This window comes from Paramisgurnus dabryanus, chromosome 1, assembly GCF_030506205.2.
Source record: "Paramisgurnus dabryanus chromosome 1, PD_genome_1.1, whole genome shotgun sequence".
NCBI lineage: Eukaryota > Metazoa > Chordata > Actinopteri > Cypriniformes > Cobitidae > Paramisgurnus > Paramisgurnus dabryanus.
The window spans coordinates 38,535,101-38,679,279 of record NC_133337.1 but is presented as its reverse complement, the minus strand read 5'-3'; the positions used below and the strand labels follow the sequence as shown (position 1 = coordinate 38,679,279).

Genomic DNA, 144,179 nt, shown 5'->3' with positions numbered 1-144,179 from the left:
TTTCGATTCTTTTTTTAAATGCCATTTTTAATATTTGTATTACCTTGCATGCATGTCTGCTTATGACCAAACAAAATGTTTATTTATGTTTGTATGATATAGTTTATATAAATTTCCCTAAATTTCCAAATAATACCCATAAATTCTCATAAATTCCAATTAAGTTGCCAATTTGGAAACTTTGCAAAATTCCCTAGATGTTCCCTAGTTCCCATGGACATTTTACGTAAAGTTACCAGAAACTTTCTGCCCCTTTGCATCCCAACTCCAAACACACAAAACAAACTGAACTGAGCTTGATTAAAGCAGCCACTTTGTGACAAAGCTTAGTTAACTCTCTTAAACCTTGAGATGATTGTAGACTAGTTAAAGCACATATAGACCGTTTCAGCAGTAACAACATAAACAAGCGGCTGTCGCGGTCCGCACGTAACTTCCGGTAAACTCCGCTAAGAATCAATAACAACAAAGTCCTTTAAACGTAGTTTATTTATATAACAAGAAAAAAAACAACACGTAGATTACATAGGAAACCAAAACATGTGTTATTTTCGACGAGGCATTTGTTCAAGAGATCAGTTTAGCAACTAGTCAGACCATTAAAAAAACGTAACCGGAAGTAAGGTTTGGATCCAGACGTGTATCACGTGCGTCCGATGAAACCTACTATACAGACAAATAAACACAACTGTCCCAATCAACCTTACAAACCTTACAGAGCTGGTGGCTTCAAACAGCTTTGTGTGTTCATAGACTTACCAGAAGGTCAGCACATCAAGTTATTTATATAGAAGATGATAGAGCGCCCTCTACCTGTCTGTATGTGCAGATGATAATTTCCCTCAGGTGATAGTGAAGCGGTGTCATCGTCTCACTGACGGAGTCTAACGCCACGTCCACTTCCTTCTTCATCTTGTGACCATCAGGAAGCAACCTCACCAGCTTCATGACCACCTTAACACACACACACACACATCATATTCAACTTCATTCATATAATACATGCATCATTTAAAAGCTTTTACATAACAGTTGATCCACGACTGTACAACTTTAGACATGTAGTGCCTTACAATGACCTCTCCCACAGGTTTACTTGGGGTTTGAGCTCATGTAAGTCTCTAATGCATGGCATTGTTTCCAGAAATAAATCCTGTGGGTCACTAAACCATTGCACACTCTGTGTGCGTGCGTGCGTGCGTGTTTTTTGTTTCTTTATAAAGGAGGCATCCAGAGATCCTTGACCGTTCATTAAACGACCAAACTATTCTCCAAAACAAAGTATAAACCTCAGTGGAGTCAGTAAAACCACAGCTGACAGATTAAAAACACACCATATGTAATTCTGGGAAGAGATACAGACAGGATGAAAGAACAAGTCTTATTTTTTGTTTGGACCTTCTCCAAAATCTGAACTGGGCACAGATGAGAAACCACTAAAGACCTTCCTGATAATGTGTGGAAACAACAACATGTGCTTAAAATCATGAGTAAAATTAAAACATAAAATTACTCAATATATGTTATGACTCTATATTCAGATCTTTGAAAACTTAAACACAGATGAACATTATTAATAGATAGAGGCTTATCTGAAGTATAAATAAATGAATGTGAAGAATATTTTTAGAAACTTTGCCAGTACATTTATGAGCTATGAGGTCTTTTGTAAAATCTTTCATAAGACAATTCTTGCCTTTTGGTTCATTTTGAATTTAAATGAACAAGTTAAGATTAGAAATAACAGCTGCCATTACCTCAAACTCTCCCTTCGTGTATTTGGCATCAGGAACGCTCACAATCTCATCTTCAGCACATTCTGGAAAACCCTATGAACAACACACAATAACTTAAAACTTACTTGACAATATCATGCAACAAAAACACAGTACATGTATTATGATATTACAGTTATTAATATCGTCTTACAGTACAAGAAAAATCTTTGTTTTATTGTGCTTACTGTATATTTAAAATATCTGAACGTAATTACACTCTGACTTTAGCCCCAACCCTAAACTTATTCTAAAAAAACACATATGCAAAAACAGACAAATTAAACATCTATATTGTGTCTAAAATCAAAGTTACTTTATATTATGTTGTTTATATAACACTCACAACTGAGACAATTATATGCTTTAGAAGTTTTATACAAAAATATGAGATGTCAGAATGTCAGAATCAAGAGCTCCACAGTGATAAAGTATAAAATAATAAATATCAAAAGTATTACAAATATTTTGCCCTGTATTGTTCAGAAAGCAGACATACATTAAAATGCCAGAGGGTCAGAGCAGCGATGACCATGGCCGTGGTCGTCCGACTTTTACCGTTCCCACAGTTAAACACAAACGCAGAGAATGAATCTTCAGCGAGACAAGACTTCATCGCATCCAGCAAGCTGTCAAAACCCTGAACACACACAAACAAGAACACAACAGCTAAAGTTAAACAACTTATTCACATACTGTTACACATTAGACAACATTAAATAAAACACAAACCAAAAATGTGTTGAAGAGTATAAAACAAGATCTGCAATAAAATAATAGAAATGAACTCCACTGTTTAGTGTCAGTGAACTCACACCTGACAAAAATTGACTGTTTGTGAATCTAAACACAACCATAAACAACATTTAGTTAACCATTTAACAACAGGTCTGAACAGTTGTCTGGACTTTATTAACACTTTATGGTGTTTTAAGGAACATGAGAGATAAAAGATGAAGTCTGTCACTGTATTCAAGTCTTTCTGTATTACACATAAGAATTATTGTGATGTATTTGGGTGAAGTTTTAGGATCTGCAGTGACAGAAATGAGCAGTAGAGGGCGAACCAGATCAGTTTTTCATCATGGGCAGATAAACACCAGCAATGCATCTGACTGTAAATCACAAGCATTTTAAAATAGGAATAATAAGTGTGTTTGTTTGTGTGTGACTATTCAGTTCAGTTTATTTAGTAATTGCTTTTTACAACTTGCAGCATCACAGAATTACATTTTAGCACAGAAACAAGAAAAAAACAGGAAGAAAATACTGATGATATTGAATGATAAAAATAAAAAGTGAATAAAAAACATGAAAATGTATGCAATAATATAAAAAATAATGCATGATGTTGATTGTTGAATGTTTGCATTACACACTGAAAAAAACAATTAAAGTCTTTGTAAAGTAAGTGAAACAGGTTACACGTGAACTATGTAATACTTAATTTTGTAGTTACACCATTATTTCAGTTTCAGGATTTTTTCTAGATTAAAAAAAATCTACTTGTTTTATTCACTTGATGTTTTTTTCATCAAATTTGGTTATGTGGTTATTAACATTTTTCTGTGGTGTGACAAATGGAAAAGACTTTAAAAGCTATAGGGTTGCATCTGGATTGCAACTTAAAGTATATATATATGGGCTGTCAATAGATTAAAATATTTAATCTAGATTAATCGCATGATTTCATGAGTTAACTCGTGATTAAATCGCAAATTAATCTCACATTTTTATCTGTTCTAAATGTACCTAAATTTAACACTTTTCAAGTTTTTAATGCTCAAATCAAAATGGATATGGACAAATATATATGCTATATGCAAATGTATGTCTACAACAGCCTGTTTACATTTTCAACAGAACCATCAGCCATAGTTTTATATATGATTTTCCCTTTAGAAGACGTTCTTCTTTCTCCATTTCTGTTTGCTGCTGCGTCATTTGTGACCTGTGCTGGCAAATTGAGTTGGGATTTTCAAAAATTTCAAAAATGAGTTATTTAGATTTTAACATTCTCTATTAAAAAACTTCAAAACAATGCATGATTTGTTGGAATCTGACACAACATGACAGAACAACTCCTGTTTACGCAAAGCAAATACAATATCAGTATATGTTAAATATATGTTTTTCTTTAATCGTTTAATTTTGACATTGAGACAGACTGCTTTAAGATACTATAGGCTAATGCAAGGGTTTAATATAATGTTACACAACAGATACTTTTTCTCAACAGTTCTCCAAACATTCACATTCACAAGCGCGTTTGTGTGCATGCGCTTCAGACATCAGCGTCAGGAAGATCGCTTTTGAGTCTTGTCACTCTTAACTTCTTACACCCTGAAGCTATTTTGGGGATTTTCGCCTGGATTTGGCCTACCCAATTTCAAAAGCATCCCATACCCACATGCAGAGGTTTACATACAAAAGTTTGGTATCATTTTACAGGTAACCCTTTGAAATTACATAAAACACTGTTAAAAGTGGTAAACATGGTTGTATGTGATATCAGTTCTCTAATAAACACAAAAATAAATAGGCGCTTTTTGATGTTTTTTTCTAAAGTTTTTATTTGAAAGTATATAACTCTGGCCCTGGGTATCTCAGGTCCCTGCAGACAGTTTTGTTTGATTCCAGCAATTGTCAGCTTACAGAGGAAAAAGGAATTTTTTCTCTATCATAATCTATGCAAAAGTTATTTTACTCCAACTGAAGGGAGGAATAATACCCTTTTTGTATACAATTTCTGCCTAAGAACATTTGAAGTGTCCCCATAACCACATACAGTGGAATAAATGCAATTTCTTTATATCATTTTAAAGAAAACCCTTTGAAGTTACATAAAAAGCTGCTGTTTGTGACAAATATTGTTATTTATGTTGTTTTTCATATGATGAAACACCAAATTTTCTTTTTTATGTTGTAAACACTGTCTTTGATAGTGTATAACTCTGGTTCTGTGTGCTCTAGCAGACTGCAGACAGTTCTGGTTGTTAGCAGCAGCAGACAGTAAACACCAAAAAAAAGAATGAACTCTTTATCATGTCGCATTCAAAAGATATTCTTATTTTACTGAAGGGTGCGGAAATACATTTTTCATAAAAATATTAATTTTTTGTTTTGCACATATAATAAAAAGCTAGGTATTAATTATGCAAACAACCAAAGAAAATGCTGTGAATGGACTCATTGTTTAGAGTAGGACCTAAAATAAAAGATGGTGTATCATTTGTGGCTATATGTGCTATCTGAGGCAGTCCACACTCAAGTTTCACATATGTTTACAAAAGACAATTTTTTACCTTATTATTCATTCGATGATTGTTGGATATGTGTTGATATTAGAACAAAAATAATGCTGTAGCCTTATTCCTGAGAGTAAGAGCTTTCATTTGATATAAGACTTGCCCATGTTTGTCATTTTTGAAAAATATGAAATATGTGAATATTATATGATATCAAAAAATATTGGGGGGGTGATAGTGTAAATTAAGTGTAAATAACTTTCTTACAGTAAAAGATGTGTCAAAGTGATGCATATCTGCAGAAAGTAGAGACTCTAAGCTTTCAAACAGTATCTCATATGTGTTACTGGGGTCCATGACGGAGTATCAAAGATTAAAAGAATATTTTATATTAAGTCAAAATACGAAATTCTGGACCCGGGACAGGGTCCTCAGGGTTGAAGAGGTTAATAACTCGTTTAACATCAATCAGGTCCCGAACTTAATTATTTTAACATCAAGCAAGTCCTGCAGTCTATTTTCTATCATTTCTGAATGCTTTTAAAACGAAACCAAATACGAGCCAGAATCAAGACGTATCTTTGCTTTAGATTATGGATTTGGGACGGTAACCCTTCTCAGAAAAAGATCAAATAAAGATCATTTTAGGTGTTTTATGACCATTAAGAGCATTGGATTTGCTAGACGAGAGTTTAATGTTCTTATTTTTAATAATAATTTGCTGTAATTTGTGTGCTCTATAAATAAATAAACTAAACTAAACTAAACTAAACTTATTTTTATTAAAACTGCATCTCAATTCATCCAGTTGTGGGCATGACCAAGGGTCAAACAGATATTGCGTGTTGCGTTAATCGTGCGTTAAAAAAAATTTGTGCCGTTAAAATTCATTTGCGTTAACACGTTATTAAAGGCCTCATGTTGTGTGTTTGTGCCCATTGTTGTGTGTGTGTGTGTGTGTGTGTGTGTGTGTGTGTGTGTGTGTGTGTGTGTGTGTGTGTATTGACCTCTTCAGTGGGAGCAGAGCAGTCTGGCAGAGGAATTCGTCTGTACTGTAGACCCTGATGTGAACTCTTGTGAAGATTAAAGATCTCCTGCACCGTCACACAGCTCTTAAACATCTTCATTTGCTTCTCCTGCTCCAGAGTCACTTCAAGCCACTTCTGATTTCCCAAAAGTTCTTCTTTCAAAGCCGTTTCCAATCTCTAACTCACAGATAAACAAACACAGACTTAACTTACCAACTTCAAAAATTAGCAGAAATGAATGTGACGAGCCACATTTACTACAACACATGACATCTCTGTTCATTTTTATTGAGCAGTTATGGATAAGTTGACCGTCCTGACCTCCATCTCATGTGCCTGTGATGGGAGCACACGTATGTGCTGGTCCACACAGCTGGGCTCTCTAGGACAGAAGATCTGCCCGTTTGCCTCCACAACCAGTTCGTCTTGCAAATTCACCCACAAAACGCTGCTGTGTTTCCTCTTCTCGTCCGTCAGATACGCCAGAACGGCTCCCGTCGCCTGATGGAGGACAGACGCCACACGACATGTGGAATGCGAGAGAGGCAGTGAACATTAACCAGTACGAGATCTTCAAAAAACATCTGAAGTGTCACCAGAGAGGACATGAGCACTTAAAAGAGTCTAATCTGTAGCTGTCAACATCTCTGGAGGTACTTCAGTCATTCTGAGAGTGATTTGGGAAAACTTTACCTCAGATGTTGGCTGTGCCATGCCGTAGATTGACATCTTGGGCACTCGTCGGAAATTGGCCACTTTCATTTCCTTAATGGTGCTCAGAACGTCAGGTGCAAAATATTCATCCGCCACCTAGAACCACAACACAACCTTCAGAAAATATTCATCTGTGGAGATGCTATTTTACTACAGACCGTAAAATAATTCTTAAACGTATTAACACTGTTAGCTAATTCATCATTTAAGCGTATTTATGAAGTTTACACTTATTTAGTGCCAGTCTTTGAGTGACAGCTTCATTAACCTTATATCTGACCTGCACTCGAACCCTGTTACTCATTCTGTCGTCGGAATAAACGTCTCTTTCACTTTGATGATAAACAACGCTAATATTTTGCCGTCTGCTTGCTGAAAGTGCCAGATAAGCCATTTGACTTCCGCATTTCAATCATTTCAGTAAAAGAGAACAGAACGTCTCCAAGGCCATCACAGTTCAGCGAGAAACATTTACACCGACTGAGTCACGCTCACAGAATTCACCTGCTGCACTTTACTGTTGCTATATAAAAACAAATAATTTCTGTGAAAAGCAAACCCACATTCATCTCCACAGAGAAATATTTCAATATTTAAACAATGAAAATTATTTATCACAACACAGAAGTTTCACACATATATACGTCACTATGTTGAAAAAAAGACGATCGCTAATTCTGTTTCATGGTGACTTTAAGGAACAGACCGAATTGTAATTAACTGATATAATAACTGACTATTTCACAAATTATATGTCAATATGTGTGGTAATAAATGCAATTTCTGTGTCACGACAATCGGTTACAATAGAAAGTATTATCATCATTCACTCATTTGTTCAAATTGATCACAAGTTATTGTGGCTCACCAGAACCCGAGCTCCTTTTGTGATGAGATCAGCTGGGGCTCGGAGCTCTGATTGGTTCATGCAGGAGAGAAGGCGGTAAATCCAGGCGTGAGCGCCCATCCATCGGCTGAAACTACACGGGAACGCCAGCGGATACTAAACAAGAGAGAACACAAACACAACATTCAGATTTCGAGATATGGCAGGGCTCAACATAAAGGACTGCCCGGTGGCCCGGGGCAAGACGTTCGGGCCAGTAAAAAGCCCGATCGAGCCAGTGCTTCACCCTCAGTCACTAAAATATATTTTCATAAATGTATATTATTTAACATCTTAGAAGCAGACATTAACTTGGGTAAAACACAACTTAGAAACAATGCAATGTTTTGCTGTCAGTTTACAGGCAAAGCAGAAAGTTGGAAGCCTTTTTTCATTGGAACATGTCTGTTGTATATGTATACAATTATATTTGACTTTTGAATTATAATTTTTTAAATATGTGACACTGACATTTTTTATTTTGGCCAGTGAAAATTTTGGCAGGGCAAGTGAAAACCTGAACCACTGGACTGTATATTTTTTTTTTGCGTTGAGCCCTGTATGGTAAATACTTTAGAAAGTCTACATACAATACAACCTACTGAAGAGATGAATAACAGCCTACCCTAACTGAGGCTCCTTGGGCAAGTATATAACAGGTATTATATAGCCACATGTCTTATACCTGTTCATGCAAGTAAGCATTGAAGACGATCAGGTAGAAATATCGTTCCAGGCTCTGTAGGGTTCGGTGGAGAAAGTAGTTTTTAGCACTGCTTCCCTGAAAACACACAAACCAACACTTCTTCAATAATCTTTCATGATCAAGGCAGTGAATCAGTCACCATCACACAGACGAGATTCAGACAGAACCAGCTGCAGTAAACAGAAGAACATCTGCAGTCACATCACACACAGGTCACAGCCGGTCAAAGCAGATCTTAGATCTCAAAGAGAGACCAATCCACAGCAGTCTGATAAACTGATGAATGAGGTTTCTTCTTAAAGGATTACTACACTTTCATAAAAAACTAAATCCTGATCATTTTACTAACCCCTATATTATGCAAGATGTTTATGTCTTTACAGCTAGTGCAAGACAAGAGGTTGTGGTTTAAAAGTACTTTTATATTTTTTTGGCAAAATGACAATGGTTTGGTTATATAAACAGATTCTGACCTGAATTTGATAGTCTTCACCGATTCCCTCCAGCTTGCGTTTGTTCTCATAAATGGCTTCTCTAATGTCGTGCATTTCAGAGCACCAGTCTATGGCCCGATCGACCTGAAAGACACCAGCACACCGTCAGATACACACAGATCAGCCTGGACCTCTCGACATCATCTGGAGCTAAACGCTGGCTAGACGTCTACAATAAACATCTATTACAAGATAACAGCTTCATTGCTCAAGTCACTGTCGACAGCTTCAAGTTAATGGATTTGACAAAGTTTACTAGGGTAGTAGCATTAAAATATTAAAAGATATTAAAAAGTTTCGCTTAAGATATTATGCATTAACGTAACAAAAGATCCATGAGCATTATATACAGTATAGGTTATTGCTTCACCTAAAGTAGCAGTTTCATCTGAAATAAGAGATAATAATCAACATTCAGTAAAAATCTTATAAAAAACAATGATGAAAACTCTACACAAGAGGGTTTTTTAATTTCAGAGATATAATGAAATGACTGGGATGTATTATCTTCAGACAAACAGCACAAAATCTACCAAAAATATTTTGCTAGTTATGTTTTCCACAATGATGATCTTATGATCTCATTTCAAATACAGCCAAACTATGATTGGTCCCTTCATATGTCAATCTTACAGTCGTCTTCACAAGTGGGTGGTTCTTGTCTAAAATAATCAGAACAGACATCATGAAAAACTCAAAGGTTTGGCTACACGACACTGACCTCCTCCATGATCTCTTGACCTTTGGGAAGCTTACTGATGAGCATCTGAATGACCTTGAAGTCCATTGTGGGTTTGTTTGGTACATCATCCTCAGCTCTAAGAAGACGTGAAATAAATTAAACACACAAACTAAAGCTGTTGAGCAGCACACGTGTCGTTGACAATGGATATTTCTTCAAGCACATATTGTACACCGTGTGCAGAATTATTAGGCAAGTTTTATTTTTGAGGATTACTTATGTTATTGTTCAACTACAGTGCTCTTGGTCAATTCAAAATGTTAACAAACCCTTAAACCTGAAAAAAAGTGAAATTTTGGCTTTCTTAAGACAATATTTCTATGTACACCATTATTAGGGAGCTATGTCATTAGTTTTTCATCTGTAAACTTGCCAGCCATGCAGTGGAGCGTTGTCTTGCAAAATTATCAGTGAAAGTGACTTCTTGAAAGATGCAAACTTTTTCCTGTACCACTGCTTGAAGAAAGTGTCTTCTACAATACAGGCAGGCAGGCACAGACAGGTATTATTAAAGATGAGCTGGTTGGACCTTTTTGGGTTGAAAATTAAAATTAAAAAACAACTCTCAGACTTACTGACAATTTTTAGAAGACACTTTCTTCAAGAAGTGGTACAGGAAAAAATCTGCATCTTTCAAGAAGACTTTTTATGCAAGACAACGCTCCATCACATACATCAAAGTACTCCACTGCATGGCTGGCCAGTAAAGGCCTTAGAGATGAAAAACTAATGCCATGGCCCCCTTCTTCACCTGACTTAAACTCTATTGAGACCTTTTGATCCCATCTTAAGCAGGACATTTACAGTGAATGTAAACCGTACACCTCTCTGAACAGTGTCTGGGAGGCTGTGGATGCGTCTGCACAAAATGTTGGTTCAGACCAGATCAAATAACTGACTGAATCCGTGAATGGAAGGCTTGTGACTGTTATCGAAAAGAAGGATGGCTATATTGGTCACTGAGTTTATATATTTTTTATATTTTTATGAAATGTTTATTTGTAAATGTAGAGTTTGTTTATTATTCTCACTTTAACAGGTGAAAAAAAACAAGTGAGATGGTAAAATCTTTGTTTTTCATTTAGTTGCCTAATAATTCTGCACACTAATAGTTGCCTAATAATGATGTACATAGAAATTTTCTCTTATGAAAGGCAAAATTTCACTTTTACTACTTAAATGATCAGGTTTGAGGGTTTGTTAACATTTTGAATTGACCAAGAGCACTGTAGTTGTACAATAACAAAAGTAATTCTCAAAAATACACCTTGCCTAATAATTCTGCACACGAGTGTATATTGTGCAAGTATGTTTTGGACTTACGGGGAAGTCGTCTCCTGAGAATCTTGTGTGAGGTGGATCATCACCAGTGAGCCAAGGATCATGCCCAGGTTAGTGCGGCCCACACCCACCTGACAACTGAATAACAGCGCAGGAAGAGGCCTGGACGCATCACGACTCAAAGACAGACTGGGGTTCTCCTTAAAGAAACAGAGAGAGAGACGTGTGCATTTAAGTGACTTACAGTGCATTATCGGGTATACATGTTATCAGCTCTTGTGTTCCCTGGTATTTAACCCAAAACCTTTTGCACTACTAACACAATGCTCTACCACTAAGCTACAGCAACGATCATCTTGGTTACGGTCACAATTTGTTTTGCCTACCTAATGTTTAAAATAGAGGTAGACCGATTAATCGGTTTTGGCGATTAATCGGTACCCATAGTTCATTGGTGAAACAATCGGCTATCGGCAAAAAATGCATGCTGATAGTTTTTCAGAGTTGCGTCCATGGCTTCATATGATTATAAAGTAATTCATTTGCTAAAAATAGACGCTGCATTAGCAGAAAAAAACAGCATGAACATATGTTTGTCATCAAGGCTGACAGGACACTAATATTAGTAGTATGACAAAAATACATGCAGATAAATCCAACCCTAATGTTTAACGTCATGATTATTAGATTTGCATTAGATTATATTAAGCTGGTTAGTTTTATCCATATTTTAAATTAATAATGAGAGAAAGCGAACTATATGCACCTGTTGGCTACGTTAACATATCCAAAGAATCAAAATCTGAATTCAGTTCTTTTTTATATCATCACTTTGATACATCTCTTGTTATTTTGATTAGATAATGATTAAGTGTTAAAACAGAAGCAAATAAAGTACTACACATATAATATACATTTATTTAATTTCACTTGTACCAGTGTGAGTATTTCACAAAAGTATTTTCTTCAATAGATTTATTTTTTATTTAGCACATTTTCATGGTTTAGTACTGTTATTTTATTACTTTTGTAATACATTTCATCACTGTTTCACTTTTAGTGTTGTGTTTGTTTTTTGATCCAGTATCCATTTTAAAAACTATCGGTCGATTAATCGGTAATCAGCAAGCAAGGACTTGTAAAATCCACTATCGGTCGACCTCTAGTTTAAAAAAACATAAAACATCTGCAATAAAACTACCAATACAATCTGATAAAACTTTTCAGATATGAGATTTCAAACTAATAAAAACCTCCAGTAAGTTTGTAGAGAAAGTGACCGAGTTATAATCTGAACACTGAGCAAGTCAACTGGCTCTGGTAAACAAACTGACTCAATGTCCCATATTACATACTATCCATATAATCTTAATGTGTGTAATTTGTGTCCAGAAACTATAAACACTTATGTTGCCTGTTAGTTCATGCCAGTTCTTGCATTCTCCTTTGCTATGCACTTAAATATATTAACTTTCCCATCACAAAAAGAGTGCATACTTTGTGCACAGTGTAAGTAGATGAACTGGGACGCATCACGAGACTTAGAGAAAGACAGGAAGTGATCTTGCTTTCTTCTACAAAGTTGCTTCCAGTCAGCATGGCTAAAACGAGACACTTTAAATAGTGAAAAAAAACATTCACAATTCATCGAAATCCCTTAAAATAGACAAACCGTCCATTTAAAGAAGTCGTCTTGGAACAGCACTTACAGAATAATATGACAAATACAATACAGAGAGTAAAACAAGCCATTTATTTTATTGCTGACGTGGTATTTGTGTTTCTGATAACAGACATACTTTTAAGTAAAGACTGAAACATTGCATCTGTGGTTTCACTTGGCCATTTTATGCTTTCAAATCTTTCAACTTGACAAATATGTGGCATCAGTCTGTGTCCTCAAACCAGAGAAACAGGAAACACAAGACACGCAAAGGAAGTCTCATTCATCACAGTACACACAACACACACACGTGAACATGCATGCACACAACATTACAAAACACTGCTTCATTAAACATATGCCTTGCAATGGGGAAACTGTCTAGTGATGTCAACCAGGCCAATAAATCAGTTAATTTATGTCCATGCTGAGATGGACATTCATGCTGCAGTTTATAGATTTTTGACTTTAGTCTTACTGATGTCAGATTCATTTTAGATTCATTTCTCCTTAACAAACCAGCTCAGACAGTTCACAATCAGACACTTGACAGACTCATGTTATGTGTATAATTAATTATTATGAAGAACATCTTACCCTGAGAATGTTCACGAACACATCAAAGATGTCCTCAAGAGGTGCACCCTCCATGGGCAGAGGCATCCGGTAATACCTGCAAACAGTTGACTGTATTTATCGCATGTTCATCAGGAGACAATGACCAACCACAGGTCCAGGATATGACCATACCAACTGGACTGTGGATGGCCCATGTGTGAGGCGTCTTGGACTAAAGTGTTTGCTTTGACTTAGTTACTGGGCTTTTAAACATCTAGAGACAGCATAGCAGAAATCCTGAAATGTGTGTTTGTGTACCTGTACATGGGCATGGTAAACCTCAGTCTTTTATACACCTCCTCAGTAACGTGGATGTCCTCCTCACAGGTTATGGAGATCTTCTGAGGTTCTCCTTTAAAGTGCTCAATGTCATTATAGACGTAGAACACGTTGTCATTTAGTTTGGCAAAGTCATGAAGCTAAAATCACAAATTAAAATGTTTCAGATGAGTTTAATTTCCACAGTCACCGTTTTGATGTTCAATAGATATACGTATCAAAACAGGACAGACTTTTAGGTTACATTATGACTTACATGTTGGGTCAAATGCAAATGTGTTTTTATGTTGACTTTCATCTAAAAGAACTCGTATATCTTCTCTATATTGCTAATCCATTTTTACATTTTTACATTTTGTCATTTAGCAGACGCTTTTGTCCAAAGCGAACTTACAAGTGAGGTAAACAATAGAAGCAATTATAGCAACACAAGAACAACAATACATAAATCCTCATTTTAAAGGGGACATTTCACAAGACTTTTTTAAGATGTAAAATAAATCATTGGTGACCCCAGAGTACATATGTGACCTTTTAGCGCCAAATACCATATAGATAATTAATTATAACATGATACAATTGCCAGTTTGTAGATGTGAGCAAAAATTAACCGTTTTTGGTTGTGTCCTTTAAAATGCAAATGAGTTGATCTCTGCACTAAATGGCAGTGCTGTGGTTGGAAAGTGCAGATTAAGGGGCGATATGATTATAATAAGATCCCTTCTGACATCACGAGGGGAACCAAATTTCAATTAGCTATTTTTTCACATGCTTGCAAGAGAATGGTTTACCAAAACCAAGGTACTGGGTTGAACTTTTTCACATTTTCTAAGATAAATGAAGCACTGGGGACCCCCAATTTTAGCACTAAAACATAAAAAAATCAGATTTTCATGATATGTCCCCATTAAAATACTTGGAAATCTTGAGGGATGTTCATATTGACCGGTTGACAGTTAACCAAAGGTAAAAATGTATGACTGATTAATATTATCAGTTAAAAAATGAATTGTTAACGCATGTTGCGTGTCGACACATGCCTACAGACATTTCGCCACTTTTCTATCCTTAATTTGTAAATGTCCTGTAAAAGACGCAAATTATTGCTACCCTGATGGTCTATCATTTGTATGAGAAACATTTGTACTGCATATGTGTCTGTGCTTGAGTTTGGTTTGGAAGCTGCACAGAGACACGCGTGTGTGTGTGCAAGATGACGCGGTCCATCAACATCCCCAGTAATCATGAATATCATCTTAAGAGTTTCTGGGGGGTTTTACCTTTTAACAACCTAAACTAACCTAACACATGATTAAAAAGGTAAAAAAGAGATTTCTTTTTTTCTTTATGATGTGTGTGAGTGATGTTCGCACCTCTTTCCTGATGGTGAGCTCTAGATTCTCTGAAGAAACATCTCGCTCAAGTCCATGCAGGTTCTCATGAAGGTTTTCTTTCCTCCTGGGAGTATAGGGAATAAAGTCACCGTCCAAACGTAGAAACACTACAGGCTCCTCGCGCAAACAGAAGAAAATCACCTCCTTCAGAGAGAGAGAGAGAGAAAGAGAAAGACAGTGTGAAGTGTATTAATTGCTTCCCCAACACACTGGTTAGTTAAATTAAAGTTAAACCATTATAGTTATTCAAAACAGCTTTTTGTTTGTACAAACAAATGAGATTTAATTTAAAGTGCCTGTTTACTCGACTCTACGAATGTAAAACACATTTAGACGAACCGTCGAGTGAATCAACACCAGAATTAATCTCAGCGTGAGACCCTGTTTAACAAACTACTTGACAAACACCATATCAGCACGATTGTTTGCACATCACTTTCACCTATCGGAGGAAAACCCAAGATATTCATGGCCTCTGACCTGATGACCTTGACCCTGCAGTCTCTGGAGGACCTGTTTGAAACCATTAAGGCTTGGCTGACCCATGCCGTACAGCGAATAGCTGCCTTTGCTCTGCCTGAAGTTGGGCGATCCGTATGAACCGGTGGTATTGAGAACATCCGCTTTGCTAAACACATCTTGGACCATAAAGTAGGAACCCTGAGAGAAACACAGTTTAGATAAACCACGATGAATAAAGACGGCAGTCAATAAGAGTCCTGCACACATGACAAAAGTTTCAAACCATCACCGGATAAAGTTTTAGAGAGTTTATATATATAAATACTACATACACACACGACATGCATGAATACGTTTAATAAATATTTAAATGTGTATATACATTTTTAGATTATAATTATACAAGCATGTGTGTGTATTTATATTTACATATTTATTATACACAGTACACACACATTTAATGTAAACATAATCTTTTATTCTGCAAACGATTAGTCGCAATTAATAATTTGTGTAATTACTAAAAACTGTCGAAGCTGCTGTCATTTTTGTGTTTATGTAACACCATGACAGTCTAGCAGGAGACATCTGATCATCTTCAATTAAATTCAGATTAAAGATGCAAACGCCAACATGACATTAAATGCTAGTTACTCTGGATAAAAGTGTTTAAATTACAAATTATTCTACGATGTAGAAAGCCTGAGAACTTACAGAGAAGAAACAAGCTTTAGAATAGAACAATTCCACTTAAAACCTCATGCGTCTGTGTTTGATGAATTGACCGCTGTATAAACGTGTGACATTGATTTCCAGTGAAACTCATCATTGGATCGTCAGCAAACAGAAACTAAACGAGCAAACAGAATGAACGAGCGAATGTTTTCACTGCTTAACAGGAGGTGGAGAACTTTCAAAGACTTCAATGAGAGGTGTGAACATGACTGAAGAATTGAAGAACACAGAACGGCAAGTACGGACTCTGTTTGTGAGGCCTGAGAGACACGCTGGGACACATTTAAAACACTCAAATACAGGTGCAGAAACATTAACATCATACTTTGAAAGTTGATTTGTTTTGTTTCGAAGATATTTGGATTTCTTCACTGGAAAACAAGACATATTTAAAAAATCTTTTTCTTAGTTTTTCTTTTATGATGTATAGGTCTGTACTGTGTCCTGTGTTGTAACACAGTGGTCCTCAAAGAACATTGATACAAAATCCATGCAAAATCTTTAAAAAAAAAAATGTAAAGCATTTTTTCATTATTTTCCATATAGTTAAGTAAGTGCAAATTTAAAAAATGTCAGATCCATAATGGAGAAATTTCACACCCATAACCCTGCTTATTCCTCATAAATGCACACACAACAATGTTAATAAAATAAATATTAAATGTTATTTGAAGAGCTGTCACTTTTGTTGGGTATTATTGCTTCTGGTTTGTGCATTTTAATTCACAGAAATCCTACAAAATCTAGGTGTGTCCTATTTTTGTCACATCCATAACGCATGTATGTGTCCCTCATCTAAAACAGAAAACATGAGTATAGACTGATATTTTTCTCATGTCTGGACTCACCAAGGGTTTAGGAAAATATAAACAGACGGTTCAATATATTAGTTATAAATCCATTCTCTGAGAAATTATATTTTAAGTTTTGACTGAGAATCCTGGAACTGCTCATATGGTGTTTTGAAAATGTACACCGAGTGGAACTGTATTTTATATTATTTTTTTTATAATATAATTTTATATTATTTATTTTTTTATTTTTTTATGTGTGTTTGTTTCAGTTGTGAAAACACAGAAAAAATTAGTAATGTCTGTAAGTAATTAATATATAAATATTAGAGACCGGCCAGAGACCAGAATTTAAGCATGATCGGCCGGACCGGTAACCGGACAGTCATTCTCAAGACATTCCGATTCAGAGCTGGTTGTTTTGTTGACAGTTGCACAAGCAATAATGTCACAGCCACACGCACACTTGCAGTGGAAGCAGCTCCCGACCCTTTATCCAACAGCTGCATTAATTTAATTCCGCACCCGGAAACGTGATCCGTACATAACATAAAGACTGTGACCCGAACCGCCTGTGCAGTCCGCCCGTGCCTATATTGATTCCTGCCCGCATCCGCAAATGATACGTTAATATTATTCCACTAGTTACCCAATTTAATCAAATCAATTTAATGTAAGATTACTGCTGTAAATAACACACATTGCATCTAAAGACTGCTTTTGTTTTAGTTAAGATATCTTAAGATATAAGATATTTCATTCATTCGCAAGTTTCCTTCTACGTCACTCATCTCTGGGATTCCCCAGGGTCCTAAAGCTCGTAGCGCTACACACATGCTGCGCAGTTTTCAAAAACATCGCTTTAATTCTGTTTGCAAACTAAAAGACATGAAATGTAAATTGTATATATTTAGAATGACGGATATAGTATGCACTGCATGTTGCTTGCTTATTTTGTTGATTAATAAGTCTACTCGTCATAACTAATAACTATGCTTCTAACCACAGCTGTCCAACTGATATTTGGACTTCTAACATAATGTTAGTGATCCTGATTGAGTTTGAGAGCACTTTATTTTTAAATCTTTTTAAATGAAAGAAGATCATGTTTTAATGCAGTCTGGGTGAAAGTGCAATGTTTCATCATTTCTTTTTTAGTAAAAATAAAAAAGTATTACAGAAAAGTGGCTTTCTGTTTGTAGCCTATATGCTATCAATTAGAGTTTCTAGAATCAGTAAAAATCGTTATCGGCAGGTCACACCTACAGAAAAATCAATAATAGGCCAAGAATATCGCAATCGGTGCATCTCTAATAAATATTGAGAATCTGGCTCACCTGAACCAGATGATGCTCTGGCATGTTGTCCGAGATCCTCCCGACTTTATAATTTGTCCTGAGAACGTCATCATGAATCTGAAACTCATGCCTACAGTTATACCTAAACAAACACACACACACACACACAAATACACAGCTGATGTGATGAACTACTCAAAATGACATCAAGGAGTCGAGCAGTGAGGTAGACGTACGTGATGACCACGGGTGCAACTTTATTAGTGATGATGGATTTGGCCTTGTTATTGTGGATGCTGAGCGTCTGGAAAGAGGCGCTGCTCTGCGACCGCCTGCTGTCCGTCATCCCGTTGCCGTGGAAACCCTCATGCAGTGTGGGCTGGGGAGCAGCACTGGCAGTCGTACCCATACTCCACTAGCAGCTGTCAATCACATACACACACAAGAACACGTTTTAAAACACACAGACCTCAGAAGGACACTAGTGATGACCTCTCTGAGACAAAGTACTTTACATACTAGACCATTAACAGTCATTTTGTAATCTGTGTTTGAAACATAAAATCACAGTTGCTAAACATACTTTGTTTTTAGACAACTATAATGTCAAAATTCTAAACCATCTGAATTTTTTCAAGCCGGATGAAGGCGTAATCAGAACAGACGTGCTGTTATGTAAGTGGGACAAAGTGTAGGTGACATCTTCAGACTCACACTACATCTGCCCTAGATGAGCATCTGCCTCACAAACCCACCCACAAGCCAGCAGACGATCTTAGACAAACACCCATAAAAACAAACCATCACCAGCCATCTGCCTGTTAACAGGACCGCAGATACTCATAAAAAAGTTACTGTCCATCAATTAGGGGTTAAATGTCAAGTGCACACTTAAAAAGCATACTCGGACCAACAAAAACTTCAAACTACCAAGCAGACAGAATTTTTTAAATATCCATCATTGTCTCTATTCCATGTTAAAGCAAACCTCAGGATCTCAGTGACAGAATTCCTTCTGGAAATCCGGTTATTCCCGAGCACTCATCCTATATCAGATCAGCCAGTGTTACAGCACTAAAACACAGATCTATTGAAATTCTACTGGTGAACTTCAGTCAGGGACAGAGCGTTTCGGCACAAAAGGATCTCAGCACAGGCAGGAAGTGGCCTGCAGCTGCAGGAAGCATCTACAGTTAAACGGCCAATCAGAGGAAGGATGCAGAATGCTCCTCATTCTTAAAGGTGTCATGAACTGCATCTTTTTTTAATTTCATAACGTTCAGCGAGGTCCACTTATAAAGTTATCAAGATTTTACATTAAAAAACTATGGGTGTAACAATACACCAATATGGATGATGCTTCAATGCCACACATAAAATTTTGATTGAAGGGTACCATTCTTTTGACCCTCTCCACGTCCTCATTCTTTGACGTAACATCTATCTACGCAATTCCGCCAAAGCACGCATTTTCATTTATTTTCGTGTGCTAGTGTCTAAAAAGTGAATCCAATGCAATAAAAGCAGTTAAAGCAGTTGTAGCAGTGAAAAACACAGTGAAAGAGACGAAAAAGACGTTGTGACTCCTATCGGACGCAAATCGTGTGGGTTTGGAAATATTTCGGAATTGGAAAATGGATTTGGCAAATATCATATCATCGGCAGAGATAACCGATATTGCATCATATCGCAATTAAATGTTTGATTTACACCCCTACAAAAACATCACAATGTAGAAGTAATAGACTATTATTTATCCCAATGTTGACACTGAGCATTACAAGAAGTTTTGAAGCGTCTTTTCATTGCCATCTTTGTAGATATCCAAGACAGCAGTGTCTTTTAAACACAAAGGCATCTTTATTGTTTCGTGCTTTAATAATACTGTGTCTCTCTCTGAGGGCAGGGCTAAAGAGTCAGTCATGCAAAAGTGCCGGATGATCTTCTGATCATCTTTCGCCACACTATGACATCACCGAGACATAAGTATTTGGCAGTGTGGTTTTCGTTAAGACTAGGGTTGCAAGGCTGTGGAATTTTGGAAATTTAAGGAATTATTTGTGAATTTTTAGCAATTTATACAAACAGTATCGCATACAAACATTAGCTTCTTCGACATCAGACTTATCTTCATCCATGTGCTACAATTCCCATGTAATCCTGTATAATTTCCATGGAAATTTCCATAATTCCCACAATTTTGCAGCCCTGTTCAAAACTGACAAAGAAGTTTGATTTCTGAAACTTATAGGATGGTTTTTTAAGTACAATATGTACTCTTATGTCGAAAGCTCAAGAAAATGTTGATTTCGTAATTCATCACTACTTTTAGAGACATTCAGAGGAGGGGATTATAACTCACAAACACATGTAACTAAACTACAGCACTCTGTCATGTAGTTGAAGATCTACACAGTAAGTAGTACAGATAAAAAGTACTTAAAAGTGTATTTAAAGCAGCTGTCTGCAGCTAAATATAAATGTTGTACTTGCAATTATGGTGAAAGAAATTTACAGACAGTAAAATCATTCAAACTCAAAATGTGCATTTCTTTGATTTGAATTTTAACAGCTTACACGTTTCCTGAAATAGCCATGGTTATACCATAGTATGTACACTAGGGTTGTGCCGATGCCGATAGACAATACTATTGTGTATCGTGACCGTGAGACATATGGCCGACAGCAGTCTTTCATGACGATAGTTTTTATTATTATCATCATAGTTTTACATTAACGTGCGCATTGCTTGCTTTTCCTTGTATGAGAGGATTTGTGGGCTTCAATTTGCACTTATGGATATTCTCTCTCGCACGCACCTGGACTTGTAATGGGGTTTGGGGCAGTTGAAGCCTAGTGGTTAGTGTTAGTCTTGTAACCTGAGAGTTGCTGGTTCAAGGCTCACAACTGTGGTGCCCTTGAGCAAGGCACCTTAACCCCAATTGCTCCCCGGGCCCTGCCCACTGCTTTGGGTGTTTGTGTGTTCACGACTTGCAGTGCGTGTTCCGGGAGGCGATCTTACAATTTTTTCTGATGAAGTCAATAAGGAAGTGACTTAAACTGCAATTTATCGAATGACCCTAGAGTCTGGCTCTAAAAGGGAGTCAATTCCCATAGACCTCCATGGTAAAATGTCCAACTTTACAGTAGAAAATATTTAATTTACAGCCTGGTACACAAAGTGTTTTTGGTCTATATAGCTAATTTTGCCCTTCATGCCAACTGTGAGGGGGGTGAATTTTTTTGTAACTCATCCGTTTAAATTATATTAAACCACAAAGTTTTTGGTGACACACCTCAAACACGCAGAAAGGCCGCCCACTTCCACAGGAAGTGTGGTGAGATTTCAGAATCTCTTGACTATGTGGTTTAGACTGAGTGCAACTAAAACATTGTCATTTATTCAGACAAAAATAGGTAAACATTATTTCTAGTGCTATCTTTATTTCATATCCCGCCCAATGCTCTTTAGCAAATTAGCAACTTACATCCCAAATAACCTGAATAAAAACAGACTATTCTTTTTCCGTGGCATATATCTCCATTCATGTTTTCATTCATAGCTACAAAATGTCAGAATTGCAGATTATCATCCGTGCAACACAGCTAATGGACTTTCTTTCATTTCTGTAGCTCAAGTGTAGTCACCCACTATTTATACCATGAACTCTGAAGACACTGAAGAGATGTGAAATGTTGTCATCTTTCTGACAATCACTGTTTCACCTCCATTAGTGTCAATGCTGAGAGTTTCTTCCCCTCTCACAAAGAACATTGGCCCCCGGAAAAACCCACTTCCTCACACAACTTCCTGCATTGCAACACCTTGAGGATGTGTTACATGTTACTTCAAGATCACCTAACGTAACAGCAGGGCGGGTGGCCGTGGGGATATCACAGGGGAACACCCTGGCACTTTGATTTTTACCATGGTATTTCGATTGGTAAGGCAATATACTTCAAAACAAATGTCTCCAAATTCAAATGATATGTTACTTCCTTCAAGGCACACAAAATGTGAAATTCTGGCTTCTCATTTTCTAAATACTACAATGGTGCAAGGGTGAGGTCTGGATGATTTTAACAGCTACAAATATTCCCAGACTGCTACAGGAGAAATTGGCTCTCATATTCACACACACAGAGACTCAGAAATAGCACATAATTACAGTTATTGTGAAGAGATGACTGAGCACAGCCCAAAACGAAAACACGCCTTACCATCCACATGACCACACTCACACGGTCGTCTTAATATATGTAGGGCCTGTGATTTATGCAACGCGGAAAACGCGGATGGAATCACAGAATTCAAGTATAAAAATGGAATTTACTGTACAATGCAGAATTTTGCACATTTTGGATATTAACTTATTTGAAATATCAAATGCAATTTTTTTGACGTGGTTTCATTAATCGGCAAATAAAGTGACAGAAATGTGTGGAAACATTTTCCTTTTGTGTAATGTTGGACGTAAAGATAGGTACGTCCGTTTCTCGTCATGCATTGCAAGCGTTGCCTCATGAGAGCGCAAGCGGGTTTCGTCAAAGCCCGGGACACAGCAGACAAAAAAGATACAGTATACTTTCTTCTCGCATCCACCTTGCGTGCGCTTATAAATAAAGTATATTTACAGGACATTCACAAATTCAGGAAAGATGAGGAAAAGCAGAGGATCCACCACTGCAGTGATTATACTGTACGAGTAAGCTACTGTGTGTTCCCACCCTAGGACACAACGCGACCTTCCTGACATCTATTTACCAGCGTATACAGTTCGTATATATTTTCCTCAGACATTAGGGCTCACAAATCGCCCACACAGGAGCATCGGCACCGGCAGTCAACACAGTAGTCAAGTTTATTTTTGTTAAAGTGAACATAAACAGCTGGATGTTTATCAGTATATTAAAACAGTGCAGTCTGTCTTGGGTCTAAAAGTGACAGTAGTCTGCTGCTTTCTGTGTCAGAAATGTCAAAAAATCTTGAAGATCTATCCATTAACAAATGAACAATTAGCAGATGATTTTATCCAAATCGACTTGAGAAAGTTTTTAATAGGGTGTCATCTTTAAAAAAAAAAAAAAACTAAAATTAGTAAGAGATCACACAAGATTGCTAGACCATTCAATCACAACACACCTCGCAAACACACAGCAACTGGATTAAACATGCATGTTCAACAACTGTTTACTCAACCATTTCACAACTTAACTAACAAATCATTCTTCCAACTGAAGACGAATGTCTACAAATGAGAGTTTTAACAAGTATTTTGGGAATAACACTGTTCCCAGAACCTAAATTAACCTCCACAAACACAAACTCTTACTGTACCTGTGAACACCATCAAATCCACAGACAGAAATCCAACAGACAGTCAGAGAGCATCAGATAACGGAGGAGACTAATAACTCATGCCATGATTACCAGACGCAACGTGTGTGTGTCTGTGTGTGTGTTTGGGGCAGTCGTCTTTAACTAGTACCTATCCTTCTAACGAGACCGCTTTAGTCTGAACGACACAATTGTCAGACACACAGTGCGAGGTTGTGCAAGTGTGTGTGTGTGTGTGTGTGTGTGTGTGTGTGTGTGTGTGTGTGCGCGCATGTGCGTGTGCAGGATGTCTGTATGTGTGTTACTCATCAGAACTGAATCCTACAACACACATACACAATTATCACATGAATTGAAAGCTCTTCACAGTGAGTGTGTTACAACCTTCTCTACATACACACACACACACACACACACACACACAGTCAGCTCAAAGCAAACAAGGCGATGAGCTAACAGCATGTGTGTTTACATCACGTAATTCAGCACGGCTCTTGTAAGTTAGCACATCACACTAATTACTTCATTCGTAAGCAATTAAGACGCCCCGTCTCTCACACAACACACACACAGCTGAGTAAATACTGTGAATCTCAGTACACACACACACACCTACAGCTACACACAGACTCCTATTCTTCATCGAAGCTAATTTACTACGGTAATATAATGAACCAACACATAAAGACCCCTCAATACTCCTCATAATCATGCACAATTGAAACACATTCTCACAGCACTTTGAGCCCTGAAAAATGTCCGTAAAATTGGCAGAGATGCTTCTGTGTGAACACAAACACTGTTCTGGGATCACTACCGTAAAGAGGACCTAACATTGCCGTTACATTCCCGTAAAGCCCTCTGTGTGAACAAGACGCAGAAACAATGCTGTGGGGTGGGCGATAAATCACCTGCAATTCTCATGCGTATCTCATCAGTTTAGCTGGTTTCGTGATTAGTAGTAAATTGCCATCACCTGCTGTCAGATGGAGCTACACAGAGCCGTATTTTACAGAGAAGCTCCGCAAAATCGCATACATTATTGGAGGTGATTTGTCCACAGTTATGGACGCAATTTTGCCTAGCTGGGTGATTCTCACGAAACCATTGAAACACCACGGCACTAATGATTTTAGATATAAAATGTGTGATATAGTAATATTAAAAAGCCTCAAAATTAACACAATACTGTGTTCTACCTTGCACAATGTGTGATTTCAGCATAAGAATTTATAATTTGTCAATTTTATCTCATTTTCTGCTGAAATTCTCATTACCGCAATGCGTCCGGCTGTGTTTGAACATGCGTTATGTTGTAATTTAAACATATTAAAACAAAAATATTTAGAAAAAAAATAAATGGATGTTTTGCTAGACTACTTTAGATGACAGAAAAATAATTTACTGAATATTCATGTATTATAATAATGAAGAAAAATTAGGAAATTGATGTGTCCGTGCCTGATGTTCTCATCCTCTGCAACACTTTTTGAGAACAGTTTAAGCACACATACAAAATTTTAATAAAGTTTGATTTTGAGTGACCAAGCACATGGACCAGTTACTTCAAGATGGCTACCAGGTAAGATCATCTCTTTATATCTTTCCAGTTAAATTTGAAATATTCTCCTGTCAGAATGCTTACACAACATTTTGATTATCATTACCGAAACAGGTAGTTTTCTACATTTCGAAAATTGTTTGATTTACAATTTTTTATGAAAATGTTCTTTATTAAAGTCTAATTATATGCACTGAATAAAAAATGAGCAAAGCCTACGTGGCTTCTCTATTTTTAGCAAAACATACTGGGGTACCTCATCCTCCGCAACACCATTCTCATATACCGCAACCATTTAATAGCAGTTGCGGTAAAGAGAACTTCTGTTTCGGAAATGAGAATTTAAGCATATTGTTTATTACATTTAAATATCTCTTATGAATTTAATATAAATTTAAAATGTAATAACTGTTGATAGTTTGCTGTATGATGCTTCATTGTAGACAGTCAGCAAGTGAGAAAAAAGCTTTAGCAAAGGCCATGTTGACAAAGTTCAGGGAGAGCAACCCAGAATGGCTAGAGGAGTACAGAAGGAAGGAGAGAGAGAGGTTAGGTTTGGAGATGTTACTAGCAGGTGTAATTAGCAAAAAACACACTACAGTGTTAGGAAATGTACATGACAAACCCACAACACAACGCAACAAGTCTATACTATATGATGATATGTACATTAATTTTTTTCTCCCATGTTGTGAGACATGCTAATTTAATGTTATGCTTTCTTTCCACTTTCAGGTATCAAAAACAACCTAGCGATGGCACGCCACGCATCTAGGCGCTGCAACATCAGTTGGATAACAAGATCCATAAAGTTGGATCCCATGCGTGCCAGCATCTCAGCTACCTGCGACCGCACAACGCGCACTGTCTGCAGCGTCAGATTGCTGCCTGGGGGCAAGGGACAAAGGGAGACTACCTCCTTTCTGCGCAGTGCGTGAGTCACAGACACCAGAGAGGATGGCCAAAAAGCGCCCGGCGCTGTGACAGAAAGCGGGTTGCTGCGCAATTCATTAGGACTGTGCGTTAAAGGACAAGTTCGGTATTTTAGACTTAAAGCCCTGTTTTCAGATTGTTTATGGTCAAATAGAATGGTTTTGACTGAAATTTCGACATTTTCGGCTGCCCTGAGAATTTTCGCGTGTTTGTGTTTCAGCTCAGACCTCTACAATGGATTTAATGGTGCACTGGAACAATCCTTCCTAAAATGCATTAAACTTTCGTTTACAAAGACGTGAAACTCACCGAGTGGTCAGGGGTGTTCACTGGTATGCTCACACAAAAATCGCTCCAAAAGACGCATTCCAACAGGTTTAATCGTAGTTTTTACCAGCTCCATTGACTGTATTAGACGTCCTGTGAGGTACGGTATTACTCCGCGCCGGGAACTTTGTTTCTATTCTTGCAATTGGCAAAGGCGGATTAGCGCCACCACCTGGGCTGGAGTGTTTATTATTCAAGCTCTCAGCGGAAGAATGTACGGGTGTGAGGCGTTTGGGGAAATAGGTCCACAAGTTAACAACGAATGCTAAAACAGCTGTTGGAAAGCATCTTTTGCAGCGATTTTTGTGTGAGCATATCAGTGAACACCCCTGACCACTCGGTGAGTTTCACGTCTTTGTAAACGAAAGTTTAATGCATTTTAGGAAGGATTGTTCCAGTGCACCATTAAACCCATTGTAGAGGTCTGAGCTGAAACACAAACACGCGAAAATTCTCAGGGCAGCCGAAAATGTCGAAATTTCAGTCAAAACCATTCTATTTGACCATAAACAATCTGAAAACAGGGCTTTAAGTCTAAAATACCGAACTTGTCCTTTAACCCTTTCCGCCTCTGCTGTCTTCGCAACATGTGGGTCGTGTTCGAGAGTGGGGGGGGGGGCGTGTTGTAGACGCTTATGTGAGGACGGGCCCTGGGGCGAGCAACACAAAACCAACTGAGGAGAAAAATGCTCTGTTTTTGAGCGGCTTCGTTCCGGACGGCAGTCCCCCAGGACCCAGTTTCTTGCATCATATACTGGAGGATTTGTGCCAGGGACTCTTGTGATGCACCACCGGTTCTGGTCCATGAGACACAGGGTGGTGAGGTATGAAGTGCCTCATAGCCTTAGAGCTCTTCACCGCTTCCGAGAAATGCTCCGTGATTGTGCCCACCGAGTCACCAAACAGGCCGGATGGAGAAACAGGCGTGACTGTGCATGGCCACCATGAGTGGTCTTCGTGGCCCTTAGCGTGAAATCCGTAACCATTCTCAGATCCCTGAAGGTATTTAGATCCGTGCTGCCCTCATCCAGAGCCTTAAGCACCTGCGCCTAAAAGATCTGTAGGACCGCCATAGTGTGCAATGCAGACAGAGCCTCTCTCGGCGCGGGTATGCTTTTTCGGACAGGTGTGCTGTCATGAGGCTTCACTACCCTCAAAGCTGCGCCACACCATCCAAGGAAGTGGACAAGGGGCAGAGGTGAGCAGCCACAGCGTCCTTGATGGGGGGAATACACAGGTAGCCTAACTAAGAAAAAAAATGGGGGGAGGGGTAGCCCACACTCTGGTGACTTTCCTCCGAGCATCAGCGGGGCGGCCTGAGTGAAGAAAACAAAAGTCAAGCTTGCTTCTCTGGGGTTCTTGTGGGGTGCTCCACTCAATCTCCAAGTCCTGCACGGCTTTAAAGAGAATGCGCACCAGTTCCTTTTAGAAGGATGGCTGTGTGTCTGATGCACCACGTGGAGCCTGGTCCCAGTCTCCATCCAACGCTGTCAGAGACATCTCATCTTCCTCCGCCGGAAACCCAAAGGAAACAGACCTGGCGGCTCCCGGTTCAGGACACAGGCTCTCGGCGACAAACTGAACCGGTTGAGCGAGGGGAGGACTACCACCAGCGGCTCTTTGCCGGCAGTGGGACACTGCAGTAAGAAACCTCCAAGGGCGATGTTGAGCCGGGTCCTGAGCACCTTCATCGGGAGATCCTCACAATAAGGGACACCCTGAGCCAACAATTGCCGCCTTTGGGTGGAGCACACAGAGCTCGTGTGAATTGGGTGGGTCGATCAGACCTCCGCACCACAAGCAGATTTGCGTTATCCCGGAACACAGAGAGGGCTGCTTACATTTCAACCTGAATTCAGTTTTGCTGCCTATGAAGTCTGTCCTAAAGCATTTCTCGGATCTGCCATTATGCAGCCAAAGTCATTGTCTCATAAGGCAGCGAGGGAACAAGTCAGCTGTCTAAACTTTCGGATACAGCCTCTCTCTCTCTCTCTCTCTCTCTCTCTCTCTCTCTCTCTCTCTCTCTCATGATGGTCATCAAGACCATCTTATTTCAGTATGTTAAATGCATAAATGGGGACTTAAATATGACACAAAGGAATATTAATATAAGCCTTCCTGTTCTCATGTTTTTTCTTTAATATTTTTTTCAAAGACTACACAATAAAACAGTTTTGAACTTGAACACATGATGCTGTAAATATTATCAGACTTTTTACTTTAAAATTTGTTTTTAACACAATCTCAGGCTAGTATACGTATTCTCATTACCGAAATAATTAACCTCATTTCCGAAACCTATGTATCATTACCGCAACAGATGCTTATTAAATGTTAATTTAATTAATAGAAGCATAATACTTTGATTTTAAATGCATGTGCAGAATCTCCAAATTATGTTCTTTCAGGTTTGTCATGTCATTTTGAAAATGTGTCAGGTTTCTTCGAAATATATAAAAAAAATAGTTGTAAATTGTGGAAGGTGTTGCGGTATATGAGCTAAATAAAACAAAATAAAAAAACCGTTAAATTTAAAATAAATATTATTTCAGAATTTCAATTTACTGTGCATGACTATTAATAATCAATTTTTAAAAATGTGAAAATATATTAGCTTTTCTAACAGTGTTGATGTTTTCTGACTGTTGCGGTAATGAGATTTTTTAGGACTTATTTTTGAAATTATGTTACAAAAAGTGTTAAATGATAAGTAAAAGTTTTTAAATTAATGTTCCCATATACTTCAGACTTTGTTTCTAATGTCTGGTGGGAAAAAAAGTAAATTTAAGCAATTTTTACATTTTCATGCTTGACATTTTTCCAACCAAGTTTTCGTGAGAATCACCCAGCTTCTCTGTGAAATACGGCTTTGTGAAGTGAATGCTGCTCCATCTGAAAGCAGGTAATGCCGATTTACTAGTGAGGCCGCGCATGCAAACGCAACCAGAAGTTATGGTTCAGCTCTATGACGCAGGAATTTAAACGCAGATCAACATTCATGACGCGAAATGTCTGCAAACTGGACTGAAGCAGGGATTAGGGAGCTCGTCACATTCAGTGCTGAAGCTGAGATCATTTACCAGCATTACAGAACAGCGCATCACGCACTCTTTATGATCTTGTCATAAACAAACATGCACGCGCGTGGTTTCTCAAGAGAGAAATATTTACAGATAATTAGCAAACTTCAGACCCTGTGGAAAAACCTAATAAATGCAGGACTAAAATACGTCACGTGTAGGGATGCACCGATATATGGGCCGATGATGCTTGCTATGCTTCTCAATGAATTACGGTGAAATGCATCTACATACAAAAGCCAGAGGGCGCTCTCGTGCTGAATCTCAACATGGGCCACAGAAGAAGAACCATTACACACGCAGCTTCAGGAAATGGCTTAAGGATATATTTATATTGCTGTTCTTCAAAACTTTTCAGGTAGTTCCATGATAATAAAGAAAAGTATAATGATTATGTTTGACGAGTATTGCTTTTTCAAATGCATGTTATAAACCAGCCATTCCCAAACTGTGGTCCGCGGACCACTAGTGGTCCGTGAGGGTACTGCAGGTGGTCCGTGAAAAGGCAAAATAAGAATATGTATATTTTAATATACAAACTCGTTCATATTTTGGGCGAACGTGTACTGCTGCCAAATAAACGTTACTGTGAACTCATTCATTCTGGTGCCTGTGAACGGCACGCTCTCTCAGTTTAACGTCGTTCAATAGGGTGCCAGATTTGTATATTCTTCCAGGCGAAAACCCGACTAAAACACACTGTAAACAGGCCTTAATGTGTAGCGGAAAAAACACCCAATCTGGCAACACCGCCACCACTTGGTGTTCACCAGTCACGCTGCATGCGTCATCACAACAACACAGACGCTGGTGGAATTCCTGCCGCGCAACTCAAATAGTTTAACATTAAATAACATCATATTTGTCCTAAATCGTTAACGATTAACATAGGCTGCTAACGCATATTCCGCATCTTGAAATAGACTTTGACTAAGCTCACGCTATTTAACGTGCACGTGTGGTGTGCAATACCTGCGAGTTGTCAAACACGCAATGCCTCGCAGCGCTTCTCACCCGGGGTGTGACCCCCACCCAGCTAGCCTTTCAAGGTATGTGTAAGCAAATACAAAAATTAAAAGACAGTCAACGCTAATGTAAACCCTGGTTGAATAAGGATTTAAAGTTGGACATGAAGATGAAATCTGACGCATTTAGCTTCAGTGTTAAAACTGATCAAATAATTGCTGTCTGTGGTGGTTGTATATGGGCTATAATGGCAATCATTTAAAAATAATAATATGGGGAAAAAATAACTATAAATTTGTTCATTTTTGGAACTGTGACCTAGTTTAACATTTTCAAATATGAACTATGAACTGAACTAGTTCATTTTAAAATTTGTGAACTGTGAACTAAACTAGTTCATGTAGAAAGTGAACTTTCCCAACACTGAGAATATGTATAAAAATAATTATGATATAAGGTTAAGAAACCTGTTGTACTGATGTGATGACCAGTTATAGTTTTAGTGCTAGTAAATTTTGATGTGCAGATTAATTCAGGACTTTGTGTAGACATATTTTATAATAAGTATTATGAGGTGGTCCGCGAAAATTCTTGATTACAAATAGTGGTCCACACACACAAAAAGTTTGAAAACCCCTGTTATAAACGACTGAGTGATTTCAGTTCGATAAGGACTTACTGATCAAAAGCCGTAGTACATTAAATATCTGTGAATAATATTGGCTGTGCGATTCAGAATAGTTATCGGCCATGCATTATTAGTGTATGTCTGCATTTATCGCTGCACCCCTAGTCACGTGTCTTTACATTATGTGTGTAAATGCAAGCACAAAATCCAGAAAATCATTGGCAGTGCGAAATAAATAACCAAAAATCCAGGAAGCATTTTCCGTGTACTTTCCGTAATCTCTGTGTAAAAAGGGCTTTGGTTTATAAAATTTGTCTCTGCAGAACAGATATCAATCACAAATCTACACTCCAAACCCTTGCACGTTTATTCATTATTCTGGATTTCAAATATTAGTTTCCTTTGGTATCATAACACAACTCTGTTTAACACATTTCAAAATGTTTCAATCCAATTCTCAGTGAAGAAAAAGCTAAACAAAACTTGTGCAGATGAACATGAGCCAAGCGATCTGACAGGTCATGTTCCTCAAAAGATTAGGGATTTATGAGGACAACTGGGGCACGAGGAGGGAAACTTCTTCAAGAAGTATGTGTGGTTTACTAATACAGTAAAACTGCAGTTGTGTGATACACACAGTCACACACAACATGGGGCAACAGGGTGAGGCAGGAAATTGCAGTACTATCTCAATCTTAGCTAAATTTACACCGGTCACAAACACACATGTACACAAACTAACTAGACCAGTTTCTGTTCATCTATCACTCGCTTCTGAGTGCCATCATGCTAATATAAATGCAAGGACATAAATGAGACAACGGGTCACACAGAAATAACATTTCCATCATCATTTACTCTCACTGATGTCAACACAAACCCTCAAGTTCAGTATGAACTCTGACCTCCTCTTTACACACAATGACATTGGGCACATAAAGCGGATGTTGCTGAGCTCCAAAATGACAACATAAGAATCATGAAATAGTTCAGATGACTTCACCACGGCTCTTAAAACTCATGTTTGAACGCTAATATTCAATCTGACCTTTTGTCATCATTTTAAAAATGAATTGTAGAAATGTTTATCATCTCATCTTTTTCTCATTCTTTGTTTTATGCACCTCTAAAAGATTTCAATTTTTACATAAACAGTTCACAAAGACAATTTCAATTTCATCATTTATTCATCTTGTGTTATTCCTGATACTGTGGGAAAACCAAAGGAGAATTTGAGGCGTTGCTAAAAATAAAACATATTTTGTGTATTTTGTGTAATGCAATGTGTTTACGCTGTTTATAGTTCAAAAAAAGATTTTTCACATACCGTACATTATTATTGCTCCTCTATGTCCCGCCTTCCTAAAACACATTAATTTTTACAAAGCTCATCGTTCTGAACAGTGCAGTGTGCTCTGATTGGCCAGCTATCCAGTGTGATTTTAATTGGCCAAATACCTCAAGCGTGTGACGGAAATGTTACACCCCTTACCAAAAAACAGCATCTCTACGACATGACGGTGGCGGCAACAATACTACAGCAAGAAAAAAATTACTTTGCATAATACATGTGGGCGGTGTTATGCAAATCTTCCCACACAGTGATGTAGAAAGTGGGGGCGTTTTAGAAATGAGCCTTCACTTTTATAAGAAATATCTCTTTGGATTTAAGATTTTAATTTTTGTAACCGTACAGATCTCCTATATGCATATAATTCAGGCTAAAAAATTGTTTCAGACGTACCATTCTTTTAGGTATTAGGTATGCCGTATTTATTTTCCGCTCTTTGCTTTTGGCCCGCGGTCTAGCCAATAGTATAACAGTATAAGACCTACTGGCAGGTATTTAGTAAGACCCCTTCTGATTGGTCTAATTTGGACAATCTAAGCATGCAACACAAAAATGATAGACACGTTAAATAAATTAAAGTTATCGCATCTCTCTGTGACATGGTTATTGAGTACACCAGTATCGTGATAATGATACATTTCTTGGTATGTCATGCAGCCCTAATATCGCATCATATGACCCATTTAAAGATTCTTCACAAAGTCCATAGGGGAACTCATATTGACAACATCAGCCAGTCTTACTACAGTAAATCTACTGATTCATACATCTACCTAAACAACATAGTAAAAAAACTGAACAAATTCCACAATATTTCTTAAATTACATATGATGACACTATTAATGTGAATGATGTTTGGCCACAAGTCAACCAAAAGTGTTAAAGTTACAATATAGGTGTCAAATCTGAAAATCACAGCAGAACTTAAATGATTTATGGGTGTGGTCTCCATAAAAATAAACTGTATGGAAAATGTAAACATTTTTCACAAAATGATTTTTTGTGTATCACAGATGATAAAGAATTCAGAATGAGTCAATAATTTTAATATTTACCTGAGCTCTTCTTTACAGCACTTATGCTTTCTGTATTTATGAAGTGTGCTGTGTAAGGAAGTGATGTGATGTTTTAAAGGAGTGATCAGAATTTCAGCTTCCTGTGAAACTTCCTCACAGGCTGTTAAAAACGGGTTACCTGCCTGTTTCCTGCTATCTGTACGTCTGATGAATTGTGTTTTAAACATCCGCATCCGTCTGGACTCGCTCTGCTCTATAAAAATGACACCTGTGTTCGTGTCCGTTAGGAAGCGTATTTTCCTGTCCGGATTGCCCTCATAATGAGGAACATAACTTCAATTACGGTACACACAAACATTTAGTGAGAAACATCTGATTCTGATCCAAAGATATCTTCATCTGAGTGAAATCACAAACTAACAATGAAATGTAAGCAACTTTTTCTTTTTCTAAAACTTCTATCTGAACCAGATGATCCTAAAATAGACAGTCAATGACAACATTGCTTTATGATAGCTACACCCCCAAAAAAACCTTCGCAGGCAAATATGAGTGAGCTTTAGAAATAACCAAGAAAATATCTTGATGTGATACAAACTGAATCATAACATGCAACAAAAAAATGACAATAAAAAAAGAAACCCTAAAGTTTATATTTACTTACAAGTCAATCTGACACCATGTTTATGCTGTCCAAACCGCGGCACAGGACTGTAAAGCTGCTGTAATGTCTGTCCGTCTCTATGTGCAGCTTTCAAAAGAAGCACGCTCAGATTGCGGACGCAGCCCTTGTATTACTGTACTGACTACATACAGACAACAGATAGACAACATGACATCTAGTGGCTAAAATCAACTCAACACATCATTGATGATTCAGTGAAACAAACCTTGCATAACTGTACAACAACAAACAAACAACAAATACAGCAAAATTGCGTCAGATTCGGAAACATTTAAGCAAGTAAAAAAATGCTAATAATGCTTTATTTTGAGCAACTTTTGCTAATCTGAAATGCAATTTTTTTGGTGGTTCTATGACGTTGGTTTATATCAAGTTCAAGTGGTGTACTAGCAGACAACGTTCATCATAATAAATTTTAATGTGCTCTTTTAATTTCAATAATTCACTTTTTTCTGTTTTTCATGGTGTGGCAAATGTTGCTAAAGAGCTAATAAAAGATTCAGAAATAATCCTTATAATGACTTTATCAATAATCCACCAACTATTTAAGAACAGCTATAATTAATTTTAAACAAAAGCCAGAGAAATCCTCTTACTACTGACTTGACTGTATGTTGTCACAGTAGAAACCTAAATTTAAATTGACACTGATTTAAAACCTCAATTCCATTTAATTTTATTTATATAGCGCATTTCACAATTGTTTAATTGTTCAAAAGCAGCTTTACATTAATAATAACTAGAGAAAACACTGAAAAATCTGAGAAAAAACAAAAGCGGCAAAGTGAGCGATGTCAGCCAACTCCCTAGAGGTTGAAAAAAACTCCTAGGAGAAAAAGCCTTTGGGGAAAAAAAGTCCTTGGGAGAAAAATCCCTTGAGAGAGAGCCAGACTTAGCTGATCCTATAAAACATATACTATATATTAAATACTATATTATAAAATGTTATGGGAATTAAAAATTGTATTTAAGGAAGCTGTTGGTTGTCACTGGCAAAAATAATATCTTTTAAAAATATTGTCTCAAGTAAGAAGTTTTCTACACTTATCTTCAAATGTGCATTATTATATTTAAAGGCTTTTCATAAATATTTACTCATTTAAAAACGTACCCCAACCAGGCATTTACGAGAAATGTTAAAAAGACATTTCAATTAAATTACTAAATAATGAAATAGCTGACTTCTGTCTGATGATAACTAGATTTATAGTTTGGGTAGAATTCTATACAAAAAATAAATATATCAAGAGAGAAAACAAAAAAATGAACTTTTTTTCAAACCCTCATATGTGAAAATATCTCTATGTGACAACTAGCCCCGGTGGTGTCCTTGACAAGAATGAATGAATTCAATGCATCTTTTAACAGGTCTTATAAACCTCGTAAGCACTTTTCCCATTAGGTTTATCTCACTTAAATCAAGGCTCGTGCAAGGCATTTAACACTAGATGCATAGAAAACTGTGACGGTGCTTTTAATTGGTCTCATTTTGGTCTTCAACAAATGACCTGTTTCCCTGCTGTAAACCCTAACAAGGGCACTTGACTTTATCTCAATCCCTAAAGCAAACTCCTCTAATCTAGCAGTGACATCTTCACATAGATGGATTATTCACAGATCTCTAATGGATATCAGCATCGAAACGAACTTCATCACCATTAATCTTCATATACCTGACTCTCGATTAACACATTAGCATTTGAAACGATTAATATTAAATGGTTTTTACGTGGATTGATAAGATTCAACATTTAGGTTTCGTCAAACTTTAACTATTAGAAATAGATTATATCTCGTTTAATGTCGAGTTTCTGAGGAAACATCATAAATTTGAAAATTATATGACGTGTAACTTTAGGATCATTAAGACTTTTGTCATAATTTTAGGGACAATGCACATATAAATGTAAAAACAAATATATTTTTATCATCTATCTAAAATATAATAATATAAATATTATTTGATCATGTTTATCAATTCGATAATGTTTATAAATAATGTTTGATAAAATATGACGTTTCATTCTGTAATCAAACTGACTTTTCTTGTCGCCTCAGTCAGTTTGTGTAAATTTACCTGCTTTTCTCCCTCTCTCTCTCATCAAACGATTTCTAAATCCACACGAAGTCTCATGAAGCTTACAAATTATTCAAACATTAAGATGATGGTGGTAATTGTGACTCTAATCGCTCGTTTAATGACGTTGTTGCCCTCTTTTCTGCTCTCCAACAAAGTACTACTCCAAAGCGACACACTCGAGTGACGTCAATTCGTAAAAGAATCGTTCTTTTGAGTCGATTCGTCTGTATGATCAGTCGAAAAAGCCCAAATTCGATGTGTGGACTGGAGTTATTAACACAATCGATGTGAATATGTACAATTATTATTCAAGAGCAACCTTAAACTTAATAGATAATTCGATCAAAAAAAAAACAAAACAAGTAAAATGCCAAGTGTTGATGAAGCTGTGAATCAACTACTGAATCGATTCACTAAAAAGCTTGCTAAAATGAAACGGAGTTCTCAACGCTATTATGATCTGCTAACGATCATGTGTCACTTACAAACTCTAGGTTACAAATCACACACTCGTTACAGGTATCAAACCATAGTCATGCAATTTACGGCATATAATGACAAGAGAAACACATTCCGCTACATAGAAGCTCCGGTTTGTTTGAACGTGCTGGCTTCTTGATTCGGATCTACAGCAATGCAGTTTTATGAAATGAATCTGTGTTAGACAAAACCGTTGCTGAGAGAAAGTTAAAGTTCTTCACTCACCATCGCAATGAAATCTCCGCCATCAAAACACAACGACTGATCTCAGAAAACACACACTTGTGTAAAATCCCTGTTGTGTGTTGGATTGAGACGCTCGGAGCAGCACTCGTGGTGCGTGTGTTTGATGCTCTCATTGAGCATGCGTGTGTTTCGGGGGTGTATGTGTGTGACTGGCGCTGAGGGGTTCAGACTACAACTCATGAACTGTTTGTGTAACCCTCATGTATTTATTAAAGCCATCCCTATACAGAAAATATGATTATCAAAGAAAACATTTTAAATCACCTTAATATTAGACCCTATAAGATCAATGTAAGTTCACCCTTAAGAAAATTAACCATGCAGTTAAAACCAAAAAAAACATGGTTAGTGTAGTAAAACCATGATTTTGCAAATAGTAATCATGAAACAACAAAAAAAAAAACATGGTTACTACACATTTACCACAAAAAAACATGGTTAATTTTCGTTAGGGCAGGGCTCGATCAAATGTTGGATTTATTTGGCAGACCTATTTTTGTTTTCGTAAAATTATAGCCTATTGTAAAAGTTTAAACTTCCCAGTGCTAAAAAAAACATCTGTATCGCTGTACTGGAGAGATTGTGGGATGGCCGATCTATATTGTGATTATATTTTGTGATAACTGTGAGACAAAACCAAACTGTAAAAAAATTGCTGTAATTATGCAGCTGTTTTCCAGTAACTTACTGTATATAGGCTATATACTAGGATATTTACTGGCAACAGTAAAAAAAAATTCTTTAACTTTACAGAAAAAAATAATTGGTTACTAGAATGCTTTCCATGATGCTCTTATTTTATAGTTTTATTCTGTAAAGATAAAGACTTGTTAATGTTTAATGCGCATTTAACTTTGAACAAACTGTAAATAACATACACTGTACATTTTTTTTTAGAAATTACAGTATTACTGTGTATTACTGGCAACTAGCTGCCAGTCACTTAGATTTTACATTTATGGCAAGAGTTTGTTCAAAGTTAAATAAACATAAAACATTTTCAGTTTTTATCTTCTACAGTAAATTACTGGCAACCAGCTGCATAATTACAGCAAATTTTATATCTACAGTAAGTTACTGGCAAACAGCAGCCAGTAATACTGTCATCTCTACAGATTTTTTTACAGTGCAAGATACGTATAATTGGTTATATTAATAAAGAAAGCGTGAGCAGTTCACATGATATAATTTCAAAATGGTCTAGACGATATTGGCTATCACTAAATATAATCCGGCCAGGATGTAGAATAATACAAAAAAAAACAAGGTGATACCCCATGCACTGCAAAAAAATGACTTTCTTACTTATTATTTTTGTCTTGTTTTCATTACAAATATCTAAAGATTCTTAAATCAAGATGCATTCTCTTGATGAGCAAAGTTACCCACGAAAATAAGTTTAAAACAAGCATTCTTACCCCATTGGCAGGTTGTTTTGCTCATCATGAAAATCCATCTTGAATTTGTATTATTTGTACTGAAAACAAGACAAAAATACTCAGTAAGAAAGTCATTTGTGCAGTGTGTCCTACACGTAAAGTGTCCTTGACTTCAGTTCAGTCTTCAAAGAGCAAAAGTAACTTTGGTGATGTCACGGTGCGCAAGGTGTTTTAATTGTTCATTGTAAAAAATGCGTCTCATTACCACATGAATAGATGATGAGCTGTCATGGCATGTCAATTTCCTTTAATGTCCTCTGCTACTTGTTAAATATGCAGCAGGGGCAGAGGGTGGGGGTATATAAGCCCTCTTGGACCCCTCAACCTGTCATTCAGAGTTCAGTCCATCATGCATGTGCTCGGAGCTTTGCGCCTGGCCTGCTACCAACTTTTGCTTCTTGGTGTATTTGGAAAGTACAATAGTAACAATCATCTCCATGGCACAAGGACTCTATCAGCGCATTTATCCAGACCGGACCGAACCCACCGAGCGAACCATCGTTTGCCCACCTACATGATGCAGCTCTATCGGAATTTCAAGATGAACCAGACGCGCCCTGTGGATTATATGGACCACGAGCATGCGGACACAATCCGGAGCATCCTCTCAAAAAGTAAGCCTTTTTAGTTCTTATTTCATTTATTTCTCTGTGGGTTTTTTTTTCATATGAAAGAGTTGAGTTTTAATGGAGTTGGGAGCTTTGGGGGTTTGATGCGCGCCTGAGTCTGGAATATCAGAGTTGCGCACTGAGGTGAAAAGTGCTGCGGCTCTTTTGTTGAGGGTCCCGGTGGCTCCTGGCTGTCAAATCTCAGCGCCAGACACCTTGAATCCACATCTCACTCGTGGCTGAATAAGTCCAGGATCAGCTTGAAGACTAATGCCCTGCGCAAACCCCTCTCTGCCGATGTGGATTAGACCCTCGCCAGACATCCTTATACAAATCAGTTGTTAAACCCAAATCAACATCAGCCCTCAGGTCTTTTTCACACGTCGCTGATTAGATTAGGTGCTCTTGGTTCCGAGCACGGGCGCAGTCGTTCACCAGCACGCCACAGGCATGCTCCTTTGAATTGGGATCTGCTGCAGATGTGTTAAACGATGGGTTTCGATCCGATGTTTGTTTTGAACGGATTAACAAGGCAGTGCCTTGCCCCTCCGTTAAGATTACTTTAATATATCAAATCGATACTACACGATGACTTTAATCAATTACAATATGGTATCAGATTTAGGCTTATAAATGACATGAAACTAACTGATGGGGTTCAGTCAAACAATCACTGTAAAAAAATTGCTGTAATTCACCTGGTTGCCAGTAACTTACTGTAGAAGATAAAAACTGAAAATGTGTTATGTTTATTTAACTCTTGCCAGTAAATAACATAAATGTAAAATCTACAGTAAGTTACTGGCAGCTAGTTTCCAGTAATACTGTAATTACTACAGATATTTTTTACAATGCACATCTGCCGTAAATGGCTTTTACTAGGCTATATTTATAATAGTGCCATTTAGTTGGTAATCAAGGCGAGTTAGTTAAAAGTGTTTAATTCTAGCTCTTAACTTCAGTGCAGGCTAAGTTACATGGAAGAGCTGTTAAACACAACTATAGGGCCACTTGTTAGATAAACCAGAGCAATTAGCTGTTTTTATGTAAATGTACAGCTCCAATACACTTCACTGGACAAGAGCCATACACGAGGATCAAAGTGTGTGTGTTCAGCTGTCACAAATCACCTCATTACTTTTAAGTTTGTGTACACTACAGCGAGTCATTCATCCCTGCTTGGTGAAAAATAAATATCAAAAGAGCCACAAGCCACTGTGGTGGGTACATCTTTAATTGGGCGAACCTCGCAAAACCTTTCAAGGACATAAACATATTTGTTTTTTTATTAGGGTTTAAATATTGTTACGTTACTGAGTGATTGTTTTTTTATTGCCTTCTTGTTCACTTTTAAGGTTGTTTGACTCCATCAAAATCTATAACAAAGATGTTCCCAGAATAACTTAAGTTTTTTTTTATTTTTGTTTATTAGGTTTGTCCAGTGAAGGCAGACACTACGTCACATACTTTGACCTTTCGTCTGTGCTATCAGAACGTCAGATACAAGGTGCCGAGCTGAGGATTCGTATTCCCAGAGATACAAACCAAATTAACATCACGGTGGAAATCAGACACCAGCAGAACGTCCCATGCCACCAGCATGTCTGCCTCCAAAACCAATCGTTGGGCCTGCTCACAGAAAAATCTCTCATGGGCTCATCTCATCACTGGAGCGTCTACAACGTCACAGACCTGCTTCTGGACTGGATTAGCACAAAACTCTCTGAGACCAAGCCCCTGAAGATCAAAAGAGCCGTACGGTCCAGCAGATACGCTCTTCAGAATGGGCCGAAATACACGGAGGGTGTCCACCACAGAGCCATGCTGCTTATATTCTCGCACACCTCTTCAGATCAGGGAACGCAGGACAAGGCGAGTCTACTTCACACGGCTGAAAAGTCCAAGTTTTTATTTAACACCGAAGGAAAAGAGGTGCGTAGAGAAAGACCGCACAAAAGCAAGAGGGGCAGGAGAGGTCAGCCCATGAGGAACCCAGAGCTGGTCAAAAACCAGGAAGATAAAAGCTTGCAGTGTAAAAAAGTCGACATGCACGTGGATTTTAATCAGATTGGATGGGGTTCCTGGATCGTTTTCCCCAAGAAGTACAACGCTTACCGCTGTGAAGGCAGCTGTCCGAACCCTCTAGGTGAGGAGCTTCACCCCACCAATCATGCTTACATGCAGGTTAGTATTTCAGTATGTTTCCAATAAAATCACTTCCAGTACTCGCTTTAATATTAAATGATATTGTGCCATATTGAATCCTAATTTACTCTTTATTTCTTCTTTTCCCTCAGAGTTTGTTAAAGTACTATCATCCTAACAGAGTCCCATCGGCCTGCTGCGCACCAACAAAGATGAGCCCCCTCAGCATGTTATATTATGAAAATGGAGAACTGATCCTGCGACACCATGAAGACATGGTCGTGGAAGAGTGTGGCTGCATCTGATGAACTCGTGGGTTTCCTCAACACCTCTGAAGGAGGTTGAAGTGTACTTTTGAAAGCCCCCGTCTTAGCAAGAACAGTACTGTACGAGACTCGGTCGGCATCAAGCGAGGGCTGTTTTGTTGGTCAGGTGGTTTTCTCCGTGTAATTGCCAAATTGCCTGTCCTGAGAACATCCTGAAAGCCCACGGGCAACAGGAAGCACAGCCTGCATGAGCAGAGGATAATCATTATCCAGACAACAGTTCCAAACATTTATGGACCTTGAAAAGAAGCGGTTAAAAGTGAATAGAAAATAATAATATCTTAGTTTAAATGGATTTCAAGCACTGTCTATGTATTTACAATTACACCGTGTGGTGGAGCCTGTATGTAAATATTTATTGTATATAATACGTAAATAAAACATTGATATTTATGTAAATATAATATATGGATTCCTCTATAAAGAAAAGAGACCAGACAAAAAATGTTATTTTTGCTAAAAGAAATAAAACATGTTTACATAATAGAATTTGAATGATGTTGTGATTGATTTGTAAAAGCATTTAAAGAGCATGATTTGTGGATTCAGTTATTTTTCCTGAAATCTCCTAAATGTTTTTATTTTCTCTTTCATTATCCAATTGTGGTTGATTTACAGTCAGCATTACAAGTGACTCTTTACTTTACACACATTATTTGTTTTATTGTGCACTATTCTATTCATTAGAATAAAATACTGTAAATAGGTTGTATATTTAAAGTGACATACACACTTTTCTGGAAAATCTGACGATGGGTTTATATGCACGCTCAGTTAAAACCCACAGACTCTGTCTGTGCCCTCTGTGGGGTCACAAGGGGTCATGGGTCAAACACAATCACCTTCTATTGTCCCATAGTAAAAGTCAAATCCAGTCCTGACCTGCCATGGACATTCTAGAACTGCTTCCCTTAGAATGACGTTTGCAAGGGCAGAGCGACTGTATCACTTTGCAAACAGAGGACAGTGTGGTATGTACAGTGAGTTCCTTTACTATGGTCAGTGTAATAGATTTTAACTACCCAATAAGGTAAAATAATTTATTTTAAGATACTGCATCAATATTATCCATGTAATGATTTTATTAATAAGTTTAACAAGGAGATCACTCCATTATCTTCTATCTGTAATCTTGATCCTGAAACCCATACACATTTATTTTGCATTTGTAACTTCTTTGTAGACTTTTGGAGGTTGATGAATTTTGATGCATCTACTAATAAGTTGTAAAAGATGACTCTATGATTCTTTTTCTGGACTGTAACACTGTTCGTCACTGTAAAAAATGCAGCATGAAGTTAAAACAACTTAGTTTTGTAAGTCATTTCAACCTATTATTTTAAGTTTCGGCTTGTTAAAAGTGGACATAACCTAAGAATAAACTAAAAATAAATGTTGGATTTTTTTTACAGAGTACTGTTGATAATGCATTAAAATTAATGATACTGTTTGTGAAATTTCACTTGCACTCATCTCGATAAAACTCTTTTAATTTTTTCTGTAGATCTAAAAATCTTTTATAAGTCTCTTAAAACAAATGCAAAAAAAATATATAAAAAAAACTTGTTTTATATTGGGTTAAATTTTAGTTATAATCAAGTAGATATTCCCTATTTCAAATAGTCCATTTATTTTGATATACAGAGATCTTGTTCTTTTATTCCCTCTTCTTTTTGAATTATGCTTGTTTGTTGAATTAGTAAGATCTGTTTTCTATCTGTATCCCACGTTATATTATGTTATATTATTACGTTATGTAATGTTATATTATTTTATGTAATGTTTTCTTTGTATTATGTTCATTGAATGCAGCTGTTATTAAAAAAAAGTTTAAAAGTTTAAAGTTTTATTTATAAAAAAAGAATAGACAAAATATAAAATAATTCATGTAAAATGAAGAAAATGCACGGTGTAGGGAGATTAACAAAAAAGAAATGTATTACAAATATTTTGATACCGCTGATGTCTTTGCGCAGCTGCCGTCGTAAAGCCGCCGTGGGTTTTGCGACAATCGTGAGTGGATTCCGGCAGCCGGGTTTGCGTGTTGCTGCTGGCAGCTGGTCTCACACAATACACCCGAAACATACAAACAGTGTGTGATTAAACTTATCTAACACATCTGTCGGGTAAATGGAGAGGGTGAGAAAACATCGCATGTGTAAATGAGAGGATTTACAGCGCTGAATTAGAGGTTTGCTTTGCTTTAACGCTTCTAGAGCGCTTTAATGCTTTTACTACTTTAGCATCAAATGAATGGCGTGACGTCATTCACGAGTTTACACGCCTCAAAATAATGATTCATAATCTTTAACAATGTAATATTTCTGATCGTGCATGTAATAGTTTAACAGAGAGACGTTCAGGTAATACTCGTGCTATAAATAACTTTTGGGCTTTCTATATCTGTCTGCTCAGCTGTCTGTAGATGTATCTGTCAGACAGGTGTATTGAGAATACTGATGACAGCACAGAGAAATAAATCCTGTCATGAGCACAATTATTCAAACAGTTTGTAAAGATATGTTTTACTTTATTGTGAGTTACAGAAGCCAAACTTATGGATGAAAACTGGCTTTATAGGTTGGAGTGACCGGGGCAAGTTGTCACAAGCAATTATACATCTCAGTAACTATAAAGTGTAATATTTAAAACATTTAAATGAAATGTTTAGTAAAGTTTGATTTCTCAAGCAGTGGTTTGCTGTGCTCTAAACCTAATTACATGGGTAGATAGTTCAAAACTGAAGTAAATGAGGATAGCCTACATTTTAGTGGATCTAATCAAATTAACATTTTAATATCATTTCAGCTTTCAGGTGAACAGGTAACTTTAATAACACCTCATTGCCATGCATTATGCAATTAATTAATTACTTAATTTAATAAGTATTATTTTCTAATAAATATGTTTTATTTAATGTTTCATTCATAAAAACATAAATTGCACATTGTTTTTCAATAAGGCCACTGATATGTTTAAATTTAAAACCCGGTAATCAGTCAATTGGGCACTAATACTAACTATTTAAAATATTGTCTAGTAGTTCATTACTTATATTTCATTAGTATCCCTATAGACTGTAGGGAGGCTTTGTGATATGAGTGCATGTTTGTGTGCTTTGGCAGAAAACGGCTGCGTGTCTGTTATTTAACAGTGCATGACACATTGAGTCCAACTGAAAGCACCAATCACTCTTCAGATCAGAGCTGAACATCACAAGATGGCGCAGGCCGTCGCCAATGTCGCCAGGAGGATAAATGAGACCATGGAGGAAGACAGAGACTTTTTAGGTGGGTGTGAGGAGACGTTTACAAAAACTGTCCAGAAATAACTTTGTCATACCTCATGCCTTAAAATCAAAAGAATTTAAACTTATAAATGTAAAGAAAATGAAGCCTTTGAGAACACAGAAAGTGAGTTTTTCTTTGTACATTTCATCTAAAAATGTTTCACCCAAAATATCAATAACAGTTGTATTTCTAGAGATAATAGGAATCTGATTGCTGATGACTTCTCGGACATCTTGAACAATGTAATGAAAAACCTGGAAATATTTAAGAGAAATTGAGGATAAGCCAAAAATTGTGTTGAGTGATTGGAGTGGTTTTGACTGTAAAGGTCAACATTTACCCAGTAGATGGCGCCTTTGTTCTAATGAGCTCCTATCGATAACAAACACTTGATTTTGAGCATTAACCAAATTGTCAAGTGCCCTTTGCTTTAAATCATTTAAGGGCAACAGAAAAGTAAACTCTCATTGCAATCAGTGTTATTGTGAGGCCAAACATGCGCGCACGTAAAGTGCTTTGAGATTTCCGCCCAGCGTCCTGATAGTATTTGCTGATTTTCTGAGTGATTGCGCAACAGGAGCTGGTTAATATGCACAGGCAGAGAGTCCTTGAGTCCACGCAATCTCTTCATTAGATTTCTCTTATTAACAGACTGATTTCTAATGGCTGAATCAATCTGCATCACTTCTTTTCTTTTGCGTCAGATCTGTCGGACTGCGGCTTGATCAGTTTTCCTGATGGTGTCTTCAAAATGCTCCGCAGTTGCACAGATAACATTCACAAAATCTCTCTGGCCAACAACCAGCTCAAAGCTTTAAGCAGCAAGTTTTTCCTCACGTTCTCACAGTTACGAGGTAAGACTGAACTCCAGCTTGTGTAGATGACCTGGGCTGCGTCCAAAACTTAAGGCAGCTGACCTCATGACGCGTTGAGGGCGGCTCTGGGAAAAGCATTCAGACAGCCTTTATAGGCAGCCTAATTTGAAATATAAACAGAGCGCCTAAATCAGTGTTTAGTATCTTACTCAAAAAACAGTAATTAATTACTAATTACTAAATCAATCTTCAATCATGTAATTAGATTACTGTACAAATGACTCTCTCCAAAAAGTATTGAATGACTTATTACTAATTACTTTCTCAATCATATTAAGTAAATGATACAAAGATAGGCTTGAATTGTTATTCTGCTCACACTTTTTAAGGTCTAATTCTCACTATTAACAACTTTTACCTTAATATACTCCTAATTACAGCTTTTTAATACTTAAAGTAGTTAGTTAGTAGTTGTTAAATTTGGGTAATGGTGGTAGGATTAAGGATGTAGAATAAAGTTTTGCCTAATCAGGCATTATTAATATATGCTTTTAAAGTACAATAAACAGCCAACATCTCAGTAATATTAATGCTAATTACCAACGAGTTTATAGTGAGAATTTTAAACTACACTAGAGTTTTAGCATTATTCTTATTAACTCACCAAAGTATTTAAAGTGAGAAGGATTGATAAAAGCATGCATTTTAACCTTAGACTTTACATTTTGATATTAAATCCACTATTGTATTATATATCATTGATCTACAGTCCATACACAAGATTTGGTAGCACTTTATTTTACAGTACGTGTACTTACATGGTAAATATGTTGTACTTACAGAAAAATGTGTAGTACTTCTTTTTTTGAGTATCTACATGGTAATTAAATGGTATTATTACTGCACTTAACACTGGTAAATACTTGGTAGTTATTATGTAACTCTAGATAATTACTGGGTAATACCAGATACATATGTATAGTGTGTAGATATACTGTAACTAACATGAGACACTACTGTACTTACAAATGTTGTATACATGATATATGATAACTAATAACAAACACTGATGTGGCATTTTTGTACTCAATATCTTTGTCCTTTAAACCCAAGCATTGAATACCGTACACATTAACTACTGGGTACATTCACGTATTACGTCTATGGTAACTGCATTGAAACAGGACTGTAAAATAAAGTGTTGTATTTTATACAGTTATTAAACAGGACCTACCACCCAAGTAATATTATAGTATACATGTGAGTTATATTAACTAGTCAGACCATAAAATAAAATGCATTGTTGTGAAGAACTTATATTGTACATTCATCTGTAAGTACAGTAGTGTCTCACGTTAGTTACAGTATGCCTACACTATATGTATGTATCTGGTATTACCCAGTACTTTACCCAGAGTTACATAATAACTAGTAAAACAAGTATTTACCACTGGTAAGTACAGTAATGATACCATTTAATTATAATGTAGATACTCAAAAGTAAGTACCACACATTTGTTTGTAAGTACCTAGAGCTGTCACGATTATGACATTTAATTTCCTTGTTTTATTGCTTTGGCATTTCATTCTCATACATTTTTTGTTTGTTCATGAAATAATTTTCATTTGTTGTGATTATTTAAAATAAATCTTTTGCAAGGTTTACCTGGCAGTAAATATTAATACACAAAACACATATTTGAAAGTAATTATTACATGAATATATTTTTCAAAAACTGAAAATTCTTCACGACAAATAAACACACTAAACTACGTCTCTGAAAAATAACTGAAAATAAAAATACAATCAAAATAAACTGACTTTAACAGAACAGGACTTAAATATAGTAGCCAATCGTACTAAGGTCATATAAGTACTGGACCACATCTCTGTAGTGGCTGCAAAAAAATAATTCCTTACAGATCTTTAACCATCCTTCACTTTCCTAAATTTGGAGTTGCTGTTTTGGAAATGAATGTTTTTCCTGGCAGTTCATACTGCTTATCAAAGTTTTGCAGCATTTCTTTAGCAACAGCTTATTAAACAGTTTTAAACAGATATTTTATGGAGTTAAGGAGCTCCATCTGATACGGTCTAATTTATACATGCGCTGCAGCTCCCCCTTGTGCTTTTTAGAGAGATATGCAATCATTGCGGTGATCTGAAAACTCTGCGATAAGGTCAAACAATCACGGTGAGATGATAATTTGATCGTGACAGCCCATACATATATGTACAAGGTAAGTACATGTACTGTAAAATAAAGTGCTACCCAGTGGGGAGTTAAATGACATCAGAAGTTACTGTAATTAAATTAGAGTAATCTCTTACTTTACTTTTTCAAGAAAAATTACTTAGTAATTTCTTAGTAACTAGTTACACCCAACACACTGACTGCAATGCTAATTTCTCTCCCAGAAATGCAATCAGATGGTGTAAAAAGTGAAACTATAACTTTATTTACACTAAATTTGTGATCCAGCCGCTTTCTTGGCCATCATTTATTTTTTCAAACTCAACTAGTCACATTCCCTACACATGCATAGAATTGTGGGACAAGACGATGAAGGTATCTCAGGAGATAGGAAGTAAACCAAACATTGGATTCGGACGTGCCTTGGAATGCTGCCTCTGAATGCAACATTTTAGAGATTTTGGACGCAGCCCATATGTCCTAAAACTAAAATAAAAATAAGTCTTTCTGTTGCTTATAGTAAAATCTCTATTGATTCTCTAAGTATAAACCCTCATTCAGCCCAGAGATCAGGAATCATTGCCTTTAGCACAGTGATGATAATGCAATATTCATAAAACTGGAGTGCATTTATTTTTAAGAAACTATCAGACTGGAGTGAATTGATCCACTCATATCAGGCTTACCATGTCACTGTAGCTCAATAGGTTGAGCATTGTGTTATTAGTGCAAAGGTCATGGGTTTGACACATAACCTGAATGCACTATAAATTGCTCTCCTGATAAAAGCATCTGCCAAATGCATAAATATAAAAGTAATGTTAATGTTTATCTCCAGAAAATAGTTTTCTTGGACATATATGTATAAACTTCTTCTGAAGTTCAGCATTAAATCACAAGCACTCAGTTTTAAACTTTGTATTTGGAGTAGCAAGTTTGTGTTGGCCAGCAAAGTGGTTGACTTCATTCAGGTTGTGTGTTTGTGTGAGATTTCTGCACATTTCATTCCCAGACACACACACATAATCACATTCATATACACAGAATTTTGATTAGATTAGCTTGGCTTCAAAGAGCTGTTCGCTGCTTTGATGTTGTGATATTTTGGTGAAATGATGCCGACTTACATACTGCAGTCTATAATCCTGGAAGCCCAGCGTTTCTGTGTGGTCACACATCTGTCAGTAAGGATAGATGAAGATTGAAGCAGGCTGTTTGTTCTCCTATAGATTTGGACCTGCAGGGTAACGTCCTCACTACACTGCCACAGGCGGTCAGCGGTATGGAGCATTTGATCAGCATCAACCTTTCCAATAACCAACTGACGGTTTTCCCCGAGCACCTCACCGATGTCAAGAGTCTTCAGTACATCAGCGTGGAGGGAAACCAGATCACAGGTGACGGGACCAGCAAACAGAATCTTAATTGACTTTATTATAAATAATGGTCCACTGATATGGGCTTTTAATGGCTGATGTTGATATTAAAGGCACAATATGTAGGATTTCCAGCACTAGAGGTTTCTATTTTACAATAACAAAACTTAATGATGTTATAAAGGAGAGGGGAAGGATGTGAGATCACCATCCAGAGACTTGCTTATCATGTTTACAGATGAAGTAATTAATTAATGTTTTTATACCTATACGTTTGATCAGATTATTTTATGGCATCGTAATGAATTAGCCACAAGGCACCACAGCTTTGTGTAAAACATGCTGTATAACCGCCACATCATCTGCTATATTGCCATGGTTTCTACAACCGGAAACTGAGGATAGTGTGAATATTATTGATAGGCGACAATGGCAAAGGATGTTATTTAAAATAGGAATTTCTCTTGATTTACAATTTCGTGAGAAATGAAAAACTGCATGAAATATCACACTGTGCTGGTTTTGGGATATTTTAAAACACAAAAATCTTACATACTGTGGCTTTAAGAGAGCAAAGTGGCTGATATTAGGCCAATATAACACAAATGAAATTACATTAAATGAGTGACAGGAAATTAGTAAAACAAAAAATATTTACACTGTAAAAAAGCATGCATTTTTTGTCAAATCAACATATACACAGCAAAATCACCAGTGTTAAATTAACACTGCTGGTGTTTATATGAGTACCACCAGACCTGGTGGTACCCATATATACACCAGCAGTGTACATTTAACACTGATGATTTTGCTGTGTATGTTTGTTACTTAAACTTATTTTTTTTAAGTTAAACATTTTCAACTTGTTTTATAAGTTATGTCAACATATCGCAGGTCAAAACTTAAAATAGTAGGTTGAATTGACTTGCAAAACCAGTTGTGTTGTTAACTTCATGCTGCCGATATACCCACATAGTACTGGAAAAGTATTAACAATACATACTGTTAACATACTGCAGATCTGTACTGACACCTCACAGTGTTGTTTAAATAAGACTGCACTGAACAACATGACCTGAAAAAGTGAATAATGATTAGCAATTTTACTGTCTGTCAGATATCAGGTTTACATCTGTGTGTCTATTCTTTAGATACAATTAATGTAAGGAACAGAAAGAAAAAAATACAAATATCATCTGATATATCGGGCAATGCAATATATCAATCTAAACTCTTGTCACACTTCAAACCCGTATGACTTTATGTTTAGGAGATTTTAGCTATCATCTCAATCTGTGTCATACAAATCCACCTGCTCATCACAATCTCATTATGTGTATCTGTAGTAGTATTCCATATAAATCCATGTAGAAACTAAGCTTTGTTTTTGCACAGGCCTACTAAAGGGTTAACGGTGCCACATGGTGATCAACAGTAAAAATGACAAATGTTACCTCTTAACAAAAGGAAAAACCACCAGCGATCAAGAACGCATGATTATATGCTGCCATGGCTTTGCAATCAAAAAATGTGCTTATAATGGAAGTCAATGGGGCAAAAATGAGGGAGAAAAAGTGAAATCTGATGCTGCACAAAAATGAACAATGCATTAAAGCCAATGTTGTTACTAATCTTTGACAAGCCCAAGACTGTGAAAAAGGTCAAACAAATCCACTCCACAATGACTTATTTAAGATCAGTGACATCATTTATAAACTTGCCAATTAAAAAGTTAAAAATTAGTAGTTTTGATCAGGACTGAGGTTGATTAACAGATTTATGCAAAAATTTGAAAAAAATCTTCATATGATACATTTTTACAGATTAATTTAGTAGATGTTTTCATCCCGAACAACACGAAAGGGTGGTGAATTTGAACCTGTGGAGTGTGAGATGATTAATAAACATCCCACGACAGCAGGTTAATAAACTCAATAAAGCTTGGAGTCAGTGATACAAAGAGAGACAAATGAACAGATCCAGACGTCTGACACACAACATTCATCACGACTGCATCACAGAGTTAAAGTACTAAATTAACTTTCCTCAAACTCTCACAAAAGATACTATGAATATAAACTACATGACGACAGTAAACATATATGTACGTATATATACACTCATTGTGTACCATGATTATCATTTCATTGTGTTGATACAGAAAAAAACACAAACACTTTCTATGAAGTAAAGATTCATTTATATGAATAAGTCTAAGGTTCAGTAAAGATCTGGACATTTGGTGACATTGGTATATAAAGAGTTTCAGACAGAAGAAATGAGATGTGGAGAAGATGATTATAGAAACTTTAAATACACTGCCAGTGTCAAAGAAATCATGATTTATAAAAAAATTTGTCTGGCTCTTGGTTAAGATTTTATTATTGTCAGTAATACTGAATGCTGTAATATAAATCTATGTTTGTAGGACTTAAAAGGTCTTAATGTTCACAGCCTATGAACTGAACAGAAACTGGAATCGATCTGAAGATAAATGAAGTTTGATTTCTAAAGGTTCAAATAATCTGTGATTTGTTAAGTGATCATTTAGTCATTTTTTTAATGGATCAAGAACATCAGAATTTGGTTTCCATATCTGCACAAACTCTCCTGCACATGATTCAGCTGACAAATGATGCTAAATAAATCCAAGCTGAACTCAGAAGCTTAGTTTTCATGATGATGTTTTTGCTTTTGTAATTATCTGACTGCTACAGAAGATGAAAGCTTCTCATGTAATGTAACAAACCTCACAAAAACAGCCATATAACATAACAACACCATCACACAGAGAGAGAGAAAAGCTTCCAGCATCATCTGAACGGGCAAGACATCAGAGGATTCTGATCATAAACACATTTATAATAGAGTCTGATCAGATATTAATACATCAACAACATCAGGACGCTTCATAATGCAACCATGCAAACACAGGAGATATCAGGGTAGTTTAAAATCCACAGACAAAATTTTTTATTTAAATTATTTCATAAACTAGACATTTGCTCTTTCAATTGATCTTTACTGTCCAAATGTCACAATACAACAAATCTAAATGCATGAATGTTGCACCAATCATTATGAAATATTTGGGTCTTTATATCTAACACCCATCTCTAGTTTCTCATTACTGTCAGAATACTTCATTAACAATGACAAAATGATCAAATATTGCATATGTTGTTATGTTTTGACCTTTTATCGGTCATTAAACAGATGGCAAACAGAATGAGATTCACTTAGGACTTTATAAGCAATGATTGACAGCTGGAGTTTTGTGTTCAGATGTATGTATGCTTGTTATTTTCATTTAGTATTGAGGTCTCTGAGATAAAAGAGTTTGTTTTCAGATGATTCATTTGTGTCGCTGTGTGTTATTTAATAATCTTGTGTTATTTATTCATAAGTGTGTTTGTTACTGATAAATGATTTAATTCTCTCTCATCAGAACTGCCCATGGAGAAACTTTCATCCATGTCATCCCTGAAGAGTTTGGACGTGAGTTGTAATCCATTGACAACAGACACCGAGTCTTCATCACATCAGTTTACACTCCTGACCTGAGAACAGATATATGAGGACTTCATCTCTCTCTGATGCTGTTGTTTTATGTTCATACACTGAACTGCATGCTGTGCTTCAGACGTTTTCAATAAAGTATTTATTGAACATGAGGGGATTTTTGCTTCTATTGAGTTGCAGCTTCATGCACTTGTATAACTTTGAGAGCAACAGTTTTGTTGTTGGATGAACAGATGGACGCACTTTATCTTAATACACGCTGTCTCTGTTATCAAGTCCATCTGTGATGGTAAAGCATTTGAGATTCACACTTGTTTCACAGTGTTGTTTAAATAAGACTGCGCTGAACAACATGACCTGAAAAAGTGAATAATGATTAGCAATTTTACTGTCTGTCAGATATCGGGTTTACATCTGTGTGTCTATTCTTTTGGAACAATTAATGTAAGGAACAGAAAGAAAGAAATACAAATATCTTCTGATATATCGAATCGGGCAATGCACTTTACACTTTACAAACTCAAAGAAATCTTCCTCTAGAACTCAGTTGTGTTTTCTGTGAGTATATAACACTGTTAACCAGTGACAAAGGCAGACATTTTCAAATTACATCATTTTCCATTATGATTTTTAAGTCATGGATCGAATAAGTTTCAGATCAGCAAAAAAGGGAAATAAAGTTAATAAATTGGAAATAACAAAGTTATAAATAACAGTAGGTACAGAAATAGAATCCAATGAATAATAACATTGTCTTCTTCCTTCAATAAATTAAATATAATTCATCTTTTTAAAGCTATAAAAGTAAATTTCCTTTTGTCTTCTGTAGTTTGATTAACAATGACACAAACATAAGCCGATTTCTGCCACTTTAAGATTGAATAAGCATGTATCCATACATCATTTTTTATGAACTGTTTGTATTCATTTGAGACATAAATGGCTGTTTTTATGAGAATACTTGCATGGTATTTTGAGATAATTTTGTGTGTATGTGTCCTGTCAAGTGTATAGAGACTTTTTGAAACGCGTGTCTCCGTGTCTGCACGCTTACTGTATGTGTGTTTGTATATTGAGTATTTGTGTTTGCACAGAAAACTGCTCACTTTAACATCATCTTGCTCTTAAATTGTTTGAAATGGTCTGAATGTTAACATTTGCAAGGTTTAGAATGCAAATTATGAACTTAATATATAAATATTTATTTATTTCTGAATGATGCATATTTTTAAAATTATTATTAAAGATATTATGATACACCATGAGCAACAGCAATATAAGAGATTTATGATTTATGCAATCACAATATAAATTTATTTCACCAAATTATAGTGCTGTCGGTTTTGTTGCACCTATCCCCAAAAAACAATTAAATAAATGACAGAACTGTGAAAGTCAACGCTTAATTTCAAAGGTTGAAATGTCTGATTTTAAAATAATGCATCAAATAAGAGATTTATAGTAACACTCAAAAAAATCTGTTAATTCAACTTAATTTAATTAAACTTTTCCATGAGATTACTTTAGGCTTTTACAACAAGAGAATGAGTTTATTTAAACAAATAATCTTTTGTTGCACCAACTTTTTGGACTAAATCTTTTGGTCATAAAAATATCTTGTTTAATAAACTTGAAGAAAACGTTTCAATGGAATTAGTTCTGGTCTGTTCAACAAGGACAAAACAAGTTAATTCAAACAAAAATGTCTTGTTAAACCAACTTAATAAATGTCTATTTCTATATCATATCAATTTTGCATAAGCATATGTTAGTATGATAATACTAACAATAACATATGATACATAGGATGTGCATGAAAAAAGACTGATCTCATTAACACAGTTAGTGCTCGTTGAGAGAAGAACTAAACCACAAACCCCACACTTCTGCACGATAGTAACCAAACAATAAAAAATAAAACACAAACTCTTAACAATCAGTAAGATAAACAAACATTTAACATTAGCAGGTGTATATGAATCTTGAGAACTAACAGACAATTAAAGCTGCTTGAGAAACTGCAAATCTTCTAATAATCATCAAAAACTCAACTTAAGAGCTTTGATCCGTTTCACCTCTGGAGAGATCTGCTCGTATACTTCAACATATGACAGAAAGAGATTTTTAATGCTGTGTAGTTTCATGAAGACCCTTCAGCTTTTATCTTTATAGAAGTGTCTGAACAAATGAAAGCAGGATGATCCTATAATCTCTGCCATCGCTTTATTTCATAAAGTTTTCTCTGAACTTTAACATTACGTTTTTATTTCCGTGTTTTAACAATGATTAAAGGCTTTTGTGAAGAGCATATGTAAGTAAGATGAGAGATACATGAGATGAATTTAATGTCAGTCATTTTTCTAAATCTTTTACTTGAGAAGGATGTCACATGAACTGAAGTCAAACAAGACATTTATAGATGACATGACATATAGCTGTTCATTTCCCATACGGCAAAACAAAGTATTTCCCTGGCTAAAAATATATTTAAAATTAATACTCTAAGTATTTTTTTTTTATTTGGAAATGTATTTAGTTTTAGCCTTCATATATCAACATATATTCCAAAATGTCTTTCAAGCAAATACATTTAAATTTTACATCACATATGGCAAAAATGTATTCTTTGCCAAAATATCTTTGAACTATATGCTAAATACAAGTTAATTTTATAAAGTATATTTTTAAAGTTAAAAATATATTTAATTTGAACATTTAAAACTGTTTACATGTTCGTAACAAAGTTTTTCTTCCATTGCGACGTGAATATATTAATTTGGATTGAAATATATGGAGGGCTAAATATATTTTTTAAAGCTTTAAATTTTTTTTTTAAACATATTATAAAATGTATTTCAGGAAAAATATTTTGGGGCAACCAGAAGTCAAGTTCGGAACAGGCGCTTATCGCGTCACTGCACGTGCACCCGATGAAACCATCTATACTTCTTGACCAGACAAGAAGTCAAAAGTCACTTTGGAATCAAAGTAGCCAGTCAGCTGAGAGAATGAACACCAATCAGAACCGTCCATCAGTGTGTGATGACACAATTGTCTGTTGAACATCAAACATTATTCAAAACTTTATCTCCCTCTTATTCTACCACTGGCAATATACAGACCTAGCCTGGCTCCGCCCTCCTACGTGCTTTCCGCTTATTTTTCATTTCGCTTCAGCAGTACGTCTGGGACTGCTCTGTTGAGTTTCGTTTTCTCCTGCAAAAATCTGCAGGACCAATCAGCGAACAGATGGGGGTTTCTAAGAACGATGACATTGAGGTCGTGCGTCAGTTTGAGTTGTAGTTCAGTAATGGCAGCGGAGAAAGATGTGAGAAAAGCTATTCGGTCCGTTGTTGCAAAACTGCCGAATATACAGAAGTTAAAGCCAGAGCAAGAACCAGGTTTGCTAAGTTTTGTTTGTCTGATTATTCTTACTTCTTGTTTCCGTCCGGTTTCGGTGCATGATATACGTCACGACCACACGTTAGCGATTGACTTTGGCAGATCCTGAGTGACTCTGGGCAGATCCAATAGTTTTAAACTTCAACAATGGACCCTCCTTAACGGAAGTAATGCTTTGTAAAGGAGCGTGGCCAGACTCTCTGTACAAATGAAATGAATGTACGAGAGTCTGGTTGGACCAGGCTAATACAGACCCAGAGTTCTTTCCCATTTCTATTGACAATCTGATCGTGATCATTTCTGTGGATGTGAGAGAATGTGTTGTTGATACAGTTCAGTTTATTGTTGATATATTTACTAATTTGCGTGTCGAAGAAGTCCGGCTGTAGTCCTGTTCTTGTGTTCAGGTCTCTAGTCCTTGTAATGGCTCATCTCTTTCTTTAAATTGATAAACATGTTCTCATTGTAGTATGGAGACTTTGATGGTGGCACACAAGAATGGAATGATAGTTGTTCCTTGTGGTATTTGCCATGTTTTTCACTTTCAGTGCATTTGAGAAGTTTTGAGCTGTACCAGATGATTTGTCCTCTTAAGTCTCTGCACTGTCAGACTGTGACGAGTTTTTTGTGAAGGTAAAATCATTTCTCTGTAGTTGGGTGGGCAGCCAGCGATGTCTGCTCTGCTTCATGTCTCCTGTAGGATTATAATGTCCATATCTTTGATGCTCGTGTGGATTTCTGTTTGAACTCTGAAGTCTATTCTGTTAGTGTCTATTATAAAGAGAAACTCTCACATCAACTCCCAGTGCTGCGTTCATCGTTCCCTACACACTCAACAGGTATCATCTCATTTCACTTATGCCAATACATCTCTTAGATCCACAGCATCTCCAGAGACAAACACACCACAGATTCAGTCCACACGTCATTCGCTCTGATGCATTGTGATACAGAGAGAAAAACAACCTGTGAGGAGCAAACTCCCAGTGCAGCTATACATGATAATGAGAAACAAACAATATCTGACATGTCAGAAGAACAATCTCAGGAGACGAGGGGTTGCAACTTTTAAAGTAAATGGATAGTTTAGTCCAATACAACAATTCTGACACCGTTTTTCATTTTTTTAACGTACTTGTTCATGAGTAAGAGATGCAGTGTGCGGTCTTAAACCACAAATGCAGTGAGATCTTTAAATCTCCATGAATAACATTTCATCAAAATGCATTCATTCTGAGGCCTTCTAAGATCTCTAACAATGTATTTGTGTTTATTGTTGCTCAAAGTGTTCAATGCTCTTTGATTTGGATAAATCAAGTGAAGTTAAATGTACACTGTTGGTGTATATAAGAGTATTATCAGACCCATAGGTGCTCAGCAGTTTACATCGATGTTGCTGTTAATGATGTTGCCGTTAATGTGACTCATATGAACTTTGGCTTAGTCTGGTGTTTTGCTCATTATTTTTAATAAGATGTTAATACTTTTTTCATATAATCATCCATTGTGTTTACTAAAAGATTTGAGCAGAATATTGATAGAAATCACCTTGAACCTCACATGTCATTACGTAAAAGGCTAATAAAACTCATGGGCTTAATGATATACAGAGAAATTTGATGACATTTTTGTGTCTTTTGGCAAGATTGGGTATAGTTTATATTGCTTCAGATACTAGATAAATGTTTTTAGAAGTTGTTGTATTACTCTTGTATCTTTTTATGACAACTTTTCAGTTCAGTGCCTGTTGTTTTAAAACCAAAGAGTGCATATTGACACTTTATGTAGGATTTTAAAGATGCTTTTGAGTTTTTTTAGAAACACAAATTCGACCTTTAACATAATACAAAAGTGGTTGCACTTTAGAAAACTTCAAATTATGCGTTTTAGTCAACTGCATACAAGAAATGTCACTAACAATATAGAAAGGTTAATGAAAGTTTTGGAGATGGAAATGATTAATTTGGAAGAAGCGTTACAATCTATTGGAGATGAAAGCACAAGGGTTCTTGGTCAGGTCACGCTTTCAAAGCATTGATGAAATGGATGTACCATAATTTTTGGCCTTGAGAAAAAGAATAGTCAAAATTGATTCTTTTCATTTAAACTTTGTCTTGGAAAATTTTAAAGAGCACCTTCCGATTCACAGATTGTACACATCCTTTGGTGTGATAGTTCATGTTAATGACATGCAAAAGGTTCAAATCCCAAAGTAAATGATGACGCAAGTTATCGTCTCCAACTTAAATCTTTTTTCTTGGACTATAACAAACACAAGGGCCGTTTCTCAATACACTGAAAAAAAACTTCTGGACAGTGGTTGCACATAATTCAATTAGGTTTTCTTCAAATGAAATTAACATTAATTCAAATTCATTTCATTTTAAGAAAACTTGATTCAACCATGTTGCACTGGTGTACATACAGTAATAAAATTATGTAAATCCAACTTTTTTTAAGAAAAATAATTTTAAGAAAACTTAAAATTGTTTGAAATTTTAAGAAAACCAATTTTAGCAAGAACACCAACTTCATAGTTTGGACTTGCAATGAAGAATGAACTCCTGAGGACGGGAGGACGCAAGTACGCTTATATTGCAAATGAGTCGTCATTCAATCGAACCAATACGTGCTGGCTATCCTTATTTTAATGTATTTAACGAAATATATCAAATGCAAAAACCACGCATGTTTTTGTTTTAAAAATATGAATATGTGATCAGGCAACAAATGAATACGCTGATTAGCTTTAATGTATTTATTACAAAATGAAGTATGATATAAAACAACCATTTATTTGAAAGCTACAAAACGTTTGTACAACATGAAATAAACACAAGAAAAACATCCAGTTAAAGTGTAGTGATTTATATGTGATTTAAGTTATGAAACTTAACTTTAACATCAGTTAAAACGATAATACCAAATAACAATGTGAATAATAAAGAGAAATAAATTGATGGACCAAAAAAAGTGTTATCCAAGGGGAATATTTTATGTTTGACCATCAGACACCAAAGCAGAGCAGCTGCACTGAGACAGCAGCAAATTTCAGAAGGACTTGCCGAGATGAGGCTGTCCCCGAAGATATACAGGCTGCTGATCACCTGGAACTCACATATCAAGATAACACAATATTTATCAGGTCTGTCAAGGGTTGCATGCTAAAGATGTGCTCATAGTTTGAAATGCAAATGTTTCAGGGCTCAGAGAAAATTGCTTTGTTACTTTCGCCCCGGTTCTCCCCTACCAATCTGTTACGTTCTGCTCAAGCCACGCAGGTAAAGTTGATGAATCAGTTTGGTCATCTGCATTTTCTGGCTCAGATTTGGCTTGAATTGATAAGTTAGGAAAGATAATATTAACTCCTCTCAGTATTGCAATAAGAGCTAATCTTACAAACATGGTAAGGAGCGTCACATTTCTGGCTGATGTCAGAGGTATTCAGGCCAATCACAACATATGGATTTGCTGGCCAATCAGGGATGCAGCACTTTTCAGAATGATGAGTTTTGTACAAAATCAATGCGTTTCAGGAAGGCAGGGCAAAGAAGAGCAACAATAATGTGTTTTTGAAACATAAATCACGCAAGCACATTGAATTATGCCAAATACACAAAATAACTTTGTTTTTAGCTGTTTGGTCAGTGGTGGGAGACTTGCTTCACGTTTAAAGTGATAGTTTTTTTGAAAAAAATGGACATTTGCCTTTAAGCTGTCGTAGAGCTTTTCTCAACCTTTTACAACCTTCCAGAGATTAAATGCTGGAGACCAGTGTAGTTATTGTCTAGTGACTATAAGATCCTCTCAAGAGCACTTACTAATAGACTTAAAGGGGTTTTAAAGCAGGTGATTCACTCTGATTAGACATATTGTATCACAGAAAGATCACATTTTTAACAATATATCACTTATACTCAATATTTGCCTGCCTGATGAATGTTATGTGAACTCGTTTATTCTGGTGTTTGTGAACGGCACGCTCTCTCAGTTTTAACGTCGTTCAGTAGGGTGCTAAATTTCTATAGAGTCTTCCAGGCAAAAACCTGGCTAAAACACACTGTAAACAGACCTTAATGTGTAGCGGAAAAAACACCCAATCTGGCAACACTAGCGTTTCACGGCCGCGTGCGTCATCAAAACAACACTGACTCTGGACGCTGCTGAAATCCCTGCCGCGCCACTCACATAGTTTAACATTAAATAACATCATATTTGTCCTAAATCATTAACGATTAACATAGGCTGCTAACGCATATTCTGGATCTTGAAATAGACTCTGACTAACCTTACGCTATTTAACGTGCACGTGCGGTGTGCAATACCTGCTAGTTGTCCTTCACGCTAATTTTTGTCCGGGCTGAAGCACCTGGCTAGCATTTCAAGGTATGTGCAAGCAAATACAAAAATCAAAAGACAGTCACTGCTTATGTAAACCCTGGTTGGATAAGGATTTAAAGTTGGATATGAAGATGAAACCTGACGCATTTAGCTTCAGTGTTAAAACTGATCAAATAATTGCAGTCTGTGGTTCTGTATATAGGCAATATTGACAATACTTTGTAAAAAATAATATGGGAGAAAATAACTAAATTAGTTCATTTTTGGAACTGTGAACTAGTTCAAAATTTTGAAATATGAACTGAACTAGTTCATGTAGAAAGTGAACTTTCCCAACACTGGTTGTCAGGTAGGTTGTTGCCACAGAACCCTAAGTTTGGAGTGAACATCAAAGGTTAGTTTTACCATGTTCTGGTAAAAACATTTCTCTATCAGTTTATGCTGATGATGTTGTAATCTTAATCAGTGACCAAAAGAAAATCGACACAGTGGTAAATATTTGAAACAATTTTAAAGATAAATCATCAGCCAAAAATGAAGCAATCTTGGTAGGTCATTGGTTTCTTCAAGAACCATCGATTTATAAAACTAGTTTTGATAATGCTGGAAACTATTCTATTCTTTCTGCAAGTGCTGGAGATTTAATCAAAGCTGGATTAACAACACTTGGACATCTGGTAAATACTTCCAGACTTGACTTTGAAAATCTTGAGGAGACTGCGGTAAAGCTGAACATTAAATCCATTAGGTTGTGTTCAGTTCAGTTGTGTTAGAAGAATTTAAAATCCTTGCAAACTTTTGTCCAGGTATCATAAACCTAATGAAGACGACTCTTTTTATACTTTAATCTTGTCTCCTAAACTGTGACAATCATTTTTTGGAGAAGAGATACAGTATGTTGTTGTGTGTTGATTCACTCAATGTTAAGGTGGTGTATAAAAGTTGTGTGAAAGTTTTTAATAGAAAGGTTTTAAATAAAATAAAATGGCCTCAGGCTAAGCAGAGATTGTAAACCAGAATGGAGAGCACTTTATAAGCCAACGTTACCCAAGAGAGGAGGTGATATTCAGTGCAGGATTTTACATGAGCTCTTAATGCTTTTATTTCTGTGTTTTAGTGGGAAATTTTCTATGCAAATGTTTGTGTCTTTAAATCTGTAAGAAAAAGGTCTGAAGAGTACGGTTGTTACATTTTGTTTTGGGCTAATCAAAATGGCAATTTATCTGAGTAAAGAAGATATGCTGATGTTTTTTCCAATTTAAGTCAAGAAAAGTTACAGATTTTAATGATTTGATTGAATGAATAATTTTTAGGCCTTTATGTGAAGGGATGTTATGTTTTGGCTTTTGCAGTAAGGGAGCATTTTATTGCATTAGATATATGCAGATTTATATATATGTGAACATGTGAAATGTATGTAATGTATATATTCTTGTATGTCTCTTGAAGAGATAATATATATTAATTTATTCTATTTTAATAAAATCTACTTTTTCAAGTTCAAATTATCTCTCTTTTACAGACACACCCGCACGCTCTCTCTCTTTTTATTTTCTCTCTCACACACACACACGCACGCACACACACACACGCACGCACACACACACACACACACACACACAGGCTCTCTCTCTCTCTCTCTCTCTCTCTCTCTCTCTCTCTCTCTCTTTCTCTCTCTCTCTGCACTGCGGTTAATGCATACATGGTAACAGAAGTGCTGTTGTGTCATCTGGACTGGTTGGATAGGTGATGGATGTTATTGTAGTAAAGTGTGGTTTGGTTGTGAAGTAACCTGCATGTGATGTTCTGTGATATCAGCGGTTCACAGTCACTCACTGCATCCAGCAGAACAGATGGAAGATCCTGACACTTTACAAGGTAAGAACTTTTATCATCATCTTCATATCTAAAATTATCTTACTGGATGAATTAATAATGAATTTATCAATTTATATTACTGTTCAAATGTTATGGTAAATGAGAAATACCTTTTTATACTACTATATTACTATTTTATAATTGTACATTTAAGTATTTCTTTTTCTTATTCTAATAAATTAGCCTACTGCTAATAAAAATGAATTACAATTGTGAGGCAAATGGTTGATAGTTTGCTTATTATTATAAGACTTGAATAAGTTGATATATGTACCGTTCAGATATAACCACAGATGTTATAGATTAGTGTCGTGTTCAAAATATCGATACGACGATACATCGTCATGAACTGGCGATGATGCGCACATCGACACAACTGCCGTATCAGTTCTGGTTCACTTTTTAAGGTAAAGTGACTGATCGTAGTTGATCCGTGATCGATACAGAAGTAACGCATGTGATCCGAGGTCTCAGTGTACGTTAAGAACGAAAGTTAAAGGTTACAACTGTTTACTTCACTTTCCGCATCCGTCTCTGTCTCGCACGCCGCGCGTCTGCGCACCTTTCCTAAGCGCGCACGCGCTCTTTCTCTCTATTTCCTATCCTCTCTCGATGCGTTTAGTATGAAAGCGCTTTATATCGCAGATATCTTAACCTAACTGCGGCAAAGGGCGAGTCAAGAAGTTAAAGTAGAGTTGCACAAAAAAGACTGCACTTCGTGGCATAAACAATTCACAATAAAACTATTACGCGCATTTAAAACCAATCAAGCGCGCACTGCTCGTCTATAAGCCACTCTCTTATAATACAGTAAAACATTTGGGGAAAAAGACGACAAAAAGCTGCAGATGAAAAGAGAGAGAGATAGGCTGCTTCAAACTATAACACCTGTCACATTAATAATCTGATTTAGTCCGACTGCATGTTTATATATTCATAGATAAAGAAAAAATTATATGAGAGGAGAATATGAATCTTTGTAAAAAATCTTTGAAACAACATGAGTTTAAGGGATAGTTCACCCAAAAAGGAAAATTCTCTCATCATTTTCTCACTCTCAGGTTGTTACAAACCTGTAAAAATGTCTTTGTTTTGATGAATACGAAGGAATATATTTTGAGAAACCAAACCGATCATAATCACTTCCATATTATTCTTTTTTTCCTACTATGAAAGTCAATGGGGCTCATTATTAGTTTGGTTACAAACATTCCTCAAAATATCTTCCTTTGTGGTCATTATGTCAAACAAAGTTTGAACAAACATTGTTGAAGTGTCTTAATGTTGTGAATAATTGTCCATGTCCACCATGAAGACGCTTAAATAATTACATGAAGTTAAAATATATATAAATGTGGAAGTTGATGTTTTAGATTTTGAAAGGGTTTCTTTGTGAACATTTTATTATCTTTATTTGAAGTTGACCTCAGTCCTTCTTTGTGACTAATGTATTTTTTAAAGTACACATGAATGATTAGCACACCAAAAATGCATTACTTCAAAGAAAGAAAAAGTCATTTTCCCCTGCTGATATGAATCAAGCGAGCTTGCAGAAGATGATATTATATGAGCCACATGTGGCTTCATTGTGATTTTTTAAAAGATAAATAAACAAAGTAAATTCGGTCTGATGGGATGTTTTTCCTTCACCAGCATGTGATGTTCCTGTATTGAAAACCATTATAAGGTGAAATGAGAGGAGGCACAGGACAATTCTGCTTAACTCTGACAGAGGATTCAGACTCACTTTTTGAAGATTCACAAATATATTTGTTTGATTATAGATTCATAGTTTTCAGGAGGACATCTGAACTGATCAGTGATTATTGTTTAAAAGAGCTGCTGATATATTTAACCCTATGTTTAAGACGGTCACCATTAAAACAGAAATATGCACAATTGCAAAAGCAAATTTTAAAGCATAATTTAAGCTGATTTAAAGGGGCATTTCACCCGTAGAAACATTGATCTTTATTGAAAGTGTGTCATATTTGTAGTCGAAATGTAACATACATTTAGAATTTGGTGTCTATTTGACAGAGAAAAGAGGTGTTTGTAGTCTCACCCCCTCAACAAAGATATTGCACTTCCTTCTTTCAATGATGCAAAATGATGATTTTTTACATCATTGAAAGAAGGAAGTGCAACACTGAAATCTGTATTTCTCCTGTCTCAGCGGCAACTGAGGAAATTATGCATGACAATTCAAAAACATGACTGGGGTTCTAACTATACAAAGCTTAATGCAAATGGGTGAAGTGTCCCTTTAAGTCTAAGACTATGTACTTGTAAGCAAGTGATTTAAATACATTCTGTGCAAATTATTTATGGGTTCACACCCTACAGCAGCCATCTTCAACAATCTAAAGGTGAAGAATGGAATTTTTTTTATATTCTTAACTCCTGTCCAGACCTGCAGGGCTTTACATTTTTTAATGTTGTATCGATTTATAAAGTTTGAGAATAGATAATGAATCAACAAAATGAAACCTAATATCTAACACTCAGAACCATGGTATTGTCAGCTTTACCGCGTTTAAGTCTCTGGTATTGGGATGGGATTGAAAATTGTACAGGTGAAGCTGATGGTATCAGACAGTATCAGCACGCTGTGTGAAAATCTCATCCATTAAGTATGCAGAGAGTTTAGGAAACCTAAGAGAGACCCAAGGTTTAAATCTGTTTATCTCTTGCTTAAAGGGGACACTTCATTGGAAATGTTTAAGTGCTATTACCGTGTCCCCAGTGCTTCTATCAAACTAGAAAATGTGATAAAGATCAACCCAGTAACTTAGTTTTAGGAAACCATTCTCTGCAAGCATGTGAAAAAATAGCATTGAAATTTAGCTCTCCTCGTGATGTCAGAAGGGGATCTTATTATAATAACACCGCCCCTTAATCTGCACTATACAACCACGGCGCTGCAATTTAGTGCAGAGATCAACTCATTTGCATTTAAAACGGCACATTTTTGTGCACACCTACAAAGTGTCAATTTTAACATCTTATAATACATTTTCTGTGGGGTATTTTGAGCTAAAACTTCACATATGTGGACACCAAAGATTTATTTGACATCTTAATAAAGTCTTGTGAAATGTCCCCTTTGAGTTTGACAATATCTCTTCCAACATCTCTCAGGTCTCTAAAAAAAACCACAGAGATACATTACATTACATCTGATGCAAAGCTGTGGAACAGGGATTGAGCTTTGACGTGGATGAAAGCACGGGGTTGTGGAAGAGATGCTCTGAATGCACCGTGAGAGGAACACTGCATTATTTGACAAAAAAAATTCATGACATACAACTCAAAAACAAAAACATGTCACATATCTTTGAAAAGCTGAGATTCTTGTGATTCAAATGCTGTAAACCCTTTTAAGATCCAATTAACACAGCAGGTACAATAAGTGTCCTTTTGAGGTGTTTCAGAAATCCTAAGGGGTTAAAACCAAGAGTCGCTTTTGACCATTGAGAATTTCCAGTTGGGCATTCAAGAATCCCGATTCATTTCATTTAAATATGAAGACATTACAGTCATTACCCATCACGCTACCATATCATGCAATGTTTATTGTTTTATCATTTTCAAAACTCTTTCTTACTTTGAATTCTTTTTATTTGTCTCGGCAGCTCTCTCAATGATGGATGTCAACCTTTTTTACATGGAGAACATCAGCGTTAACCACACCACGCTCTTTAATGACAGCAGAAACATCACCTTCTTACCGTACTATCAACATTCTCTTGTGGTGGCCACCATCTTTATTCTGGCGTACAGTCTCATCTTCTTACTCTGCATGATCGGAAACATCCTGGTGTGTTTTATTGTGCTGAAAAACAGACAAATGAGAACCGTCACCAACATCTTTATACTGAATCTGGCTATCAGTGATGTGTTAGTGGGCATCTTTTGCCTTCCCATCACGCTGGTGGACAACCTGATCACAGGTAAATCAGCTGCAACTTCAAAAACTTTCACATTCCCACTTTCATGTAATCCAATAGTAGTGTAAACACTTTCCAGGTTTGTCAAATATGTCTATATTGTAAATATGTGATAAAACAGGTGTTTGAATTGAGGGGGGGGGGGGGGCTGGGGTGGTCCCAGAACCCCTATAAGCATTGAGGGACCCCCTATAAAGTAAAACATATTAATAAGGGGGTTACCTGGTTTTTATTAAAATAGTATATGAATTTAAAATTCTCATGCTGCGTTACCAAAGCGATATTGTCCATTATTTATCCCAATTTCCCAATAAACAAATCCAAATGATTTCTGTCTGAAATAAATGTAAACTCTTAAGTGTTAAGTAATGAAGTACAAATACTTGTTTACTTTTCTTAAGTCGAAATGTTTGGTATCTATACTTTACTTGATTAATCTAACAGACTTTTTACTTCTACTCCTTACATTTTCATGAAATTATCTGTACTTTTTACTTGTTACTCCCATTTCATTTCGGCTTGTTTTCATTCCAGCTTGTCATTGTTCAATTAAAAAAAAAACTATCCAGATTAATTGTGCTATCCAGTAAGAGTAAATTTGATTGTGATTGAATGAGAAGTATAACCATATACCATACAAACACCCAATTGGTATGCAAGCAAAGGAGGACATGTTGTGGTTGTTACTCAAAAAAGATTTTTTCTTGAAAGTTATTACTTCTCCACTATTGGTTCATTTATCAAATGTGTGCTTTCTCTTCGTCCTCGACAGATTAAGCTTCAGTAGGTAGTTCAGCAGAGAGACATTTGAATAAATGAGCGTTTGCGATTGACAACCATAAAAAGATAATTGTTACTAAGCCTGCACTGTGTACACCAATTTTCTTGTCTGTTGCTCTCGCAGATTCCTGTAGCTAAGCTTGGATGTACATTTACATTTCAATAAAAGTTATTGATGATATACCTCTGAAGTTTGACTTTATGCACCGTTACAATACTTATAGGCAACTAGTCATCATATCTTCTGATCCACGAAACACGTGTTAATGCTACACATACTGTACAGGTAGCCTACTGCATCCCAAATTTTTCAATTTTAACATTTTAATGTAACAGTAATGTAGGGTGACCATACGTGCCATTCTTCCCAGACGCCAAACTGGCCAGGATTTTGGGTGCGTCTTCCGGAAGTCGTATTTGTCGACCGCATACATCATAGCGGATTATTATTATTATTATTATTATTATTATTATTACTACAGAAAAGCAACCATTATATTTTAAGGTAAGAATGAAACTATGATGGTATGTCTTATGTTTTTAACCAACCTGATCTCACAAATTTCCGTGGTATAGTCACGAAATATTTAGCTCATTTATCCATGACAGCAGAAGAGTCAAAAGATTTGAGTTTGCTAAATAAGCAGCTTTGTGTTGTCTTGCACTTTTACAATCAAAGTGGAAAGTGAATTACAATGTAGAAATCAAGATCAATTTTCATTCGATTCACAACACACGTACAGTGTAAATGTCAGTAAATGAATCACCTACTGAACAACATTTACATATTCATAATGTTTACTGCTTGTATGCATGATATCATAATGATCATGAAATCTTGACTCAGATTTGTTTAGATTTTGCATAACAGACCATGTGTTGTATAAAGCAACCATATGACATCTGATTCTGTTGACTGTGAATTTAAATACAAACCCAACGAGCCATACGCTACATCATTTCTGAATAATTCATGTGATTTATCACTGCCTGTGTGATAGATTATAACCTGTCATGTCAATATTTCTTATAAATGACAGCATCTGACTTTATCAAACAGTAACGGTTCTGAAAACAACATACATGTCAATAAGACTCACCAGAATCTTTAAGATGATCTCAGATGAACCCAGAGCAGATGATGTGCAGAGGTCCTTCATAATGATAGCTGTCTGTGATATTGCCTGCTTGTTAAATACCTGATGATAGCACAAAAACTGAAGGTTCTTCAATTGCTCCTCCATGAAATCCTCCCATTAAACAAACACTTTTGTATACTATGAAATGTAAATTGTAAACTTTTGTTTGTAAAATGCAAACAAATAATTTACTTCCATGACATCAGTGTATAGCCTATATGAATCGTTTTATATTGAATTTGTCTTTGATGATTTGCGCGAGTTTTTTTCTCTCACATGAGTTGTGTGTGTTATTGTCTCTCGGGCAGGTTGGCCGTTTGAAGTGGTGATCTGTAAGATGAGCGGTCTCGTTCAGGGAGCTTCAGTTTCGGCTTCTGTCTTCACATTGGTGGCCATCGCTGTTGAGAGGTCAATAAATCATCTGTAATTTCATTCTTCACATAAAATCACCACCAACCTCTGCAGAAGAATCCCACTGATGTCTCTCCTTTAATCTATCTCTACATTTCTCTAACCTGTGTTGCATTTAATTGTGGTTGTTTGTGGTTCTTTGTGTAGCGATACAAATACATTTATGCATATATGCTCTTTTGTTACAAACAAGCATAATGTCATGGATTTATCCCAGCTTTAGGGGACACACATACTGATAAATTGTATACCTTGTAATGCACTGTACGTCACTTTGGAAATAAAGGGTCTGCCAAATCTATTGATGTGAATGATTAAACAATGCACACCATGACCGAATTGTAAGTTGCTTTGGAATAGAAGTGTCTGCCAAATGTGTAAATATAAAATAATATATAAACCATCATGATGCTACAGATGTGACAATGTTTCACATTTAACACCACTTATCAAGCTTTTTACAAAAAAGTGATTTGGAGAGATTGAGATTCAGAACAGCCTGACTTTGGCCAACCCTATGATGATGTCTTTCTTTCAGGTTTCGCTGCATCGTTTATCCATTCCGGCAGAAGCTGACGGAGCGTCAGGCCATCATCACCATCGCCTTTATCTGGGCTCTGGCCATCGCCATCATGTGTCCCTCTGCGGTGACGCTGACGGTCTCCCAGGATCTCCAGCACTTTATGGTGGACCAGGACAACATCACTTATCCTGTGTACACCTGCTGGGAGGCGTGGCCCGAGCGGAACATGAGAAAGATCTACACCACCGTCCTCTTCTCACATATCTACCTGGCACCCGTGGCGCTCATCGTCGTCATGTACACACGCATCTCCATCAAGCTCTTCAAATCTCCCGCCACCATTCGCGACGCGCACACGGAGGACAACAGTCGGCGGGTTTTCCGTAGGAAGTTGAAGGTGGTTAACATGTTACTGATGGTGGCTTCGCTCTTCACCGTCTCTTGGCTTCCGCTGTGGATCGTCATCATGTTGACGGACTATGGGAATCTGACAGCCGCTCAGCTGGATCTGGTGGCCGTCTACGTCTTCCCGTTCGCCCACTGGCTGGCCTTCTTCAACAGCAGCATCAACCCCATCGTTTACGGTTACTTCAACGAGAACTTCCGGCGTGGCTTTCAGGCAGCGTTTAAGTTTGGGGTTTGTCTGGTAGAGGTACCGCCGCATCCCAGACGCAACGGCATGTGGAAACACAACCGGGTGTGCGTGGATGAAGACCGGACGAGGAGGAGCGCGCCGGGTAAAGGAAGGAGAAATTTCTGCAGCAGAGATCAGTGTGATGACTTAGTGCTGGAGGATTTAGACTGAAGACATTCACATCATGCAATGAGACATCAAACCTCCAGCTGCTGCAGTCATGATTAATGCAAAGCTACAACAAATATACTGTCAGAAAAAAATGGTGCTGTAGGGGCAGTACCCTTAAACCCCTTAACTCAGAGGTCCCCAACCACCGGGTCGCGACCCAGTACCGGGTCGTGGACAAGTTGCCACCGGGTCGCAAGAACGTCCCAAAAAAAATTGTATAATAGCCACGTAAGAGCTTAATCGGGTTATTTTGTACTTTAAGAGCCGACTTCAAATAACAAATCATTTATACTTTTGTACAGGGCCGTGCTCTCTCTCTCTCTCTTTCTCCACCTCTCTCTCTCTACCAGCGCATCAGCGATCACATTGCTATCATTAGAGTTTGAGCATACAGTACTTCTAAAACACAATCGATCAAAGAATTGCGAAGGTATGACTTTATGAATCATTTGCAAATGTACGTCGCAAATGATGTACATACGTGGAGACGTTCAACTGTGTGACTGAAAAGTCATTATTTTATTCTTCTTTAAAACAACTTCACAATTATCCATCGATCGTAGCACCATGATCAAAATAAACTATTAGGCTAATAATATTTTAACGGCTACATTTTTAACGTAGGTTTGAAAGGAACCTAAACTTGTCAATCATCATTAAAATCATATGGTAAACGTGAGTCTCGCTCTGCGCCCAGCCGCAATTCTTCTGGCATCTCTCCTCCTTCACTGCATTTTTCTTCTGTTCTGTTACTTGGAATTGGGTCTCCAGCCCGACCAAGATTCGAGCTGCTTTGAGAACAGCAAGCCAAGTTCATTTAGGTTCCATTAATTATTAAGACTAAATGGGCAGGCAAACTAGTAAAAACAATGAAAGTAAAAAACAATCCGCCAAAATATGGTTTTACACGTCTATAGAAAATATACTATAGCCTAAATAAAGCAATTATTAATTTTCCTAATGCATGGTTATTATCTTTACTTCCGTTTAAAACTTATACATTTCGAAAAGGAAGATTTTCAGCACTTTGTTTGAACAGCAACTCAGCGACCCCAAATCCCCCCCCCCCAATCTCACCACCCGGTCCGCGAAATGTTTTTAAAGCTGAAACCGGTCCGCGGTGAAAAAAAGGTTGGGGACCCCTGCCTTAACTGGTGCAGCACTTTTTTGAGTGGGCGGGGAGGGGGGAGTGAAAAGATGATGTACTCCTTTAAATTTATATAACTCAATTAATAAAATAATATAGCATTTTTCTTTTGTGTAGAAGCTTAATCTTGGTCTTGTTTAAAAGAAGACACTTTAAGTGTCTGGTGATGAAATTATTAAATAAAAAATTGTTATAGCAGTTTACATTTATTGTAATAAATAAAAATAGTGCAATAAAGTATATATTTTATACATAAAATTATCACAAAAATGTGTTGTGACATTTAGTGGTTTTACCAACAACGACCACTAGGTGTCAACGCTATGCTGCATACTCTTGTCACCAATTAATAAATGACTGTCACTGCATTATTGTTACTGCTAAAATGTTTTGAAATATAAAATCTACATTCTTGGACCTTTCCAACGATATATAGGTTTTTTTTGTGATAGATACAAATTTAGGTGTCCTGCTGACGGGACAGCACCAGTTAAGGGTCGTAAAACAGTATGTACCTTTTACATTTGATAACAATATGTACTTATATGAACTCTTTAGTACTTATATTCAAAGGTGTACTTTTTGAAAGGGTACCGCCCCAGTGACCATTTTTGGGAGAGATGTTAAACAAAAATTGAAGAGCGAGTCATTTTTTACTCACCCCTAATGTATGATTTTCTTTCTTCTGTCAAACACAAAAGATGACGTGAGGATGTCTGTTTTTATATAATAACAGCGGTGGCCAGTGACTTCTCTTCTGAAGGGACGCAAATTCAAAATGTGTGTTCGGTGCGTCAAGATGTGAACCTATATGCATCATGCGTCATGTTAAAATACTGCAGACGTGTCAAACTGGTTTATGGTAAAAGAAATACAAAATATTTCCAAGACACTAACTTAACACTAAACTCATCATGGGGCGGTTTCCCGGACAGGGATTAGACCAGTCCTAGACTTAAACACTTTTAAGAGCTCTCCAAACTGAAAAGAACTTGCACTGACATATCTTAAAATACATCAGTGCCCTTTGTTTTACCTCAAAATGCACACAAGTAATGTTTTTAGTAAGGTATGTTTGTTAAAACTAGTTATATATCCTAATTAAACTAAGGCCTAGTCCTGGATTAAGCTAATCCTGGTCCGGGAAACCACCCCCATGGGCCAGTTGTTCAAAGGTAAGCTGATCGGATTTTGGTTATCGGATTGGATCAAATCTTGAAAATGGGTTGTTCAAAAGGGAAAGAAGGAATCTGAAATCAGATTAGATCACAGAATCCAATCCTAGTTTAAATCTGGATCAAACCTTCAGTTTGTGTTGTTCAAAACTTGTCAGTAGGATTTGGATAACTTTGATCCAAAAAAACTGGATTATCCTGATCCCAACAGGGGGTAGGATTTAAAGGTGGATTCCAGGAGGGAAATGTAGAAAAACTTTCAAATTGGTCAAATAACACATTTGTTTCAGTGTATATACTTTTATTTATATTTTGAACTTGACTTGTGTAACCGTTGTAACAGTGATAAAGTAGATATAGTAGACATAGGCTACAGATTAAGCTATTCAGTAAAGTAAAAATAATGAAATATGAAATAATCCCCCAAACAGATTTCAATCACAAACAAAAATAATATATTCAATTTTTATGTCATTCATCACCGTATATTAATTTCAAGGAAACAATCATCAGAGATGAGCCTGTCAAAAACAATGTCTAACAATGGCATCCCTTACTATACGTCCACTCAGTCCCTCATTCTCACAGAATGCCAGAGGTTGGTCTGGTTCTTCAAACGGCTCAGGTGCATCATAAACATCATCACAGGGAGGGACATTGCACCTGGTAGAGATGTTGTGCAGGACATACACGCTAGTATTATGTTGCATGCTCTCTGTGGTTCCACTCGCAAGTAGTTAAGGCATGCAAAGCGTCTCTTCAGAACTCCATTTAAAAGCTCAATTGCACATCTTGTTTTGCAATGAGCAGTGTTGATGAATACACAGATGTGGTTCTGGACATTATTGGAGGTGAAAACTATAAAGCTCTGCATGGGATTCAGGGTGTTGTAGGGGATGGTGAGCCTACGATTGTAAAGGAAAGTGATGAAACATTCATTCTGGATCTCAGCCCTACTGTATTATTGAAAAACAACCTGGACCCTCACTGGTAGAGCCAGCAGGCACAGGAGCTCAGAAAAGACACTTGAAGCGTCCTTTGTGCGTCCACAATGTATTTGTTATTGGATTTTTTTTTTTTTTGTGACTCAGATGAGGGTTCATAAAAGAAATTATAAATGGATGTTTATGTTATTTTTGTGTTTTGTCTCAAAATTAAAAACTCTTACAGTGATCCCATATTGGTTCTTCTACCCGTTCTTCACATAGCTGGTAGCACATGTTGTGATATGTTGTCCCATTTAGAGCACAGGTAATCTGGATTTGGTAATCTTGAAAACTGTGTATCTGGATCAGGGTGATCCAATCCAATGTTGCTTTGAAAAACCGGCATAAAAGTAAGACGGATTACCTGATCCTGAATAGGAAAAAATGTGATTTCCAAATCCGGATCATTTTGATCCAGATTAAACTTTTTGAACAACTGGCCCCTTGAGTTTACTCACACATGAGATTAAGTGAGTATCTAGAAAACGTGAGTATCTCTTTTATCCTAAACCCCTTCGAAGCATCTGCAGAAGACATGTATTTTGACATGACGCGTGATGCACATAGGTTCACGTGACGCGGCAAACACATATTTTGACATGACGGGCTAAATACATGTTTGATGGGCTTTGCATCGTGCATCCTCCATAAAGAAGTCACCGGTATAATAAAGTAAATGTTAGGTTCATTTAGTTGCCGTAAAGACCTGTTAACACAAGCACACATACAATGACATGCTTTAGCAAAAAATAAACAACAAATAGTGAAAGTAATTGTGACCGGACGCTCTGTCGTGTGTTACACAATCACACTGTATGACTTCAGACACGTGTGTCATATTGGGCTTTTATGGTGGTTTTAAAGCATCTTTAAAAGGTTTGCAAGCATACACATCAGTGTGTTTGCCATATTAAAAAAGATTGTTGCTGTATATCTGTACAGATCATTTGCTCTGTTGTAATTCTAGTCTAGTATTGTGCTGTCTGATATGTAAATACAAGTCAAACTATTTGCTGTGTACAACAAACAGTAATTACTACAATTAATTTTGTGAAGTGTTTGCTCCTTCAGATAAACGAATGCAAAATAATTAACTGGCAAACGCAGGTTGTGAATATTCAAAAGCATACAACGATGATTTTTTTAAGATTGATATTTTGTATAAAAAAGCCTTTTATGTTTTACTGTGAAAATAAAAGCAAGTCAGTGGGGCCAGTTGTCACACACTGAGGTAACTTAACAGTTGCTGTTAATAAAAACTTGAAGTATGCGGATGTTATTTTATTTCGTTCTCTTGTTTGCCTGTATGTTTATATTGTAGTATGGCAAATATAATTCACACAAGCTGAACTCATTTCAAGGGCACATATTATGCCCATTTTAACAAGATCTCAGACATGTCCAGAATGTCTGTGTGAAGTTTCAGCTCAAAATACCCCACAGATCATTTACTATAGCATGTCCAAAATAACCCTAATTGGGTGGAAGCAAAAATTAGCCGTTTAGTGTGTGTACCTTTAAATGCAAATGAGCTACTGCTCCTCGCTCTCTTACCAAAAGAGACAGTAAGTGCTTTCAGTTAAAATAGATCTGATATTGTGTAGAAGCGCAGAGAAAAAGCGGTCAGCGTATAACTTGCAGAGAGAAGAAACTATGGTAATACAGGACTGTGAGTCAGCAGCCATGGGCGGGGCTTAAGCAGTGTGACATCACATTGCTAAAAGAATCAAAACCGCATGTCTAATAAGACTGCTTTGGTTAAATGATCAAAAAAAAAACAAGGAACGGGTGGATTTTTTTTCCATTGTAGGGTGGTAGTGGTCACACGCTGCCAACACACATTTATGTTTAACACCATGTAAAAGTGGATTTTGAAAATAGGTGCTCTTTAATTGCAGCTGGACACAGAGGCCTGAAGGCTGCCTTATATACGCCCATAATAATGATTGACAGGCCTGAATGTTTATTAAACAAAATGTTTTTTATAGTTCAGCATTTGTGTGTAATTGGTCTTTTGACTCAGAACATTGAGATTTCACTCTGAAATGCATCGCATTACGAAGGTAAAACGAGTTGCGACTGTTTTTTTATGTTGACTATAACACAAACTTAAAACATTAAACGCTGCCCTTTAAAAAAGCGAAACCTTTACACAACAACACTAAACAAATTTTACACAATAACATGGCCTTAAAATAACTACACATGCACATCGATAAGCACCTTACCCAACAAACCGAGTGCATTCATCGTACTCAAAACTAGCAGGAGATCTGCAGGTAATCCAGCCTGTGAAAGATTTAACACCTGGAAACCGTCTGTTCATCTGCTGCCATACTGCGTTCACAGTGTCTTTCATTCATAAACAACACAGAAAGATGAAAGCTAATCTCACTTACAGATAACACCTCACATTCGAGTATGAAAGAGCTACTCCCGAGTCGGGCAGATTTAGTGTACAGGAGTGAACTTTGACCAAACTGATCTGATGTCTCGCATCCACACGGCCGGATGAGCAGCGGATTATTGGCTTAAGTGCTTTTCACCACTCGTGTGCATGTGCAGGAGACGACTCGAAGACATCACCAGCATCTCGAAAGACCAAACACAGCAGGAATATAAGTTAATATGAGCTTCAGCATTGAAAAAAGAGGGCAAGAAAAGACTACAGAGTTTACTTCAGTAAGTCTCTTTACATGCATGATGACATTTACTCAAATCATATCTGTCAGTGACTTTTAGGTTTAGGTTCATTTTATTTACATGTATGCATTTGTCAGATGTTTTTATCCAAAGTACCTTACAATGCATTCAGAGTATATCATAACTGTATGTGTGCACTGCTAATGCAATGATATATCTGTTGAGTTACAGAAACACACTCGACAAGCAGATGTTTGACAAATAGCACTGATATATCTGTGATTTTTTTAATTTGGCATTTCCTCCTTTTTCTTACACTTTCAGTATGAAAATAAATATTTCAGGTTGTTTTTGACAAACACATGATGTTGGCCATCTGTTGATGAGAGTAACAGGTGGATGTAAATTACTGTTGCTATGTAACCAAGCTCATCTTCATGTGCCACACAGGCAAAAATATAAAGATAAGAGTTTTTAAAGATACGATGTTAAAAGCCATCCTTACAGTATTTTAGATATCAGATCATTACATCAACATTAAAGGAATCCTGTTATTATTTTGTCCTCACAGAAAATGCAGAAGGAAAATATATCTCACCTTTCCATGACATCCCCATCTACGCTGATCAGATGAAATATTTTTATCTCTTGATTGATGCCTGTGAGATTGAAAGCAGATGTCAAACTAAACCAGAAGAATCGTATCGATTTGTGCACATCCAACAGAAACACACATAGAAATCCTAGAAATACATCAGAAACATCTCAAAACGACAAGAAATTTGGGCTTTTTCTATCTTTCCACCTCCGTATTTAGATGCATTAATGGTGGACTAATAAAGTGGAAGAGAGAGATGCATGTCTCTCTTTTTAATCCAGGTATAAACAGACTCTATATGTGACAAAATGAGTCTGAATGCACTCGGTCTAATTTGAAGGGAGAGGCAAAAGAAAGTATAAAGGTTGATTTTGGTGGAAATGGAGGTTTTCATAAATAAGTACATGAAGCCCTCGTCTAGTCATCCCAATGCTCTAAATAGTCATTAAACATCTAAAATGATCTTTATTTGTATGTTTTCTGAGAGGTGTACCATCATAAATGCTTAATCTAATATAAAAAATGCGTCTCCATCCACATGCGTGTCTGACATTTTGGTTTTAAAACATGCAGGAATATGGGTGTTTTCACATTTACTTCATTTTAAAAGAGCCAAGGCCAGTTTACGTAAACTAAACCAAAAAAGAAAATAGCCGAATGCGAAAAGAGGACCCAGTTCGTTTTTTTTGGTTCTCTTCAGAACTGAAGTGATTTCAGACCCTTTCTTGTTCACATCACAACTTAATAAGAACTCAGACCCCATGCTTTCTGTGCAGCAGTTGATTTTGATTCGTGCAAAAACAGCAGGTGAAGATCAGGACATGATTGATGTTAAAAGAGTTACAAGCAGTGTTGTAATAATATTACTTTTCTGAAGTAAAGAGTAAAGTAACGCATTACTTTTTAAATGTAAACATTGATATTTGAGTTACTTTGAGTTACTCTCTCTGTTTCTCACTGTTTTATCTTTAAAATAAGAGCCTCGCTCATTATAATGGCCCTGAGGATCATACAGATATAATGTGAATTATAGATGTGAATTTTTCTTTGTGTGCAGAGAAACATGTGGTCACAAAGGATGTTTTGAATTATAACTAAAAGAAAGAAACACGAGCTAAAATACTGAAACTAAAACCATACAGATCTTCTGTTCAGACTGAAGCACATAAAAAATAAAAGACATTATTTTATTTTTGGGTTCATTACCTCTTATTTCGTTCTGAATCCACGTGGCTCTTAATAATTGTGTCCTGTGTCACATGGCTCTGGCTGAACTATTGTGAAGATCAACATTGAGTCATTTTATGTGACTCACTGAGTCGTTGCGTGCTGATCCATTACATTACACTTGAGTATATAAATACATCTGAGTATCTATGACGTTCTGATTCAGTATGATGAATTATTACAATTACAGCTCAAACATCAGCTTGAAAATATAATAATAACTCTTTTAGTGTGATGCAAAACAACTTGTTAAAACACAGACATGCTGTTGAAAGAGTAGCATGTACGTTAATATAACAAATGGATTCATTATTTTAATTTCCTGCTATTACAAATAGTTTCATTAACTTCAACGTCACAAATATTTCAAGCAGTGCAATGCATCGTTCAATAAAGATCACATGTGGAGTTATGGTTGCTTGCTCACTTGACAAACACACTAAATCCTTACAATATTATTAACTGTGTGACTCATTTCACATGATCTCATCCCATTCATAGCTGTATGCACAATCACATTAATCTTCATACAAATATCTGAAATAGGACCAGATTTATAAACTGCAGTTGATGTTTGTGGATGTATATTTGCAATGGCACTGTGTTTGAGATGTATATTAAACATTAAATCTGTGAATGCACGCAAAATTGGATTTGGTGTATGTATTGCATGACTTTTCACACTGCGTGCTATTTATACACACTTCATAAGAATGGTTTGTAAATATATATATTTTACATGACATTTACGATGTGCAAGTAGCCTATATTCACATGTGTTTTATCTACAATGTGTGTTTACTTACACAGATTAAATCTTTTATTTCTTAAGGACATCTTTCACGCTGTTATTGAAGTTCCTAGATGGACAAATGCAAAAAATTGAGATAAGATTCTGGAAAGGTTAGGCTATATATCATCACTAATATCATCTGATACCATCATCACTGTAAAACGCACATGCATACATTAAAGAAAATCATTTCCAGAGTAAAAGATGTGAGATAATATACAGTGTGTTATCTATTATGTGTTAAACCTTTCTCATTATCCAAACTAAAAAAAGAAATTAAATCATAATGAAGTCAAATTGTTGTGGGACTGATGAACCATCACAGGAACTTGTGGCTTTAGCTTTTATAAGACAGACTCCGATGACTTCTCGTCCAAAGGGCGCAAATTCAAAATATGTATGTATTCAAAATAAGAAAAACATCCAATTTAATATAAGAAACGACAACTCATTTTTGAACTGTGAGTAGATAAACTTCAGATTTCAGTGTGAACTTTGGGTCATGATTAAGTTCATCTGTAATCTGAGTTGAGCGCTCTCAACCGCTACGACTTCATCACAATCAATCAATGAAAGAAACCTGATTAATGAACTGATCAAGTCATATTCATTTCTTTTCTTTAGATTGCGACTAAAGATCCTCTTAATCCACTGAAACAGGACATAAAGAAAGTTAATCTTTCCTCATACAGGATACATATGGGGCGATCCCTCAGGTCTGCAGACTCATCCAGTCTTTTAGAAGTGAAGCAGGCAAAATTCAAGTGCACTGGTGTGGAAGTAAAACCCCGGGTATATGAGAAGCCTAACTGTTCATGCATGAACAAACTCTTAAAGTGAAATTTTATGCACATTTAATCTGACAACAGAGCCAAGAAATTCAAAGCATTTCTGGAAGCAATAATGAGGCAACATTATTAGAGCTCACTGCATTCATGTCAATCACATATTCAAAAGTTTCAAATAAAGGAACGGCTGGTGTTTTGCCTTTCTTAGACGTGGGAAGATCCAGGACACAGGGATGGAGACACCAACTGCTGTGGAGACAATGATCCTATAGACATCTGTGACATTGGTCATAAGGTACAGACATACAATGAATACCAAATATTGAAATATGAAATGAGCACTATAATAAAACTGCAGCTATCTGGTGGCCAGTTGCATAAACCTTTTAAGACTAGTCTTAATAGTCATTTTTTTCTTCAAGACTGATCATAACTGTTTACATAGAAAGGTAGATTGGTCTAACATAAATCCAAATAATAAGACTGATTAGCCCTAACTAATTGCTAGTTAGTCAGAATCATTCTTAAGACGCAGTCACGGCTATGTTTATGCAACCGGCCTTGGACTGAGAAGATGTTGAACTATGACACAAATGATGAAGTTGAGTTAGGTAGATCATCATTTGACAGCTGTGACTTATATTCATTTTTGTTTTAATTCACAGTTTTTATTAACCTGAGGTCAGTTTAAATTTCTCTCCTCATGTTTCTTTGAGATAACACTAGAATCTGCTTAAGGCTCAGTCTGGTTTTTCAAGCTTATCGTGTTACCCCAACTCTCTAGCCACAACCATTTTAATGTCATTTCTGTCATTTAAACATTTTTATGCATATTATAAATCTTTCCTTCATGTGTGTTTATCTGCAGGTTTGTTCATTCGTGTGAAAGTGTTGGGAACTCTGGCGTTAATTGATGAAGGAGAAACCGACTGGAAAATGATGGTTATAAATGCAGAAGACCCAGAGGCCAAAGACTTTCATGGTTGGAGACCTTTACATGGTGCATTAATAAATAGCGTGCTGTTGAATTTTAGGATGTTTTGACCGCGCTTTGTCATTCTTACAGATATCCATGATGTCCGCAGACTCAAGCCCGGCTATCTGGAGGCCACACTTGATTGGTTCAGAATGTACAAAGTACCAGACGGAAAGCCAGAAAACCAAATTGCCTTTGATGGTGAATTTTAAAACAAGGTTAAGAGAGTTAGTGTTTATTACTCGTACTGTTTCATTGAAAGATACAGGCTGACATTTGATTAATGATATCTCATAATGATCTTCTTTCCTTGATGATGTTCTTAAAGGGTGGTTAATCACCCAGACAAATTTGAATGATTAAAAAAGGACAAATACATAAAATAAATTATCAACATCTTGGAACAACAGGCTTCTCTGCTCTCAAACGCTGGGGGCGTGTCCTCTGTTGGGCACTGAAACCACACCCACTTGTGGAAAAGCTGCCCATCTCTCTCTAAATCAAAGGTCCCCAACCATCGGGTCGCAAGAATATCCTGGAAAAAATGTGTTTAATAGCTACATAATAGCTTTCTTGAGTGTTTTGCCCTTTAAGAGCCGTTTCCACTTATGTACCAGGTCTCTCTCTCTCTCTCTCTCTCTCTCTCTCTCTCTCTCTCTCAGCACATCTGCACTCACATAGCATTGCTGTGCTTAGAGCTCGAGACTATACTTCTAAAACACAATCAATGAAATAATTGCAGAGGTATTCCTTCATGAATCATTCGCATGTACCCTGAAAATCATACATGTGGATCAAATCTGTGATATTGCAAATGACTGAAAATTATCACCCCTTCAGGCTTCTGGGAAACAAACACAGAATTATACAACAAAAGCGGCACCATAATGAAAATAAACTCTTTTACTTCAGTAACCAGGTACACTTTACATGTAGGCTCGAAAAGAACCTAAACATTAAGTCCTGTGTCAATCATCATTAAAAGCATTTAAGCGGCAGTCTCCAAGCATCAGTGTTCAGCTGTAAGTTTTCCAGCATTTCTCTTCTTCTCAATCTCCTCCTTCATTGCTCCTTCATAATAAAAAATATTTACCTATAGGTCAAAACACTGGTTTATAAATAAGGCTTTATTGTGGTACATAGGCAATCATTTAGGCACAACAATATTTTTCTAGTTGAATGTTCAGCTTAAGTCTAGAAGGCCTAACAAGTCATGATGCCAAACATGAATCAGAATAAGTTCAGGTATTGCACATCTTTAGCAGACCACCCAAAAATCCACTAGAATGCAGGAAATCACATCCACTTAATCCAGAATTTCCTTTGGGTGGACCTTAAGCTATGTCTGCCTCATAAATGTAACCAATATTGTCCATCTCCAGTAGGCCGCCCCTATCAGCGGCTTTGGGCCTCCCCACAGACCACCAGAATGCAGCGTACAACATCAAATAAATTACAATTCTCTGATATCTGAGCCACCAACTCATGTGGCTGCGTGCGCAGCATAATTTTGATCCTCCCTGACTAAATCTCACTCCAAGGTTTTTTTCAAAGTTGGCAGGTATGTAGTCCAAGAAAAGAGATTTACGTTGGAGACGATAACTTGCATCATCGTTTACCTTGGGGTTTGTACCTTCTGCATATCGTTAACATGAAGTAATACACACTTACATTTCCAGTTCCCAGAATGCTTTGCATAATGAGTAAATATCAAAATAAAGGGTTATTTTATGCATTTTTAATTAAGATAAGTAAAGAGGGGGACTTATTTGTGTTTAGTATCTTGTTATTGTCAGGGTTTTGTGTTGCATTTAGTTCTGTTCATTGTTAATCATCTTGTTTAGTTCATTTGTTATCTCATTTCATCATTATTAGTCTCACCTGTTTGATTATTAGTTAAGTTCTTACACCTGTGTTTCATTAGTTTGCTCACCCTTTATATTCTGCCCTCAAGTGTCTTTCCCTTGTCAGTCGTTGAATGTATGTTATGTTAAGAAGTTCCTTGTAATCGTTGTTGTATGTTTGAATAAAGCTCCTGAGTGTAAATATGAAGAATCTAATCTCCTCGTCGTCATCATCATTGTAGTTAGTAATAGTAGTAGTAGAGTACGTGACAGAACGACTGACCATAAAGTGTTACGTGGTGTTTAGTAGTGATGGGCAGTCCGGCTCTTTCAATTGATTCGGCTCTTTCGGCTCGCTCCGGCTCTACAGTTTAGTGATGGCAGTCCGGCTCTTTTCATAGATTCGGCTCTTCTGGCTCGGCTCCCTTAGAAGAGCCGGCTCCCCTGCATGCGTGTGAAGATTCGGCTCTGCTCGTTCGCTACAAAGAATCAGCTCTTAGAGCCGGCGTTCGCGAACGACCCATCACTAGTGTTTAGTGTTTCTCCTCCTGTTTCCAGAGTTTTTTGTTTTCCGTATTCACAGTTTCGTTTTTAGTTTATTATCGTTATGGATCTCCCCCCTCAGTTAAAATCCAAATTCTGGACCAGGAAAATCGCCCGTTGGAACTTCACATCAAGGACTTTCTAGACCTGGCGTGCCTTACCAACTTCACAGATCACGCGCTCTGTGTTTTTCTGAAAACCAGCCTGAACGATCGGTCATGGGCACGTCTTCCAACGGGCGGTCCAGAGAACAACTTCGCCACTTATGTGGAGTGGGTGCTGTTCCACAACAACTCCCCATTCACCGTCGGCCTTGCCGATGGGGAGTTTGCCGCCAGCCCCACTTCACCCCCAGAGACCGACACGCCAACACCCTCCACGGACCTCGAGCCCACCGCGGGCGGAGAACCTGGCAACGCGACCAGTGAGCCAGAGCGAACCCCTGAGCCCAGCGTCGCTGAGATCCTGGATCCCTCCCCCGACCAGGTGCGAGAGCCGAGTTGTCTGGGATTCGCCGCGGGAGCTGCTGAGGATGTCGAGGAAGACATCCACCTCCACGCCGCTGAGGGTGAGCATATTACGTCTCTTGGGGAAATTTTTTTGGACTGTGCTTTGGACATTTCCCTTTCTTCATCGGCTCCGCTGGTTCCGTCCAGCTCCTCCCCAACACAAGGGGACCCTCCCACTCCCGCCTCCTCTGCCTACCTCAGCCAGTCCGAAGCACCTGCAGCCATCACAGCGACACGCCCCTGCTCATCCTCAGCGCGTCATTGCCGCTGGTTTGACTGATCCGGGGCGTGCCTCTCTGCTAGCTGTTTTCGGGGAGCTCTCCAGTTCTCCACCTCCGCTCCGTGAGACCAAGAGGTCACCTCGGCCCGTCGGACCAGTGGCATCGCTTCAGGTCTCTCCTCCCTCCCCTTCGTCGGCTCCCGTCTCTACAACGACGTCACCAGGCATCGTCACCACTCCGGCTCCGCCCTGGTCGGTCGTCGTCCCGTCCTCGCCTCCGGGTTTTCCTCGCTCCCCAAGTGTCCCTCACTCCACCCTTCCAGCTCGTTGGGCTCCTCCCTCCTACGGGCGTTCACCTTTGGGTTCCTCTGCTCTGGCTCCGCCTCGTAGCTCCGGTCCACCTCCTACATCTCGGTCGGGAGACCCACCAGCTCTGCCCCGCCCCTCCGGTTCCTTGGCTCCCCCAGGTTCTCTGCTCGCACGGCTCCACCTTGGATCCTCCAAGTGCCGTCATCGCCGTTGTCCGTCCCCAGGGTGGGTAGTAAGAACAATACTCCACCCTGGCTCCTCCCATCAGCGACTCCACCCTGGGGCTTCATCCCGTTCGGTCTCTGGGGCCTGGTCCAGACCCCTTCCTAATCCCTCCCTCATTTTTGGACATTTCTGTTTTGGACTCCCTCCCTCCCTCCCTCCACTTCGGTGTTGTTTTAGTTACGGCGCGGGACGCGCCTTTGGGAGGGGGGCGTACTGTCAGGGTTTTGTTGCATTTAGTTCTGTTCATTGTTAATCATCTTGTTTAGTTCATTTGTTATCTCATTTCATCATTATTAGTCTCACCTGTTTGATTATTAGTTAAGTTCTTACACCTGTGTTTCATTAGTTTGCTCACCCTTTATATTCTGCCCTCAAGTGTCTTTCCCTTGTCAGTCGTTGAATGTATGTTATGTTAAGAAGTTCCTTGTAATCGTTGTTGTATGTTTGAATAAAGCTCCTGAGTGTAAATATGAAGACTCTAATCTCCTCATCATCATTGTAGTTAGTAATAGTAGTAGTAGAGTACGTGACAGTTATAATAGTATTTGAAAGACTTTCATATTTTGTTGTTGGGTTTTTAAATGGTTACCATGTGCGGATGAGTATAGAGCATTTGTTTAGGATGAGCACAGTCTCCTTGACATGTCTATTTAGTGTTGTTTTGGTCAGATAGCATTAAACTTTAAGTATAAATGTCTTGATTTGAAAGCATTTACATTGTATTTATGCCATAATCTGCTTTTGTTTCAATTGAGTATAAGTTATGGTTAATCTTACGCACTGCCCAAAAATAGTCCCCGTGGTTACTTTCAATGACAGGGGACTATTTTTCGGGCAGTGCGTAATATCACTACGCCTGCTGCAGCCATCAGCAAAGTCCTTGATTATTACGCCAGAATGAGAGTATATTTCCTAACCACATCAGCCTAGAAAATCACAACTATTAATTTTCCGTCGGTCTAAGTACACGATGTAACTACAGAAGAGTCAAGTTTTAAATGGGAAAAATATCGAAACTCTTTGGTTATTTTTTTGCCCGATGCTAATGGTCTAATCAGATTCAATGGATTGTGCTAAGCTATGCTAAAAGTGCTAGCGCCAGACCCAGAGATCAGCTGAATAAATTTCAAATCAGTAAGAATCAAATGTTTTACTCTAGGGGAGCTGGAAAATGAGCATATTTTCAAAAAAGTGGAATGTTTCTTTAACATATTTTTAATCAGATCAACTCAATTTAATTGTGCTGAGGGAACTAAAAACAATTAAGTAAGTTCAACTAAATGAATATATCTAAATTTAGATTAGGTAAGTGGATGCACACAATTAAATTAAAACAATTGAGCAAACTCAATGAATATTTTTTTCACTGTACACTTTTATAAAGCCGTTATGAACTTTCCTCATGGATGGTTCTTTAATCTTTACTTACATTTAAAACTTTATACGTTTTGCAAAGGAGGACTAACAGCCACTAACAATAAGTGACGCAGCAGGTATATGCAACACACGCGCTCACTTACACAGCACCACCCCCAAACACCCCCAGTCCGCAAAAAAAATTCAAGCCAAAACCGGTCCGTGGTGTAAAACGGTTTGGGGACCCCTGCTCTAAATGACTAAATGTAAATGTAATATAAATGTCTCTCTCAATTTTCAAATGTGCCTGTGGTTGTGTTAGGGGCAGGGCAATGCATCGAGCCACCGATTTTAGTCACACCAAAATGCTTAAATCAGATATGTGATAAAAACTTTTAACGGTATAACTCCACATTTTAGTACTACACAAATCACGTATGATGTGTTTAAAAACACTTCCCTGAAATGACTTTAAACACAATGCTGTAACTTTTTCTGCAGAGAATGTAAACATCTATTTAATATCTATATGATTGTTTTTGGTTTTCAGGATTTCACTATAAAAACAGTTAAAGAAACTCACAGTTTTCTGGAAAGCTCTCATCTCCAAAAAAAACTCCTGATGGAGACATCAACTGGTCAGTCATTAATCTTCTGTACTGTTCATGATAGTCATTCTCCAGAAAGCCGCTGTTAGATTTAAAAAAAGTTCTTTTATTTGAGCGTCAAGGGGAAGCAAAATGACAGATCAAGATGACAAACACAAAGACTGCGGACTGTACACATTCATAAAGGTTTCATCACATTCACATTCTCAGTTAGTGCCACCTGTCTTAACATCACTGTTGTGAATGCAATCGCAGCTCTTTTTAGCAAATAAACTCATACCTTCATGACAGTTGATCTGTAAAGCGTTCCCATATCGTGGACACCATGAGCCAGCCTTCTTGGATTTTAGGGGATTTTCAGGAGCTTGGAGGATTCATATTTACAAAAAGAATGATAAACAGGTGGTAGAACAAAAGTAAACAAAAGCAATCATATTAATTAGGGATGCTCCGATCGATCGTCTGTAGACTGGGATTGGTCAATAATTAAATGACTCAATCGGTACTCTCTACATTTGGAAAAAAAGTAAATTTCTTTCTATTTATGAAAAGAAAGTAAATTAATTATTATGGTAAAGATACCTTCATTCATAGTAAAGGCAATCCCATACTGCATTGCTGTGTGATTTGCATTTAAGATGGCAGCCGATGAAGGCAGCTAAATATATTTATTATTCATTCGATACAAAAAAAACTGCTCTAACAGTACTCAGTAAACCCAGGGCACAAGACACAAATATTACATTGTTAGTTTTGTAACATACAAACTCTATAAGTCTCTACATCGTGCCCGCATGCACCAGGTTTCCCGCACGTAGTCTGTGATTTGCCCGTCAAATCACATTCTATTAATAGACTATTACATTTTTTATTAGCTTGGCTTCTTTTATATATGGTAACATTTTAAACAATGATTACCCCCATATGGATACACTTTATAATACGGGTCAATGAATCATAATGAACTAAGACATCATTTTATTTTTACTTCAGCATGAGTTAATGCATGTACTAATCATGAAGAGTCATCATTAACATGACATGTTTTTAGTAGTTAGTTAATGTATTAATTAACAATGAGTTCATGTGTTGATTCATGAGTCACTTTGTAGTTAATGATGTAGTTAATTAGGAACATGCCTAAACTCAGCATTACTTCATATTTAAGTAAGAATTTATTTGGGTATTAGTTTAGTGTCTTCATGGGCCCTTATTATAAAGTGTTACAAAACATATCAACAAATCAAATCAAATCAAAAAGTAAAGTAAAGTAAAAGTTTTGAGTAGACCATATCAAAAAAGTAGCCCTACAGATTGTTTTATCAATTGTGGTCGTCCTTGCTCACAAAAAGTTTGGAGACCCCTGATCTATAGGAATCAAATGAGTCGAGCGAACTGTGTTAACGCAAGGCAACTCACTTGGGTTTGGATCTGAAGCTGCTGTACAGCTGTCTGATGAACACTGAATTCACTGTGCTATATTACTGATGGAACAGATATTACATATAGACCACATGGCTTTGTATCTGTGGGTTGATTTCAATCCCATATGGCTTCAGCAATGTTCAAGGTCTATAGAGGTCAATTTGCTATTGCAATATTTCAAGGTTCTTCAAAGTTACAGTTTTGTGTCAAATGTATTGTGCAGCCTGAACACCTGTGTCACAAAAAGCCCGTTCCTCTGTTCCAGTACAGATGCCAAAGCCATCGTAGATTCTGTGAGTGTTTTTCCATCAGTCTGACAGAAACACACACACACACACACAGACACACACACAGAGAAAGAGAGAGATTTCATTTTCAATAACACTACTGATACCTCCGAGAATCTCACAATCTTTAAAACATGATGTACTATTTGCATTTGCAAAGTGTATGATGGTGACTGAGATTAGGGTGAAAATTTTATTTGCTCATGAACGCTACAAAAGCCCTTAAACAAAATTCTGTCACCTTCATGTCATTCTTAATCTGAATAAAATTTTCTTCCTCTGTGGTACGTAAGAGACTCTCAGGGTTTGTCAACATCCAGAAATCCAGAATGAAACTGTGATCTCCATATGCCCTTTAGTTTCACTGCAGAAAGAGACCAGGTTTAGAGAAACAAGCTTAATGTAAACAATGACAATTATTTGTATGTAATTTTGATTATTTATTCAGGCACATCCATACGGCGATGCAGAGCCGATACCCAGCTCAGGTGAGAAACCTGATCTCACACATCTTCATCATCATAACAGCACGTGTAACAGCGGTCGTGTTCACTCCCTAATGATAAACAGATGCTTGATTTATTATAAAGTCCTATCTGACACATACTCCTATCATTTGTAGTTTGTTTATAGTTTCATCTGCTCATTTACAAACTAACATTTCATTTAATAAAATCTACTTTGTTCTTTTTCTCGTCCTAGTTGATAAATGATTTTATTACAAACAGTCATAGAAGATCAGCGGAAGAAACAGAAACATGTTGTTTCATTCGAGTACAAATGAAACCATCAATACCTGACAGCGACACCTCTGTGAGATCTCTCATATTAGTTGCTAATAAACATAAAAATACATAATATTGAATGAATGAATTTCTGTTTTGGTGTTTAGAATGAGGTTTGTAATTACTTTTTAAAATGATAAAATGTTGTTTACCTCAAGCATCTTTTTCTTACCACAAACATGTGAAGTTGTATGGTAAAAGAAGATCTAATTATAGCAGAATAGGTTAATTTAGTAACTTTTTTAGTATAAATGCATGGGGACTCTTGAATGGGGTTTTACAGGTAATTGTTGCTAATGTCTAAATGTTATTTCCTGTATTTTTGCATCCATCACCATGGCAACCGCCTCTCAATCTAAGAGCAGGAGTAAATAAACTGTTTTGGGGTAAAAGCATCAGTGTGAGACATACAGTAGTTACTCATAACTAAAATAGGTCAGATAACTACAATGGCCTAGAACAAAAGTTTTATTTAATTTCAAAACAGATATTCACTGCAGTTCATATAAAACACTTATAATGAAGCTTATCATGATGTCAGAATGTCAATGTGCATTACTGAATTGGTTATTTTTTATATAAGTATACCAGCCAATTTAAATCTTATTTTATTCAAAGTGTATATACAAATAGCTTAATTAACCATATATTCATATCATATAAAACCACATGATCTATGCTAGATCACTGCAGGTGTTAACCACACACCCATTTAATTGTTGTTTTGCTTTTATATTTACATAATTTTAATCAATACAACAACATCAACAAAAGAACTGTATCAATACAAACCTTGTTCATGCCTTTTGCAACAGAAAATGAGATTCAGATGAAACGAGTAAGCAGTGACATCTGGTGCCCGGAACTTGTATGTACTTCAGCTCAGTGTTCATTATGGCCGTTTCGTTTCTTATTTCGAAGGCTGCAGCCTCCGGAGGTCGCATATGCAGGCTGCATACGTCATCAAGCCTGATTATTTTAAGTTTACTGAGCATTACATTCACAAGTCATAAGCATAGTACAACAATTTAGGATTAAATAAGAATAATAGTGAACTTTATAAATGTTAATATTCTAAAATAAGACAGCATTGATGACGTAACGTTACGTAGGCTACAAATACGACCTCCACAGGCTGCAGCCTTCCGACCGAGAAACGGCCGTTATTAACGCCAGGGCAGAGCACACAAACTTTTACAAATACTGAGCTAAGCTAAGCTCGTTACGCGGTTTCTGAGCATAAACACACAACAAAACTTACCACAATAAACTTGCACGTGTAAACCCTTCATCTTAACAACGGAACGGACATATTAAAAGTTATATAGATTAATAGACGTAGCTCGCCCAAAAAAATAATTTCGTCACCCACATACAAAGCCGTGTGAAGTTTCTTCATCAAGAATCTTTCATTTTCCTCACAACGACCATGGAGTTTGCGTGTGGTGTGATGTCATACGCCAAGCAATCTGCGCAGCTCTGCAAAAAGTCTCGAGCCAATCAATGTCGCGTAAATGATCAGGTGACCATGTGCGGAAGTGCTCTCAGTGAGATATTCTGCGGGTTACTAGAGACGCTTCTCTATCCGCAGCGTTCATGACTTCAGCTTTATAAACCACTGACAGGTTCATCTGGACGGGCCGTGATACGCGTCGTGCGCTTCTGATATAGGTGAGATATAATCAAATTCTGATAAAGAGTCTGATTGTTACGGTGCAGTCGGATGATCTTCTCTCAGGCCCGGATTAATTGTGCGCGCGCACGGGTTTAACCAAGCTGTCTAGAACAGTACAACTTCTCAACAGCCACCTTGTGACTTTTAAGCTGGTCTTTACTAGTAAGTGCTTATGTTCCTACTGGTAAATCTATTAATGTACGAACGTGAGATGTAGAGTAGTGGTTTGAAAATGTTATTAGTTTGCTATGAAAAGAATGAGATGCCCTGATAATGAAACAAATACTTAGTGTGTTTTTTTTTTAATGTTTAGTTCAATTAAACAGTGTTAAAATAATTCATATTAAGACAGAAATATTGATTTACCTGATCAGAACCGGCATATCAATAACTGATAGTTGTTCTGACTGCTGCTCTTAAAGGGGACATATCATGAAAATCTGACTTTTTCCATGTTTAAGTGCTCTAATTGGGTCCCCACAGTGCTTCTATCAACCTAGAAAATGTGTAAAAGATCAACCCAGTAACTTAGTTTTAGTAAACCATTCTCTGCAAGCATGTGAAAAAATAGCTCATTGAAATTTGGCTCCCCTTGTGATGTCAGAAGGGGATCTTTTTACAATAATACCGCCCTTAATTTACACTATCCAACCACGACACTGCCATTTAATGCAGAAATCATCTGATTTGCATTTTAAAGGACACACGCAAAAACCGCACATTGTTGCTCACACCTACAAAGTGGCAATGTTGTAATATATTATCTATAAACTTTAGGGCTGCACGATAAATCGCATGTGTTTGTCACGCGCATCTCGTCAGTAATGCCGGTTCCTTGATTAGTATTAAATCGCCTTACAGCTGCTTTTAGATGGCGCAAAATTAACTACACAGAGCCGTAGTTCACTGACAATCGGGGCAATTTTGCATTAATTATCGCGGATGTATCGCCTGCGATATGTATGCGATATGGCCCAGCTTGTCAGGGAACTACGGCTCTGTGTAGTTAATGTTGCGCCATCTAAAAGCAGCTGTTGGCGATTTAATACTAATCAAGGAACCGGCATTACTGACGTGATGCGCGTGACAAACACATGCGATTTATCGTGCAGCCCTAATAAACTTTACAAATGTACTCTGATGACACCAAAGATTTATTTGACATCTTAAAAAAGTCTTGTGCCATGGCCCCTTTAATGTCCTGACATCTTCTACTGTTGTGTTACTATGCCATATAGTGATGGGGTCAGGTGGTAAGTCATAGTACACAGATTTATATTTATATCATGGTAATGAATAATTATAATATTGTTATTTGTATATAATTTGCACATCATTGATTAGTAAGGACGTGAGATTAATCAGTGATGACAGATTCTTCAGATTTGAGTAAACTGTTGCTTACACCTCACCCACATTTATAGTCTAAACATTACTTTATAGGAATCACATCTACAATGTCATTTATATTTGACTGGATCTACAGAGGCTTTAGCGGAATCCTGCAGTTTTTAGGTGAGTTTAAATCGTTTACACTACCAGTCAAATGTTAACCCTTCTGAAAAATCCAGCATAAAATGGTGAGTTGGTTTTAGCTGGTCCTGCTGGTGTAGCATGCTGGTCTAGCTGTGTTTTGGTTAATTTTTAAGCTGGACTTAGTCAGGATAGAAGACCAGCAGTTCCACCAGCTTTGCCATGCTGAGAGGACCAGCATAAACCAGATACTGCCACATTAAACCAGCTACCAGCTTATGCTGGTCTTAGCTGGATTTTTCAGTAGGCAAGACACATTTTTTGCAATGATTTCAAGTGAATGAACTGGACAAACTCAAAACTGTGACTTAAAATAAGCTAGTAAGCTTTAGATTAGGATACTTTTGATTTGTTGAATATTTTCTGTAAGTAGTTCTGTTGACCTCTATGTTATTCTTAAATTTAAATAAATAACACAAAATCTGTAGATTTGTCCAAATGTTTATCTATTAATGTATTTTTTACATATATTTAAACATTTCCTAAAGTCAAGTACATGTGCTAAACTGACTGACGGTACTGAAATATTGTGTTGCTGTAATTTTGTGTTTTTTTTGGCAGGTTTGTATAAGAAGTCTGGTAAGCTGGTGTTTCTTGGTTTAGACAACGCTGGAAAAACGACTCTACTGCACATGCTGAAAGATGATCGATTAGGACAACATGTGCCTACTTTACATCCCAGTACGAGATGATTATTATTATTATTATAAATATAACTTTTATATTAGAGGTATTAGAACTGTACAAATAATCATTTGAATGAAAGTTGAAGCTTTGACTCTTTATTTTATTAGCATCAGAGGAGTTGACCATTGCTGGAATGACCTTTACTACATTTGATCTGGGTGGTCATGTACAAGGTCAGAGATCTTTATCAGTTATTATTAATGCATCATAGTTTGTTTTTTCAGTTAAATAAAGTTATTTGTGACCACGATCATTAAACCTACTGTATAAAGATTTTCCTGGTTAATTTTGTGTAAACTTGAACTGATCTCTCCAGCACGGAGGGTGTGGAAGAACTATCTACCTGCCGTCAACGGCATCGTCTTTCTCGTTGATTGTGCCGATCACGAGCGCCTCGCAGAATCAAAGGTGGAGCTTGACGTAAGTCTCCGATCTGTTGGTTCTAGACGTGCCTGTGGTGAGTGTTTTAAACTAAAGTGACTGTCTGTGTGTTTGTAGGCTTTACTCTCAGATGAGACCATCTCAAGTGTGCCGGTCCTGGTGTTGGGAAACAAGATCGACCGACCAGAAGCTGTGAGTGAGACGAGTCTACGAGAGATTTTCTGTCTGGATGGACAAACCACAGGGAAGGTCAGTACCAGCCAAGCACAGACAACACTACACATTAAGAAGATAATAATCGATTATAAAATTTGTTGTTCATTAGTTGTTGGTGTTTGGGCTGTGAATAGTCATTTTATATGCTTTTGAACGAGTTTAAATGGCCATTGGGCTGGTTTTGTTACGCGGATCTGGCAACCTCACATAGGGTTCCTACGGATCCTTGAAAGTTTGTGAATCTGGGGGAAAAATTCAAACCCTGAGAAGTTTTTAAAAATCTACATACATAGATACAGGTCATTGAAAGTGCTTGAATCTATTTTATGCAAGAAGTTTTCTGGGAAAAATCTATATTATTCCCCTGTGTAGTGTAGGATAATATCATAAAATTACGTATGTAACTGTCGCTCCCTGAGAAGGGAACGAGACGCTGTGTCTCCCTTGTCATACGTCCTGTGTCCCTGTAACGCCATCTTTGGAAAATATTTCAGATAGTTTTATTTCATCCTTTAATATAAGTGAGTTTGAATTTGTTTAATTGGGTTTTCACAAAATAGTAATGACCACAAACTAAGCATCTGTTTAAATCCACATTTTTATTACTGTAACAACAAATGTATATCACTTTCATATCATATGGATTATTTATTTAGCTAATAATGAGAAATCTCATCAGAGTCTAACATTGAAGATTAAAATCAGTTCACCAGCACATCCCTGAAGACTCAATATGTTTTGTTTATTTATATTTTGACATTTAAATATATTTTACAATTTAAAAGCTGCATACATTTTTTTATATCAATATCAAAAAGATTATGGGCTGGTTTCTTGGACAGGGCTTATCCTAGACCCAGACTAAAATGCATGTTTGAGATGCTTTAATTTAAAAACACCTTGTTCTGACTAATTTTTAACATATATCAGTGACAATGATTTGTTTCAAGACACACATCTGTATTTTTATTGTAAGGTATGTTTGTAAAAAACTTTTTTAAATGTCCTAAAATGTGTAAGACCTAGTTCTGGATTAACCTAAACCCGGTACGGGAAGCCGCACCTATATTAGTAAAACTCTGTAGTAGTGTGTGGTTTTTACACTTTTAAAAGTAAACTTCTACACGTGAATACCATAATTTAGCTATAGTAAGTGGAAAATGTAAATGAGTAAATATTTAGATTTTTATTCAATTAATCGGAAAAATAATCGCCCGATTTAATCGATTATAATAATTGTTATTTTAGCCCTTTATGATTACTAATCTCAGATTCTTCAAGCACGTCTGACCCGTGTGTTAGAATGAACTGCTGTAACTGAATGTAGACTACAGTGTCCAGCAAATGATGTTACAAATGCTGTGTTTTCAGGGTAACGTCTCTTTGAAGGAGTTGAACGTACGGCCGTTGGAGGTCTTCATGTGCAGCGTGCTGAAGAAACAGGGTTATGGAGAAGGTTTCAGATGGCTTTCACAGTATATTGACTGAGATCTGAGACATCTGCCCTGATTTCATTTCTGCTCTTGGTAATTAGCAGCTCATATAAAGCAATTAGTCGATTTTACCCATAAGTCAGTTCTTCTGTTAACACTTTCCTGCATATGCGGATGGAAATTTTACATTTAATATACTAAAATGATCTCCTATAAAGTTAATTGAAGTCATTTTACTTTGACCAGTGGCATTTAAAAGTGCATGCTTGTAAGTAGATGACATAATTTGACAGGTTATTTTTAAATGCTTAAAATATAATCCATAGTTAAATATCATTACTTCAGCAATGTAGTACCATTATTAATCTTCTTCCTTTAAGAATGATGAAGTTTTTTTATTATATTATCTGACAACCTCAGTGTTTTAAAATCCGATCCTAACATGCTGAGATAGTCGGTGTGTGTTGTAATTTACTTTGTACAATATCAGTTCTCAGTTGTAGATAATGTTCATATGATCAGATGTTTAGTGATTGTCATCATCATAAAGCGGCAGATGAGATGTTTTTCTGCTGTAGATGTTTTTGATGATCAGACGAGAGTCTGATGAGAGATCACCTACAGCACACACATGCGTTCATGTCATTGTAATATACAACAGATTTTTCCAGATGTGTAAATATTGTGTACAAATGAAGTATAAATGTGTTGTATTGTTTATAGCCTTGAATTAAATGTACAGGTATCTGCCATGTGAAAACATCTATAAAGATTTTGAGGAATGTGCACATGCCACGCCTCCATTTTTATTCATTTATATCTTTATCTAGTCACAGTTTCAGACTTAAAACAAACAATAAATGAATACACCAGAAATAAATGGCAATCAGAATGGGATCAATGTATAAAAAATAATTTGCATGAAATAAATCCATTTCTGTTTCGAGACTCGTTGAGATCAAGTCATCTATACAAGATGCAGAATAAGACCTTCAAAAACATCACACATCAGTTTTTACTCTCAGGAGAAAATCCTTCAAAATGTTTGACTACTTTGACTAGATTGTATTAACTCTGTCACCATGAGAAACCTTTTTTATTTTGTTGTTACTTTCAAAAAAGTTTTTAAATTAAGTTAATCCAAACATATTTCATAGATTTTAAGGTTAAATTAATTTTAAACATCTTTTCTAGTCTTATTTTATTTAATTATACTTTATTTTCACCATGAATATACAGCCTTAGAAGCTGACGTGGCATTTAAAAGAAAAGAAAGAAAGAAATCACAGTTGTTGAAATATTTTACGGTTTTCTGTTGCAGAATCCAGAATTAAAATGATCTCAAACAGAAAAAAGACAAACTTACCTTATAATCCACAGATAAAGCCAGCGACACTTATATGAACACATTGTAATATGAAGCTTTTGAACCAATCAGATGTGATATTTAACAGCCAATTAAGTGATTTAACAAATTAAGATCATGACTATTTAATTCTTATTGGCTAAAAAGAAAAGAGAACTCTGTAAACCCATATGAGCCTGAGCTATAAAGTCTTGTGAAACTGAAGTCGTTACTAATCTCTTTCTGTCTGTTTCCATCGTCAGTCATCTATGAATCCACTCATAGTGAATCTTATTTACCACGCAGAGTTGTATTATTAAGTCTGATGAATAAACAGAAATAAGGGTTAATCTGTACCGCTTTATCTGCAAGCTTGAATGTCAGCATTAATGTCAATCTTTCATGGAGCTGTTGGAGACAAATGCATGACTTCAGTGGTATGACAAATGACCAACACTGCAGTGTATCCCACAATGCAATGCACACAATTTCATTTCCAATGTGATAAATAGACCAAAAGTAATATTAGCTGTCTCTTTCCTCACTCATGTATCATACTGAGTATTGCAAAATATATTCACTACAGCCAACTAAAATAGCATAAGTATGCATCATGCAACAATACTTTTTACATTACTGCTGTATTGTGTTTAATTTGACTTACTATTTATAATAATAGTAAGCAATGCATAGTGCACCAGTATGCAGATATGGACTAATATTTCAATCTAAACTGGGTTTCTGTTTGAATGATGATACATTGTTAATACACAAACACCCAGGCGACTGTATTAGAAATAGGGTTTACATGTTGTTTATATTTTATTGAACATATTTAGAGAACACATTTTGCCCTACAAGAGCTGATGTTGCCAACAATGTGCATCTATTCTGAGATATCTGAAAGATTTACAGAAGTTCTGTTGTGGACTATCATGCAGTACTAAAACAAATCAAACCTATTCAGATAACAAAAAAACATTTAAACAATCATCAAATCAAAGCATTTCACTTTTTGTTAGAAATACAACCTCAAACTGAAACAAATGTTCAGAAAATGCACATTTGGGTTAAACACATCAAGTTGTACATTCAAGAACTTCAGAATTCTTAAAGTAAAAGGTGTGAGATCATCACGTCATTTACGTCTGCTGTACATGCAGTGTTTAAAGATATTTCATCAAATTTCTAAAAGGTTTCACAGTTTGAAACACTCATCTGTGTTTGCTACATTCAATTCATTAAATAAAGATCATAACTGGCCATATTGTGCCTTAAATGTCTATTACTCAATATTATATATCAGCCTTTGCCATATTAAGCTCGCTGCTATTCCCAGATGCTATACATCTTGTTTCTGGAGCTGTTGTGTAAAAGTAATGTCACATTCATACTCGTGCTGTTATAGCATAGGATCATTTCTGTGTAACACTGCAGCTTCATGTGACAATAAACCTCAATAGGCAAAACGTGTAGAGTAAATTTTTCAGAAGTGAAAGTCCTTTTGCATAAATCATCTTGCATAAAACATAAAACCCTGTTAATGATAAAGTTCTGTATATCTGTCTGTACTTTATATTACATCAGTGGACTTCAACGCAGTGCAACTACATCATTGGGCTTAAATGACAAATCTAGTCCATCCCTTTGGTTGGAAAACTCCTGCAGATAAAAGCGGATGAGTGATCCGGGCCACTGGAGGGCGCTGTGGAGCTCTAATACAGACACGAGTCATGAAATTATAAGTACTGAAATTTGATTCAGATTGAAGAAAAGCAGAGGTGCGGCTGTAGGCTTCATCAGAAGATGATGACGATTGTTTTACCAGATGTATCCACCATCATCATTTTCTTCTGCCTCCTCCTCCTCTTCATTCTCCTCTATCTCTTTCTCCTCTTCATCGTCCCATCCGACACCACTGCTGAAATCTCCAGAGCTCATCAGCTCATCTACAACACAGAGACGCTTCATTCAGGTCTTCAGCAACTTTATTCCTGAATTATTTTAGATCATGTTGACTTTGCTAGACAAAGTTTTCTGATGTTAAAGGGCTTTTAATCCATTTTCATTTTTCATGATTTGCCATGAGTTTTAATGTCTGATGGACTGTTATATTATGACAAGCCGTTTGTTTCTATCTCATTAATATTAATTAGGTCATGATGACATCACTAGGACTCTAGGAATTCATTGCTACAATTGAACACAAATTCACACCGTCCAGCAAACTCATATTGTGTACATTCGATGTCTATCTGCAGATTTTGAGGAGATAAGCAGAGGTCAGGCATCATCAGTATATTTATTCAGGGGTGGAAAAGACTCCTGCGTGTGTGGACCTGCGGTGACCGTTCATGTCAACATATTTTAAAGTCACCATGAGCTGAGTGAGCGTCACTTTTGAACAGAGAAATCTGTTAAACCAATCTATTGTTGCTCACCACAATCTGGGTTTCCGTGGATCCGTGACCCGATGGCTTCAGTACCATGTGGGTCCACACACCAGCATTCACCCTGACTGTGGTCACACTGGAGTTTCCTATAGTAACCATCTTCATCACAGCTTGGGATATACATACCTGTACACACACACGCACGCACACACACAAACACACAGGTAATTAAGTTAATACTGTATACTATAACTGTAGCTGATGTAAAACATGGATTTTATCAACTACGCAACCACATATATATATGTGGTTGGGTGTGCGTGCATGCATGAGCATGCACGTGGGTTCACCTGGTTTCCTCTTAGATGCTCCATGTATCTGAATCCTCTCAATTTCAGCCAAACACTGAGGTTCTGAAAACAAACAGATAAATAACTCCTTATCAACTTATATGTGATGTCATTCTTTTCACTGCAATTACTATAAACTTACATGTTTTAGTTTCTTTACTGATCATTAAAGGTGCAGTGTGTACATTTTAGCGGCATCTAGTGGTGAGGTTGCGCATTGCAACCAACGGCTTAGTCCACTGCTTACTCCTCCCTTTTGAAACGTATAGAGAAGCTACGTTAGCCGCCACTGGACAAACATGTCATTGTCGGAGAAACTTAGTAAAAAAGTTTGTCCATTAAGGGCTTCTGTAGAAACATGGCTGCACAAAATGGCGACTTCCACGTAAGGGGACCCTCGGTGTATGTAGATAAAAACATCTCATTCTAAGGTAATAAACACATAACGGTTCATTATGAAAGGTCTTTACACACCCCTGATAATTTTGTATATTATTTTGCATTTCTGTCAAGAGATCCTTTTAAAAATGACACACTGCACCTTTAAATAAATTATAACGAACCATTGAGAAATTGGAAAGAAATTTTTAGTTTGATCTGTTTTGTTTGGCAGTTTTTCTGGTTCTTTTGCTGTAACGGACTGTTTGAAATGGTTACTTTATATTGATAGGTCACTTTAGTCATTCTACTAACTTTAAGTAACTTTGCAACTACATGTTAACTAACTATCCTTAATGTTTAGGGGTTAGGGTTAGTTGACAAGAAGTTATTTCTTTCTTTTCTTTTTAACGCCATACCAGCTTCTAAGGCTAAATTCATGGCGAGAATAAAGCATAATTAAATAAAGGAAGATTAAAAAAGATGTTAAAAATGTATTTCCTCTAGAAATCTTAAAACCATGTTTGGATTCACTTGATTAAAAATCTTTTCAAAAGTATCAAATGAGTAAAAAAGGTTTCTCACAGGGGCAGATGTAATACAATCTAGAAGGATATGTTTAATGGACAATGGATTTTGACAAGATGAACATTTTGGATGATTTTCTCCTGAGAGTAAAAATTGGTAAGGTAAGTTTTTCTTTTTTTTTTCTGTTTTAGAACAGAAAACTGTGAAATACTTCAGAAACGTCTTTCTTTCTTTTCTTTTAAACGCCATATCAGCTTCTAAGGCTGTATATGCATGGTGAAAATAAAGTCTAATTAAATAAAATAAGACTAGAAAAGATGTTTAAAATCAATTTCATCTAAAAATCATAGAAATATGTTGGATTAACTTAATTTAAAAACTTTTTCAAAAGTATCAACAGAATAAAAAAGGTTTCTCAAAGTAAATACAATCTAGTAGCGTATGCTTAATGAACAACGATTTTGGAGGATTTTCTCCTGAAAGCAAAAACTGATGTGTGATGTTTTTGAATGTCCTATTCTGCATCTTTTATAAATAACTTGATTCCAACGATTATCAAAACAGAAATTATGTTTTTTCCTCACATCAGGATTTATTTCATGCAACTTATTATTTAGACATTGATCCCATTCTGATTGCCATTTATTTCTGATGTATTCATTTATTGTTTGTTTTAAGTTTGTAAAAGGTATAGAAGACTTTATTGATTCTGTGGATAGTGCTTCTTTTGCTGCATTGTCAGCTTTCTCATTTCCAGCAATTCCTGAGTGTCAAGAAGTTACAAAGGTGCTTATAGTTAGTAAAATGTCTAAAGTGGACTATCAAAATAATGTGTAACCATTTCAAATCAACTTTGAACTTAAGTGTTACCTTAGAAAAAACTTATATATGTTTTAAAATAATGTAACTGAGTTGTCAACTGATAAAAATCAGGCATTGAGATGGCTTACTAAATTGTTTAAATGTTGTGAATACAATGACATGCGACTCACTTTCTCTCCAGAAACACAGACACCACTCGGCTGTGGACACTCGTCCATCTCTGTACGAGTCACAGGAGTTAAAGAACGCTCCAATGCACACTTCATATTTCTCCAGGTTTATAGCGGCCAGCTCTGACTGATCCAGGAACAGATCATTACTGGTGTCCAGTTTTGAGAACATCCAACCGATGGAGTCCTTACAGCCCGCCACGAGACCTGCGTCAAACCCTGCATCAGAGGAGACAATGGGGAGCTGATCCAGGATCATTTACTCTATCTGTGAAATCTTCAGTGTTAGTTACACGACAAAAACTTATTTGTGGACCTTGTGGTCAAAGTTTTTGGTGTTGTCCGTGGATCAGAAGATAGAGCTACACAAGATGTTGTGAAATTAAAGTCTTAGTTATATCTTACATCACATGTCTGAATGTGAATGTGTGTTTGTTCACCTCGACCGACAGTTATCATCTGTTTAGAGTTTGCATGAAGAACTTGAAACCAATCTCGGAGTCTGTCACCCAGATCGGCCAAATCCTGACCGGTGCACGCATCTAAACAAACACGTTACATACTCAACACATGAAGTATCTTTACTTTATAAACATCTTATTTCTCAGCTGGCAAAATATTTTAAGCAACTTGAAACTCTAAAAATCATGAAGATCACAGTGTTTAACAAAAGGCAGAAAGTTTTCCATCTCCGAACGAACACAATAGCTCCTTTAACATTTAATCTTTCAGCAGTTCCATATATTAGTAATTCAGATATAATATAAACTGACTTAAAGGTGCAGTGTGTAACATTTATAAGGATCTCTTGACAGAAATGCAATATAATCTACATAATTATATTATCAGTGGTGTATAAAGACCTTACATAATGAACTGTTATGTGTTTATTACCTAAAAATGAGACGTTTTTATCTACATTCACAAGTCGCCATTTTGTGCCGTCATGTTTTTACGGTAGCCCTAAACGTACAAACTGCATTATGGCACTACTCTATTTTGTCTTAAACAACAACATGTTTGTCCTGTGGCGGCTACCGTAGCTTCTCTATGCATTTCGGTGAACGGTGAACTGAGCTGTTGGTTGCAATTCACAATCTTACTGCTAGATGCCGCCAAAATCTACACACTGCACCTTTAAACATGTTCAATGGTAAAAAAACACATTTCCTATACAGACTGATATACACTACATGTATTTAACTGTATAGACAGAGACTCACCTGGTTTGGGTTCAGATGAAGTGTCTGATTCAGTCTTAATCTTGGCACTGATACACGGGCACGGACCAGAACACAGTACAGAAACACCTTTACCTGACAAACACGCCTGCTGATCCAGTTTACACTAAACAGAGAGACACAAACATACATCAAAATTCATTTGCATTCAATTATATGCAAATAATACTGCATAAAAACTACATTTTACAATGACATTTGTTTATTTCAGTGTGTGTATAAAGTTAAAGTGAGCACAGCACATGTGAGGTCTTTTACAACATTAGAAACTTCACCCACCTGACATCACCAACATCAGCGCTTCACAACTCAATTATTAACCCATCATTTCATGTTAACATCTATGTGTTTTTATACAAAGTAGCTTACAAATGTGAGGAAAGAGTTTTTAATGAGTATTGGGCATTATGTGTGTTGCTATAGAAACCAATCATTTCTAAATCTGAGCAGATGAAGAGCTCAGTTCAAAGATAAATATCGGAAAAGTTACAAATGCAACACACATGTTTAAATGATGTAACACCACTCAATCGTGTGTGTGTATGTGATTTTATGTCTGTGTGTGTGCGTGCGTGCGTGCGTGTGTGTGCGTGCGTGTGTGTGTGTACCTGTGAGACATAACTGTGTCCATCAGATCCACACACAGGTCCAGCAGACGCCTCTGGGCAGAGTTTACAGTTGTTTGTATGAAGCTTCAATCCAGACTGTTTGATTCTACAGCAAACACATCAAAATCCACTAATGGACATGGGTCAGTGTGGACGGCACATTACAGTACATGTCAATATCTGTGACTGAGAGACTTACAGCACAGTCAATCTATCAGTCAACAAATAATTCACATTTCTAAATCATTTCTAATGTAAAATAAACTACAGAAGTGTCTGAGAAAGAAAGTCTAAAAATGGATGTAAGAAATCAAAGCTGATGTAACATTCATCACTAAAAATGCATTGTGTGATACAGTATCATACAACAGTGTGCAACAGTTTGAAATTTCAAAAACAGACCACCAGCAAATAAAGCCAAGTAGACTGACAAAGTGTTCATCTGGCCAACAAATAAGCTGTAATCTTTAACACGTCTGTAAATGTCTTTCATTAATGCTGAACATCTGAATGTCATGTGATGTGAAGCTCACTTGTGCTCCAGTTTCTTGCGGTTCATGCACATCGCTCGCTGGTATCCCTGGGCCACGCACACTTTATGACGACTGCACCTGACCTTCTCACACGGATCTTTAGTGTCGTCCACACCTGTAAATCCACATTTGACAGTGAGATTCAAACACTAATGAAAACTGCAGTTACGCCAGGTCTTTAAATCATTGATACATGATGATAGTGATGTAGTCTGGTGAAAAGGGTCCGGTCTACAAGCGGTATATATCTAAATATCGTCGGCATAATAATGAAAGTGAAAACCATGGTGGCGAATAATTTGTCTGATAATAATAAACAGTAATGGGCCGAGAACTGATCCTTGTGGAACACCTTGATCTAAGATGACAGTGGGAGATTTATAGTTGTGCATGCTGTTATAAAATTTTCTGTCTTTCAGATAGGAGGAAGGCACCTTGCACTGAAATATCTTGACATACATCAGCGTCATTGTTTTGTCTCAAGATGCACATCAGTATTGTTTTTTGTAAGGTTTATTAATAAAAACTACATAAATGTCCTAATATAGCTAAGTCCTAGATTGATCTAAACTTTATCCAGGATTCAGGAAACCACCCCATAGTCTTTTATTGAGCATTACAGTACAGAAAAAAGAGGGCTTCATTCATATGAAAATGTCATATCGATGTAAAACATTAATGGTATTGAAAAGGCATTGTTATTTGTAAGCAAAATTAGTCATTTCTCAATGTTTTTTTAAAACATCCTCTAGATGCACTAACACCCAACAGTGCAATCTCATCAGGCACTTTTCTAGAAACCAGAAATCTTTTTCATCTGTCTAAGCTTGAACATTTCTATGAATAATTCAATACAGTGAGAGAAGAATAAACCTCTGCATGAGAATCAACATTTGACTGAAGAATCTCTACCATCTGTTTCAATGCAACAACGACACAAACAAACAAATTCATCTCCAGATGAAAAACATATTCCCATATAAATATAAAGAGAGACACTGCGGCACAGGAGGAACCGGGGTCAATTATTCCTCTTATACCACAGTTAGCACAAACATTGCTCTGGTGGTTAATTTAAGACACATGACAGCTGAGGAACATTTCTCAGCCAATCAGAATAAAGCATTCAACAGGCCTGTGGTGTAATCCTCATCTTTCAATCACTCCAGCAGGTGAATAACAACCATGTCATCCCGCAGTCTCCTGACATCTCCTGTGGGTTTACTGCAGTAAAACACTGTGATGTGGTTTTTCAGGTCTGTGTGATCATGAAGAGGATGACCGTGTCTTTCTGTGCTCCGGGCTACGCTGGAGGTGTTTCCATAGAAACATGAGCAATGTGCAGTTTCTGCATGATGATTTATAGCGTACTCACAAGCTTCATCAATTTCTGTGATAACGGCCCTTACAGACTCAAGGAAAACCCTTTAAAGTGTCTTCAGGGGTGTGTGAATCTCCCAAATTTATCTCATTCTGATTCTCACAGGAGCACAACAGATCCTTAAGACTACAACAATGTGATCAATATGATCGTAAGGTTTCAAAGATTATGGTTTACACTTCAGCTTTGTGAAACATTCACGTCACGCATAGAAAAAATACAACTGTACGTTCATTTATAATAAACCCAGGCAATGTTGATAGACTATGAGGTCACACTTTGTGATCTGATGATAAACCTTAATTTCAGGAAATTCAGCTACTGAATAGTTTAAACTGCATACATCTCCAAAATGAGATCCTTTTTTTAATCTGTGCTGTCAATCAAAAGCCTTTTCTTTTTATTTCATTTCATTCATCTTTTAAGATGGCACATTCAGTCTGTTATTAGCCTCACATCTGATGAGATTTCTGAAACAGATCAAGTCTATTAGTCTATAAAGTAATAATTGAGCTTTAAAGAAGTCAATATAAGTAAATATTAATCTGATATAAGGTGACTTCATACAGATTGGATAAATGCAAATCATCACTAAATCCAAATTCTTATACATTCTCAATCCAGATCATTTTTAAATAGAAAAACATTTGTCTACATAATCTTTCATTCAAATATAATAAATGTGTTTTCTGTGAAACATTATCTGCTGTTATGTCTAAATAATGTTGTTTGATTAAAGTGATTCCTCTTTCAGAACTAAAGCTTAAAAAATCTGAACGAGCAGTGAATCATAAAGCCATTTCACATGTGAAGATATATTTGTGTAAAGATGAAAATGAAGACTGAGTGCAGTGAAACGATCTGAGGAGCTGAGATGCAAAAGCCTTTAAACGCCACCTCCTTTAATAATGTGATCATGATATTAACCGAATGCCCTTGGCATGCATTATACCTTCATCAAATACTTTCACTTCAAATCCACTTAATCCAGACCTCAGCTCATTCACAAATACCAATCAGAATCCATTAAGAGTCTGATAAAAAAGATCATTTATAAGAAAACATGTCAGACACGGTTAAAGCACATCTGAGCGCTATATTTTCAGTTATCTGAGACAAAACATGTTTGTCTGTCTAACAGCTGAGCGTTTCTTCATGTTCACAAACATTTTAAAATCACCTGTAGGGATATCTGGAAAAAGATAATAGTTTTACACATGACTTTATAAATGAGGAAACATAAGGGGTGGTGATGGTGCAGTGGATAAGACACATGCCTGTGGTGTGAGAGACCTGGGTTCAAATCCACTGTGACGCACCATTGTGTCCCTGAGCAAGACACTTAACCCATAGTTGCTCAAGAGGTGTGTGACCTCTGAAACATATAGCAATTGCAAGTCGCTTTAGATAACAGCGTCAGCTAAATGAATAAGTATAAGAGAAAACTTGAGAAGAAACTCACTTTCATCAGAGCCCTGTGGACTTTCCAGTGTCCGGATGTGATCGTCCTGATGAGAAACACAATAAACACACACATGTGACGTAATTCACATTAAACCGAATGAATTTTCCAAACAACTTAAATCCATATAACAATGATATTTAACCTGTCCTAAAAGAGATTTGAGAGCTGTAGGGAAGGGCAGAATCACATGAATCATAAAGAGTTTGGATTCAAATGTTATTGAACTGAACAGACATCATCAGACATCAGAATAAAACACAAGAACATTTAAACACAAACCTCCACTTCCTTCAGCAGCAGAGACAAAGAGAGAGAAATGTGAGATCAACATTTAGAAACACATGAAAGGGGACAGCGCTCTGCTTCACATTCACTTTAATTTTCATCTATTAATATAATCTGAAAGAATAAAAGAGCCGAGGGATTTACCAAAGCACACAGCCGCCACAACCCTCCAAGAACTGAGCTTACTGAACTGATTCAGCAGCTGCTGAGAGCCAATTCATCACACAACTGATTCATCACACAACTGATCTCAACAGATTCATCACAACTGATTCATCACACTACTGATTCATCAAACAACTGATCTTAACTGATTCATCAAAACTGATTCAACACACAACTGATCTCAACTGATTCATCAAAACTGATTCATCACACAACAGATTCATCACAACTGATTCATCACACTACTGATTCATCACACAACTGATTCATCACACAACTGATCTCAACAGATTCATCACAACTGATTCATCACACTACTGATTCATCACACAACTGATCTCAACTGATTCATCACAAATGATTCATCACACAACTGATTCATCACACAACTGATTCATCACACAATTAATCTCAACTGATTCATCACAGAACTGATCTCAACAGATTCATCACAACTGATTCTTCACACAACTTATTCATCACAGAACTGATCTCAACAGATTCATCACAACTGATTCATCACACAATTGATCTCAACTGATTCATCACAGAACTGATCTCAACAGATTCATCACAACTGATTCTTCACACAACTTATTCATCACAGAACTGATCTCAACAGATTCATCACAACTGATTCATCACACAATTGATCTCAACTGATTCATCACAGAACTGATCTCAACAGATTCATCACAACAGATTCATCACAACTGATTCATCAAAACTGATTCATCACACAACTGATCTCAACTGATTCATCAAAACTGACTCATCACACAACAGATTCATCACAACTGATTCATCAAAACTGATTCATTACACAACTGATTCATCACACAACTGATTCATCACACAATTAATTTCAACTGATTCATCACAGAACTGATCTCAACAGATTCATCACAACTGATTCATCACACAATTGATCTCAACTGATTCATCACAGAACTGATCTCAACAGATTCATCACAACAGATTCATCACAACTGATTCATCAAAACTGATTCATTACACAACTGATCTCAACTGATTCATCGAAACTGATTCATCACACAACTCAACTGATTCACTGAATTGGATAATAAACTGTCTTTCCTGTTTGATTAATATTGTATTTATTGTGTGAGAGAAACATGAGCTTCATCTCCCTCCCTGTTTGTATACACAAACCTATGAACATACAGATGCATTATCAATGTGTGATCATCTGGAAAAGACTCACATGAGCTGCTGTTACAGATTCACTGCAATATTAATATTCATCAAACAATGCCATATAAGGTGCCATGACTTTCTTATAACACACCAGTATGAAGTCATGTGGTTGATTGGTCATCAAAAAGTCAGAAGACAAATAAACAAGCAGACAAATAATAAAGAAGCTCTTTGATCTCCAATAAGATTTGCATGCTTCATAGTGTGCTGCTGGGGCAACACATGCATACTAAAGCTGACATTTTCTATCAAAACAATTAAACATCAACACATTGAGTCTAGTGCTCATGATTTGAATAGAAAATTATGAATTAAAGTACTACTATTAAACTAAACTATGATTAAAGGACATGAGTGTAGCCAAGACACAATAAACACGTCATGTCTGCAGCTTTTGTACAAACACAGTTTACATAGAGAAAATATGAAGAAATTACATAAACATGCACACAAATCTGTCAAATAGATTATTTTACCATAACCTGTGACCAAATATCATCCAATTAATCAGCTGGGCCATTAAATAACTAAGTCAGGGATAAAGTACAGGCAACTGAAATAAGTCCTGACAGTTTGATCACACTAAAGGGGTTTATTATGAAATAACAACCAGCTGACCGTTCTTTATTCTGCTTATTACATGGCTGTTTACCTCATAATTAAGGTAAGGAACATTTAATATTGATTTATAGTATTTTATTTGCTCATTTTAAATGAATGCAGACCCATTAAAGAATCAAGCATTTTAGAGAGCTGTGTAATAAAAACTCATTGTCTGTGTTGAGCTACAGTATAGAAGCAGAGATTCACAACACTTTTAGTTTAAAGAGTTTCTGTCATTTTGTCTCCAGATGATTGACACAATGAGAGTTGATTGACAGGCTGATGACCTCAGTGCTTTCTTAATGAAACCCGTCTAGAAAACACATCATCCACAAATAGCTCCAGCAGTGGAGATGTCACTCTTAAACACCCTCAATCTGTGACCTGTGAAGCGGATTAAAATTGAATATGAAACGCTTCTCTCTGGAAGAACATGTTGAGTTTTTTTATCTTCTGATAAAGCTGATTTTTTTCTGCAGTCAGTTTCTGATTGAAAACTTAATGAACCATTTAGATAGAAAACCATACAGAAGACACTCATCATACATCTGTTTTAATAGATCTCTAATAAATATTGAGTGTTTCAGTGATTTATTAACAATACTTCTCATCACTTTATGAATTATAGGTACATTTATAATCATCTCGTTCACAAACCTGGATGATATTCTGGCATTTTGGGATTCATTTCTCTGAATCTGCAAAGCATATGATAAGGAAATGCAGTTTAAAAGTTTTTCATATCAGATGATGTTTTGATGCCTTAAAGGGGCTGTAGAAAGTAAAACTGTATTTATAGATGAATACTAAGAGTTGTGTACATAGTAATGATATATCATGAGCCCCAAACACGATTGTTTCCTCCTTCTTATATAAACCCAGTGTTTCCCATACATAGGCTCTACTTGGGCGCTGCGCCCAGGTAAATTGCGACCCGCCCAGGTAAAAAAAAAATCACTTTTCCGTATTTTCTGAACTCGACTGGATGACCCGTGTTTTGGAGAGAGAGAGAGAGAGAGAGAGAGAGAGAGAGAGCGACAGAGAGGTGGGGGTCGGGTGACCGTGAAGATGATGCACGCGTCATAAACTCATCATCCAGCGCGGCAAACTGGATCAACTGCAGCAGCACATACGGAGCAGCCAGGGAACACACTGCGACCAAAATGGTCGCATATGCTTATTTGCAAATGTGTTTATAGCATCTAAGTTGGCTTCATTTTGCGTGCAAGCACGTTGTGTCTCTCCGGTTGAGTGTCCGTTCACGTGCTCTCTGTTTCTCAATGAATTGGGCGCGACGCGAAGCAACCTCAGTGTCACATTGTATCCTTTCATGTTTCTGAACTTGAGCAGAGTTTTACCATTAGAGGTCTTTTTTCACTGAGGACGCGGGACCCATTCGGTACCGGGTTTATATTTTAAATGGTCAGATGGGTCCGGGTCGGTCCTAGTTCATTACTTCGGGTCCCAAGTCTGATTAATATTGTGTGTAAAACCCGAGTCGATCGGAGAACGGCCGTGAGCGCTACCGCGCTAAAGCTCGAGTGCTGTTTTAGCGTGCCTCCGGTTTCTATGGCGATAGCAACTGGCTCTTGTCACGACCACGCGCCGCTTCATTTTCTTTATCCCATTTTTTAATAATCTTACTATTAATAGACAATATCTTTACTAAAATCTAAACAGTTTTCACAGAGATTGTAGCAAAAAGCAGTGCTTATACTGAACGAGCAAAGCTCTAGCTGACTCAGGATATAAAAAACGCAAAGCTGTAATGTAAAGTCTGTCATCGGGACAGCAAGTAGACTTTTAAATCTGAAATAATTAGTGGATTAAGCTTTTTTTAATTGACAAAAGAGAAATAGAAAGCAGAAGCAGTAAAAGTGCCTATCTTATAGAAGTTATTAACATTATAACATCAGTCACATTTATAATCTATAGACCTGCACTGTCTATTAATATACTGTACATAATATTGTATATAATTGAGTTTGATAAAAGGGGTCATCAAATTGCTTCATATATCAGTGCAAAAACATAAAGTGTTTTCGTGGTGCTTTGACAAACAGTGTCAGCTTTGTTTATGGCAAAAAAAGTTTGGGGTGGTTAGATTAATGAACTATAATGTGAAATTAATATGAATGTTATATAAATCAAAGTATTGTGTTGTGTCACACATTATTAGTTCTTTGTTACATGTATAGTAGACCATTTTTTGTCGGTGGATAATAATGATCGCCCTTTTCACCAGCTACCACCACAAGTAAATTTCAGATCTGTGGGAAACACTGAAACCTCATGCATGTAAAAGACCGCTGGAAAACAGACCAATCACAACTTAACACCAACTGTGACATTACAGAGATGTACACCCCAACATTAAATTACACAGTAAATTCATTACAATGTTGTTACAATGATAAAAACAAAGTTGTGACTGCTGAGTTAGCGCTATATGCTAGTTAATGCTATATGCTAGTTAATGCTATATGTTTGCGTTTAGGTTGAAGTTCTACTATTGACGTTACAGTTAAATTTTGCAGGTGCATACTGAAAAAAACACCACAAACTTACCACTTAGAAACGTCCATTAACAATCTCCAAACAATTGATTATTCCTCAAAATCTCATAGAGACTCAAACATAAGATCTGTTTACACACACACAGAGCTACTGAAGGAGAAACAGCCAATCAGAGCAGAGCTCAACATTATTATTCATGACCCTTTCAAATAAGATAATAATAGACCATTTCATTATAAAGACAAATCCTAGGGTTGTAAATGGACATGAAAAACTGACTCTGGATCATTTTATAAAGCCACAAACCTTCTGTGTAGATATCAGAGAATAATTGAACAGATTATTAACATGCATACTTTGGCACCTTTAAAATGCTCCCAATGTAGACTCATCAGGTAGCTACGCAGTTTTTAAACACCTGAGAGATTTTTCCAGTATCATCACTGATCTCTTTTCCTCTCTGCTGTGTTGTTTCTCCAATGTTAGTACAGATATATAAACAAAGTGAAACTGAACCTCATATTCTGACTTCTGGGTGAAATCCAAATCCCAGAGTTCTGTCATGTGGGTCGAATAAATAGACTTCAGTCTACTGATGCCAGCTGCCCGTGTTGATTCAGTTCCAGCTTCATCTAAATACACACGAGACTCTACAGAGCATCAGATCCACAGCGAACCTTTCAAGATCATCAGGGTATCTGTAATGTTTCTGTCATCATAACAAACAACCATACATCAATTTCTCTGACTGTTTACAACTGAAAAGCCTCAAATCCATTTATATTTGTCACAGTTTCTTTGAAGAAACATCCATAATCTCTCTTGATCTTTACAGTTATTTGGTTGTTTATCTTGTGTTGTGATTCACTGCGTTCTGTTGTGGGCAGTCAGCCGAAGCTCAGATCTGATGATAATGAATCTGTTCAAATCTAATGAAGCCGTCTACATAAACAGCACTTTCAGACAGTAGACGACGAGGCTGATCAGTGGATACAAAACAACCCAATACAACTAGAACTAAGACACACAAACACATGGATGTGGAGAGAGGGAGAGCAAAAGAGCGAGGGAAAGATGTGTTTACTATTCATTGCTTACTAAATGATGTGTAGGCCTACTGTGTAACAACAAACATCAAGACTTCTCTCTGTATGAAGATCATGAAAAGCAAATAAACACAGTCAGATGCTCAGATCTCCTCCTGCCAAACTAAACTAGTCCTGTAGCGTGATGATTACTAGATTTCCACATTCTCTAAAACAAATATCAGGTCTGCTTACCCATCCAAACAGTCCTGTTCAGATACTTATGCTACAGCTCAAGTCTTTCTAAAATCCTGCAAACACTTAAAGTGGTCAATTAATAGCAGTTAAAGGATTAGTCAAAATCCAGATAATTCACTCACCACCATGTTATCCAAAGTGTTGATGTCTTTCTTTGTTCAGTCGAGAAGAAATTATGTTTTTTGAGGAAAACATTGCAGGATTTTTCTCATTTTAATGGACCCCAACACTTAACAGTTTTAATGTAGTTAAATATTGCCGTTTCAAAGGACTCCAAACGATCTCAAACGAGGCATAATGGTCTTATCTAGCAAAATTTGTTTCATTTTTGACAAGAGAAATAAAAAAATGCACTTTTAATCCACAACTCGTCTTCTTCCTCCGGCTGTGTGACAACTTGAGCCAGCACGACCTAATTGCTTAATGACGGTCACGTGTTACATATATGAAATGCACATTTGCAGACCATTTTAAACAATAAACTGACACAAAGAGAATTAGTTTCATTCGACAACGTCAGAACGCTCCTCTTTCTCCACACTTGTAAACACTGGGGAGTAGTTTCGATACGTCATACACTAGATAAGACCATTATGCATCGTTTGAGATCGTTTGGAGTCCTTTGAAACTGCAATATTAAACTACATTAAAACTGTTAAGTGTTGGGGTCCATTAAAATGAGAAAAATCCTGGAATATTTTCCTCAAAAAACATAATTTCTTCTCGACTGAACAAAGAAAGACATCAACAATTTGGATGACATGGTGGTGAGTGAATTATCTGGATTTTTTTAAGAAATTGGACTAATCCTTTAACATAATATAGGGACAGATTTGATCAAAGCCGTCTGAGGTGATGCTGTGGACCCTCAGTCATCACAATCCACTACAAACTCATATTCAAATCTACTGTTGACTAATAAAGCCATGAATGGTCATTTATTTGACTTCCATCATCCTGGAGAGCCGAACACAACAGGTGACAATGAGGCTTGTAACACAACTTATGCTAATATTATTTAATCAGATAACAACTCAGACTCACAAACTGACTTCAGTCATGCATTAGAAACATCACACAGAGAGAGACACCTGAATTTATTCATTCATCACAGACCCTGATCCTCCTCAACACAAACCTCAGGCTGTAAAGCACAAACACATCAGGAGAGGAGAACCTACATCGATTTCAGCCCTATATTCTTATCTCTCTGAGATGAGAGTTGATTTTCTGCGTGCAAATGTTTTCTGCTCTGCTGTGAGAAGTCATTTTCAATATCAATGTTTTAAAATAAATGTGTCAGTAAAAGTCACACCGCTTATATCTCCAGGTCACACATAAACCTCCTTAGACCCAAGCTTTGGTTTGGGGTGCATAGGAAGAATCAATAAATACAACAACCAAATATTTTTGTGTACAACAGGTTACACAGAATTAAATATTATGGTGTAGTGTACACAACAAAAAATGTGATGACACACCAGGTCTTAGAAGATTAATGAAAACCAGTCATTATTTCTCACCTGACGTCGATTTGTCCAGCAGATTGTGTGTGATGTGAATCTTAAATGGTTAGTTTATCCCAAAAAATTCCTGCTGGACACAAATGAAGATATTTTGATAAATGTTAATAACCACACGGATCTGGGGTACTATTCACTTCCATTGTATTATTTTTTCCTACTATACAAGTCAATGGTGCCCCAGATCTGCTTGGTCACAAACATTCTTTAAAAGATCTTTATTTGTGTTCAGTAAACAAAGACATTTATACAGGTATGGATTTATTTGACATGTGTGTCCTTGATGTTAATGGTGTGATGGACTGAACTTACATCTCTGAAGCGGTGACTGACGGTGCTGCGGCTGTACTGATGAACACTGGACATCCACTCTTCATCACGCATGATGACATTACCATGCGCGCTCACGACAGTCACGAGCAGCAGCTGCAGAGCCAACAAAACTCTCATCATCACCATCATCATCATCATCCGATCCTGCCAGATAATCACAACACTGTTCCGATCCTCCGATCTGTGAGCTCAGCTGAACGAAAAACAGAGAACTGACGAAAGAGAGAGAGAAAGATAGAGCGAGAGAGAGATAGAGAGAGAGAGAGAGAGAGAGAGAGAGAGAGAGAGAGAGACTGAATGAGAAAGGCGGGCGTCGTTGTCCAGTTCGTTACGTCACTACTGGGAAATGATTTTTACTTGTCACCTGAAATATTATGAATCCCCTGAGATTTTATTGAATTAAAATGTGCATAACTGGACATTATTATGCAACAACAGCTTTTCAAAAATATCTCACAGGTTGAAGAAGTGTGCAATAGTGTAATATATTTGACCTGTGTTAGATAGTCCTTACAATCTCGTTAATAAAGTTTCTTAATGACATTATTATACGTTAGGTATTTATTAAATTATTACTTTTCATCAAGTTATAATTAATCCGTTTTTCCTTCAAAATGTCTGTAAACTCGCGCAATTTAAAGACTTTTTCTTTGATTGATAGACCGAAGTTCAAGGTTTCTGCTGCCATCTAGCGGTCAAGACGTGAAATTACAACACCCGATTAATTTCCATTTTAACTCATTTCTAATATCATTGAAAAAAGTCTTTCTTTCAACAAATTACTTCAGCACGTTACGAAGATACATTTTATTTTTTTTAAATGTCTATTTTACTCTCTGGGGCCCCACCCTGCACCATTTCATGGCCACCCAAGTTTGAGAACCACTGCTACTGGTTAATAACATTGTAATGGATATCATTTTTTAATTCTCTTTACCATAATTTAAAGGTTTAGATTAATATATCTGCAATGTAATTAAACAATATAAAATACTTTTCCTTTATAGACTAAATGTTATTTTGTTAATAAAATAGAGTGAAACTTAAGTAAGACATAAAGAAATATTAACTAAATGTAAATGATACATTTAGATCTGTGTCACCTGCTTGAAGTGTCATTCTCTATTCACAGACAATGTACTGTACTGTAATAAACCCAATCCAAATACAATTCAGGGCACAAGACATACCAAGACAAACATGTGGCAGTAAAAATCTCAGGAAATATTCCCATCTACTTTATAAGAGAAAACAAAACATGTAGTATAGTCAGTTCAGAAAAAATAATATTTATTATTTATATTATTTCTATTTGTATACACAGAGCTTGATGTACTGAAGAAGAAGTGTTTGAGTGTCAGGAGAATGTGATGTGTCCTGCAGATGAATAATATCCTGTAGTGTCTGTGGAGTATCTCTGAGATAGATGAACAGAATTCAGCTCAAATGCTCCGAAATAAAACTCGCCAAACTCCTGCAATGACACAAAGACAGATCAACAGGAAGCTTTAGTTTAGGCTCAGCAGTATTATAGTCTTCAAGGGTACTTGTAGCTACATCTTATTCAGGGAAAATCCATCAATATTTGCATTGAAGTCAGACTTTTATTATAACACAAAACTCTGCTGTTACTATGTGCATTGAGAAAACACTGAGAAGGATCTGAGTTTCTAACAAGCAACCTGTGTGTTAGTTTGACAATACATATGAGAGCCTAATGTTTTACAACAGTGGTTCTAACACAAATAAAACAAGTTTTGGGAGGACGCTGTGGTCCTTAACATAATGTAATGCTCAAATTTCTTGCAAACCGTGTTTTGCTGTAAATGTGCATGTGTTTGTGTTAGATTTAGATTTAGGGGTGGTGTGTAATAAAGATGATCAGACACATCTATGAGGATCCTATACTGTAGCTTTAACCTCTGTGTGTGTGTGTCAATCATGTTTAGTGTCATTGACGGCCACCAGGGGGAAGCAGATCCACAACTCTGGCACTCACACTATGCCGTTACCATAACTTTTTACTCCTTCATATCACTACCATTACTATAAAGATGGTACAAACAGTACTATAGTACATATACCAACAACAGGATTACCATAAATTATTGTAAGTGCAGGGTTTTTTTAAGGGTAAAGTACTGTGTAATATTATGGCGTATGATGAAGATCATATTTGTTAAAATCACCTGTAAAATGTTTCTTGCGTCAAAAGCTTCACGGTCTTTAAAGTTCGGTTTTCTTGCTGTTCCTTTAACCTCAGCTGAAAAAACACAGATTGAGTTAAATACAAAACACAAAAACATCCTAAACAGTCTTGCATAATAAGACACATTCTGTGGCATTTAGTGAGGTGAACAACATTACACACTGCTGCCAAATAAAAAAAACACAACACGGTCTGCAAGAGTTCAACATGACCACGAAAACAAACCACCGTCCCATTACCATTCCTGATACACTGAGAGTCCTACAGACAAAAATACTGCAGGGACACAAACACGCCAAACTCTGGCCTTCTTCCATGAAACCTCCTGAATGAAACCTTTGTCTCCGAGATGTGAAAACACATCACACACATCAGCCTGATAAACAACATTAGTCTCGCAGCCAATCCTGAGAATGTGTGGCATCCATCCGATTGTTTGCTTAACATCTGTGTGACTTCATATTAGAAATTCGCTGATCAGACTGAGGTTCTTACAGCTCGAACATTTGATCAATGTGAAGTTAGTTACACACTTTAAACAAGTGTTTTGGAAGTATAAAGGGAAATTTCACCTGATGGATCTTTCCGGAAGAGTGTGTTCATCACCGTGCCATGAATCTTTACTTTGTCCCACTCACGTTCCATCAGACCTGCTGATACGAAACACTCCACGAGTCTGTCGGCTATCTGCTGTAATCTACACAAACACAAACACACACACCATCAGTCAGAGATTAAATGTGTCCTCCTCACAAAAACACAATGTAATGTTACAATACAACAGCTTATCAAGTCTTCACTGCAAATAACCCAACATAAACATCTGCTGATCGTGCATTTCAGAGAAGAAAGAAGGTCATACTGATTTAAAATGACATGGGGGCGAGTAAGTGATCATATTATTTGTGTATCTACCAGCAGCAGAAGTGAATCTTACTTCTGAGAACCATCACGAGCAGATACTTTAGCATAGAGAACGTCCACCGTTGACGGGTCATCATTCATATACTCAACTCCTTTAACCTCGACAGGAAGAGCTTTTCCTTCAGTTATATCTCTGTAATCACAGAACACCACAGATCAAAACATCATCACAGATCTGTCAATCTATTTAACTGCGTTTGCAATGTACTTTCACACTAGACCTGATAGTATCTTGACACTGTTGAAGCAATTCATGTGCACGTGTCACTTCCTGTTCATTCAGCAGGACCAAAGTGCCAATGGTGAGGTGAAGTTTAGCCGGGTTCTGAAATATACTGCCATCCACCCCTGCGTCCTGCACAAACACATTGAAATGATTGTCACACTGATTTTTATGCTTGCATTAGCACAAGCAGATGGTGAGACATTGAAGGCCTAAATATAAAAAAGAAGTGCTGGTTTGCGGGTTTCAAAATGAATCAGGCCTCCCATCATTCATTTCAATGTTCAGATGCATTGCTGCGTCATCACTGTTATTGGCCCTTATTAACATTTAACACGCATGCATTCATGATGACTATAGATAGATTATCCCTGATGAAGTGAAAATGTAGACATGAAATACAAATTCAAGCTTACTCAAGATTGCACAACCGAGTTTTCACTTGACATAATTCACATTTTTACGAGAAATAAATGATAAAGTACATGCAACAACACCAGGAACATTTTAAAAACGAACTATGGTGAATTTCGGTCCTTCATTGCGTTGACAGACTAACCTGACCGCAGCGTTCCAGCACCTCCTCTTGAAACCGTACAAAGCCCTCCTGCACCTGATCATGATTCAATGCCATAGACAGGAAGTGGGTGAACGGCTGCTTCCTTCGAAAGCTTTCAATCAAAACCTCCACCCGTGTTAAAGCGGAGACCACAGCAGCCTGCTGCGCACCTGTGATCACTGCACACAAGAGACATGTACATCCATAAAACCACAGTCAGAACACACTGTACCAAACAAACACACGAGCACATCCTGCTACTAGAACATTCTGACCATTCAAGCGCCTTGACTTTCATACTGGAATATTTTTAGTTGCAGGTTGCATCAAACAGAAAGTGACAAATGACAAACATCAGTCTCTGAATGTGTTTACAAACAGCACTGAAGAGAATCTCATCAGGATTTGCCGATAACTTCATGCTATGCGGTTGCTGTAAGAAGGACTATGTGGTTTCAGTACATTGCTATGTGTTTGCTAGGGGAATGGTAAAATGTTTTAGGTGGTTCCTCAGTGGTTTGAAACGAATCATCTACACAAGTGATTTGCAACCGGTGGGCCACGTAGGCTGTGGTAGACAACTGACAAATGATTTTATAAATCTTGTTATATTCGCATCACATTATTATGAATTCAAGATGCATCATCTAAAACCTTATTTGTGTTTGAATTTCCCAAAAGCAGTCACATCAGATAGAACATCTAAGCCTAAAAGTCTTCCACTTTAAATATTTTATTTTATTTTAATATAATATTTAGCTTTAGCCACTTTAGTAATACAAAAGCCATGTCACAATGCATTGTTTTCTGTTATTCTGCGTTGATAATATCATGTTTAGAAAGGTGGTCCTCAGAATGTTCATTGGTGGGCCGTAAGTTGCAAAAGGTTGCGAATATGACTCGGGTCTCTCTTGCGGTCTCTTTTTATCATCACTAATAAAAATCAGTCTTACCAATTTGTCCCTCCACACCCTGTTTGGGAATACTGATCGAAGTTTTCGTCTGTGATTCCAGACGCTTCCGTGTTTCTCCTTTCTTACCGATAATATACCTAAAGAAAAAATAGATTTTAAGCCAAAGATTCATCAGAACATTATATTTAATTAATATAAACCTAAATACAATTTCTTCAAATTCTAAAAACATTACTGATTTTGGAGAGGTTTCCCGGACACGGTTCTGATCAATCTAGAAGTAGGCCTGAGTTATATTAGGATATTTGTGTGCAAAACTTTTGTGCGTCTTAAGACAAAACAATGTTAAGATATGTTAGTGTAAGATGTTTTACAGTCGTATGCAAAAGTTTAGGAACCCTTCACGATTTCCATGATTTTCATTTTAAATATTTAATATTTTGAACTGAAGGACACAGTCATATTTCAGTAGTGAAATGAGGTTTATTGGATTACAGAGTTTCCCACAGAAAGTTAGTTGTTAGTTAAGGTGGTAGGGTTGTGCAGGTGGGCGGGCCAGGGGCGGGGCGTATGCGTCATGATAAAAACATTTTTATTTAAAACACTCAAATAAAACTAAATTTTGAAGAAAATATGACAGAAAATGAACACATACTAGATTATTAATGAATTAAATGTTTTATCAACAGGCTAGTTATCCTTCAGACAGTGACGGACCATGTCTTTCTCTCATTTCGGCCATGTGGCGTTTGGGGGAATTTTTTTTGGACGACCTAGTTAAGGTGGTAGGGTATCCTAGCTTAGGTGGGCCGCCAGAACTGAAAAGTGCTGCGGGAAACCCTGGATTAACAGAAAATGTGCAATATGCATCAAAACGAAATTAGACAGGTGCATAAATTTGGGCACCTTTGTCATTTTCTTGATTTGAATACCTGTAACTTCTTAGCACTGATTCATTGAAACACACAATTGGTTTGGTGAGCTCATGAAGCCGTGAACTTCATAGACAGGGGCATCCAATCATGAGAAAATGTATTAAAGGTGGCCATTTGCAACTTGTTGTTCTCTTTGACTCTCGGCTGAAGAGTGGCCTCAAAACAACTCTCAAATAACCTGAAAACAAAGATTCTCCAACATTATGGTTTAGGGGAAGGCTTTCGGAGAGATATAAGCTGTCAGTGTCCACTGTGAGGAACAAAGTGAGGAAATGGAAGACCACAGGCACAGTTCTTGTTAAGGCCACATAAAATATTGGAGAGTCAAAGGGGAAGGATTGTGAGAACAGTCAAAAACAGCCCACAAACCACCTCCAAAGACCTACAACAACTGCAGATGCTGTCACTGTGCATCGTTCAACAATTCAGCACATTTTGCACTTTGATGTGAAAGAAGCCTTTTCTGCATGCACGCCACAAACTGAGTCACTTGAGTATGCAAAGGCACATTTGGACAAGCCAGCTTCATTTTGGAATAAGGTGCTGTGGACTGAAGATTGAGATATTTGATCGTAACAAGGGGCGTTATGTATGGCGGCAAAAGAACACAGCGTTCCAAGAAAAACACTTGCTACCCATAGTAAAATTTGGTGGAGGTTTTATCCTGCTGTGTGATCAGTGCCGATACTGGGAATCTGGTTAAAGTTGAGGGAGATTCTTGAGAAGAATGTTGAGGAATCAGTCACAAAGTTGAAGTTTCACCAGGGCTGGATATTTTAACAAGAGAACGACCCAAGACATTGCTCAATTCTATTCGGACATTTATGCAGAGGTTAATTCTGATGTTCTGGAATGGTCATTCCAGTCCCCAGACCTGAATATCATTGAACATCTGTGGGGTGATTTGAAGTGGGCTGTCCATGCTCGGAAACCATCAAACCTAACTGAACTGGAGATGTTTTGTAAACACGAATGGTCCAAAATACATTCATCCAGAATCCAGACACTCATTACAGGCTATAAGAAAGCGTATAGAGGCTGTTATTTCTGCTAAAGGAGGCTCGACTAAATGTGTTTAATTTTGTTTTGACGCATATTGCACATTTTCTGTTAATCCAAAAAAAGAAAATCACTACTAATACTTTATATTACTGTGTTATTTGATAGATCAAAATGAAATTGCTGATCCAAACACCCAAATATTTACAGATGAAATTGTCAGGGGTGTCCAAACTTTTGCATACGACTGTAAATTAAGGCAGCTCAAACATGCACTTAAGTCTGGGACTAGAATAAGACCTGTCTGGAAAACCGCCCCTTTATCGTGAATATAAATCCTGCAATTATGTTCAATACACTTTCACAATATCAAACAAACCACCTATATATTAGGCAGTTAAATAACTTTACCTACACCTATTTAGACCAGCAGATTTACAACAACATTCAGTACATCATCTTTGTTGTTGAGTCTCAAATATTTGAGAATATTTTGTGTACTAACTTATAAAGGACACTTGGCACATCTATGGCACAGCGAAAGCCTTTCTCGGTCTGTTCTATGTTGTGTGTATCACAGGGTTCATCCAGGCACTCCTCAATAGCTGTCAATGTTGAAATGAACAAATTAACATTAAATAATGCTTTATGAAAATATTGTACGATACTGAAATTGACCAACACAAACCTGTTCCTGGGTATGAAAAATCTTCATCTTCTTCTTCTTCATAAGTTTCTTCCTGAACTGGATTTTTTCTGTAAATTCTCCCATTGATGTTAATGAGCACCGGACGTAAGACATCCATCATCAACAAACTCCTGGAGGAGGAAGATGAAGAATAAGATGGGAGGTCAAAGTTTAAGTGCAAAACAATAATAAAGGTTTATTAATGGTAAATCCCATAATCATACACAGAAATGGGTAATATTTTTATTTAGTAAACCTAACATATTCTCTTAAAATGTATGGGTTATAATTAGATCCCAAAATGCACCTACAGAATATATGATTCTGTCCTAATGATAAATAACAATTATATAACCTTAATTCTTTTATTTTTATGTTTGACTGAAATTGATCTTTGTGTTTTTAAATCTTTCTTGTTGTTGCATGATGTAAATAAAAGAGTTTATTCAAAAGACACTTGAATAATTATGTGAGACATTATAAGTTAAACATTGCAACTCTCACACAAGCTGTAAATCTTTAGTAGGATTCATCGAAATTAAGATAAGTTACGTGGCATGTAAATATAAGCACGTGGTGAAGCTTCTGTATCTAACCCTGCTGCTAACGTTAAATGTTTAAAAACCGGCGAAAACAACATAATGGAAAAATACTGAGAGCGTACTATTATTATAAACCAAATAAAAGAAGAAAATGATATTAATTTACATTTCTACCTTCAGCAGATGTCTGTGTACACTGGAGCTGCCGCTTTGAGATCACTTCCGCCTTCGTCACGTGACGTCAACATATCTTGCTGCGCCCTTGCGGTAAGATATACTATCTAAAATATATTTTTCATAATTTTTAAATACTTAACTCTGAAATAAATTCTGTAAAAATTCTGCTAAAATAATTTAAAAAAGTCAGTCTGTTGTGCCCGGTGTTTTCCCGCCGGGTTTCGAGGGGGCGCTCTGTGTTAAAAAGACGTCACCAAAGAAGAAACATTGGCAGCGACGCTTCAGGTTATTCGGTTTATTTAAGAAATGTTTTAAGATTTAAGTGTGATTTATATTTGTTGTTTTGTAATTTACATTTAAAACAGTCAGTGTGACGTAGCTGTAATGTGTCGTGCTGTTTTGTGAGTTATGACGGTTTGTTTAGTGGCGTTATACTATCAGTGCTGTTTTGTTCATTTGTTTTTAATGACAGTATCTAACGTTAAGTTTGAACAGTTTGATGTACAGCTTAATCATAATGTCTGTGTTCTGTAATGTATTTTGATTGGTTGCTGTGTGTATATGTGTCTGTTGTCTAGTATTTTATTTCATGAACGTAAACCATATGTTTGACATTCACCATATTTACTTTTGTCTCGGGTGTTGTTTTGGCGTCATATCTTCAGTTAGATGGTTTGTAAAGTTACAACTTGATAACATGCTTCAGGTGTCATCCATGAGAAGTGTTACATGACTTCTGTTGGGTGTCCCATGGGTATAAAGATATGTAATAATGACCATCTCTGATTGATGTACACACTGTAGCATTACACTATTAGTTGTTTTTGTATGCCATTGTCTTACATGCTATTGAATTTTTCTATAACATAAGGTTCTTTAAATCAGTGATGCCAAACTGAAGCTTTACTGTATGAGATAAAACCTGAATGCAATCTTTATAGTAAATCAGAGGATTCAATAATATCTGCATGTTAAGCTCTGATTAGGATAGAGAAACATAACTAAAGTAAAAAAACTAAGAGACTCATTTTTAACGTTTCTGCTATGTCTGCACTTATTTGGGTTTATTGATTTTGAGCAAAGTATGTTGGCTAATGTTTGTGTCATCTGTCCTGTCCAGATTTTGAATGGCGGCGTCTTCATCCTCCTCATCAGCGGGAGGTGTGAGTGGCAGCTCAGTAACCGGATCAGGCTTCAGTGCTTCTGAGCTGATCCCACCCAGGAAAGTTCTGTACACTTATCCTAAAGGAGCCGGTGAGATGATGGAGGGTGTGTCAATTTTCTATCTTTTTATTTTGTACTGTGTAACTTTTTAGATGTTAATATTTTCTCCCACACAAATCAGCAGAGTCAACTATATGTAAATGTGTAAGCTGACTTCTTGCAGATTGGTTGAACCAATTGTGTGAGTTTGTAGCAGGGGACTGTCTGTATTCTCTCTTTTTCCATTCCTTTGTTTGACAGACGTCACCTTTAAATGTCCTTTTGAAAACTTGGCGCATCCGGTTGGCAAGTCCACATAAGCCTGTTATGTAAATTATGGAAAGCGTTTTTTTATAGCCAAACACCCAGTTAATGTCCTTTTGTTGTGGCCATTTTGTTTTTAAAATCCCTTTTGGTTATTAGAGCTGTTTCTGGGTCATTTTGTCCATCAGATCTCATTGGGCAGGCGGGGTGTAATTTTGTGTTTGGCAAATGGCCTCGGTGCCGTTACCTCACACACAGTCCAGTTTAATGTGCTGAGCAACAGTAACAAACAGTACAGTTGCTCACAACATACTGACTCATTGACCAAAACCCTGTTTGTGTGTTCAGCACAGCGGTTTTGTCTGTGGTATACTATATACATATGAATGTGTGACCTCTGTGGTTTTCTATAATTGGGTTTAATCTATATTTAGATGTGTATCTTAAATTCAACCTCAGAATTTTGCAAATTTTCTTAAGTTTAAGCGTTTCTGATGCAACTGAATTTCTTTAAGCCTCCTTCCTCATCAACATCTTTTTGGTTCATATGTATTTTTCTGCAGATGGATCTGATAGGTTTTTGTGTGAGTCTGTGTTCAGCTATCAAGTTGCATCCACACTGAAGCAGGTTAAGCATGGTAAGATTAAATGGGGGTTTTTTTCGAGCAGTTTTTTACTAAATACTTTTAAATTGAATTCACACTCTACAGTCTTTGATATTCACACACTCTTTCTTGGTCACTGATCTAGGAACAGATGTACATTGACGTGTAAACATTGATTATCCGTACTTATGATCTTTGCTCTCTGCTCTCAGATCAGCAGGTTTCCAGGATGGAGCGTCTAGCTGGGCTGGTGGAGCAATTGGAGGCAGATGAGTGGAAATATAAACCCATCGAGCAGCTCCTGGGATTCACAACTTCGTAACTGCTGTAGGCAGACGTACTCGCATGCTCACACATAGCTAAACATCTTTTTTTGTGTGTTTTTTTTTTGTTATTGTGAATAATATTGTGAATTACTATTTTAAATGACATTGTAGATACAGTGTTTTGCACTAATGTAATAAGCGTGAATATTTCAATCAGGCCAGCTGACAGTCTTGCCTGGGCCCGGGACAAGATAATCTTAGAGGGCCCCCAACCCCTTACTTTTTACTGGTAACAAGAAATTTGGCATTATCAGATTCAGGACCCACGAATATTGCATATTATACATTGTATAAAACATTTAGTTAAAGGTGAAGTTCCTAATTTTTAGACGGATCTCTTGACAGAAATGCAAAATAATATACAAAACTATATTATCAGGGGTGTATAAAGACCTTTTTATAATGAACCATTATGTTTTTATTACATTAGAATGAGACGTTTTTATCTACATACACAGAGGGTCCCCTTACGTGGAGGTCGCCATTTTGTGCCGCCATGTTTCTACAGAAACCTTTAACGGACAAACTTTTTTTACTAAGTTGTCTCTGACGATTACATGTTTTACTGTAGCTTCTCTATGCGTTTCAAAAGCGAGGGGGGAGCAGTGGATTGAGCCGTTGGTTGCAATTTGCAACCTCACCACTAGATGCTTCTAAAATTTACACACTGCACCTTTAAATGTAGTACACTGAAGAAAATGATTCATTGAATTTAATAAATTTTTTAAGGTAAGTGGTTGCAATCAATTTATTTAAGATACATTTAAACAAAAAGATTAGTAAAGTCAAATAAAATATAAAACTTTTGTTTAAATGTAGCTTAAATAAATTGATTGCAACCACTTACCTTAAAAAAAAAAGGATTAAATTCAATGAATCATTTTTTTCAGTGTACTGACGCTGTATACTGACACAAAATATCATAATCACGTATGAATTATGAACAGACTATTGGAAATATCAGTAAAACAACTTCAGCTAATATTATGCCGTGTTTGGACTAAAAATTGAATAAATATTACTCCTCTCTTTAGAAATTTGAAGTAAACATATAAACTCAATCATATTTCTCCAAACATGCACGCCTTTGAACCAAAAGCCCAGAGGGATATTATTTTGTAAAGAGCTTTCATGATGAGCATGCATTACATTTTTCTCAATGAATGCGACTGAGGGTAGAGCCCTGCATTTCAGCCCAAGCCCGACCTTTTTACACCCCTCAGGTCGGGTTTCGGCCAATTTTAACGTCACAGCTGGGCGGACCTCGGGCTTATTTAGGCTTCTCCATCTTTTTATATTTTTCAATTTAATTAAAATAACATTTTGACAGACAATGATTGCAAAACAAACGTAGTAAGACTTTTAACCTATAGCACGAGTCTGCTATAAGCACAGCCAGCCACACATTTACAATGCAGCTGTTGCTTATTTAACAGCAGGACCTTCAGCGCACCGGGAAAAAATATTAATAGAGGACTAGATTAAAACCCTGGATACTGCGCATAATCTATGCAAACAGCATCCAAGACATAATCTATAATACATATATATATGCATAGCGAAGTTGTAAGATAAGGCAGGTTGCATGTTTATTCGTTTCATGTTTATTTCGTTTCGTTTTGTAGCTATAGCCCTTTTCATTTTTTTATTTCTGCACCCGTTGCAGCTGCGAGCAGCAGAGCAATCTGCCTCCGCTTTTTAAAAATAGTGTGTGTTGATAATAAACGTTTAAACTAACACTGTGATATGCTGAAAATATATATTTTATATAGTTGTTATTATAGACAAGTGAAGAGTTGATCTGAGAGTTCAATTCAGCAAACATTTCGTCAACTTGCTGTCGGCTGCGAACCGCTTGTTGGAACAAACAAAATACTCTAAAATGTAAATAAAAAAAGAAATATAAATATTTTGCCATTTAAAACAAATCTGAACTGCTTTAATTGCTGCAAGAGTAGTACAGCTGTATAAGGAGTGTAAGGAGTTATTTTTTGCTATTTCTGCGGATTTCTTTTGCAAAATCTATGCGGAATTTTGCAGAATAATTAAAAATGTTTTAAAACGATCTGAGAGAATGTGCGCTGTGAATATTACAAAACAATAAAATATTTTATAATTACATTTTATTAAAGGATTACCCTGAATTAAACTGGACCAACATGAACCAACAGATAATGGACAATGTGCTGTCACGACCATAGAGTTTTATATAAATTACATATATTACTGTCTACAGTGTAACAGTAAAAAGAAAAGGCTTCTCATAATGAATGTAGCCTATATCAAGATAAGTTCATCTGTTTAACAACACAATGTATATTTATCTTGTAAACGGATTTGAAATAATAAATAATAGTCGCGTCACTTAGCAATAGAGACGATAGCGAATTCATTATCTTCTCCGCGGTAAGTTATTTCAAATTCAAGTTTTACATATTAAATATTAAATAGTTTGTGCTTTCTCTCATAAAAAGCTCACAGCAAACAGCACAGACTTCTAAACACACGCGATGCAGTGACTATATCTGCGGTCACAGATTCCTAATGGGGATAATTAGGAATTCTATTTTCCTCTATAAGGCCTATATTTTCTTCTTTTCTTTTATTTTCTGAGCACCGGACTTGTGCTGAGTCTGACAGGACATTTTGAGCGTACTGAACTTCAAATCAAATGAATCAAATATTTTCTTTATTGTTTATCAATTATTCCATAAGTCCCAGTTCTGGGCCCCCCTCTGGGCCCCTCCCCACCCTGGGCCCGGGACAACAGACCCGTTTGTCCCCCCCTGTCGGCGGGCGTGATTTCAATCATGCATTTGGTTTGTAAATTTGCATCTTGTTTTAGGTAAAGCCTCAATTGTGCAAATGTCTTAGCTGAAATGTTAAATAAAAGTTTTTTTTAAAGCCAATCGTATATGTGATTGTCGTCTGTGTGAAGGAAGTTACAATATATGATAGTCTGTGTGAAGGAATTTACAACTTAAAAAACAGAACAATTAAAAAAATAAATGGCACAAATCTTAACAGCAGGTTTATCGTCATAAAATCAAAAAATGTAGAAAGCTAATTTGCTTTCTGTTCTATATCCTGTTTTACTAATACACATTCACACATTGAAACATTAGTTACAAACTCTTGTTGACTTAAAAAAAAAAAAAAAGTGATTAATTTTCACACTTTTTTTATAAAAATAAAAGTAATCTGAGAAAATAACCATCTAAATGTTTAAGTCAGTTGTTTTTAAGCACATGAGAAGCTCACAGCCTGCCCCACACGCTCTCTCTACATTGAGGAAATGTACAATCACAGAGTGTGGGGGTGGACAGCAGCTGTGTTGGGATATAAGACCCCCACATTCTTTATCCTCCACCCGAAGACAACAACAACTCTTTATAGACTTCATCATCAGAAACACTTAAAAACCAACTGAATGTTCTAAGAACTGAGGTTCTTACGTAGGAACTGAAATTAATGTTTCCATCTAAAAAGTTGGAGGACATTTAAAACCAAAACTGCTGTAATGTGATCTCATGTTTGTATGTTAAAGTGTCTTGAGTGTGATGATGTTTATCAGTCTTCAGCTGAAGCAGAGATGTTGATGAATAAAAGTACTGAACGTTCTGTTCTAGCTCAGATGATTGTTGTCCACCGTAATCCTCAAAAAAAGGGCGTTTCTAACACTACACACTTTCTGCAGGGTCCTAATGCTGGGGGACACAACACACTTTATCACTTTAGTTTATTTTGTAGTCCTTTAATCAAATGAGATTAGTTTCCCTTAAAATCCTTACTACTGAATTTTCTTCATTAGCATTATTGTCTTATTCTTTTTTTAAGTTGCTTTTGATAAAAGTGTCTGATGAATGCCCAAGTACATTTCATATAATGTGATTCTTGTTCATTTTTATTAAAAAATATATATATATATTTTTTAGATTGTTTATTATTTAAAAGTTGTGATAAGATTTGTATTTATTCATTATGTACTCATGGTGTAAACATCTTTTATTCTTTAACAAGTTTTCAAAAGTATAAACTTTACAGAAGAAGTTACAGCTTTTATGTTTTTATGACCTGCAGAAATTTGTTGCTTCAAGTCATGAAATTTATAAGTACACAATATGTAAAATAAGTCCGTACAGTATGTTTTGTTCCTGGACGTAGCACACGTGTCTTTGTTTTCTTGTGGTTCCTCGCACAGTCAGAATAGGAACTGTGTGTCCAACCCTCACGTGGGCTGAGATACGTCTGTGAAGTTTGGCATCCATCCAAAACTCTCAGTGTTTGCATTATATGCACTGAGACGAATGCATGCACGCATTAACAAACACAGGCACAAATTTCCTCTGAGGAAACTTTTTAAGCAGAGTTTTACATGATGGGTTTCTTTTTTTTGGCATTGAAAATAACCTCCAACTTTATGTGCTTTGTTTTTTTTTAAGGTTTTGTCCTGGAGAAATGTTTTATTGTTCACAGTTGTAGTGTGGTCAAAGGTTCAAAAAGAAAAACAGCTTTAAGTTATAACCTGGGAATTCATCCAGGTCATTTCATTGAAGATCATTAAAACTAAAGTGTGTTACAGTCGCAAATGCTTTTGATCTAAATGATCCTGCTGTAAGATGATCTGTGGTAGTTCAGCAGATAATTTCAGTTCATAGATGACTTTCACTTCAGATTAAACCAGAAATCCAATCACAACGCCACATAACAACATTAACTTTACATTTATGCATTGCGCAGGCACTCCGAATCAACCATCTATGCTTCTTGTCCTGCATTAGTTGGCATTATATTTTAAATATTGTGAGTGTTGTTTGCACATGTAAACGTCCCTGCTGTGGTGTAAGGCCGTTGTGGCTGATTTCCATTTACACATCACAGAAACACCATCACATTAGAACTCATTGATTTCATCTGAAGTAAATGAAGTTTGTGACCTAACTTCCCTCCTGGAGTGTTTCTTGCAGAAATAGAAGTTAAATGAGTATATATTAGTCTATTAGAGGGTTTGTGTATTCATGCAACTTTAAGCCTTTATATGCAAGAGTTTACAGGCTGTTGTTCAGGATTTTATCCTTCAGGACCCCACACCCTTAACCAGCAAACAGAAGACGTGAAGTCAGGCATGGAATGTGCCGGTTCGTGTGGAACGCTCTTCTGTACAGAGCCAGACCCTCATCCTAAACAAGGAAAACTTTAACCCTTCCTAAACATTTACTGACTGGACACAAACCATCTAAAGTTTCTACAACTAGAAAACAAAGGTAAACTTTAAAACACAATGAGTTTGAATTGGGTACTTCACTTGTTGATCAGCTTAAACTGGTCTGAGCTAATAAAGTGTGAAAACACCCAAAGCTTTGTTTTCCAAATGTGGACTGTTTACTTCAATGTTTCACCTGTTTACTCGAAATACTTTAGATATGAATGTTAAAGTGTATAAGAGAAGATGTTTTGGTTTACATTTATTTATTCAGTGTATATATGTTTTTTTATCTAAAGCAATTTACAAATGAGAAAGCACTAGTGCCTAGTTGCAAAGCCCATTTACTAGTGCAACTAGGCAAACTAGTTGTATCTTAAAGTTCCCTTACAAAAAGTAACCATGATTTTTTTTAAGTGTAAGCATGTTTTTTGGTGTATTGATTCTTATTAGCAAAACCACTGTAAAAAAATGCATTTTGTCAAATCAATAAATATATTTTTATGCTACTTGAACTTACAAAATTAAGTAGTTTTGTCACCTGAAACTTAAAATAGTATTTTTAATTGACTTGCAGTTTTACTACAGTAACCATGTTTTTTTTTATTGTGGTAAAACCATGGTTAAGTTTCACAAGGGTTGTGTAACTTATAACAATTAATTAAGTTAAACACTTTTTTTCTCTTCACTGGTTCTTCGACTGTAATGAGACACATTTACTTGTGGGTTTACCACGTGGTTGTTTCTTTAATAAAAAAAAAAAAACTGAAAATGAACTAAGAATTAACAGTCAAAAAAGTTTTAAGATTAAGTATCCTTAAGAAAAATGAACCATGGTTTTATTATAGTAGCCTAAAAGTGCACTAACCAAGTAACTTTTTCCTCAGATTGATTACTATTTGTGTTACCATAGTTTCACTGCAAATACCGACTGAGACCAAGAGTAAATGTGTAGTTTCTATAGTTTTACTACAATCAAACCAAAATTGTCACTAGTTAACCCATGGTTTAAAAGTTGCATCATATCATGTCACACATCAACTTCCCAAAAGTTGTTGATGCCAACTATTTATTTATTTAGCAAACCTCAAGCAGGGCTAAAGATCATTTTCATAAGTAAATGGATTTGTGTTTGTTTAGTAAAGTTATTGTGTTGCGGTGGGCACGTACTCAATGAGTCGGTTTCACTGTTTCACAATACACACAACTGATGTTTCGTTGCAAGATGCAAATCTCCTTGAAAAAGTTCAATGAAATGAGCAGCAGTACGTGAGATGAGATGTGCCGCTGCATGTCCTGCCTGCAAACAATTACACACCTCCTCCTCCACTAAACACAATAGCCGCAAACTGCACTTAACTGCGCTACGTGTTGCCAGGCGAATTTGCGACGCGGAAGACGTGACCTAAAAGCCGATTGGCTGTAACGCATACGGGGCGTGGCCAGCGTCAGTGTGTATATAAGCGGTCGTTGAAAGCATTGCGTCAGTGTTTGCGGAGCCCTCTGCAGATTCACAAACAGCTACTGCACTTACATTCATCACGCTCGTCTTTGTTAGTTTACCGACTATAAATCTGCACTGAATTGATCGGATCTAAAGCGACACTGCTGCGATACAAGCAAAGATTTAGGTAAGAGCTCGATTTTGATGTTTGCGAGGTTTTTAATGCGTTAGATCATTCAGATTTTGCAGCACAAAGCAACAATGTATCATTAAACATGCACGTACTTGAGTCATGTATGTTACTTTAGTATCATCATCAGACTTGTGCAATGAATATAATATCATCTGATTATTAAAACTAATAGTGTTAAATAGATTTTTAGTGAAGTTCTTTGTTGACCTGACTTGTTGTTTTGTATGAAAGTCTCATTAATAACAGCTGTATTCTTTCTTCTACAGTGACTTTTTAGACCCATCAAGATAACACAATGCAGGAACATCTGATATCCAGCATTTTGTCTGAAGACTCCAATCTTCCATCCACCCCAACATCTGATGCTTCATCCAAGCGTTTGTCCTGGAGCAGACTGCTTCAGAAGCTCCACAGCGTGGACTCAGATTCAGACAATCAAAGCAGCAGTACAGATGACCAGTCTGATACAGGTAAAGTCTGATCTACAGCATTATTGCATCTTTAAATATTTCCATGTTGTTCATGGCTTTAATGTGGTGGTGTTCCTCTCTCACAGGTTCCATATCCTTGCCCGATCTGTCAGAAAGCGAGATGTTTTTTGACCCGAGCGAGGAGGCTCTCTGTAAAGATGTGGTCCAGCTCATCTCCGATAACCTCACTGAAGCTAAAGACGACGTATTGCACTGCTCCAAACTTCTCATTCCTGAGAAACTTCTGGAGCACATTGGCCAGGAGCTGGTCCATCTGTCTGTCAGCGAGCCCTGCGGCCTGCGGGGGGCGCTCGTCGACCTCTGCGTGGAGCAGAGGGACAACTGTGAGGCCGTGGGGCAGATAGCGGTGGACCCTTACCTGGTGCCTACCTTTCATCTGACTCTGGTGCTCAGGCTGGACTCTAAAGGTCTCTGGCCTAAAATCCAGGGGCTTTTCACGGGCAGATCTCCAGCCTCGCCTGCGCTCAGACATGCACTTAAACTCAGCACTGGATTTCGAGTTATTAAAAGAAAACTGTACAGCTCTGAAGAACTTCTTATTGAAGAATGTTGAGAGCCTGACTATGTGAACCTCCTAGTGTTTTTTTTTTTTTTTTTAATAAATTTCATGTAACTGTTTTGTTCTTTCTCATGAGAGGACCGAAGTTGTGTGACTGTTGAAAGCAGTAAGTTACGAGTCTTCCAGCAGGGCATTTTTAAATGCAGTTATAGGGTACATAAAGGACTAAAAGATTATGTAATACAGTATGTATGGTATGCAGATGTTGCACTTTGCTAACAGTTTGCATTGAGACGGTTTTTTTTTTATTTTTATGAAACGTTTACCTCAGGTTTATGGAAACCAGATGTGGCAGCTATTTTGCATGCAGTCGTGTAGCAAACTTCATGTGATGTTTTTATTATTTGTCTTTCATGCAAGTGCCAGCTCGGATCGATTTAACAATGTGTCTGGATGTGACCGGACGCCTTTAGTTCAAATCAATGTTTGTTTTTAAATGCATATCCATGCATCATATTTATTTGATATTCAAATACAAGGTGTACACTTTTTGTACTTTTTCATTTAAAGTGCAGAAAATAAATTATTTTTTGAAAAAAGAACAATTCTTTGTGTGTTTTTAACGTATATTGGGCAAACGGTTCGGATGGGGACATGAGAACGTAAAAAAACATAATTTTTTAACAACATTATAAATGATGCGACATTACCTAGCCTAATATCTTAAAAAAAAAACTGTACTTGATGTTGCTATTTTCTGGTCCAAATTTAGCAGATTTGGAGAGTTTACATAAGACCTCATCCTCAAAAACCACAATGAAACCCAAACATTTTCAGCTAAAATTAAACCTCTGCTGTTTGTAAAGTTGATTTGGCCCATGCCATGTATTCATGGTAATATTTAGACTGTAAAATTCCAATCTAAGGAGTTAATAATACTCAATTATGATTTGATGCAGTATAAAATCTGGATCCTGAAGCAAAGTTTATTTCACAATATTTTCATTTATTGATACCAGTAAAGTATAGATTCACAGAGAAGTCTTTTGTCATGACAAAATATAATCTTTGCAAGCTTGCTTTGTCAGTTTGACTTCAGCAATCACTAATGTGATTAACTGATAACTTTGATCAATATATTAAGTGAAGGTTTAGCCTTCAGTTGTTCATGCTAGTTAGTTTCAAGTTTTGCTGGTTGACAGATTCATTTCTTCAGTGCTACGAACGTGCCAAAGTGCATGATTCAGATGTCTGACGTCAGCTGACGTTCTGCGTGTGAAATATGGTTCACACTTCCAATGAAAAGTTCACACCCACCCACAGACAGGACAGCAGCACCTAAGATCTTTATTTGTATTCAGAGTAAAACAGTGTCATCTCTGGCATGTAGAAAATAAAACTTCATATGAAATAAATAATCCTATGTGATCCTTCAATAAATATGACATGTACAGCAGTTAAACTCCTAACATTCCACGATTTAATCCGTAAAATCCCTGCAAAGATATAAATATAAATCATCAAAAAGAATGTATTCCAGTGATTGTTTTTGGAACCTGCGAGTGAAAAGAAAGGAATATTAATATATGAATTAGTTGCATGTTGTACGTTTGGACATTTGTTAAGGTACAAGAGGACATTTATTAACTCTTTCCCCGCCAGCGTTGTTTTTTTAAGTTGCCGGTCAGCATTTTTAAGATTTTTACAAAAGTTTAATGCCTTCCAGAAAATGTTCTTCTTTAAATATATAAACTAGAGCTGGGCATAGATTAATCTAGATTAATCTCATACAAAATAAAAGTAATATTTTGCATAACATATAAGTTTGTGCTGTGTGAAATTATTATGTATATATAAATACACACACATTCATGTATGTATTTAACATTTCCATGTGTATATACATTTATTTATATTTTATATATAAATAAAACAACGATATTTAAATAAAACATTTCTTAAATGTATATATATATATATATATATACATATCACAAACTCGTATATTATGCAAAAAATACTTTTTTTTGTATGAGACTAATCTAGATTAATTTATGCCCAGGATTAATATAAACAAACAGTATGTCAAATAAAACAACAGACCCTCTGCTTTTCATTTGTTCTCTTTTTTCACCTCTCAAACATTGGTTTCTTAAAAAAAACCTAATTTTAAACAAAAAGCTGAGATTATTGCATTTTTGTGAAGGAATTTTGTTAGAGATCAGTGATGATAAAAAAATGTTGTTTTTACTGTTTTTGGATCAGCGGATGCTTTAGTGTTTTATAAGTTGTGTAAGAGTGTCACCTAGTGGATAATAGCGGAAATATGCATTGCCATAAAAACTCATCATTGGCAGGGACAGAGTTAAACCCAACTCAGACTAATGGTGCATCCCAATTCAGGCCTTCCAAGGCCGTTTTTGAAGGCATTGAATCCCAAGATTCAAAGCGCACCCGTGACGTCTGGGTATTTTGAAATAAACATTAAAAACTGTAGTTAAATAAAAGTGTATATTTTGCAAATTAAAGGTCCTTGTGACTGTTTTAAATAATATTATAAATGATGTTTAAGTGATGTGAATTAATATTATTGCTAGATTAGGGTTGTGCCTGTTGCTTTTTGCTTTTGTATATTTTTTGTATAAGGTTGGTGAATATTAAAGGTCCCGTTCTTTCTGTGTTTTTAAAGCTTTGATTGTGTTTACAGTGTGCAATATAACATGTGTTCATGTTTCACGTATAAAAAAATTCATTTTTTTTCACACAATTTACTTATCTGTATACCGCTGTTTTCACTGTCCTAAAAACAGGCTGATGTCTTCCTTGCTCTATGAAGTCCCTCCTTCAGAAATATGTAACGAGTTTTGAATTGGTAGTTTGTTTAGTGTGTTGTGATTCCGATAGCTGCTTAGCTTGCCGATAACTGACGTATTCCTGTGGGCGGAGTTTAGTCAAAAAACTGTACTAGTGACATCATTAAAGCAGGAAGTAGAGGGCTGTAGTCCAAATCAGCCGTTCGCTGTAGGCTTTGAAAGGCGAATTCTGTTAAAGAAAATATATCGCCTGGCAGTGAACTTTGAGCTTTATCCTTTTACAGGTATTATTTATGCTATTATAGCAACATTACACACTAACTAGGGTTTACAAAATGGGATCAGGAAGAACGTGACCTTTAAATAGTGTTGGATAGTTTAATCTGCATCAGTGTGTTATATTTTCTAAAATAAAATAAAATATCTGGCTCCATATTTATTTTTAAAAGTCTGAGAACGTCTCATTTCAGTTCATTTTGTGGCCTTTAGAAGCTGCCGCCTTCAAATATTGAGCCTTGCCTTCAAAGGGTCCAGACCCTGAATTGTGATGCACCCAGCAGCTGAATGTAATATGTTAAATATAGCACCCTCACCAGGTAGTGCAGATATAACAAATAACAAAGTTTTATCCATGTAGAGAAGCCTGAACATCCGATAGTCGAGAGCAGCTCGGTGTTCCCATTCTCTGTGCCCGCTGGTACAAATCAGTGTCACCGAAATACCGTGCACGATACAGCAATCCTTCCTCTACAACACAAACATTAAAAAAGTCATTTGAAGCTACTGTGTGAGAAACAAACTACAATTAAGCCTTTATTTAGGAAATATCATCCTCTTCAATGCTGTCAAATGTAATTGGTATACCCTGGCAAAATGACACCATTTGACCTCACTGACGTCAAACACACAGCATCACGTCCTGACATGCCAAGTTTAAACGTGACTATATGCGAGTGTGAATGTGAGTCAAATATCTCAGTAACTTCAGGTCAGGAAGAAGATTCATGTGATTCAGCTGAAATCCAGTATGATCCAGCTTTCACTCTGAATGAATCAACACTTTGATTCAAATCCAGACATGAGTTTGGAAACACAAATGTGACTCATTCACTCAAATGCATTGAAGTGTTTATGTATAAAGTATATGACGTACTCTGTTGTTTCTCTTTCCAGCAGTTGTTTCTCAGGTTGGAGATGTAATCGTCCTCCACGCTGCTCTCCACCTGTTTTACACTCAATCCACTGAAGTCTTGATTGAAGCGCTCGTTCACGTAATACGTCACACCTAGATGTTCAGTCACACGCTTGTGTATGTGTCCTGCCGACCTGCGTGTGCCAGAGAGACATCAGACGGATCAGATATGACAGTGACTATGTTTACATGCACAAAATTGTGTCAATCCGACTGAATTTAATCTGATTGCAGGTTACGACAATAATGTTTTCATGAACCCTAAACATTGCAATCTGATTCAAATGATCCAAACTAAATGTCTGCGCAAGCACACAGCCAGGGTTGCCAGATTCGTGTATCAAAACCATCTCAATGGACATTCAAAACTAGCCCAAAAGCATCCCAATAACTATTCACAGCCCAAATATCAATAACTAATAAACAAAATCCTTTCGCATTTAATCCGCAGAAAATATATAGGCAAAGAAAACACAATTTTCAAAAGGCATGACGCTATTTTGTTTTTTATGTAATGTTATGTAAGACATGAACGCTGCAGAATGTACAGCACGTGCCCCATTAACTTAGTAATGCGTGTTACCAATGCCTTGCTATTGCATGTTTCTGTGACGTGAAATAAATACGTAATACGTAAATAAGAGGTAAATATAAGAGGTGAAGTTGAGCAAATTTTTTCTGTGCATGTGCACAAGATATTTCTTCACCCGATTGAGAAAATACTACTATTCAAGCGTTTACATGCGTACTTTTCTCCTGATGATTGGATCACAGATCCGACTACACTGCCCCTTTCAATACGATCCCAATTTGCATCCGATCGACCTCAATTGTTTTGTTGAAGGTGTTTACATGAAGGCTTTCAATCCGATTGAGCAATCAATAACATTACAGTCAGATTATTTGGTTGCATGTATACGTAGCTATTAAGAAATATTAGATTTGTACTTTCGTGCTAACTCATCACCATGATTTTGGAGTTGGCCTGATACCCAATAGTTTTATAAAAAAACACATCTCTGACTGCTGTCCTCAGTGATTCTGTGTATCACTTCACAGAATTTTATTCTATCCATCAGAAGGAAGACTTTTAGTGATTTTACTTCATGAAAGTTGTGTTGATGGATATTTTGGCTGTTTTACGAAAGCATGAAGTTCTTTGAGGCTGTGCTGTATGGTGAATAAGTCACAGATGAAAGGGTTGCATTGACTCTAATGACGCCCCTCCTTCAGGGCAGGCACAACTTTTTCATGATACACCACAGCCCTGTTGTACCTTATTGCTTAAATACTGCATATTGCTACAGTGTTTCTTTTTATTGTTCACAGGGTGAGAAATGATAAGCTTTAGCAAACAGACACTGAAATGACAATGTTCTCGTCTGATAGCAGGTCAGGCTTAAAGTGTAGAGGTCAGAGGTCACGAGCTTCATGCGCACGATGTGTGAAGACACCGCTGACCACAACTGTCCATTCAGACCTCAGGTGATTTGACTTTAAAAGGAATATTCCAGGGTTAAAGGTTGAGAGGTCACCAGCAGAGCGACTCCACAGAGAATCCACCAATCAGATGAGACCTCACGTGATTGACAGAAAGCATCTGCTGTATTGAGGAGTGGACACCAAGTGGGTTCATTCAAATTCAACAGATTAAAATAAAAACAACCGATGCAGTCGGGAGAAACACATCACACACACGCATGTTCATCTGTGAACTGTGACCCAGCAGGTCCGGACCGGTTATGATCATGTAACCAGCACTGTTATTGATCTCCTATGGTGCCATCACATTGACCCTGAACAGACCAGCGTCCTACCACAAGACCTTCACGTGCAAAATCGGCACAAGAACAGAGCGGATCAATACTCAAGCAATATATGAAAATCTTTGTCTCATACAGAAGTGAGAAAAGCACATTTTATAGAGACATATGAAGCTTTAGTATTTGCATTGTTTGGGAATGCTGGCATCAACATTAGTGTTCATGACACGATCAAAACCTGATGAATCTTTCGCATCATCTGACAAAAGCGCTCTCATTTATTCAGCTATGTCCTTCAAAGGTGCATCTGATTTATGTGTCCTATAGAAAGTCCTCAACTAGAATTAAATGAGACATCCTTCATAGGACACTAACGGAAAAAGAAACAGGAAGCATCACATTGCTATGCCAACACATTTACATCATCAGTGCACACTCGCATCTGTCCAACGAATGAAAAATGTTTTCTATGTGATATGAAGAGTCAAATGAGAAGGCGTTTATATAAGATTTCCTTTATTTTCCACCAGATGGCACCAATTCATTGACTCATTGTTTTTTAAATGTTCTAGCTAGGACTGAGTGTAGATTAATCTAGATTATTCTCATACAAAATAAAAGTAATTTTTTGCACAACATATCAGTTTGTGCTGTGTGTAAATATTATCTATATTTAAACACACACACACACACACACACACACATACATACATACATACATATTTACACACATTTAAGAAATGTTTTATTTAAATATTGTTTTTTATTTATATATAATAGACTATATAAAAATATAAATAAATATATATACACACATGTAAATGTTTCTTAAATACATACATGAATGTGTGTGTATTTATACACGCATAATAATTACACACAGCACAAACTTATATGTTATGCAAAAAATTACTTTTATTTTGTATGAGATTAATCTAGATTAATCTATGCCTGGCACTAGTTTAAGCTTTATTTTTTCTTAAACACTGGATTATTTATAAATATTATAAATTGTTTTTATGCAGTATTTTTATTATTTCCTGTAATATAGAAAGAAGGTGCATACTTTAAATGAACATTGTCTATCTCAAAAATGTTAGTTAACCAAAATATTGTAATTATTTAATTTAATTTCATGTATCTAAATAATTAGGAATTAAATTTTTATCAAATTATTAGCCAATATATTGTGAGGCCGATATATCACCCAATAATTAGATTTTTTTTATTATCAGAATTGGCTAATAAATCTTTTCTATTGGCCAGTCAATTTCTCTATTAGTTCAATTTGTTGTTCGTAATGAAAAGACACTCAGTGTCACTCAATGTAAAGCTAAAATCTGACAGACCGTAAATAACCAATCATTATTTACTTTTAACATGACATTATGTTGTGTCACACACAATCTACACAAAATCCACATTAACTATGTCTTGTAAATATGTTACTTTAAGTACTTTAAAAGGGTATATTTACTCATATCGGCCATAAAAAAAAACATATCAGTCAACCACAAAAAATTATGTTAACTATTTCTTGCCCTGCTAACAAAGCACTGTCCCAACAATTAAAAAAAAATCACTAAACACATGTATTCCTGTACACGTATCAGCTGAAATATCACCTTATTAAAAAAAACTATCATCACTTGAATGTCCAGCTGCCGCCATTCTTTTCAAATAAATGACGTTTGCTCATGGCAACACAAATAATTGTGGGTTATCTGTGTAGCAATGATAAATACACCTCAGGCATCCTCCAAATTCCCATGAAAGAAGGTCGCATTCGAAGGTCGCACACGCAGTGACCTGGTAGCTTTATAATGACGCATGCAGCTGCAGATAAATCACCCTTTGCAGGATGCAGCTTTTAAAATGAGACACGGTTTATGTTCTGAAGTACTTTAATAAATCTAACCTGTTCAATATAGGTCGTCACGTGCTGAAATGTACTTTACGTCTGATCAATGGCTTTCTTTGTGATGTATGCATGAGAGAGAAATAATAATAGAGACGGACTGAGGACTTACGGTCTGAAGCTCAGACTATAGGGAGGGTTTGTCACCATCATCTGACTCAATGCTGACACAATGACCAGAATGAGGATGGGCATCAACTGCATGAGAAGAGCAAGACCACCCTAAAATACACACACACACACACACACACACACCTTTATAAATCCTCTTTTCACAATCATCTCACTGCTGCCCTCTTCAGTCATGTTGATAAAAACATCATGTGTCAAAACCTCTGTCCTAGAGTTTAACAGATAGTGAAGATGTTCCTCACCCCTCTGTGTTCTCCACGCTCACCCTGATTATGATTGAAGCGCATTCTTCCATTACTGTACATATGATGACCATTACCTGATAGAAACAAAACATTCATGTACATCTTTACTAAGGTCAAAGGAACTCATCATCAAGTCTTTTCATGAATAAAGTCACTTTTAGACTTGCGCACGCACACAGAGTCACTCACTGGTTGGAAAGCCTCCTCCGAAGAACATATTAAAGAGATCTTCAGGTGAGATGTCAGCTTCAAAGTGTGTGTTTGCATTGCTGGATCTGCCCGTGTTGCTTTTCTCTTCTCCAAACTGATCATAGCGTCTCCTCTTTTCCACATTAGATAAAACGGCATAAGCGTTTCCAATGGCTACAGCACAATTATACAACAATCACAGGATAGGCAAGTAAACAATTAGGAACAAAAATTAACCTTTAAAGTATTTTCTCAATTAACTTTCATATATTTTCACAGAATTCATTCAGTGTAAATGAAGGCACTGCAGAGTAACACAGTAAATGTATTGAAAAGCAGCACGCCGTACCTTTAAATGCCTCTGTTGCCCCCGGGGCATGATTCTTATCAGGGTGAAATTTTAAAGCCAGTTTTCTGTAAGCTTTCTTAAGATCCTCGTCTGAAGCTTCTTTCTGTACTCCAAGAGTCTCATAGTAGTTCTTGCATTGCTTTATTCTGAAACACAAACAAAATCTCTTATACAGACACAGAAAAATTAAGAAACCATCCGTTTTTGAAATTCCTTTTTTTACGTGTTTAAGTAAAATGATCATTGTTTCATTCTGTCAACATTTCTGCCAAATTCCTAATAAAATCATGTTTTTATTAGCCGAACACTGAAACCGGACAAACTAACAACAAAGATGCAGTGATTTCAGATTTTTGAATACTGCACAGAAAACAAGTTCGGGCTGTGCAATGAATCAGTTTTTATTTTCAATTTTTAGATAATCGAGGTAAAACAATTACTTTGCAGCTGGACCGATGTGTTTGTAAGGCACTTCAAAGGCACCACTGCTTTGACACATGTAGCCTATTGCAACACTTATTAAAAAGGTTAAATAAATGCATGTTTTTTTCAAAGTCCGGAATAAACATATTAAATAACCCTGATTATGATTTTCCCTATAAGTTCTCCTAGTTCAAATAAATTTTTTAAACACAATACAAGTGTTTTATATGTATTTTAGATGTCTCGGCATGCTCTCTGATGAAATTTGCTTTTGTTGGAAATCAACAGACACCGGACTGAAAGGATCACAATACATCTAGAAATGATGGTCTCTTAATTTTAAATTAAATGCTAACACACATCAAATTAAATGTGTACATCAAGTGATCCACATTAATTAATGTGGAAATAAATCACAGTCCACACCTTCGGACAGCTTCAGCCTGCTCAGATGTGTAAGGTTTGGAGTCTGCGCTCTTGTCTCCAGGTGTTGTGCCATTACTGCTGACCCCAGAACAGCGCTGACGTGCTTCTGTGCCATCAGCAGCATCTGTAGAACTGCTCTGTGATCTGCTCTCACCTTCCTGATTCAGACTCTCCAGCAACTCTAAGAACATCACAATATGCATCTCAGTACTCGTCAACTTCACACCAAAGTCTAAGTGGTTACATGTAGCATCTTTATATTTATGCATCTGGCAGATGCTTTTATCCAAAGTACAATGCCTATAAAGGGGACATTTCACAAGACTTTTAAGATGTAAAATAAATCTTTGGTGTAACCAAAGTATGTATGTGAAGTTTTAGCTCAAAATACCATAAAGACATCACAAGGGGAGCCAAATTTCAATGAGCTATTTTTTCACATGCTTGCAGAGAATGGTTTACCAAAACTAAGTTACTGGGTTGATCTTTTTCACATTTTCTAGGTTGATAGAAGCACTGGGGACCCAATTATAGAATTTAAACACGGAAGAAGTCAGATGTTCATGATATGTCCGCTTTAAGCAATACATCTTTTCAGTATGTGTGTTCTCTGAGGATCAAACCCATGACATTTGTGTTGCTAGGGCAATGCTCTACCAATGCAGCTACAATTTGGCATCATGGGAACATATGCAACATTTCTGATACACGTGCAGATTAAAATAACAACTGAATCAGATCTGATACAAGAGTTACATCAGCTGTGCAGCACACACACATAACCACTGATCATATATACATACATACATACATGTGTTTACATAACGGTACAGCATTTCAGGTTTCCACGGACACAACACTTTATCTGATTCTCTCTATATGAATGCACAACTAATATAAGCATTAATGCGCTTGAGATAAGCTCTCTGAGTCAGTGCTATAAAGGCCTGTATGATCCCGGGATCAGTGCGCTCACCCTGCGCTCTTTGCGTCGGGAAAAGCCGCTGCGCTTTTTCCAGGAACCGGCGCGCTCTCTTCGGCTGTGACTGTGAGCTCTCCAGCGCTCGGAGCGCGATCTCGATACACCTCTCTGCTTCATCTTTATTCACTTCCATACTGAAGAACGTAAAAACGCCAGAAGATGTAAAAAACACACCGAGACAGCAGCATTGAACGGCGAGTGTTGCTCGATATTAACTATTTCCCATGAGACGCGCACGAGCTCTTCCTGCAGGGGCGCGCGGCGGCCCAATCAGTTCATTTTTTATTGAGACTCATTCATATCTCACAATGATTTTTGTATTATTCTAGATAGTCTGATAAATTCATTTCATTTTAAGATCGACGCCCTGCAACTACAACTAGATTTATATATTATAAAACAACTACATGGCCGGTAAACCCGCCCATTTAAAGTAATTTGAGTTGATGTTTGGCCCTTCCAGCAGTTTCTATTTTCTATCAATGACATGAGGCGACGAATGATGACGTGTCCATAACACGCCTAATAACGGGACCATTAAACTCTGATAACTGCTGACACTTGACACTGTTATAGGGTATACAAATACAGTTAAACTATTAGAATTCCATATTTTATATATCTATTGGTTAGTTTATATTTATTTGAACGATACAAGTAACATGCATTTGTCAAAACAACAATATTAGTGTGTCACGTGATTCTATATTTTATGACATAAGAAGATGTAAAATCACAACGTCTGATTACAAAATGACACGCATCAGTCATGACGCTTTTTTATTTTCAGAGTAATAATGGCCGTTACTCAATTGGAAGGCTGCAGCCTCCGGAGGTCACATATGCAGGCTGCATACGTCATCAAGCCTGGTTTATTTAAGTTAACTGAGCATTACATTCGCAAGTCATACGTATATTACAACAATTTACGATTAACTACGAATAATAGTCAAATTTATAATGGTTAATATTGTAAAATAATATTGTCTTGATGACGTATGCAGCTGAGAAATACGACCTCCGGAGGCTGCAGCCTTCGAATTATGAAATGGCCAAAATATCATTGCTGTTTAAATAAAGCACACAAGATGGCGCTGTACGTCACTTTACCACAGGGAACAAACGCAAACAAAGTTTATAAAGTACATCTTATGTTATAATGGTCTTTATTTACATATTTTGTGATGTTATGCAGTATGTAACTATTTGTATTAATGTTTTTTCCTGTTCATTTTGAATCAATAAATCATTGAATCATGATTTTCTGTTGATTTGGTAACAGTGTTAATCTTTGTATCGGTTTCTCATGAGGCCAGACGGTTGTCTGTGACATCTACTGATGGGCTGACTGCAGAAAGTTTACAAAAACTTTATAAATGTATAACTATGACACAATATGATATAAATGTCAAATTATTTAACATTCCATGGACTATTAGATTGTTTGAATTCCTCATTGCATTGAATTACTCAAAAATATTTAACATGATGTTCCCAACTGTACTTAGTCTGGCTGGTTGCATAAACAGTTTAGACCGGTCTTAGTCAATCATCAATTTTTTCCCTTCAAAACTGATACAAAACTAGATAACTGTTTAAAGGCCGTTGCATAAAAATGTAGACTGATCTTTATTCAATCTGAAATGTAAGACTGATGAGCCCTAACTAAATACTTGTTGGTCAGACTATAGTTTAGACATTCAATGAAAATGTACATGATAAGTAAGTATTAAAGTGAACTCAGGTATCCCGATCATGGGACCACGGCAAGTAACGGGTTAACTTATCGGTTATGTTTATGCAACCGGCCCCTGTGTGTGACAATATCACAGTAGATTGTGTATAAAGATGTAAAATGAGATGAAGATAGTGTTTAATCACTTCTTTTGTTTAAGGGGGAATCCTTATCATCAAATAATTTGTTTTCTATCTGATAAAAAACATTTTATTGCCTGCAGAGGTTTGGTTATATGAGGTTACATGACTGTGAAATCTTAAATTTTATATTTTTATATCTTTAAGATTGTTCGCTTTGAATAATCTCTGACAGCTTCTTATCACATTTTATAGCTTATTAATGAAAATAAA

At 36.7% G+C, this 144,179-nt stretch overlaps 11 protein-coding genes and 1 long non-coding RNA gene across 29 annotated transcripts in view; 7 read left to right on the top strand and 5 right to left on the bottom strand.

Annotated features, from left to right (window-relative positions):
* The window catches only part of pald1a (phosphatase domain containing paladin 1a), a 60,714-nt gene extending 23,798 nt beyond the window's left edge, over positions 1–36,916 (bottom strand). For 2 of the 6 annotated variants that reach the window (XR_010536308.1, XM_065272265.1), the window contains exons 1-18: positions 33,980–34,107; positions 18,351–18,536; positions 18,154–18,256; positions 15,309–15,488; positions 14,808–14,972; positions 13,414–13,574; positions 13,135–13,210; positions 10,917–11,074; positions 9,573–9,669; positions 8,831–8,935; positions 8,337–8,432; positions 7,634–7,768; positions 6,745–6,861; positions 6,373–6,552; positions 6,031–6,228; positions 2,275–2,415; positions 1,758–1,829; positions 814–954 (exon numbers count right to left, since the gene is read on the bottom strand). Coding sequence is in view for 5 of the 6 variants with exons in the window: in XM_065272265.1 (XP_065128337.1) it covers positions 814–954; positions 1,758–1,829; positions 2,275–2,415; positions 6,031–6,228; positions 6,373–6,552; positions 6,745–6,861; positions 7,634–7,768; positions 8,337–8,432; positions 8,831–8,935; positions 9,573–9,669; positions 10,917–11,074; positions 13,135–13,210; positions 13,414–13,574; positions 14,808–14,972; positions 15,309–15,488; positions 18,154–18,256; positions 18,351–18,523 (2,298 nt within the window). In the remaining variant the exon portion in view is untranslated. Of the gene's footprint in view, positions 1–813; positions 955–1,757; positions 1,830–2,274; positions 2,416–6,030; positions 6,229–6,372; positions 6,553–6,744; positions 6,862–7,633; positions 7,769–8,336; positions 8,433–8,830; positions 8,936–9,572; positions 9,670–10,916; positions 11,075–13,134; positions 13,211–13,413; positions 13,575–14,807; positions 14,973–15,308; positions 15,489–18,153; positions 18,257–18,350; positions 18,537–19,102; positions 19,244–23,452; positions 23,636–33,354; positions 33,393–33,979; positions 34,108–36,785 lie in introns of those variants that run through there. The other 4 variants (XM_065272266.2, XM_065272269.2, XM_065272267.2 and 1 more) reach the window with 4 other exon arrangements.
* A 1,626-nt stretch (positions 36,917–38,542) lies between these two features.
* On the top strand, positions 38,543–41,658 carry ndr2 (nodal-related 2). The gene is made up of 3 exons (XM_065272377.2): positions 38,543–38,859; positions 40,286–41,037; positions 41,151–41,658. Exons 1-3 carry the CDS (start codon positions 38,595–38,597, stop codon positions 41,301–41,303), a joined length of 1,170 nt encoding a protein of 389 aa, XP_065128449.1. The 5' UTR covers positions 38,543–38,594; the 3' UTR covers positions 41,304–41,658.
* A 1,671-nt stretch (positions 41,659–43,329) lies between these two features.
* On the top strand, positions 43,330–52,674 carry lrrc20 (leucine rich repeat containing 20). 6 transcript variants are annotated; one of them, XM_065272347.1, is made up of 5 exons: positions 43,330–43,463; positions 44,524–44,614; positions 45,319–45,468; positions 48,854–49,021; positions 52,449–52,674. In XM_065272347.1, exons 1-5 carry the CDS (start codon positions 43,455–43,457, stop codon positions 52,562–52,564), a joined length of 534 nt encoding a protein of 177 aa, XP_065128419.1. In that variant the 5' UTR covers positions 43,330–43,454; the 3' UTR covers positions 52,565–52,674. The 6 variants fall into 6 exon arrangements, with proteins under 6 accessions (XP_065128419.1, XP_065128421.1, XP_065128424.1 ...); XM_065272349.2 differs by having other exon boundaries at positions 43,355–43,463; positions 44,450–44,614; XM_065272352.2 differs by having other exon boundaries at positions 43,360–43,515.
* A 9,300-nt stretch (positions 52,675–61,974) lies between these two features.
* On the top strand, positions 61,975–69,839 carry LOC135757643 (neuropeptide FF receptor 1). The gene is made up of 4 exons (XM_065272277.2): positions 61,975–62,143; positions 65,779–66,096; positions 68,321–68,420; positions 68,962–69,839. Exons 1-4 carry the CDS (start codon positions 62,119–62,121, stop codon positions 69,749–69,751), a joined length of 1,233 nt encoding a protein of 410 aa, XP_065128349.1. The 5' UTR covers positions 61,975–62,118; the 3' UTR covers positions 69,752–69,839.
* Positions 69,840–75,518: 5,679 nt separating this feature from the next.
* On the bottom strand, positions 75,519–87,774 carry LOC141282973 (uncharacterized). Of its 4 annotated transcripts, none has more exons than XR_012337905.1 (7): positions 87,652–87,774; positions 87,356–87,436; positions 85,979–86,062; positions 85,674–85,780; positions 78,334–78,387; positions 76,301–76,361; positions 75,519–75,651 (listed from the first exon to the last, which is right to left on the bottom strand). It is a non-coding gene; the product is annotated as an uncharacterized lncRNA (long non-coding RNA). The 4 variants fall into 4 exon arrangements; XR_012337906.1 differs by lacking the exon at positions 75,519–75,651 and adding exons at positions 75,904–76,078; positions 77,507–77,574 and having other exon boundaries at positions 85,979–87,436; XR_012337904.1 differs by having other exon boundaries at positions 85,979–87,436.
* LOC135758048 (inorganic pyrophosphatase) lies at positions 75,647–87,740 on the top strand. The gene is given in 14 exon segments (XM_073816198.1): positions 75,647–75,715; positions 75,718–75,741; positions 76,274–76,332; positions 78,354–78,407; positions 78,939–78,997; positions 78,999–79,022; positions 79,024–79,036; positions 79,317–79,405; positions 79,966–80,090; positions 80,175–80,302; positions 85,641–85,676; positions 85,678–85,698; positions 85,700–85,728; positions 87,347–87,740. Coding segments are annotated over 14 exon segments (783 nt in total). The 5' UTR covers positions 75,647–75,687; the 3' UTR covers positions 87,441–87,740.
* A 1,939-nt stretch (positions 87,775–89,713) lies between the features above and the next one.
* Positions 89,714–94,910, top strand: sar1aa (secretion associated, Ras related GTPase 1Aa). 2 transcript variants are annotated; one of them, XM_065272315.2, is made up of 7 exons: positions 89,714–89,866; positions 91,314–91,385; positions 91,965–92,084; positions 92,198–92,263; positions 92,407–92,510; positions 92,589–92,720; positions 94,059–94,910. In XM_065272315.2, the coding sequence occupies exons 2-7, from the start codon at positions 91,328–91,330 to the stop codon at positions 94,173–94,175; spliced, it is 597 nt and encodes a 198-aa protein (XP_065128387.1). In that variant the 5' UTR covers positions 89,714–89,866; positions 91,314–91,327; the 3' UTR covers positions 94,176–94,910. The 2 variants fall into 2 exon arrangements, with proteins under 2 accessions (XP_065128387.1, XP_065128388.1); XM_065272316.2 differs by lacking the exon at positions 89,714–89,866 and adding an exon at positions 89,876–90,032.
* A 1,353-nt stretch (positions 94,911–96,263) lies between these two features.
* Positions 96,264–113,511, bottom strand: LOC135757673 (testican-2-like). 2 transcript variants are annotated; one of them, XM_065272321.2, is made up of 10 exons: positions 113,241–113,511; positions 105,332–105,377; positions 102,489–102,603; positions 101,956–102,061; positions 101,330–101,453; positions 100,547–100,648; positions 100,107–100,313; positions 98,209–98,271; positions 97,907–98,044; positions 96,264–97,414 (listed from the first exon to the last, which is right to left on the bottom strand). In XM_065272321.2, exons 1-10 carry the CDS (start codon positions 113,397–113,399, stop codon positions 97,287–97,289), a joined length of 1,188 nt encoding a protein of 395 aa, XP_065128393.1. In that variant the 5' UTR covers positions 113,400–113,511; the 3' UTR covers positions 96,264–97,286. The 2 variants fall into 2 exon arrangements, with proteins under 2 accessions (XP_065128393.1, XP_065128392.1); XM_065272320.2 differs by having other exon boundaries at positions 100,107–100,325; positions 113,241–113,508.
* A 1,018-nt stretch (positions 113,512–114,529) lies between these two features.
* Positions 114,530–121,579, bottom strand: ascc1 (activating signal cointegrator 1 complex subunit 1). 2 transcript variants are annotated; one of them, XM_065272874.2, is made up of 10 exons: positions 121,429–121,579; positions 120,713–120,843; positions 120,530–120,629; positions 118,130–118,227; positions 117,177–117,355; positions 116,616–116,749; positions 116,408–116,527; positions 116,043–116,167; positions 115,451–115,524; positions 114,530–114,735 (listed from the first exon to the last, which is right to left on the bottom strand). In XM_065272874.2, the coding sequence occupies exons 2-10, from the start codon at positions 120,831–120,833 to the stop codon at positions 114,619–114,621; spliced, it is 1,068 nt and encodes a 355-aa protein (XP_065128946.2). In that variant the 5' UTR covers positions 120,834–120,843; positions 121,429–121,579; the 3' UTR covers positions 114,530–114,618. The 2 variants fall into 2 exon arrangements, with proteins under 2 accessions (XP_065128946.2, XP_065128945.2); XM_065272873.2 differs by having other exon boundaries at positions 121,421–121,479.
* An 85-nt stretch (positions 121,580–121,664) lies between these two features.
* On the top strand, positions 121,665–126,738 carry anapc16 (anaphase promoting complex subunit 16). 2 transcript variants are annotated; one of them, XM_065272241.2, is made up of 4 exons: positions 121,665–121,716; positions 122,552–122,685; positions 123,462–123,536; positions 123,716–126,738. In XM_065272241.2, exons 2-4 carry the CDS (start codon positions 122,559–122,561, stop codon positions 123,823–123,825), a joined length of 312 nt encoding a protein of 103 aa, XP_065128313.1. In that variant the 5' UTR covers positions 121,665–121,716; positions 122,552–122,558; the 3' UTR covers positions 123,826–126,738. The 2 variants fall into 2 exon arrangements, with proteins under 2 accessions (XP_065128313.1, XP_065128310.1); XM_065272238.2 differs by having other exon boundaries at positions 122,552–122,700.
* A 3,767-nt stretch (positions 126,739–130,505) lies between these two features.
* ddit4 (DNA-damage-inducible transcript 4) lies at positions 130,506–131,749 on the top strand. The gene is made up of 3 exons (XM_065272244.1): positions 130,506–130,663; positions 130,936–131,139; positions 131,226–131,749. The coding sequence occupies exons 2-3, from the start codon at positions 130,965–130,967 to the stop codon at positions 131,711–131,713; spliced, it is 663 nt and encodes a 220-aa protein (XP_065128316.1). The 5' UTR covers positions 130,506–130,663; positions 130,936–130,964; the 3' UTR covers positions 131,714–131,749.
* dnajb12b (DnaJ heat shock protein family (Hsp40) member B12b) lies at positions 131,600–142,456 on the bottom strand. Its single transcript, XM_065272780.2, has 9 exons — positions 142,086–142,456; positions 141,110–141,290; positions 140,261–140,406; positions 139,912–140,085; positions 139,720–139,796; positions 139,458–139,567; positions 135,626–135,798; positions 135,066–135,219; positions 131,600–133,215 (listed from the first exon to the last, which is right to left on the bottom strand). Exons 1-8 carry the CDS (start codon positions 142,222–142,224, stop codon positions 135,098–135,100), a joined length of 1,122 nt encoding a protein of 373 aa, XP_065128852.2. The 5' UTR covers positions 142,225–142,456; the 3' UTR covers positions 131,600–133,215; positions 135,066–135,097.
* Positions 142,457–144,179: the final 1,723 nt, after the last annotated feature.

Excerpts from the sequence above, each read along its gene's own strand:
- LOC135757643 (XM_065272277.2), top strand. The coding sequence starts at position 62,119 with ATGGAAGATCCTGACACTTTACAAG. Across the intron at positions 62,144-65,778 it reads AGATCCTGACACTTTACAAG|CTCTCTCAATGATGGATGTC; the intron begins GTAAGAACTTTT and ends TTGTCTCGGCAG. Across the intron at positions 68,421-68,961 it reads GTGGCCATCGCTGTTGAGAG|GTTTCGCTGCATCGTTTATC; the intron begins GTCAATAAATCA and ends TCTTTCTTTCAG.
- ascc1 (XM_065272873.2), bottom strand. Across the intron at positions 118,228-120,529 it reads GTGCCAAGTGTCCTTTATAA|GTATATTATCGGTAAGAAAG; the intron begins GTTAGTACACAA and ends TTTTTTCTTTAG. Across the intron at positions 116,168-116,407 it reads GCTCGTGATGGTTCTCAGAA|ATTACAGCAGATAGCCGACA; the intron begins GTAAGATTCACT and ends GTGTTTGTGTAG.
- lrrc20 (XM_065272347.1), top strand. Across the intron at positions 44,615-45,318 it reads GGAAGACAGAGACTTTTTAG|ATCTGTCGGACTGCGGCTTG; the intron begins GTGGGTGTGAGG and ends CTTTTGCGTCAG. Across the intron at positions 49,022-52,448 it reads GGAGGGAAACCAGATCACAG|AACTGCCCATGGAGAAACTT; the intron begins GTGACGGGACCA and ends CTCTCTCATCAG.
- ndr2 (XM_065272377.2), top strand. The coding sequence starts at position 38,595 with ATGCATGTGCTCGGAGCTTTGCGCCTGGCCTGCTACCAACTTTTGCTT. Across the intron at positions 38,860-40,285 it reads CCGGAGCATCCTCTCAAAAA|GTTTGTCCAGTGAAGGCAGA; the intron begins GTAAGCCTTTTT and ends TTTGTTTATTAG. Across the intron at positions 41,038-41,150 it reads CCAATCATGCTTACATGCAG|AGTTTGTTAAAGTACTATCA; the intron begins GTTAGTATTTCA and ends CTTTTCCCTCAG.
- LOC135757673 (XM_065272320.2), bottom strand. The coding sequence starts at position 113,399 with ATGATGATGATGATGGTGATGATGAGAGTTTTGTTGGCTCTGCAGCTG. Across the intron at positions 102,604-105,331 it reads TCCACAGGGCTCTGATGAAA|GTGTGGACGACACTAAAGAT; the intron begins GTGAGTTTCTTC and ends GTGGATTTACAG. Across the intron at positions 98,272-100,106 it reads TCTGTGTTTCTGGAGAGAAA|AACCTCAGTGTTTGGCTGAA; the intron begins GTGAGTCGCATG and ends GTTTGTTTTCAG.
- ddit4 (XM_065272244.1), top strand. The coding sequence starts at position 130,965 with ATGCAGGAACATCTGATATCCAGCATTTTGTCTGAAGACTCCAATCTT. Across the intron at positions 131,140-131,225 it reads AGATGACCAGTCTGATACAG|GTTCCATATCCTTGCCCGAT; the intron begins GTAAAGTCTGAT and ends CCTCTCTCACAG.
- anapc16 (XM_065272238.2), top strand. The coding sequence starts at position 122,559 with ATGGCGGCGTCTTCATCCTCCTCATCAGCGGGAGGTGTGAGTGGCAGC. Across the intron at positions 122,701-123,461 it reads AGCCGGTGAGATGATGGAGG|ATGGATCTGATAGGTTTTTG; the intron begins GTGTGTCAATTT and ends ATTTTTCTGCAG. Across the intron at positions 123,537-123,715 it reads ACTGAAGCAGGTTAAGCATG|ATCAGCAGGTTTCCAGGATG; the intron begins GTAAGATTAAAT and ends CTCTGCTCTCAG.
- sar1aa (XM_065272315.2), top strand. The coding sequence starts at position 91,328 with ATGTCATTTATATTTGACTGGATCTACAGAGGCTTTAGCGGAATCCTG. Across the intron at positions 91,386-91,964 it reads CGGAATCCTGCAGTTTTTAG|GTTTGTATAAGAAGTCTGGT; the intron begins GTGAGTTTAAAT and ends TTTTTTTGGCAG. Across the intron at positions 92,511-92,588 it reads AATCAAAGGTGGAGCTTGAC|GCTTTACTCTCAGATGAGAC; the intron begins GTAAGTCTCCGA and ends GTGTGTTTGTAG.
- dnajb12b (XM_065272780.2), bottom strand. The coding sequence starts at position 142,224 with ATGGAAGTGAATAAAGATGAAGCAGAGAGGTGTATCGAGATCGCGCTC. Across the intron at positions 140,086-140,260 it reads GGCAACAGAGGCATTTAAAG|CCATTGGAAACGCTTATGCC; the intron begins GTACGGCGTGCT and ends ATTGTGCTGTAG. Across the intron at positions 135,220-135,625 it reads CTGGAAAGAGAAACAACAGA|AGGAAGGATTGCTGTATCGT; the intron begins GTACGTCATATA and ends TTTGTGTTGTAG.